General features: G+C 35.4%; 5 protein-coding genes across 12 annotated transcripts in view; 4 read left to right on the forward strand and 1 right to left on the reverse strand.

The window, feature by feature from the left end:
- The first annotated feature begins 16,811 nt into the window (after positions 1 to 16,811).
- On the forward strand, positions 16,812 to 20,953 carry sfrp2 (secreted frizzled-related protein 2). The gene is made up of 3 exons (XM_051120696.1): positions 16,812 to 17,450; positions 17,532 to 17,612; positions 18,543 to 20,953. The coding sequence occupies exons 1-3, from the start codon at positions 16,955 to 16,957 to the stop codon at positions 18,848 to 18,850; spliced, it is 885 nt and encodes a 294-aa protein (XP_050976653.1). The 5' UTR covers positions 16,812 to 16,954; the 3' UTR covers positions 18,851 to 20,953.
- Positions 20,954 to 22,190: 1,237 nt separating this feature from the next.
- Positions 22,191 to 40,152, forward strand: arfip1 (ADP-ribosylation factor interacting protein 1 (arfaptin 1)). Of its 3 annotated transcripts, XM_051118808.1 has the most exons (10): positions 22,205 to 22,351; positions 24,166 to 24,488; positions 28,845 to 28,943; positions 30,120 to 30,225; positions 31,627 to 31,728; positions 32,706 to 32,818; positions 33,630 to 33,851; positions 35,840 to 35,997; positions 36,095 to 36,269; positions 38,229 to 40,152. In XM_051118808.1, exons 2-10 carry the CDS (start codon positions 24,168 to 24,170, stop codon positions 38,382 to 38,384), a joined length of 1,452 nt encoding a protein of 483 aa, XP_050974765.1. In that variant the 5' UTR covers positions 22,205 to 22,351; positions 24,166 to 24,167; the 3' UTR covers positions 38,385 to 40,152. The 3 variants fall into 3 exon arrangements, with proteins under 3 accessions (XP_050974783.1, XP_050974765.1, XP_050974774.1); XM_051118826.1 differs by lacking the exon at positions 24,166 to 24,488 and having other exon boundaries at positions 22,191 to 22,351; XM_051118817.1 differs by lacking the exons at positions 22,205 to 22,351; positions 31,627 to 31,728.
- Positions 40,153 to 41,946: 1,794 nt separating this feature from the next.
- fhdc1 (FH2 domain containing 1) lies at positions 41,947 to 75,231 on the forward strand. Its single transcript, XM_051117753.1, has 12 exons — positions 41,947 to 42,104; positions 57,938 to 58,818; positions 64,134 to 64,195; positions 66,201 to 66,303; positions 67,541 to 67,626; positions 67,727 to 67,827; positions 68,522 to 68,592; positions 68,829 to 68,936; positions 69,094 to 69,164; positions 69,309 to 69,426; positions 70,775 to 70,939; positions 71,118 to 75,231. The coding sequence occupies exons 2-12, from the start codon at positions 58,375 to 58,377 to the stop codon at positions 73,248 to 73,250; spliced, it is 3,462 nt and encodes a 1,153-aa protein (XP_050973710.1). The 5' UTR covers positions 41,947 to 42,104; positions 57,938 to 58,374; the 3' UTR covers positions 73,251 to 75,231.
- Positions 75,232 to 85,164: 9,933 nt separating this feature from the next.
- Positions 85,165 to 121,331, forward strand: trim2a (tripartite motif containing 2a). Of its 6 annotated transcripts, XR_007827887.1 has the most exons (13): positions 96,904 to 97,274; positions 104,902 to 105,080; positions 106,915 to 107,149; positions 107,319 to 107,470; positions 110,118 to 110,298; positions 112,863 to 113,592; positions 114,682 to 114,785; positions 114,915 to 115,082; positions 115,539 to 115,707; positions 117,984 to 118,054; positions 118,252 to 118,392; positions 119,029 to 119,423; positions 119,728 to 119,866. XR_007827887.1 is itself a non-coding variant. In XM_051111525.1 (12 exons), exons 2-12 carry the CDS (start codon positions 104,947 to 104,949, stop codon positions 119,878 to 119,880), a joined length of 2,238 nt encoding a protein of 745 aa, XP_050967482.1. In that variant the 5' UTR covers positions 85,165 to 85,281; positions 104,902 to 104,946; the 3' UTR covers positions 119,881 to 121,331. The 6 variants fall into 6 exon arrangements, 5 of the variants coding, with proteins under 5 accessions (XP_050967482.1, XP_050967463.1, XP_050967473.1 ...); XM_051111525.1 differs by lacking the exons at positions 96,904 to 97,274; positions 119,029 to 119,423 and adding an exon at positions 85,165 to 85,281 and having other exon boundaries at positions 119,728 to 121,331; XM_051111506.1 differs by lacking the exons at positions 96,904 to 97,274; positions 119,029 to 119,423 and adding an exon at positions 86,588 to 86,722 and having other exon boundaries at positions 119,728 to 121,331.
- A 1,793-nt stretch (positions 121,332 to 123,124) lies between these two features.
- tmem131l (transmembrane 131 like) overlaps positions 123,125 to 144,179 on the reverse strand; it is a 60,849-nt gene continuing 39,794 nt past the window's right edge. Inside the window, exons 9-34 of the mRNA XM_051106895.1 lie at positions 144,159 to 144,179; positions 141,529 to 141,587; positions 141,301 to 141,406; positions 141,114 to 141,216; positions 138,958 to 139,102; positions 138,453 to 138,623; positions 138,133 to 138,202; positions 137,707 to 137,827; positions 137,523 to 137,592; positions 137,167 to 137,276; positions 136,758 to 136,827; positions 136,532 to 136,647; positions 135,845 to 135,987; positions 132,567 to 132,753; positions 130,059 to 130,244; positions 129,817 to 129,963; positions 129,084 to 129,627; positions 128,827 to 128,957; positions 127,620 to 127,753; positions 126,699 to 126,875; positions 126,518 to 126,596; positions 125,830 to 125,939; positions 124,403 to 124,532; positions 124,219 to 124,295; positions 123,996 to 124,129; positions 123,125 to 123,603 (exon numbers count right to left, since the gene is read on the reverse strand). The exon at positions 144,159 to 144,179 is cut by the window's right edge and continues 133 nt beyond it. Of these exons, the coding sequence (XP_050962852.1) occupies positions 123,298 to 123,603; positions 123,996 to 124,129; positions 124,219 to 124,295; positions 124,403 to 124,532; positions 125,830 to 125,939; positions 126,518 to 126,596; positions 126,699 to 126,875; positions 127,620 to 127,753; positions 128,827 to 128,957; positions 129,084 to 129,627; positions 129,817 to 129,963; positions 130,059 to 130,244; positions 132,567 to 132,753; positions 135,845 to 135,987; positions 136,532 to 136,647; positions 136,758 to 136,827; positions 137,167 to 137,276; positions 137,523 to 137,592; positions 137,707 to 137,827; positions 138,133 to 138,202; positions 138,453 to 138,623; positions 138,958 to 139,102; positions 141,114 to 141,216; positions 141,301 to 141,406; positions 141,529 to 141,587; positions 144,159 to 144,179 (3,647 nt within the window). The 3' untranslated portion in view covers positions 123,125 to 123,297. The remainder of the gene's footprint in view (positions 123,604 to 123,995; positions 124,130 to 124,218; positions 124,296 to 124,402; positions 124,533 to 125,829; positions 125,940 to 126,517; positions 126,597 to 126,698; positions 126,876 to 127,619; positions 127,754 to 128,826; positions 128,958 to 129,083; positions 129,628 to 129,816; positions 129,964 to 130,058; positions 130,245 to 132,566; positions 132,754 to 135,844; positions 135,988 to 136,531; positions 136,648 to 136,757; positions 136,828 to 137,166; positions 137,277 to 137,522; positions 137,593 to 137,706; positions 137,828 to 138,132; positions 138,203 to 138,452; positions 138,624 to 138,957; positions 139,103 to 141,113; positions 141,217 to 141,300; positions 141,407 to 141,528; positions 141,588 to 144,158) is intronic.

A 144,179-nucleotide genomic window follows, 5' to 3' on the forward strand; every position in this document is an offset into this window, starting at 1 on the left:
CATTTATTAATTTACTGATATGACTAGAGTCCTCATCTCATTTTAAAATATGCTACTCATTTTTTAATTATTGTTAAGGTAAAATGAATGTTATGCATGTATTTAAGTCTGTATTGACTAAAAGTCTTTCCCTCTGCTGCAGCTCTCAAAGTAGTATTGTATTTATTTTATTAAATTAACAGGTTTGATGTCATACATTGGGATACACAAAGTTGAAATATCTATACTGTTGCTCACAAATGAGGGTAATTCAAATGAGATTCCCAGCAGAAGTTAAATTAATCCCATCAAAAATGGATTTCCACCCATTATGGTTTATCAACAATTTAACCCTTAAATGCATGAATGTTTCGCCAAACACTATTAGGGTCTTTAGCGACCCGGGTTTTCCAGCATGGACGTATCTCTAACTGCTGCAATAGCCAAAAACTCTCTTGATATTTTAAGAACAATTACAGAAGAATAAAATAAAGCCTTTTTCGTTACCTTAGAAGGGTTCAGTTTGAGCAGATGATTGTACCACCGTCATCATCGTCAGAGCGCACTTCCACAGTACATTCAGTATCTGGCTCATATTCGCGATCTCAATCAAAATCACAAAACTATAATTTTCACTGACTTAAAAATGAATAGTTTGACCGATGGCAGCATATTCACAACATCCACCATCAAATGACAGTTACATCTATATTTTATGGCATACAGTAATTGCTCTGCAGTACAGCCATTTAAACAAGTTCAGTTTTTGCTGTTAATATTCTTTTGTTTTATGCTTGTGGTGATTATGAGTGAAACTTCACGTCATTAGTGTCTATTAAACAGTGCCATCTCAAGGAATAAAGGTGAATTGCATACACTGAGTCATCAGATATTTGAATATTTTTTGCGCAGAAAAAATATACTTTCATTAATACACACCTCGGGTCTCTAGCGACCCTATACACTTTTGCTGAAAAATTAATCAGAAAACAGACATTCTTTTAAATTGTATAATTTTTTCTTGTTATATTGTTTGTAGTGAATATATTGAGGAATACTAAGAAAGTTTATCTCTAACTTTAAAAAAATGAAGAAGGGAGAACGTAGTGAATTACGTCCTGGGTCACTAAAGACCAGAGGTATGCATTTAAGGGTTAATACATAGAACAGAACCTCTTGAAGTTGGCAGGGGAGTCTAAACATTCACATGACCATTAAGCACGCACGGAGACGCGGTTATGTCTAAATTACGGGGTTTATTCATCGTAATCTTAGGTTTACTTTCCAAAATACAACAAAATATAACTTACGAGGTGGGAAAAAAAACGGTACAATGTGAAACTGTTGCTCTCCCCACCCTCTAACCCTTGCCTAAGAAACAATGCAAGTGAATTATGATCTGCACTTTCGCACCATAGCGACACATAAAAGAGGAGGAACTAATTTACATGACCGGTTAGCCCAATGATCAAACATAAAATTTCCTTAAATATTCAAATCATGTCTGAAATAAAAAATAAATAAATTAATCTTAATCAGTGATTAAATATAGCCCATACAGCGACTTAAAATTTAAGTAATATGGACTTACTTCCAGCAACTACTGTTCACTTTTGTGAACATACCTCAAAATATCTTTTGTCAGTTAGAAAGCCAGGCAAGGAATGACATTAGTAAATGTTCACAGAATTTAGATCATATATTTTGTTAAATATACATTTTAGTCATGTTTTTAATGTTGGGATTCCTTTGAAAGGTTAAAACTGCAGGTGCAAAACACGTTCAGAAAAGCACAAAGTTTGGTAGATTTAAATTATTTTAATTAAATATATATAGAGTTGTAACAGTAGCAAGTACTTCATTATAGGTTAATTAGGAATAATATTATCTATCAATCCAAGCGGCTTAATACTGAATATATGTCATTGATATATTAAAAAAGCAGGAGTCATAATATATTTATACTTGTAAGGACATTAATGTTCCCTAGTAAAAAAAAGTAGTGTATTTAAAATACTCTTATTTCATACTATGTATAGTTCAAATCTATTAGCATATTTACTGACATATCACTTGAGACTGATATAAAAATTATAATTACACTTTATTTGAAGGAATACTTGTGCACAGTGCACATTTGTTAATATTAAGCCTAAAATATGTTTTAATGTCACTACTGATAAGGACTGTGTGATCTTTGAATAATATCAGTCTTTAAATGACAGATATTTAATAGTTTATTCTAATAGTTCCACTTTAGCACAATCAAATATACTTAAATATGTCTTTAGTTGGACTTCAGCACTACTTTCGCACAATTAAAGTGCATTAAGCACAAAATTAGTTGTTTTAATTTAGCAGGCTTCAAGTATACCAGCTTAGTATACCAAAAGTGCAACTGCAAGGTATTTTTTATAAAGTCCATAAATACAGTGTGTGAATGTATTTGTAGTATATTTAGCATGAAATACATGTATTTGCAATGCATTTTAGAATATTTCTTTTTCACTAGGGTTGACATTTTTAAAGCTGCTTTATCATTTGTTTGACTGGAGAGGAAGCATGTTGTTGTATTTACTTTAGAAGAGTAGTATGTTGCAGTCTATTAAATGTTAAAGTGATTAAATGAGAGACATTTGATACTTCATGCATAACCCATTTAAAATTATAAATGTAAAAAATATCAAGACAAAAACATTTTTATGCTGCCCATATGTAGCAAGTTTACTTAAAAAGCCTTCTGGCTAAAGAAAAACAACAAAGAAATTACCCAGACACCCTCCATGCTGTGGGATTTCAAGCCACTGCAAAATCATTCATCATGCCTTGTCAAAATAATCAGACAGCCACTTTAGCTCAAACACTTCAACATGCAGCAGCAGCTTGATGAAAGCAAGTTTCATTATGTGCAACATTTCACTTGCAATGATACAGAAGAGGAAAAGGGTAACCTTGTGATAGCACTTAACATGAACATTGATTACAAAACACTGTACCCAAGATTAGGGGAAAATGTCCCATACACCAAAAGTATTTTTACAAGTTCAGTCTGGCCCACAAGTTCTAAAACTGCAATGAACCTTGACATCTTTAACACATATTGCCACCCATTACAACTAAATTCATGACAGTGTGGATGGTATAGCAATGTAGGCTGCTATTTATTTGTTTTTGTTTTTGTTTAAAGTTGAGTCCATTCTTGAGTTTTTGCATGTGTCTTGCATTAAAAACAACAGCAGACAAAATATAAAAGCCTCTTTTTTGCTTTCCAAGATGTAAAACCATCCCCTTTTCAAACATTTTTCATGTATCTTCCTGTCTTTCATTTGTACAGGATTGCTTATTTTCGAAATTTCTTTGATTACAATCTTACCTGTTATTTTATGTTCCAGAAAGCGTGCGACATTCCTATTTACTTGATACAGCTGGTTCCACATAGATTTCTATCTTGAAAGATTTTGCCTGCACTTCTCTTAGATAGTTTTAACTTTCACCTGTTAAAACAATATAATCTGGAGAATGATAGATTAAAAGCTGTGCCAGTATATCAGTCTGATTAACGTAGTGCTACAAACCCCAGCAGTCACGTCTACAGAACAAAAACAACAAAATCTAAACACAAAATACAATACATTGGTAATATTTTACAATAGTGTTCCATCCTGCTAATAAAAATGCAATGTTCATTGTAGATGTACTAGTAAATGTTAAATTAACATAAACAAATATTAATAAATGCTTTAGAAGTGTTTTTTACTGTTAGTTCATATTAACTATTGTAGTTAACTCATGTTAACACATGCAACCTTATTGATGACCATGCTATAATAAATATACTCCACCTATATTGCCATAGCATAATGTAGATTTGGTTTATATCCATTACAGTCACTGAAAAAAGGCAGTAGGATTAAAAGTGCGCACATGTGTGAGACAGTAGGTGGGAGTTACAGAGTGTCTGCTTTGCCTCATGTATCACCAGGTCGTTTGGCTGATGCCTGTAAACCCTTTTTGCCACCAGGCAGACTCCTATGGATGCCAGGCTTTATTTACCCACAAAGCCATTCTCTGGAATGCCCTGGGTCACCTTGGGTCACATGGCAGCCCCAGTAACACTCTATATGCAGTGGATGATTTTGTTGAACTTTGACATTTACTATTCTAGACTATTCTATTAAAAACTTTTTTTTTACCGAATTTGAGCTAATCTCAAGTAAAATACATTTCAAGGAACAGTCATTCACAAACATCTCTGACATCTCTTCACCCCTAGGCTTGGGTTCATCACAATGAAAATACACAGGCGAGGGCTCACAGACATTTGTGTATTAGTTAACACTAAACTTTCAGAACATTTCATTGTGACATACTTTGACAAAGACCATTTTTATAAGAAATAAAGATTGTTGGTAGCGCTTGGTGCAGTAGGGTTCTAACATTAACATTAGTTAATAAAAATACAGTTGTTCATTGTTAGTTCATGTTAGTGCACAGTGCAACGTTAACAAACAACTTTTGATTTTAATAATGCATTAGTAAATGTTGAAATTAACATTAAGTAAGGAATAACTGACGACAGGCCGCTGAAATTCTTAGAAAATTTTCTAAGAATTCAACGGACCGAAGTCAATTATTCTGCTTATACTATGGTTGCCAAACCTCAAGACATCGATCAGATGATATATTTCAAGACATCTGTCTAGTTTTTGTCCTTAAAACACTATTGTGAGTAGGATTAATTTCTTACGCAGCTCATCCAATGCCTCCGCTGCTAATTAAAAAACGGACTAATGCAGTTAATAAGAGAGAGACAGAGAGAGAGAGAGAGAGAGAGAGAGATAAGCTCGTGAATGACCTCTCTGAGTCTGTGCATCTCTCAAAAGTAATTGGCAGCAGCATCTCTACTAATAGTAAAACTTTAAGTTGATTTTCTTCACAAACAGCTCCGCTGTTAACTCGCTTGTGAGAAATGTCATGTAGATTTTAAGTTGTTAATTGTCAGAGCAGCGCTAACAACATTAGTGCATATGTTAACGTGTGTGCAAACCATATGTGTGTGCATCTGAGAAGAGTATGTGCTTCCGTACATAATAAAATGTAATTTTGTGGCAAAAACATGGACATAATCTGTTGTTGTTATCTTATTGTTTATTGTATTTATTTGTTTGGCCAATGTCTTTGTGGCTAAAAATAATAGGAAATGTTACACCAAACGTCTACTGCATTAATGATGACAAAGCCGCCCTCCTTAGTTACTGTTGCTATGTCCGACAAACAATGCCACTCTCACACTGCGCATCATGTTCTCATGCAGTGAAAAATACAATGCGGAGCAATGAGGAAACTGACAACACAGCGACAGACAAAGCAGAGCAGGTTAATTTAGTTAATTTTGTGTTTCTTTAATGTGTCGTGACAGATCACTGTAATCACAGGTCTTTTCTTCTTTTCTTAAAGCAGGAAAAAAAACATAAATGAACATCAGAACGTATTTTATTTCAGTCGTGGAAAGATGTCAATACACACAGTGTTTCAAGTTTAAGTCCACCAAAATTAATCTACTCTCCTGTCTGATTTGTTTGTTGGACAGAATGGCGATTCGGTGTTATGATTGACCAGATTGGCTGTCAATCAAGCTGTTTGCGAAGGGTCAATTGTAAGAGCAAACATAATTATTTCTATAAAATATAATCAAATGTGAAGTCACACAGTGATTTCTGGGACTTCACTGTTTTATATCTTAAATTATATGGCAGTTCATAGTTTTTACTTCCACAAAACACACATTTTACATTATTTTACAGTAAAATTATATATAATATATAATTATATATAAAATTACATATAACTTGCACTGCGTCTGTAACAACACTTTAAGAAATCTCCTCAGCATAGCGCGTCTGAAGTATCAATGAAACTATTCCAATCCAATTTGGGTCCTATGCTGAGGCAACACGACGGCTTAGGTCGTGGGGCTCGCGGATGGATCTGTCAGGACTACTGCTCAAGACTGCTGCGGCACATTCTCAGTCCTCGTCTGAAAGTTCCGATGTTCTCACTCCCTGTGTAGAAGCCTGCCCCACCTTTTCTTCCACACAGGAGGAGAACCAAATTTTTTGAGCTGTCTGATTCTGAGGAAATAGACGTGCTCAGCATCAAGATGGGTGAAATTGCGAAGAGCTCGCCACTGCATTCACACACACATGAGGAGTTTGTTGATGTGCTCACTCGTGCTGTGGCCTAACTTAATATTAACTGGCCTCAAGGAAGGCAGGACGTGCAAGTGGCAAGTTATTTGGATGGGCGCTTCCTCCAGCACAGGTCTCAGCCTCAATGCCGGGGTTTACCATTTTTTCCTGACTTACACAGTGAGTTGTGTAAGTCATGGAATAAACCATACTCCACACAACTGTCTAACCTTCCTATGTTAGATTATAGTAACATTTTAGCGCAAGAGTATGGTTATAGGACGATGCCTCAGGTGGAAGAGACTTTGGCTAGCTACCTCTCCACTGACACTGTGTCATCCCTTAAAGCCCCGGAACTGCCCACCAAAACTTGTCGCACTACATCATTATTGGGGCAGGGCTTATATGGCAGCTGGCTGCGCTGGTGCATGCCTGCATAAAATGGCACTTATGCAGGCATACCAGACTGATATTTTAAAGGATTTAGACGAGGACCAACTCTGGATGATTTAGCAAAGCTGCGTAGAGCCGCAGATTTGTCTCTCTGTGAGACAACGGAGCCACGGAGAGACATTTGTGGCTAAACCTATTGGGGATGAAGGATAAGGACAGGGCCTTTCCCTTAGTTGCCCCGATATCGCCTTCTGGATCAGGTTCAGGAGGCGAAAAACAGTCTGCGGTTTTCAAGCAGTACCTCCCTCGCCCCTCTAAATCTAAAAAGGCTGGTCCGAGTGGGTGGCCCAAGCCGTAATCAAGAAAAGTAGAGTACCGCTTCTAGAGCCCCTCCTCAGGAAGCTTGGCAACAGAGGCGACGCTCTCGCCCGAAGCGATTTGGACTGTCCTTCAGGTGAGAAAGGCTTCAGGGAAGAGGTCCTAGCTTTCGCAGGACCTCTGAGGGCATGGCCGGAGGTCTTTCAGGCCTTCCATCCTCTGCCTCATGTGTCGGCGGAAGAAGAAAGGCTTCATCTGCTCTACCCTGTCAGAGCATTGAACATCTTTATTCAGAAGTCCTCTCATTGGAGGAGGTCAGAGCAGTTGTTGGTGTGCTTTGGATCCCCCCGAGAAGGGACTTTCTGCTTCCAAGCAGACAATTAGTAATTTGATTATTCAGATGATTGCCTTGGCCTATCAGGTGCGCGGTTTGCCTTCACCTGTGGCATTGAGGGCCCACTCTACTAGAGGCATGGTGTCCTCTAGGGCCCTCCTGTCAGGAGACTCATTGCAGGAGATCTGCGATGCGGCTGGGTGGTCCACCCCGCATACTTTCATCAGGTTTTATAGCCTGCACTACGGCAGGTGCACGAGTGCTCTTGTGCCTGGTTTGGCTTCACACTAGGACAGGCAAGTTTTGGTGTGGCATAGTGGGTATCCGTTCCCCAAAATGTTGTTACCGATGCAGTGCAAGTTCCCTCGAGAGGGAACGTCTTAGATCTTGGGTCTCGGGACTGTAACCCTTGTTCCCTGAGAAAGGGAACGTGACACTGCGCCTCTTTGCCACACCTCTCCATGCCCAGGAGTGGCTTGCTTCATCGCAAAAGCTGACTCTGTTGTGTGCCGACGTCCCTTTGTAGTTTCCGAGTATGCAGTCATGTTACGTCATGACGCAACGCCAATCAGGATTGGAATAGTTTAATTCATGCTTCAGACGCACTACGCTGAGGGGATTCCCCAAAGTGTTGTTACCGATGCAGTGTCTCGTTCCCTTTCTCAGGGAACACGGGTCGTTACAGTCGTAACCCGAGACGTTTTCACTGTAGCATTTTTTTTTTCAAATGTGTAGAGGAACATGAATAAACAATGAACAATGGTATATTTACAGATGAACATTAAGCTAGATTAATAAATGCTATAATAACTTGATTTTCATTGTTAGTTCAGAATGACTAATGTTAATGAATCTTATTGTAAATGTTAACAGATATGCATATAAACTCTCAATATAACTGTGAAGAGAAGCTAAAAGTATGAATAAATGTATGTATTTGTGGCCCAAGAACAAATAGTTAGGCCTAGTACTTCTGGACTGTGAAGACATGTATATATTATCTGTCTATAATATGTCTAAAAATCCATGTTTCATTTAATGTTTACATAATTTCATACTTCACTAACCAGTGAATAAGAACACATATACATTTTTTTGTTTGTTTTTTCAGCATGGGCCAGACTTGGACTTAACTTACCAAATAAATCACTAGAACCTGATGCATACAATTATGCTCATACAAGCCTGCTTTTGAATTAAAAAACAGACACATTCACTCACACATGCAGACAAAGTCTTCCCAGATTAGTCATTCAGTCTATACTGCCATTGGTTACATGTTGACTCAATTACCTCCCAGTTCTCTGTATGTGTTGGTGAGGGGTATTTTGTGAATTACAGCATGTAAGCACAATCTGTATGACTACATGGAACTTCAGTTACATTAATACATGTGCTGTGTGATTGAATTCTTCAGCTCAAGCTGTGCAGAGCCGAGACTGACACTAACAAGCTTGTTAGAGCTGCAGCTCTTTTCTCTCTCTAAACTGCCCTTTTCCTTCCCAGCAGGGGAGACACGGTCCACATGAGCATTAATGCCCTCTGCTGAATCTTTAGACCTCGTCCCCAGTTAATACACCACATTCCCTGAATGTGGGTCAATGACAAATAAAAGTGTTGAAGAAAATGATTTTAAAAAGAAAAAATCTAGTTCAAAACACATTCCACATTGGTAGAACATTTTCTTATTTATGTTGGTTATACCATTTATAAAACATATTTTCATTACAACCATGGTCAAATGATATGATATTTGAATAGACTTGTTGACCTTTTACACACAGTCACGAGAGTCTATAGGGACCCTTTGTTTTTTTTCTGCATGTTTCTGCATTCTGGTCACACGTGACAATCATTTTGTAGACAAAAGTTTTGGTAACACTTTACAATAAGATTCATTAGTTAACATTAGTTAAATACATTAGTTAACATAAACTAAGAATAAACAATATGTCTACAGCATTTATCAGTCTTAGTTAATGTTAATTGCAGCATTTACTAATACATTATTAAAATCACAATTTGTATTTAACAGTTAATGCACTGTGAAATAACATGAACAAACAATAAACAACTGTATTTTTATTAATTAACATTAACAAAGATTAATAAATAGTGTAATAAATGTATTGTTCATTGTTTGTTAATGTTAATTAATACATTAACTAATGACACCTTATTGTAAAGTGTTACCAAAGTTTTTTAAAATATCAAAATGAAGACATTTATTTATTTATTTATTTATTATAACATTAATGAGGCGTTTTCTTCATTTTGATATCAGGAAAAAGTTCCCCTTTTCTAAGATCTCAGACATTTACAGATATCAGATTACTATGAACCCATTTTAGTGTCATAAAGTAAAATTTAGTTTGATGATTCTTGCGCTGTCTAGTCTACAGATTTTTCTTACCGGAAATTTTGTTTGTTTTACCACAAAGACCGAATATTCAAAGAAATAGTTATAAGAAAAATGTGCAATCAGGAAAGTATGATTGCTGTGTGTCCTCTGGGAAACAAAATATTCACCCTATTATAACAACTGCTGGCTGCATTTGCAGTTTGTGTGAGCCAACATACCTTCCTGTTTTTTGACTTCCCTATTTGAAAAGAGAAAAGTACTTTAATGTAAAGAAATAAATGTGCTGTAGAACTGAACTTAAACTAGAAGAGGTTTAAGACCCCTTGGTTCCTGCCAGAGAAAACATACGTCCTCTAATTATTTATGTTAGTGGCCTGACCTGTGAATCTCAATAAAAAATGTATTAGAAAAATAGTGAGGGGTAAGGGAGAGGGGGGTATGAAGACAAAGAGAGAGATGGGTTAGAGAGGTGCAGATGTAAGATGCTGAACTCCTGCAAGCTGGCTCTCATTTTCTCATGGGTACATTAATGAGAACCTGCTGTCAGCTATGAAGGCTGAAGGTGAAGGTTATATCTCAAAACTGGTCTGATGACAGCTTTTAACCCTGCACTGACTCTTAGGAAAAACACAACTGACCAGGGAGTAGAAAATATGGACAATTCACACTACAAAATAAAACTGTGTTTATTTTAAAATATCATGTCAAGTGGTTGCAATGGTTTAAAGTTAAAAAACCCTTAATGATGGATTTGATTCTTACAAACACACAGCTTTTCACTTCACAAGACATTAACTGATCTACTAAAGGTGTGTGGATTAACTGTGGTTTATTGTGATGATTTTATCAGCTGCTATAGTCTTTCAGTCTGACAGCACCCATTCACTGCCGAGGATACAGTAGTGAGCAAATAATGCAATGCTGAGTTTCTCCAAATCTGTTCCAGTCAAGAAACAAACTCATCTATATATTGGTTGGCCTGAGGGAAGCACAGTTTAGCCGTTTTTCATTTTTGGGTGAACCATTCATTTTAGTAGCTTAAGGTGTGCACTGTTTATCAAAACATACTTAATCTTTCTCTGTCTTTTTTGGTTTGTTTTAAAGTAGGGCTGGCAAAGGATTCATCGTGATTAATCACATACAAAATAAGTATGTGAGTATATGAGTTTGCCTAATATATGTGTTTGTATGTGTAATTATTATGTATATATAAATACAAGCACATTCATGTATATATTTAAGAAATATTTACAAGTATATGTGTTTATTATCATTTTTATAGAATTTATATTATATATATATAAATAAAATATTTTGTACACAAATACAATTTTTCTTAAATATATACATTAATTTGTGTGAATTTATATACACATAATAATTACACACAGTACACACACATATTAGGCAAACTCAAACTTTTATTTTGATTAATCGCCATTAATTATTTGCCAGCCCTATTTTAAAGACAAACTAGCTACCTGATAGTGTTACATGTAACAACTACATCACTTTACATGACAAGCAAATATGATCTCATATATTATCTACTTAACATTGAGATTGTTGTGTCAGCGTTGGGCAAAATTCAGATTTGAATATTTCAATTCACCAGTTGAAATTTGAATCGAATTAGCTAAACCCCACCACAAATTTCAGACTCACTTTACTTTGGGGACCAGTTCTCAATATTAAAGCTGCAGTCTGTAGTTTTTGCCTTTTTGTCACCATCTCTGTTTGAAACCTGCAATTGCAGTTATTTGCAGAATAATGTTCTTTACGTGGGTTGTGCATTGGCATGGATGAATCTAATGTTTTTAGTTATGTGTGGCTGTCAGTCACCGCACCGGTGTGGATACTGTACTTAGAAATCACAGATTCTACATCTTGGAAGTAATATATAGTAATAAGTAACATGTCTGCCACTTTTGTTCTTACCAACTGAGGAAAAAGAGCATTACCTGTAGATTTCAATTTCTGTACAGTCTAATCTCTAATTCTCATGCCATTGGAATTTCATATAAAGAAATTGTTCTTTTAACCCAAAAAGCAAATTAATTTCTTAGAACTGGTTCTCTTTGAAATACAAATCTTGTTTAATCTTACATATCTGTAATCAGATGCACATTTAAAATTGGAATACAATCTAATTCCAGTCATGTGTGTTACAGTAACACATAATCTTTTCTAGATTACAATCTGGCATCAAAATGATAAATTTAATTATTCCAGCTGCTGTGAGAAAGGGCTATAAATGATCCACCACTTGCAGCATCCTCACATGCAAAAGCCTATTATGTTAGTGGCCTACTAAAGCCTATTACCTGGGATTCCTTCTTTATGTTTACAGACATGACGTATGATACAAAGATTAACAGCAGTATGAATGTATTTCCCGTGAAGACCTACCAGTACCACTCACATTAGAAAACATTTTTACAAGCTTGCTGTTAAGAATCAGGCTAAGGTAGGGAGATATAAACACTGGCTAGTTATGTACTTTGGATCACTTTTAACCAAAAAGTTATGGACTGCAGCTTTAAGTAACTATTTACTATGACTATTTACTATGCCCCAGTAAACTCCTAATTTGTTATTTATTAACAGTTAGTAAGTTAGTTGTTAAGTTTACGTATGGGGTAGGATTAAGGAATCCAGAATATGGTCATGCAGAATAAGACATTTATATGTGCTTTATAAATACTAATAAACAGCCAATATGTAGTAATATGCATGCTAATAAGCAACTAGTTAAAGGAGAAGTCCACTTCCAGAACAAAGATTTACAGATGATACTCACCCCCTAGTCATCCATGATGTTCATGTCTTTCTTTTTTCAGTCGTAAAGAAATTGTTTCAGCATTTTTCTCCATATAGTGGACTTCTATGGTGCCCTGAGTTTGAACTTCCAAAATGTGGCTTCAAACGATCCCAAATGCGGTTGTAAACGATCCCAGCTGAGGAAGAAGGGTCTTATCCAGCGAAACCATAGGTTATTTTCATAAAAATAATACAATTTATATACTTTTTAATGTCAAACGCTCATCTCGTCTTACTCTGCCTGGTGTTTGATCTTTTTTGCATGTTTACTTTGCAAAGACTGGGTCGGTACTTCTGCAGCGATGTAGGATGATTTTGAAATGATTTTTGAAATTCAGGGAGAAAATACGATTGGAGTTTTTCGACATACCCTAACTGTCTTAAGCCAGAACTCACAGAGTTCAAGCACAGCAAGACAAGACGAGTTTGAGATTAAAAAGTATTTGAATTGTATTTCTTTAATGAAAATAACCAATCATTTCACTAGATAAGACACTTTCTTTTTTAGCTGGGATCATTTACAACTGCATTTGGGATTGTTTGAAGCCAAATTTTAACTGCATTTTGGAAGTTCAAACTCCAGGCACCACATCCAAACTCCAGGCACCGCAGTCCATTATATGGAGAAAAATGCTGAAATGTATTCTTCAAAAAACATAATTTCTTCACGACTGAAGAAAGAAAGACATGAACATCTTGGATGACAAGGGGGTGAGTATATTATCTGTAAATTTTTGTTCTGGAAGTGGACTTCTCCTTTAACATTGAGAATTGGTCTCAAATTGGTTACTCAAATTTCTATTGCTTACATTTCAAACATATCCATCGTTCTCTCTGACTGTAAAGCCTAAACCTTTGGTTGCCTGCAAAGATAGCTATTAACCATTCAGATTTTTAATCTTGACAAACTCTGTTTTTCTGCTTAATACACCAAAATCTGATAATAAACCATTATTAAATGGTTTTAAAACTTCATTATAACATTTCACCATGATTTTTGTAAGCACGATGGAATTTTGATGAGAAAACCAGCAACGCTGAGATTATGTGCTGTTTGACACAAGTTTAAGTTGATGTTAGATTGTTTAACAGTTAAATCAGTTGAAGAGCTCTTTTACGTACAGATTTTCAAATAACTGATAATTTAGTGAGGGTTTTATTACTTGCCAATAACAACTTTGGTCAGAGGAATATTTTGGGGGCTAAAATAAATATGAGCACATTTTGATTGTTTAATATTTATATAGCTGATCTGATCTATTTTGATTTTTCTTCAAGCTAACTAAGCAAAAGTAAAAAGACAAATCACCATTGTCTATCATATCCATAAAATAAGACCATGATTGATGCAAATTTTAGAAGACACCATCTGCTCTCTAATCAGTATTACTAATTCCTCCACTCTGGCTAGACAAATGAATAGACACATACACACAACATAAACACAACAAAGGGGCAAATGGAGGACACAGATCTCCTAGAGAGCAAAACTTGTCTTATCGTCATAGAGACCAAGGGCTATCACTTTACAGCTAGAAACAAGCCTTTAAATGACTACTTCTTCCCAGCAGGATCCCAAAGATGGGAAACCCCAACAGCTAACCTGTATTTAATGGGGGCCTCTGAACCTCTGACCTTTAGAAGCCTTAGGGGAATTTCTCCATGAGGACTTGGGGAGAAACTGTTACCCAGTAAACCTGGTGACAAGAAAGATCCAAAGAATGCACTATGTGCCTTAACATTGCATAAACAGTCCATTTATATATAATGTGTGCTTAATGAATTTGGTGTTTCAAAATTGCTATCGTCCACGGTAAGTTTTCTTTAAGTCTAGGCGGATGAGGGGTCAAAGACTGTCTTGTGATGAGAAAGGGTTTGTTTGTGTGACCCACTCAGTGGCTTAAAATTGGACCCTATAGAGTGATGAATGATGCAGGAACCAGATCCACTGCAAGGAGTTCAGTTTCACTCAACAGCTCTCTCTCTCTGGCTCACTCATTCTGCCTCTCATTTTCTCCATGATTCTACATTTTTCTCACTCTCACTTTACACACATACACACACACTCACAGATATACGTGAAAAATGTTGGGCATATTGTATAAACTTAAGAACTACTTCACATATTTTGCCTTAATGATGAGAGATGACTATAAGTGTGAAAAGGGTAAATACCACAGCATCACTCACCAAAGAATATGCAGCTACACTGTAAAATCTGATTAGTTGGGCTTACTTAAAAAAAAGCATGCAAACCGATTGCCTTAAAAAAGCTAAGTAAAGTGAAATAGGAATAGCATGTTGTACTGACAAATGCTTAGTATAGTTTACTTACACGAGAGTTCTAGTTACTAAAAAAGAACTGTAGGGGGTACTTAATCATTTACTTTAGACTGTCTCAACCCAATAAAGTTTCTCAAGGTGTTTATGAAGAACAATAAAATTGTAAAAGATCATTAATAAATACAAAAAATACATTAGCTAAAGAATTAAAAGATTTAGCTAATCAAAACATCAGAATTAGAAGGTTACTTTCTAAAAGCAACCTACTTATTACTTCTCTTGCCTTGAAATCAAAAACTATGACTTCATGTTGCATTGCTGCATCAATAGGAAGAAAATTATAAAAAGAAAAACAAAGTTCCAAGTGCCCAACCAAACGGAACATTAATCACTATAATGGTAAGTAAAAAAATAAAAATAAAAAATAAATAAATAAAATAAGACACACCAACAACATTTTACGAAAATCAACATCAATTTATGAAGTCAGCTAATGTGATGTTCTCTCAAATATAAAGTTGTATTGAAACAACATTCAAGATGACTTTGGGAAATGAGTGAATGTAACTAGTGAAAAATAACTGCAGATTAACAATTGCCTTTTAAAAAAAAAATGCTTTTCTTCTTCTTCTGTTGTTATTTTGCAAATTAGCAACATATTAGTGCACTGCTGCCTCTCACTGGTTTATTAATGTCATTGGTTCCTTTGTGGTTACTTGAATATTTTAAGTAAACGTCACTCAAAGTAGTAAGTAAATTGTTTTACTCGCTTGAAAGTAGCTGTAACTTAATAAAACCTAGTAAGTATAGCAACTAAGTAAAGATAACTAATTATATCTAAGTAAGGTAAACTATTGGATTTTACAGTGTACCAAATGAAAGCCTTACTGCAACTCATAAATCAGTTGATCACTTGGAATAAAATGAATGAATATTCTACGTATTTTTCTATAAAACATTGTTAATGCAAGTGTGTAATCGATTTATCATCAAGTAAGTAATTTAAATGTGTCTATGTCAATCTTAACAAACTACTACTACTACTTCATTGCACTTGAGAGTAATCTTAAATATATATATATATATATATATATATATATATTTATTTATTGGCATTTATGGTTCCATGAAGAACCTTAAACATCCATGCAAATAATCCATTGCACAAAAGGTTCTTTATTGTGAAAAAGTTTACTCGATTACAGCAAGACAAAAAAGGTTCTACTAAGAAATGTTCACTGAAACATTATTGTGGGTAACCCAGAATGGTTCTTCTATGTCATCACTGCAAACCACCCTTTTTGAGATCTTTATTTTTAAAGAGTTACTTCTTATATGAACTAGAAGTACCTTTACAAAATTAAGTATAATTCAAGTTCATTTTATAAAGTAAACTCAAGTATATTTTCCAAGTACACTTTATGTTGTAAGTACACTAAAATAAATACTATGTACAATGTATTAAAAAGTATTTCAATACTTTTTGGGACTAAATTGGCACTTTTTTATTCCATAAAAGTATACTGTTAAGTGTACTTTAAGTTTAATAAAAGTAAAACTTGAGTAGAAACAACTAGTTTACTCCTTTTTATTCTTTTGTATTGCAATTTAAATCTATACTGTTAATTACTTAAAGTGAATTGATAGATATACTGTTAGGCATGTACTTTTACACTTATTTCTCTTTGAAACAAGCATTAAAATAATATAGCTCATGGTTAAAACCAGACAAAGTTAAAGACAAAGAGTTATGCTGCGCAACTGACTCAACCAACAAACTGAATGCCAAGGTTGGAATTAAAAGGCTGTAGTTTAAGGGAGCAAAAAAAAAGAAAAGAAAAAAAGAAAGAAAAACGATGTTTATTTCAAAAAAAAAAAAAAAAAAAAAAATTAGCAGGGTTTTTAAACCTGTTTAACGCTGTGTAAAACTTTTATTTGTAATGTTTTGGTATTTTTTTAACCTGTTTTTATATAGACTTCTTAACTTTTGTATTGACTTCGACAACACAAAATATGTCTATATAAACAGTAAGTGTGGGTCTATAGACATAATTTATTTCGCCGTTCGAATGTTCTATGACCAAAAAGACGCTGCAGCTAACTAGCTTTTGAGACAAACAACCTATATGCAGAAAACAGCAGAAACTTAAGCTGTGGATATATGAGCGCATTCTTTCGCTCCGCCCAGACTTTACTATGAGAACAGGTTGGTGCAGAAGACAATTCAGTTCGTAACTCCACGTTAGACCTGTGTTCAGTCTCCTCTCAGCTGAAGCAATGATGCTCGCGTATCTGGCACTGCTGGTTGCGCTGTGCTTACCTGGATATCTGGATGCGCTTCACGGATTCGCCTTCGATCAGCCCGAGCTCTTTCAGAAAAAGAGCAACTGCAAACCCATACCTGCAAACCTGCTCCTGTGCCATGACATCGAGTACACGGACATGCGTCTGCCTAACCTCCTCGGACACGAAACCATGAACGAGGTTCTGCAACAGGCATCCTCCTGGACCCCTCTGGTCCAGAAACAGTGTCATAAGGACACCAAGAAGTTTCTCTGCTCTCTTTTCGCTCCGGTGTGTCTGGATGATGTGGACGAGCCGATTCAGCCGTGCAGGTCGCTGTGTGAGAGCGTGAAGAGCGGCTGCGCTCCAGTGATGGCCGCATTTGGGTTCCCTTGGCCGGACATGCTGAACTGCAGTCGCTTCCCTTTGGATAATGACCTGTGCATACCACCTGCTGGCGCAGATGCTTTAGTGCCAGTCACCAAGGAAGGTAAGAAAATGGATTTAAATTCACGTCTAGATGCATGTACACCCTTTACCTTTACTACTATGTTTATCTGTTTTTGCCCAGTTCCAAGAGTGTGTGAGGCCTGCAAAGAAAAGCCTGAGAATGACAATGAAATTGTGGACAGCTTGTGCAAAAATGACTTTGGTAAGGCTGTTTTATGTTTGCTTTAAGCATCTGAATTAATGTAGTAATATTTCAGCTTTACACTCTTAAAAATAAAGGTCCATTATAATCAATATAGCCATATAAGATACATTTTAAAGGGTACACTCAAAAATGAAGATGATTTATTTACCCTTATATTGTACTGTATGGCATTCTTTGTTTTGCAGAACACAAACAAAGATATTTTGATGAATGTTTCAACTGTTTTTGTCCAAACAATGAAAGTCAGTGGGGTCCAAAACAGTACTGGAACCCATCAACTTTCGGCAAAAAAAAACATTTTTCAGAATATTTTCTTTCGTGATCCCCAAAATAACTAAAAATGCATACAGGTTTAGAACAACATGAGTGTGAGTAAATGATGTCAGAAATTTTATTTGGTGGGAACTATCACTTTATATTCCACAGATGACTTTTTATTTTCTTGTTCTTTTGAAAACAGTCTGGTGCTTTAAAGAACCCTGATCTGAAGACGCTATAATGTAACATCAAGAAATTTTTTTAATCTCCATAGAATCATATAGCTGAAAAGCCTGCTTATACCAGCCTAGGCTGGTTTACTGGTCTTAGCCAGTTCAGAATTGGCCAAGCTGGTGTTGTGCTGGTTTATCTTTTTGAAAGATGCACAACATTTTCTCAAAAACCAGCCAACACACCAGACCAACAAACCAGCTAAGGCTGGTTTATGTTTTTTGGTTTGTTTGTTTGTTTGTTTGTTTTTTCAGAAAACCTATAAAAGTACAGAAGTACATTTTCACCCCATAGAGTGAAAAATATCTGAAAAGAACCAGTGAGGAACATTTATTTTTAAGAGTATAGAGAAAGCAAAATGTATTCAAATATTTGGTCTACCCTAAACTCAAGCAGTTGTTTACTGTGTATCCATTGTTCATTGTATTTACACACTAGCTTTAAAGATCAAAGTCAAGGAGATCTCCTACATGAATGGCGACACCAAGATCATTCCAGAAACCAAGAGCAAGACTATCTACAAGCTGAATGGTGGCGTTACTGATCGTGACTTCAGGAAGATTGTTCTTTGGCTGAAAGATGGTCTTCAGTGTGTGTGTGATGAAATGAATGACATCAATGCTGCTTATCTGGTGATGGGCCAGAAGATGGATGGAAATTTGGTCATCACGTCATTGAAGCGCTGGCAGAAGGGTCAGCGGGAGTTTAAGAGAATTTCTCGCAGTATTCGCAAACTTCAGTGCTAGGATTTTCCACTGATGAGAGCACTCAAATGGTCTTGAAAACCAAGACTTGTTCATAGATAAATGGTTCACGTAAAACTCTAATATCTGCTTTTCCTGGCCAGTCAGAGCTCAGGATTGGTGGAGCAGTCATTTGTAACTGTCAAAAAGCACCCAACCTAGATTCAGCACAGTTACACCTTTTCATTTTCCCTCATGATTTTTGCAGTTTACTTTACTTGTCACATTTGCTATTCACAGAACTCATTCGCTCATTCCTCTCTTTTTACATAATTAACTATAGAGCCTCAAAACTGTCACAGAACAAATTTCTGACAGCTGTTTTATAGCTTCTAGCATAAAATTAAGAAGCAAAGTCTGTCCATTTTCAGTTTTATTTTTTGTAATTGGATTAAATGAATGAGATATTACATTATACGACCAGAAGTATGTGGACACCTCTTCTAGTCCCCTTCTAGCCCCTAACAAGTTCTGCCATTATTTCCAAAGAAGACAAACTTAAAAAGGGATATTTCACTCAAAAATAAGACTTCTGTTGTCATTTACTGACCCTAATGTCATTCCAAATGCATAAGACTTTCGTTCATCTTTTGAAACACAAATGAAGATATTTTTTATGAAATGTGACAGACTTCTGTCTCTTCATTAAAGTCCATTGCATGATTCAAATGAATTGAACAATTTAATCCAAGTCTTCTGAAGACCCAGTGCTTCATATGATGAACAGATTTAATTTAAGATAAACATTCATCAATGCATATGCATAGACCACATAAAATATGGTAAACGAAAGCTCAAACATTCCTGCTTGGACTTGGATTAAACCGCTTTATTCATATGGATTACTTTTATAATGTCTTTATTAACTCTTTGAAGCATCAAAGATTTGTTTGAATGGACAGAAATTGGAAGGACAGAAATCGCTAATATCTTCATTTGTTTCAAAGGTGAAGAAAAGTCAGATTTGGAATTTTTCATTACATTTTGTGTGAACCATCCCTTTAATGCTATTATACAATGTCATTGTAGAGAATTCAGTGTCTTGTTTCAGCAGTTTGAGGAGGGTCCATTTCTGTTTCTTAATGACAATACTCCCGCAAACAAAGCAATGTCCAAATATAATTGATTTATTGAGTCTGATGTGGAAGAATTTGACATGGCCTGCCTAAAACCCGGACATGAACACTTTTAAATGTCTTTATGATGACGTCTGTTGGTTAAAATCACACAATTTTGTAGAATGCATATATTACATATATTATGAAAATATAGTGCATGTGAGAAGTTGAAATGGTAGGTATGAGAATTTCAAGGACGTTTTTTTTAGCAATGCATGGTCTGTGTGGATTTGAATCTGCCACAGTAAATAAGTAAGAGTGCTTGTGTGAGTAGTTTTGCTTTAAGTACTTCTTTCAGTACAATGAGATAGCTGGCTCTATTCTCAGTGTTTAAATCCCATATGACACTAGCCTCTGAAGTATGATCATGTATGTTAATGTGAATGTTCTCATTTCTCCCCAGACAATGATGAGTAGGCCAACAAATTTATGGTTTCTTTAGCCCAGGGTTTTTGTCTTCTTTCTACTTGAGCCTAAATACTGCACTGTTCCTGTATTATATTCTTTAAATTACAACCTGCAGTTTTATATAGTATTGGTTTATTTTCTTTCTGTGTCAGTTACATTAATAATGTTGTACTGTATGGGTCTGTGTCTTGTTATGCTCGCAAAATTGTTTGCTGTTTTCTTTTAGCTCATGAATACCCAGTTTTCGAGTAAAATCACATGCTGGTAAAACCACAGAGGCATGCTTCTCTATGTGCTTCACCGTTAGAGCAATGTTGATTCAATTTTATTGTGCTGTTGGTCAGTGGGAAATGTCTAAAGATAATATCCAAACTTTTGTGATACTCTGTAAATATTCAATATTTTTATGCTTGTACATAGTTTCAAAACCTGTTGCATTTCATTTGTTCGTCACAGTAGCAATATGTTGTCATTTCATTACTGTTTAATGCATTTATTTACACCCACCGCCAAGCAATGTAATTTGATCATTGATGATTTGTGTCATTTTTCTTCAGCAATCATCCAGTACAAAATAAGAGCAAATACATTTCAAAAGAAAACCATAGATGGTGTTGTTATTTCTAAAAAGTGTCTGTTTTTAACAATATGTATATAAAGATTGTTTGACTTTAGATCACATTATACGTTTATAATGCGAGTTAAGTTTTCTAGTACTACTAACTACTAGTAACTGATAAACAGACTGTCAGAAAGTTGCATGTATTTGTGGTCTTTAGTTCCCCCTAGTGAATAGATATTGAATTCAGAAATGTTTTATAAATAAATCTGCCTTTTACAATAAATAATTTTATTTTGTTTACTGTTAAAATTAGGGCTGCTAAACAAATAAAATTGCGGTCACAAATCTGAAGGAAGTAGTGCTCAAACTAAATGTTGCATTATATCAAACTATATTATATTAAGTTAACATTTCAGCTATTAAATTTACAATAAAATCACAACGAAATGTAACTCAAATCATAGGTCAGTTCAAAGGTCGTCAAAGGTCAACTGCCCTGTGGGCGCTGGTTTGGTGTTCTCCGCCCTAGACTGTAGACTTCTGTAAACATACCATGCCATCTAGTGGTTGAAATTGTTCATATGCATACTTGGACTCAAAATACTGTAGATATCCCACTCTAAATATAAATCATTTGATATGAAAAATAGTATCAGTTTACAAAGCTGCAGCAGATTTTTACAAGACATACATGTGATTTTTACTCTATGTTTCAGAAGGATCACTGAGAAGTGATCATCAATCTAACGACAACATTGAAAATATTTTGTAGTAAATGTAAAGCTGCCAATTGTTTCTTCTAAAGACAGGTGTATAAGAGTTTGTACTATTATTATCATAATTCAAGACTATTTTCATGAATGATTTAAAATTTGTATTTGAATTGTATTTACCTTTAATTCATTTCTGCATATAAACTTAAATTTAGGCTTAAACGAAAATGGGAAATGATGCCTTGTCAGCTAACTTAAAACAAGTTGAAGTCTAAAATTACTATAGCTAAAACTGAAATAATATAATAAAAGTTAAATATATAACGTCAGAAGCACATTAAATAACTAAAACTTAAAATACAGATGACAACATATTTTTTTAAAAATAATACATACATTAATAATACTAAAATAACACTGGATTTGATTTATATTTGTTCTGTAGTTAATGTATGATGCTGTATGGGTGTTTATCGATGTTGGTATTGTTGGTTTGACCACTAGGCGACAGACATGCTGTGGCTCTATTATATGTACTGGCACACACGTCCTCTTCCGGGTGTGTTTGAAAAGACTTTCACTGAGCTGTGGAGGGATTCGCTGTGTATCGAATGATACACACAGCAACTCAAACTCGAGCCAAGACCGTTTTTATGAAAAGAGCTGTGCAACACGAAAGAGGAAAGCTGTAATCTGTGTGCAGGTGAGTGCTGCTGAACAATCAACTGTTGCATCGCTGTTCATGTATGTGTGATGGCAGGCATGATGGCTTCAGTATGCAGGGTTGATCCTCTGCCTCCCCTGCCACGGGGAAAAGTGACTAAAGGAAATTCAGCCAGGCTGTCAGACAGACTAACAAACTGTCGATTTACTCTCTGTTCTGTTCTGATCGTTTCACGCCTTTGATGAAAAGAAGAGGAGGGGGCAAAAAACTGTATGTCACCCACTCATAATTTTGCTATCAGTTATGTTAATGCTTAATGAAGGTCGTATCGTTGATATAAAAGCGGTACAGAGAGTGGAAATGCAGGTTTATTGCGTTTTGTAACGCATAAGTCGACTGAAGTGCTTCAGGCAAAGGAAGTAACTCAATCGCAACTTTGTGACGTGCGGGCGCAACAATGAGGCAACCCTTAGAGATTGAATTCCAGGAAGGAACAAGACAACGTAATTGAATAACAAAAATATTTTATAAAACCTATGGTTTTTAATATACATCTTGTATTGCTTTGGGTTTGTACGTGTTGTAGCGTTGCTTAACACTGGAAAGTAAAAAAGCGTTTACGTGTCCATGACGCGAATTAACGAATCCTACTATGGCAAAGGGTTCGTTAATGAATATTAATTAGGTCATGTGACTGAATGCTCCAATGAAGAGTACAAAGCGTGACCTAAGTAAACTATTCGTAAGCGAAGCCTTGGCCGTAATAGGTTTCATAATTTTATTGTCCACTGCTTTTTTTTTTTTTTTTTATAAAGGAAAAGTGGGCTTCTTCCTGCGATTGTGTATGGCCTCCTTTTTCCTCTTTTTATTAAAACTAAATAAATGTTTAAACTTTATGAATATTTTATTTCAGACCGTCTTAGCTGACTAAATGATTAAATTATTACAATCTCCTTGTACAAGATTTTTTTAATCAATCTTCAAAAGTAGGAAACTACATGCAATAAAGTTACGAAATCTGACATAGTCTAAATGCTACTGATGAGGCAGCATCATTATATAGAGTTGCTTTAAAATTATAATTTTTGATAGTTGTTTGCTCTATAAGATATAATGCTGGATATGGATAATGTCTATAACTCAGTTAAATGACATTTGAACCTTGGTTTGTAGAAAACATGTCACTGTGTGTAATTGGAGCTTTATTTTACAAACCTATAATCCTGTTTTCTAGGTTAACTTAACTCTTACTGATACATGAGCATCATGGGAGAGTCTTTGTGTGCACGGACATAAAGACATAGATTTCATTATTCATTAAGCTGCATTGTAACTCATCTTAAAAGAGTTAGGCTGATTCTTTTCCTGTGAGTTTAGTCTGCTTTATAAGTAACTATTTCCTTATTTAACCATAAACATTTTGAACGTGAGTAGTGTGGGTGGTGTAGATAGCATAAACTGATGAACAAAATGCTGCAAGAAATTTAGTGAGATGACACGTCTATTTTCTGTATAGGCCTGAATTCAAATTCCTTTGTGTAAAGGAATGCAGCATGCTGTCTAAAGTTTATAAGAAGGACTGAATATAACATTCTGTCAAACAATATTAACTAAAAGGCCAGTAAAACTAAAATTCAGTCAGTGCTTCTGCTGATTTTCTACTTCATCGTTCGCTAGCTCTGTCATTGGACACTAAATTTCAGCTGTTATTGATTTTGGGTATTGACCTGTAAAAATTTCAGGTTCCTTTCCTGAAACTTCAGCCTCAGTGGAATTCTAACGTGCATATATTTGAATTCAGCACAAAAGAAGAAAAATCTTGGTCAGTTGCTCACATGTATGTTTACTTTCAGGAATGTCAGAAGCTAGTTTTGACTCGGGGAAGAATGCCTCTCAGGATAATCAATCGGACCCTAATGAACAGGGCCATCAAAATACTGCTGACTCTGTGAGTCGATCAGAGGCCAGAAAAAACAGCCTGGATGAAGCACACATGACTGAAATTGACATCAGTGAGGATAAGGAAGTTGGAAACCACAGTTATACTCGCAGTGAGGATGTGGATGACGGTGATGAAGATGAGGATTCTCAGGCTCAGAGTAAACCTAGTCGAATAAATCGGGAAGATGCTGATTCTGAAACAACAAGCAGTGTGGCAACAGAAGCTGATGTAAAGGTGACAGTAATGACATAGTGAGACCTTTAGCTTGGCTTATGCTTGATTTCAGACTTTTTATTTGAATCAGCCAAGTTATCTGTGAAATTAGAAAGGCTAGACCTCTGCTTGAATGCTACAGCATTATGAGGCACGTCTCTCTCGTTCCATGTCTTTGTGAGGTGTCCTTTATTTCTTTATGCAGGTGATGGTGCATTTCTTTAGCCTATTCTGGTCAGTTTTGCTTGCTGCATTTAAATATTTTTCGTTTTGTGCTCTTTAGTTTGCTGTCTTGCCACTGTTTTGTATTGTGGCAATGTAATGCACATTACACACTTTTTATATATAATTAATTTTACATTAGGTATATATTTCAATTTTTGCCACATGTAATATTTTTTTTTTCTAGTTTGCCATCTTTTTTATACAGTATGGAATTTAAATAACAATCATTTATCGGTTATCAGCCATAACATAATAATTATGTTTCTTTTAATTTTTAATTAATTATCAATAATTATCTCAACTTATTAATTCTCCTCTAAATGCAACAGTAATACATTTACACTGGAAACCTAGCAGGTAAGCTTTTTCTAAAGCAAAGTTTACTAATAATATATAGTGAATTTTTATTTGCTGCAACATTTTTTTTTTTTTCTAGTTCATTTAGTTTTTTTTTTTCACCAAATTATGTTTTTAAAATACAAACACACCATGTAGTCACTCTACTGATGTGGCACAAATTTCGTTATCAGTCTTTTTTTTTATTAGAATAACAACAGGATACTCTAATGTTATATTTCTTGTCAGCTATATGCACTTTTTTTTTTTTTTACTTTTTAAAAATCAACCACAAATTGAGCTCCTGTCAACAATAACAAAGTGACAGTGGGAAAAAACTCTGTACTGCACTTTTATCTGCAGTATTAACATGATTCAAATTGTTCTACAGCCTGTCCTGATAAGGTGATGTTTGCTTGCTGCTTTATCTTGTTAAAAGTCTTTCCTGTTCTTCTGATGACTTTTCTTTAGAAACCCATATTTTGTTTTCATTGAGCGTTTATTAGACCTATGTCGCTTTTTTTTTTTTAATATATAAGATCATGATAACGGCTCTGTCCTCAGAATGTCTGATCAGATTGTGGTTGTTTCTGTTGCTCTCTTTGTTAGTGTCTCTAAGCAACTGAACTCTAGGGGACTCTTCTGTTGGGCTTGACCAAGGCACTGTTCATCAATGCTGATTTAATCATCAAATCTGCTGTTGACAGATTGTAAAGCATTTGGAAATAAGGACTTTTAGAGTTAGATCAACCTGACAGTCATTTGAAGACAAATGAACTCACTTAATACAGAATGTGATGCCAGATCTATCCAGATTTGAATCGCTCATAAGAGTAACCAGTGAGAACCACAACTGTTATTTGATTCATCTCAGAGAGTTTAGAGTCACTGACCTTCTGGCATGATGGCATCAGATGGCTTTGAAAGATTCATGCACTGTTACCAGACACTCTGCTGTTTTCACCGGCCAGACGAACAACTGTCTTGAAGATTGGACTGTCTTGAAGATTCAAATCACTGAGCTTCTCAGAACACAAACCTAAATAGCCTTTTTGTAGTTACATAATAAGCCACATGCAAGGGCACTATGAAATCATACTACCTTGAAATAAGGTGTTAAGTTGCTTAAATTGCAACCTGATACCAAATAGTGACGACATGCTGCTTCTGTCTTGCCTTCATTTGCGTATGCAACTGACGTGCACACTTTTATTGATGTTTGTAGTAGGGGTGTGAATTTGTAATGTAGTCAGTATCCATATTGGATATTAATTTGTGAATGCTCATTTACACATATTTTTATTTTTAGATTACCTTTGATGTTATGTAGCGCTTATTTAAAGTTACTGTTAATAATTTATTAACACTGTTAGTTATAATCTTTAACAGATCTTACAATTGTAATGGCTATATCCAAAATATTATATTTATGTTTTATTTTTCATTTGTTTTATACAACATAGACGCAATATAGAAACAATGGTAACACTTTACAATAAGGTTCGTTAGTTAACATTAGTTTACTACTTTAGTTAACATGAGCTAAGAATAAACAATACTTCTACAGCGTAATGTTAATTTCAGTATTTACTAATAGATTATTAAAATCAAAAATTGTGCTTGTTAACATTAGTTAATGCACTGTGAACTAACATTGACAAATGAACAACTGTGTTTTCATTAATATTAACAAGGATTAATAAACACTGTAATAAATTTATTGTTCACTGTTCATTCATGTTTGTTAATACATTAACTAACAATAATTAATGGAACCTTATTGTAAAGTGTTAAGGAAACAATTGTCAGTCATCAGCGATTACATGATTGATTATCTAATAATTATCAACTTACAGGTAACAGAAATGTGTGCCACTGGACAGATCTGTACATTCCTCAAAATATAACAGTACTACATTTACAGTATAAACCTACCAGACAAGTGGACATACACCAGTATGTAAATTATGCAAAGATCACACTGTTTTGAAAGTATAACCACAAGACTGAATTAAACCCCACAGGTCAATCCTTTTAACTACGTGCCATCTTTTCAAAATAGGCATAGGCTAATAATTAGTTTTCGATATATATTTTACCTCTTTTCATATATTGATATTCACAATTGTATCTTTTATTCATTATAGATCTTCTTTTCCACAGTATAACATGATCACAGTGTCCACTATCACTCCCGCATCGAGCTCCTTGTTCATTTGTCGGATATGGCTGCTATACTCTATCACCTAGTTTGCGTGATTGAATTGTTGTCCATCTCAAACATCTTATCTTGTCTTTTTCAGTAAAAAGGCATGAAGTGACCAAATGTAAATAGAAGTCTTGCTTTGGTGGTGTCATAAAAAACACCTTTGGACTTACTGTAAGGCAGTGAACTTCAACGTTTTATTGGAGCGTTTAAAGACTGTCCGCAAAGCTCATCAGCAATCTTCTTAGTCATTTGGCCTACAGGTTTCTGATGCAAAGTCACGTATGCCTTATCTTGTTAATGAGTTTCTCTCTCTAATCTCTCTCACGTTCTCTGGTCATTGTATATAGTGACGTTATTTTATTTTTATTTTTTTCACCCATACAGCGAGCCCAAAGTCTGAATTTTTTTTTTTTTTTTTTTTTTCAGCTTGTCATTGAGAGAGGGGTAGAAGCTAAATTTTCAAGGTTATTCCAGGACATCTGATTAGCCTTTGCCTAATTCCAGTGTCTGTCACATTGTGCTGTAGTAACTAGGCTGCTTTATCCCTAAAAGGATTATTGATGAACTTGTGGTCATCACTTGTGGGGTTTTGAATGATGAACAAAAAAGGTTCAGTATTTCTTTTTAAGCATTTAAAAATGTGTTCAAAAAGGTAATTATTTTTGATATCATTATCATTATTACTAATATTTTCTCAGATTTCTCTGCCTTTTTATTGATGGGTGACAGGAAAGAAAGGGAAGCAAGAGAGGGTGTTATTTTGGGACATCCCAGAAGGAGCATTTTGGGTTTTTTTTTTTTTTTTTTTTGCTTTTGTTTTTGTTTTTTAAATCTAGACACATGTGCTACTGTGACTCTGACCTGGACACATGCTTAATACTTTTTTTTTCCCCTGAGAAAGCAGCGTTTCTCTTTACTGGAAGTTGTTGGTCCAACCATTGATGTATTTGTGTGACACTGACAAAAAGTAAAAATACATGTTCACATTTGGTTCATTATTACATAAAATAAGACAAATATTGGAAGCACTAGTTGTGACATTCACAGCTTTATAGCATGTACTGCTCAAACAGACATTTTATTCCATGGGTAGCTGTCAGGTTCGTATTTATCGCTTAAAATAATGGGTCAGATTTAACCCTGATTATATTTGTTCTTTTGTCATTGCTCTACATTATACACTTGTTATATTAAACATTATAGGTAGCATCAGCTAAAAATGTTTTGTAAAATAAATGCCATTTTATTATATTCCAGCATAGGATGTAATATGATACACAGCCCTTCAAACTTTTGAAAGGTAAAAATGATCACCAGATGGCAGTGCAGTTTTGAGTTTTTAGTTTACTAATAGTTCTTTGTAGTTCTTTTTCCCCATTGCTGATAAATAATAATTCTACTTATTCTGTTTTTTTTTTGTTTTTTTGTTTTTTTTAAAGCTGCATTTTCTTTGCTTAAAACTTCACAAGCCCGGACAAGCTATGATTGTGCAAAGCTTTCTGGTGGTGGTAGCACTCTATATCTGAACTCCTAGCTTGACAGCTTTATCATTGTTTTTTTTTTTTCCTCTAGTTCTCTTAGTTATTGTTATTGTGTGTGTATTAAAGGTGGCTATGGCAGAGGAGGCCCACAGAAGCCCGGCTGCTCAAATCTCAGTGACCAGAAACGGAGAAGCAGACAAGAGTCACGATGAAGTGTTTCACAGGGTAAGACATCCTACATAGAATAAACCTCCTATCATGCACCAATTTCCCTGTTTCTAAACTGCTCTTGTTCTGAACAGATATCAACTAACAATGGTGCCATTTGAACACAGATTGGTATTGATACTGTGACACATAATGACAATGACAAGTCTCTTTTCAATGTGTCTCATGACTGTAGTTACGTTCCTAAATATTTAAAAGAATTGACTGACTGTTGTAATGTCACGGTCTACATATATATGTAAAGTCTATAAATTTTTTTTTTTTTTTTTTTTTTTTGTTTTTTTTTTTTAACAAATCAGTGTGGCTTTTATAACCAACCAATATACAGACAAGCCGTAGTTGTTATTGTTGAATATATTGTTTTATGGATTGTTGGTTTGCCCAGCCCTACCTCCATATATCCGGTTTGGCATTTATTCTTAGCTTGACTTCTCCTTGTTAACTCAAAAAAGTGTGCCAGCATCTCAACCACCCAGTAAGCTCAAGGTTGAGTATTTAATTAAAAGACTGTTATATCTATAGTAAACATAAATATACTGTACTTTTATTGACTAACAACTGTTTTGCAGCAACAGCAAAACTAGCTTGGTTAGCTTTCTACTAGTAGTAGTCTTTTTAACCTTGAAGAAATCATCTAAGGTGTTGGCTTTCTTCACATTAAACAGATGAACTAGACACAATGAATCACGAGGCATCTTTAAAAAGTACCTGGTTAAAGAAATAATTCTGAATGATGCCTAGCACCTCTTTTAACCCTGGTTCATAAATGCATTTGGCGTTGCCAAATGTGAAACAATGGTGCTAGAATAGTTCATGTTTAGTTGTTTAGCAACAGACGACCAATCATAAATTAATTATGGCTTACCTCTTTAAATATTCATGAACTTTGTACAGTCACTGAAACTTTCTCAAACACACACGCTGTATTTAGTTTCAGTGTCTGAGGAAACATTTAGCATTAACAAAGAGAGTTTATAGTCTTTATACAAATGTACATTTTTTTTTTTTTTGCCACAGAATTATGCTGTTTTGAAATGAATGATTCACAGCTAAAACTAAGAAGAAAACAGTAGAAAACATTGCTTTGTTATGCATATTTCTTTGTTATGATGTCTTTTTGAATGTCAATCATTTTAATCTTGTTTGCTGTTGTCTTTGTTTTATTCCCTAAAGGATGTGCCACACAATATCTCCTCTGGACCAATCGCATCACACTCCCACAATTCACCTGAAAACTATGCAGTGAATGAGGGAGTGGTCCAAGTGGGGCAATATTCAGGTATAACACAAAGCTTGCATTGAACCTAAACATAATTTGTCTTTGTCCTTCACACAAATACATACAATGACTCAGCGTGCTACAGTTAACGCACAAACTTTTGTTATACTTTTGTGTTACATAGGATTTCATACAGATTCACAATTTGCTCAGAGACAGTGGTGAAATATTTATCCTTTAAAAACCCTTCCTTTCATTGTAATAAATGAGATCAGGTTATAGTGGGTTTTTTCCATCATTAGGTTAGTGGACTAGTAGAATGGCTTCAATTTCCTCTTACTATCTGGTGCGTCTAATGTGGACCCACATTTGTTTGTCTGTGTTTCTCTTTGAGAGTGCTGTGGAGAGAGGCACAATTTGAATTTGAAAAGAAAGGTGTTCCTGTCTCATTACAGAGTCGTCTGTGATCTTTTTTTTTTTTTTTAAACATCTGCTTCCCCTTTCATTATTTCATCCTCGTCTACTGTGTGAATTAATTAGGACGGAAACATGGCAACCTGTCATTAGTTGGGTGTAATTGCTGACCACCCCTTTTTATTATTCCTCTATATTTCCCTTGTCACTTGTTAGCTTAGACTATGGAGCGTGCTTCACCTGATTGCTGCACTATCACCAACTTACAATGAAAATTATTCAAAACATTTTATTCAAATGGGTCATATTGTAGCTTTTTTTTTTTTTTTTTTTTTCAGATTTTCTTTGTGATGTTGACACTGTACATTTAGGACTTTCATATTTAAATGAGCCCTGAACCTCATTCATTGCTATGTACACTTGCATTACTATGTGCAGAATTTTTGAGTTTAATTTATTTGATTTCAAATGCAGCAAAAACAGTAATATTGTGAAATATAAATGCAATTTAAAATAACTGTTCTCTGTTTTAATATATATGAAATTGTGAAATTTATTTCTGTGATGGCAAAGCTACATTTTCAGCAGCCATTGCTCCAGTTTTTAGTGTCACATGATAATTCAGAAATTAATCTAATATGCTCATATTTTAAAATTTGTGCTGCTTAATATTTAGTGGATTTTTTTCAGGATACTTTGAATGGCCAGCTCAAAATATAATATTAAAATATTATTTTTTTTGTAACATTATAAAAGTATTTACAGTCACTGTAATTAAATTAAAGCATCCTTCTTGAATGAAAGTATTCAATTAAAGTTTGAAGGCTTACTGAACCCAGTCTTTTAAATGGGTAAACATTTTAATGTTATACTGTAATAGTCTTAATACTGTAGCCCATTTTTGCAGCATACTTTCTATAAACAACATGGGTCAAACAATCAATGTATTTATTTAGATTTTGTTAGATTGATGGGCACTTCCTTTGTGGCTGTATTTTACAAAAAGAATTTCAGACTCAGTGTATATTCATCACTGACCATTTTTAGGGTCGCCATTCCAGGCCACCACACCTAAAGTTGTCCCCAGTCCTGCAGCTGCCAGCCGGCTAGCTCGCAGCATCAGCGATAGTCAGGTGGAAACACGGAAAGGTACCACATACCGTAACAAAAAAAACGTCGCGCATGAATCTGAATTCCCTCATCTCTTCCTTACTAATGCTGCACTGTCAGTTTCAGGCTGTACCATCATAAAGACATTGCTTTTCTTGTAGATTCCAGTGTTGTCTGTTAAAATGTTCAAGAGATGTAAAAATTGACATCACGTTCCACTTGTAGTTGTAGTGCATTAGATTTGTAGGTTTTAACTTTATGATGGTGTTCTATTAAATTCTGCCAACTCTGTGACCTTCAGGCCTGTTTTTTTCCCTCTTGTTGCTTCCCTCTTTAATGACTTGGAATTGGGGCTCATTTAATCGACTTGGCTGACCACCCTGTAACCTTCTGCCTTCCTGACTTATCGCAAACAATACGTTTTTTTAACAATAATTTACACTTGTTCCCTCACAGGACTTTGATCATGAAAACCAATCCACTGCTTTTGTTGTTTCCCACTGTTTCTGTCACCGTCTGATGTTTTAAATGAGAAAAAAACATGTTTCACCTAAGCTTATCTTTAGTATAGTGTTACTCCTGTTTCAGTGTTATTTTAGTATTATTTAGTGTCTGTTTTTGTTTTGTTTTTTTTGTTTTTTTCAGTTTTCATTTTAATTTAAGCTTTATTTTGATAAATTTTCGTTTGTGTAAAATTGCAGTTCTTAATAGTATACTGTAATATACTTTTCTCTGTTTTTTGTTTATTTTAGTTAGTAATTATATATAACAAAAATCTTTTTCAGTAGTTTTAGTTTGTTTTTGTTAAAAATAACACCACTCTTATAGTAGATAGCACTATATATATAATTATTGAAGTAATTATCTTGGATGTATAATTTTATCACATTCAATGATATATTTCAGACTTCAGTCAGTTTATGTCAGTCTCAATAAGAGTCTCAATAAGAGTAGAGGGGTAATGTCATATCACAGTCAGTTCTCTTGTCAGTAAACCGATGTCATTCTGTCATCAGGTGCTTTGAGAGAGCAACAGACGGGAGGAGCAGTGGTCCTTGCTGATGACATGAAAAGCCCTGCCATAGAGAAGCTGGAGCTGGTGAAGAAGTGGAGCATCAACACTTACAAAGTGAGTGATTCCTGCCATTGTGGTTATGATGGCATCTGTGTTCAGTCAAAATGTCTTGAGCATCCTTGTCTCAGAAAAAAACAGTTTGGGTTTGAGGTACTTTAACAGAACAGTGAACAACACTTTAGACCAGTGGTTCCCAATCCTGGTCCTGAGGGTCCACTGCTCTGCACATTTTGCATGTCTCCATTATTTAACACAGGAGTCACCAGACCCTGGAGGGCCGGTGTCACTGCAGAGTTTAGCTCCAACCCTAATCAAACACACCTGAACCAGCTAATTAAGGTCTTACTAGGTATACTTGAAACTTCCAGGCAGGTTTGTTGAGGAAAGTTGGAGGTAAACTCTGCAGGACACCGGCCCTCCAGGAACAAGTTTGGTGACCCCTGATTTAACACATCTGATTGAGATCATCAACTCATTAGGTTGATTTTCAAGAGAGATCCATGAACTGAATTAATGAGCTGATGATCTCAATCAGGTGTGTGAAATAAGGGAGACATGCAAAATGTGCAAAGCAGTGGACCCCCAGGACCAGGATTGAGAACCACTGCTTTAGACTCATGGTATACAAGTTATAGTGCATATGCAGTTCTTGTTTAGTCTGATTTGGGATATTTCCCAGGCATGATCCCTTTGAAATATTCTCCCCATATTTTCATATGTTCTCTATAATATTGCAAAAAAAATGGTTCTGTGTGTCCTCTGTGCCAATTTGAATCTTTTGTGGCCCTGTGAATAATGTTTTCAATGTTTTTTACATCTTATTATTGCCCATTTTGTTAACAGATTTTGTATGTTCTACCCACAGTGCACAAAGCAAATTCTGTCGGAGAAGTTAGGTCGTGGCTCCCGTACAGTTGATCTGGAGCTGGAGGCTCAGATTGAGGTCCTTCGTGATAACAAACGAAAGTATGAGCATGTTATCAAGCTGGCGCAGACACTTTGCACTCAGCTGGCGCAGATGCTGCAGACGCAGAGACAGCTGGGTGACGCATTTGCCGACCTTAGTCTCAAGACACCTGAGCTACATGTAAGCATCCACATCGTCTTCATTTTATACAAAATCAGAATATAATGTTTTTGGGGTTTTTTTTCCTGCAGTGGAAAGTTATTTTGCTTTATAAATTTGATTATAAAAGATGCACTCACAAACGCTTTGTAATTATTCAAACGTACATATATAATTAATAGGAAATAAGCCCCACTTTAGTGTTTTTATAGTTATAAATGTAAACACTGGATAACTTTCCTGAGGTAAATGCAATGTTAAGTGACACTGTTCACAAGCTGATTTACTGGCATCTTTCCATGGCTGAAACATTGATTGAGCGATTACATGAGATATGATCCATTTTGGTAACCTATACTGTATCTTCCAACATACCTTCTGATGTTTTTTATTCATGTTTATTTCACACTATATCTTGTATTAAAGGAGAAGCCCGCTTCCAGAACAAAGATTTACAGATGACGTACCCACCCCCTTGTCATCCAAGCTGTTCATGTCTTTCTTTCTTCAGTCGTAAAGAAATAGTTTTTTTGAGGAAAACATTTCAGCATTCTTCTCCATATAGTGGACTTCTATGGTTCCCCAAGTTTGAACTTCCAAAATGCAGTTTAAATGCGGCTTCAGACTATCCAAAATGCAGTTGTAAACAATCCCAGCTGAGGAAGAAGGGTCTTATCCAGTGAAACAAATAGTTTTTTTTCATAAAATAGAATGTATATACTTTTTAATGTTAAATGCTATCACATATTTTTTAATTTTTTGTTAAGGGTGTTTGATCTTCTTTGCATGTTTCCTTTTGCAAAGACTGGGTCGGTACTTCTGCAATGATGTAGGATGATTTTGAAATGATTTTTGAAGTTGAGGCAGAAAATACGTTTTTTGACATACCCTAACTGTCTTAAGCGAGAATACACAGAATTCAAGCAGAGCAAGACAAAATGAGCATTTGAGATTAAAAAGTATTTGAATTGTATTTCTTTAATGAAAATAACCAATCATTTCGCTAGATAAGACCCTTCCTCCTCGGCTGGGATCATTTACATTTACGCATTTGGGATTGTTTGAAGCCGCATTTAAACTGCATTTTGGAAGTTCAAACTCGGGGCACCATATCAGTCCATTATAAGGGGAAAAAATGCTGAAATGTTTTCCTCAAAAAACATAATTTCTTTACGACTGAAGAAACAAAGACATGAACAGCTTGGATGACAAGATTCCTGTAATGGATTTACAATACCTGTAAATTTTTGTTCTGGAAGTGAACTTTTCCTTTAAAATGGATAAGACTCACCCTCCATGCTGCTGCTTGAACTGCGATCTGTTGCTACAATGATCTGTCTCATCACATTTAAAAATCTCAGAACGTTGGTTGAATTGACAGAACTTGAAAGACGAGAATTTGTTTCTTTTTAGAATTAAGAAAGCACAAAGTGCTTTGCGATTGGGAGGTGGGCAGCAAATTATGTTTGGCGTAGAGAAAATCCGTCGATACCATCTTTATGTTGTTTCTTAATTAATCAACAAAAAAAAGTGTGGTTAATTAGGTAATTTTTTTTTAAATCAATTGACAGCATATGTTTGTATATAAACAGTCATATATGAAATGTAATAATTCTCACCTTGGTTTAAATACAGTAATATTTCACTCTAAGCCAACACAAATTCTCCTGTGAACACTGTGTACCATATATGGATTTTCAGCTTTTTCAGTTCACTTGAAAATAACTAGATGCCTTCCATACAGTGTAATTTATTCATGGACTATTTTGGATACACTTTGGTATTGATGTTTCCAGAAGCACCTCGAATACTAAATACTTTATGACTGGGCTATACCAGAAAGTGAATTGGCCCATTGGGAACTAACGTTTCATTTTAATTAATTTATTTTCAGAGAGCTAGGGTAAAGTCTCAGTACAATATGTGTGATGTTTTGCTGTCTGTCTATTTCTGTGTGTTCTTTTTCTAGCAGCAAATATAGATTTAAACACTTTATGTATGTGTTTCAGGAGGAATTTGGTTACAATGCTGAAACCCAAAAACTCCTGGCAAAAAATGGAGAAACTCTGTTGGGAGCCATCAACTTCTTTATCTCCAATGTTAAAACTTTAGTGGATAAAACTATAGAGGACACCTTGATCAACATTAAGCAATATGAAGCAGCAAGGTCTGAATATATCTTTACAAGCCACTGTGTACTACTTTTCTAATAATTTATTGAGCAAAACGATGCTCAGTCTCTAAGATCTGTGTTCTGTTGGTAGGATTGAGTATGATGCGTATCGCACAGATTTAGAGGAGCTCAATCTGGGTCCACGGGACGCCAACACACTCCCTAAGATTGAGCTGTCTCAGCAACAGTTCCAGATCCACCGTGAAAAATATGAAAAGATGCGCAATGACGTCTCAGTCAAACTCAAGTTTCTGGAGGAAAACAAGGTAGGTGAATGTATCTTTTGAAATTCGCAGCATTTAGATAATGTGTTTGTTAAATTTTATACTTTAATAATTTACAAAATAAAATTAGTTAAGTTAAAGTTAATATTCAGTATGAATTTTAGTACTTTTTTTGTGCTATATTGACCAAATTAAATTTAAGTTAAATGTAAATTTAGCTGAATGTGCAAAGCTACTCTCTTCTTTCTATGCTATCTACTCTCTTCTTTCTGTGCTATCTACTCTAGCTAATAACAGGTTATATAGGTTTTTCTATACCTATAGGGCTAATTGTAGCTCTTACTCCCTGAAATATGATGCCAACGTTTCTTTAAAGGAGACCTATTATGCTATTACATATTATAGTATGTAATGTAAGTCTCAGGTGTCCCCAGAATGGGTCTGTGACGTTTTAGCTCAAAATACCCCACAGATCACTTATAATATGATTTTTAAAATGCTCATTTTGAGTGGAAGCAGAAACACGCTGTTTTCATCCATGTCTCTTTAAACGCACATGAGCTGCTGCTCCCCGCCCACATTTTCAGAATAGTGCTGTATCTTTACAGTTCGTAACTCAAATACTCTGCCTAAAAACATGTGTTTGGTTTTGATTATCATGTCTATTGTGCTGGAATCATGCGTTTTAAACCATATTAGTTTAAACTTCTGATATACGTTTTTTTTTGAGGGCACACATCCGAAGCACGCGCACAGAAAGTGGCTGTCACACAACATTTGAGTACTAAACTACGTTCTCTTTCATTATTGCTCTTAAACTGTCAAATACACGCAAGTTAAAAACACATGAGTTACAAAAACAGTCGGTTATGTCTGTGAGGGTAAATAGCTGGGAAAGAAATTTTTATAAGATCTGTGTGGCAGTTGGTAAATGCACCAGGAAACCGATTTTATTACTTAAGCGTGGAAAAAGTCAGATTTTCGTTATGTCATCATATCAACTTGCTTCACCTCTGAAACAACCTTCATTTTTGGCTGTTCTAACCAAACCCTCTTGTTTTTCAACCTTTCTTGTTCAATACGCATGTCCTGAAACAACGCATCACATTACAGAAGTAAAATATGTTGCAAAGGCCCTTTCAAGTAGACTAAGATATCCTGTTGAGAAAAAAAAAAAGAACTCAAACTGTTTGAGGCATCTTTACTGTTCAGATGATATATAATAAACATAAAAATAGCTGGTTATAACTGCAGTTGCCTAGACTACATCAAATTTGCCAGCCACATTTTAGAATATAATCAGCAATAAATACAAAAATGTAAATATAATATTTTCAATCCGTTTTTTTTTTTTTTTTTTTTTTACTGGAATAGTTTAATTAATGATTGAAATGTTTCCGTTTTTCTTTTCTTTTTTTTTCTCTTCTCTTCTCTTCTCTTCTCTTCTCTTCTCTTCTCTTCTCTTCTCTTCTCTTCTCTTCTCTTCTCTTCTCTTCTCTTCTCTTCTCTTCTCTTCTCTTCTCTTCTCTTCTCTTCTCTTCTCTTCTCTTCTCTTCTCTTCTCTTCTTTTCTTTCCTTTCTTTTCCCCAAACAAATCATACTAACATTATAACAGTATAGTCAATGCCAAATGTGCTCTAGCTAAAGCTCATAATTAAACTTTTGGGTAAAATAGAATAAAATAAAATAAAATAAAATTTGCTATTGTTGCTGTTGTTGTTGTTGTTGTTGTTATTATTATTATTATTATTATTATTATTATTATTATTATTCAACCAAGGACATTGCTAATTTACACTTTTTTTTTTTTTTTTTTTCTTTTTTTTTTTTGGTCTTGGTGTTCCTGTTAAACATAGAAAAAAGGCATGTTTGCTATGCCCAATTGCATGCCGAAACAAAAAGCCTCTTTTATACTGCTTTTTTTTTTTATCCTTTCAGTACTGTGAGTTATGATTTACATCCTGAGGGTGTGAGTTACAGTTTGCATTCTCTCTTTCTCAGGTGAAGGTTTTACACAACCAGCTGATTCTCTTCCATAACGCCATTGCAGCATACTTCGCAGGCAACCAACAGCAACTGGAACAGACCCTTAAACAGTTCCACATCAAACTAAAGTTACCAGGAGGAGAAACCCCTTCTTGGCTAGAGGAGCACTGATTGAATCAAATGGTATGATCCAGAGCGGAGGGCAGTGCACAGCACTCTATAAGGAAACCAAATCCATAAAGCAAAAATGTCTTGCGATCACTCCTTAACCTTATTTACAACTTTCAGGACACTAAAACCTGTCAATAAATGTATAAGACAGGAAACCGTTTTGATAAAAGAGAAATATTTAGCTCCTATTCTTGTCCTTGCTATGTCTGAATTTACACTTGAAGTTTAGTTTTTAAATAAATGTTTTTTCTTTTGTCTGAGAGTTTGCACTCTCTTGCGCAACAAATCAATCCTGTTGTTTATGAATCGAGTTACCAGCACTTTAATGGTAGACAAAATACAGACAAATAAACAGAAAGAAGGAAGAATTGAGAGGCCTTATGAATGTTGTAGAGACTTTAAAGTAGTTTTTTTGAAAAACGATGATTCAAATCAAATCTGGTCTTGGACTAAAAAGTAGTCTGAGCCTTAATTGTATTCAAAACTTGTCTTTTCACCCTTTTTTTAGACCTCACTGGTGTCAACCTCTCCTAACCTTTTTTTATGTAACTGCACTGTTATATTGTTATCAAATACCTTGGCATAAATTTCCAGACTGCCGATCTGAAATGTTGGCCATTTTAGTTCAAACTTGAAGTTTTGCTGTGCTGCATTTACTGTCACAAAAAGGGCAGGATAATCGGAGGTTATAAACGTTCAATCTTGGGCTTTTTATCTTGAAGTTTGCTATAAATTTTTAAAGTGAACCTTTTGTAGATCCCATAGAAACGGGATGGGGCTTCTTTTCTGACTTGATGTGCCTTGCTCTTTGTCAATCATCAATTTTAATCATCTTCAGTGTTGTTAGGAGTTTATATTATACTCTCATTGCCATCCTATAGACCACAGAATGGACCAATAAACACAGCCATATATGCAGCCCTGGATAATCACACATGCATATAGACCAGCAACCTCTATTTAACTTGAAATTGCAATCTATGTCTTTTTTTTTTTTTTTTTTTAACAATCTTTCTTTGCATTCCATTTCTTCAATAACTAACCCATGAAATTATTTTGTACAATATGTAAACCAAAATGATTTGACATGAAATACCATGTCGGCTGCCTCAGCTGTTTATATCCGTTTGGTTTTTGTTCTTTCTCTGTGCATCTCTGTTTTCTTCATTACTTTTTTTTTTCATCATTACATTTTTTTTTTTTTTTTTTTTTTTTTTTTATACACATCATAGGAAGATCTCTTCCAGATCATTCCCCTCTTATAACTGTAGTAAGTGTTCAATGAGTTTAACTCTTTAAATACGGAATTAACCCACTATCAGCTTAGATGATGAAATAATCAAATGCTAACCTGCAAAAAGCTTTAGATTTGGGCATTTAAAAAAAACTTCTACCATGGCAATATACACGTGGGGAACAGTATGTCAAAAGAAGATGAATGTGGAACAAATTAATATAAAAAATGCCAAATGGAATGTTGAGATTTACCTATATGTTAAATACAAATACAAAATAATGCAGTTGTATTTTCTTGGAGACTTTTAAAACTTCCACACTCCTGGTTCTCCTTATCTTGCCTCTTTTCATTTGATGTACAATAACTACCTTTAGTTTTTGTGTGACTTCTCAGTTCTGTCTTAGCAGCAGACAGACACCAATGTACAGTAAATGTGTGAGAACCGACTGACATTCATAGTCACATCTATATATATATATATATTTGTAAAATCTTGTATTTTACTTTGGGTATAAAAGAATTTTGTTGTGAGCTGCTTTTTTTTTTTTTTTTTTTTGGAAGATTTGTTGATAAATGATAGATTGGGTGTTCAAAGGCAGAAAAGACCTGAATGTTGAATCATGGGAGAAAATAAAACTTTTTATTCTTAAGTCTTGTGTCTAACTCTTTTTATTAAAATGTATTAAATCTTTTAGTAATAAGTATTTGTTTTCCCCCATTACATCTGACACCCTTTCTGGTTTCTGATGTAATTAAACATTGTTTGCCTTGTTACATTGTTTCAGTTGACTGGATCTACAGGACCTGTTATACATAAAGTCAAAACAAAAAAATTATTCAGACTCCAGATATAATTTTTGATATATATATTTTTTTACTAGTTGGTGCAGGACACTATAGTTCATTTATGTATGTGAGGATAGCAAATTAAAGTAAACTGACATATACTCAACCTGACCATGTTTTGCTTAAGTTTTTATTCTTTAATTGTTAATGCGACCTTTTAACACCACAGACTGAACAAAATTAAACATTGCTTGGTAATTGGTTGACTAAAATTGGTATTATCTAATTGTGTACTTGAATTTAAGACGAGTTATTCCTGCAGAGGGCGCTGTTGCCTTTCTTACTAGTTCACCTAGCGTTTTCCCTGACTTTACTCTAGGATTACATAATCACTGAGTGGTTCTCAACTTTTTGGAATCCAAAGCCACAGTTTGTCCAAGACAATATTCAAAGGCCCTCCTATCTGAACTGACAGCCTTTGTAACTATAGTGCTTCTGTTGTGATACAAATAAACTAAAAAATATAATGTCAATTTAATGTTGTACATAGTTTCTGTTCGTTTTTATGTTAACATTAATTTCATTAAAAAAAAAAAAAAACTTATCTGGGCTCCCCAGAAAGTTTGTCGATGACTCGAAGTGGGTCCTAGTAGGCTATGCTTTTTTATGAACTCATTTAGTCATCATTTAATGATGACGCTGTGAATGTGCAGAATAGATGGATTTTAAGTGAGGGAAAGGCCTCATATAACCTGTCGAAGACTTTATGTAACTGGTCTGAGTACAATGTGTCCAATAGTACACGTGAGAATTAATCCTCAGGTAGGTATGCCCATCTCTGGAAAACATACCATCTTACATATTAAATAATTTGAAATATTTAAAAAAAAAAAAAAATTATATTGCTTAATTATATAATATACATTCTATATGTGCCTTGCCAGAATATTTCTTTCCACAGTCGCCTTTGGGACATTAAGGGACCATTTTCTTCTCGAACTGTTGGGAACGTGTTGTACTGACAAAAGAGGCATTAAAATAAAATATATTTTGATCGGAAAAAAATATTAAAACCTAGATACTGGATATAGAAATAGATTTTTCACTTAATGAATTTTGAGAATGCTCGACTCTAGTGCCTAAGAGCACTTTCATTATGTTTCCCTAAAAAGCAAAATGTATGCAAATTACTACAGCGCTGCCACTGGATTCGGAAAAAAAGGTTAATGAGATTCGTGTTCATACAATTTTTGAGAATACCGAATAGATTTCAGTCAATGGTTCTAAAATTATCCATAAATTACTGTTTGTATCTGCTCCATCATCTCCATGGTTGCCAAATAGACCTGCTTATGTTTAATAAACAGCCAGCGACGTATGTCAATATTAATATTTGTGCCTGAGTAGTATTATGTTACACTCGTCACCAGCGGGTGACAGCCTACGTCACACTTCAGCGGTCCCAAAGATTCACCTGAGCCAGTCACATCGCGCACTGCTCATGCGCGGTAGCTCGGCACACACCACAGGCGCATGCGTAGTGTGTTCTCTGGCTGTAATACACTGCATCTTTGAGCGTCGCTGCAGCGCTGGACGCGCAGAATGTCGGTGATACCGACACACACCTACCCTCGGATACATGCACCTGCCGCAACAGGAAAAAAAACTAGTACATCTTTTCCTTAGGTTCCTACACGGTAAGTTCTTTAACCCAGTTTAAATGGAACGTTTATTTTTACAAAATTCGTTTAGGCTTTTTACAGTTATTTCTGCTGCTGAATGATTTTGTTTTTTCTAGTAACGTCCTGTACTAGACCATGCATTATTCATTGACTGACTAAAAGAATAATTTTAATATTCTCTCTGCGATTCTCACACGGTAATGAAACATAATTAAATATTCCCGCTTTATATATATATATATATATATATATATATATATATATATATATATATATATATATATATATATATATATATATATATGTATGTGTGACTGGTGACTGTGTGTTTGTGTGTGTGGTCTAGATTGACAGTTGCATTCATTTATTGATTCTACAATTTCGGCCGTCATTCTCTCTTGTCTTTCCTTTGGGTATAATTGATCCATTCCGTCTTTCTGTCTCATTAACACTCAATTTTAATTCTGTAGCCTTTAGTGTGATCGCTGTCACGCCACAGGACGCATCCCTAAAGATTACAGTATTATTCGTGTAACCTCACTGGTCCCATGAGTCAGCTCCTCTGTCATCTCAACATGTTGTTCTGACTTTAATAAGAAAAGTATAGCACGGTTCCTGTTCAAAAGCTTTCAGTGGCTCTTTTATTTAACTTTATTGTTTGGACCATGCTCTGTAAACATTACATCATCTGAAATCTGTCATAGTCACAGTATTCCTATAAATGTGACTTGACTGGACAACTGTGAAGTACAAATATATGCATTTGAAGGTTACTGCTGCTGACCATATCTTTCTAATGCCCCGCAGAGACCCTTAGGGCTGTTACTAGTGCTTTTGTGCTGCTTTGTCACAGATTGGGATGTGCTTTATTGTAATCCTCTGAAGCCAGCTTCTTTAGTAGCCCATCCCATTTCTCATGGTGAGATGAATTGGACACAATCCATTCAGGAGTTCTGGAACAAAGCTTAGGGAAAAGTTTTCCCTCAGGGTGAGGTCAACGGGGGAGGGTGGTTGTCTGTTGTCACATTGCCACGGTAACACACCCTAAAGTAGGAGAACTCAATTGGTGCAAGCGCCCCCCAAAGTACTGACTTCATAGATTACCGTGGTAACACTATCTAAGCATGACTGTGAATTTCTGGATTGTTTTGGCTTCTGACAGTGTGTTTTTTTTCCTTTTTTGGTAAATAAATGGTAATGTTTATTGCTTTGTTTTTTTTTAACTGTACAAAGAATATCAAAGTGTATATTTTAATCAATAGCAAACACAAACATATAAAAGCTCCCATTTCTATTCACAAACAGAACTAATAACTGAAATACAGCATATTAACAGAAAACATCACCAGAGCCGGATAGATTACTTATAAAATGTAGTCCTTTACTGATTACAGATTACATAGTGAAAACTGTAGTTAGTAACGTAATATAGATTGCTCATTTTAGGTATTGTAAGCTGACTACAGACTTGTTTTAAATGTACCATATTGATATGGTATTAAGTGATTCCAGTTTTTTAATATCAACATCATAAAATGCATTAAACATTGCATTAGTGAGCTGATGTGACTAGTGAGTTGATAAAAAGCTATTAATCCAGTCATAAAACTGTGAAATAAAAACTATTTAAATATATTATTCAAATATTTTATTTGTTTACCTGCAAGTCAGTGTGACCATTAATTGACATCAGAGAACGGTAAACATGTCCTTAGCAGTATTTTAAGAAAATATTTATTTTAGGGGGTGACAAAAACATTTAGGAATCCCTGCATTAAACGCACATTAATAAACATGAAATGTTTTTGTCCTGTCTCCCAGAATCAATAAATGATGAATAATTTACTGCGCAAATAACATGTAATCATGTAATCCATAAAAAGTAACTGTAGTCTGATTACGCGCATTTTAAAATGTAATAGACTTTAATTACATGTATTTAATTTATGGAATCTCATTACATGTAATCAGTTACTACCCAGCACTGAACATCACTATGTGATGTTAATATCGCCTTCTAATATAGAATATTTCATAATTTTAATTATCTTTTATTATTTTTACATTTTCCGTTTCCATTTAAGTTTTACTCATTTTCATCGGTTTTAGTCATTTTAATTTCAACTTATTTAATTTCAGTTAGTTCCCAATGCAAAATTACTAGTATTCTAAGTTAAACATTTTTATCAATATTTATAATATTTCAATGTTTTATTTTATTTTAGCTTTATTTCAGTTACCAAAAAGATTTTTAATCGCTTCAGTTTTAATTAACAATAACAACACTGTCGTCATCACAGTTCCAGTTGTTGTTTTGCTTAATCTGTCACAATACTTCTAATGGGCTCTAAAGGGACTAAATTCACCAGTAAGCGTCTGGCTCTTTCATTTGCACACACGTAAACATCAGGTGTTTGGACTTCAGTTTCCCCTCCCACCTGCTGTCACCATGGCAACCAAAGTGCGTCCTTCCGTCTATGCCACTGGCTGATTCACTTCCCTGTATAAAATGGTTACAAAAACAGAAATCTACAGTAGTATTTTCTTATTTTGTTGTATTGCACAGCTACTCTACAGTAACTGAATGTAAATTTGCTACATATCAAGATGTATTAGGATTGTTTTGGTATTCTGAGAGATTTGATTTACACCGGTGTGCTTTTATACCATCTCTCTTTGTTTGCACATGAGGCCATTTATATTTTATTGCGGTCATCTCACTGTCTACTATTGCTAGCTGTTCCTATGGGGACTAAACTACTTAGAGGAGTTTGTAATGACTGTGGGAGACAGAAAATCTTATCTGTTTGTGGTCGAGAACAAGTAGTGCTATATATTGGCTGTTAGCTGCGACTGTAATATGAGCATGTGTGTGTGTGTGTGTGTGTGTATTTGCTAGTCCTCTCTAGTTATCACATTGGGTCCATTTTAGCACGTGTTAGTATAGTACATGTGGAAGATTACAAACTAAACACTCATTTAGTTCACATTAAAGTAAAGCATAAGTGGAATTAGTATAAATGCTGACAAGTCAATATACAGCATCAGTGATTGACAACGAAGACATTTGCATTAGTGTAGTATCCCAGTCAGTGCACTTTTCAAGCTACATTGAGTCCTGGTCCCATGTGGACAGGATGATCTTCAGGACTCATATATCTTTAAAAATGAACCCTTTTGGGTTTCCTAGAAACTTTAAGGACACATTAAAATTTCCTTCTCATATCACATATATTCTGGCTGATGCTGTAGATTCACGCTTCAGGGTGTGATGTGTACAGAAATGGTTTTACTTTGGGAATTAGATCATCCTGGAACTTTGTTTCTTTGAGCTCTAGAATTAGTTTGTCTTCGAAAGAGTTTATGAAGATTCCCCCAAGTTGTGTTTGATTACTGTGTAGTTGTTAGGCGGTCTTTGTTTCTGCTTTATTTACCTTCTCTAATGGCCCTTTGTGATCAATACGGTTTGCAAAGCAAGCTTTCTCATGCTGGATACTCACCACCTTTCAGCAGCACTGGTTCAAATGAGTCTTTACATGTATACAATTATACATACATTTATAAATTGTAACATTATTACCCAAATGACTGGATGACCCGTTTTTAGTGATTATCTTAATTTATATTCTCATGAAGTTCTCTCAAATGTGTGTCCAGATGTGTTTTATATCTATATCAGCCCACTCTTCTTTGTATCATCTCTTCATTATAATATCGTCCTCTCAATCTGTATTTGGGTCATGCCTCACCCTGCCCCCCAGCTGTGGTTATATTTGATAAGCAGAAGATTCATTATAGCCACCAGTGGAGAAATCATGGTGCTGTAAAAAAAAGATCTAACTTGCTACATTAAACATTATTATTTTTACCCGCAGAATCAGACAAACAGGGGTTTATAATCAAGGATATGCTGCATACTACCTATACTATTATGCTACCAGTGTTTTGTGCATAGTATGCATGTAATCAGTAAATTATCAGTACTCAATTAAAATACATTATCATCACAGTAGATTTTAAATGAAATATTTATTTTAATGTGTATGCAAAATCATTTCTTGATTTTTTAAAGATCTTTTCCACATTGTGAATGAAAGCAGGAGGATGAGTAAATATCTCTATATCTTTTGTTCATACAGAATGCTTTGATGCAGCCAAATCAGCATGTGCACAAACAGACCAACACCTCACATATAAAATTTGGAGTTCTGTAGTGTCCTCATGAAATTAGTCATATCAGGGCACAACAATAAAGATATTTTTGAGTAGCTATGTTTTTATGTGCCTGATTTACTGATAAAAATAGATAATATTAATGTATACAATATAAATATATAAAGCAAAAATAAAATATATTTTATTTTGTACAATAGTTTGTTTGTTTGTTCATCAGAACAGATTCATAAAGATTTATTTTGGGGGGGGTTAACTTATTCCTTTAAAGGGCACCTAAGAAAAGGGCTGTGCCTTTACAGCTTGTACCTTGGATACTGATTATAACGCTTACCTGACCTCATGACAAACACTTGTGGGAATTTTTCCGCGAGATGTGAAATACAAACCAATTAGTCAAGTCACCTTAATTTATATAGCGCTTTTAACAATACAGAATTGTGACAAAGCGGCTATACAGTATTAAATAGGAAATGGTCTTGTGCCGATGGCTGTCTAGGTGAAGTCGTCTTCACTGGGGATCTGTCTCTGGGGCTAACTTTCAGGGCTGTAGAGGTTATCTCTAGGTGCTGATCCACCGTCTGGGCTGGGTACGGAGTGTGTACTAACAGAGTGTGTCTGCGTCCCAAACAGTGTTGGGTAGATTGTTCCAGAGTTTGGGTGCTAAATAAGAAAATGATCTGCCGCCCGCGGTTGATTTTGATATTCTAGGTATTATCAAATTGCCAGAGTTTTAAGAAGTACATATGACTGCAGTTTCCACCAGAAATGAACACTAGAGATGGTAAAACAGCAAGCACTTGTAATCATTTTCGTACACAGTTATGATTACAGCTCTATATGTTTTGCTTTCCAGTGTTGACCCCCACCAGATTGCTACCTCCCTAGTATTGGTAGGTTTAGGGTTAGGTGTGGGGGAGGGGGTAGCATTAGCCAATCATGTAGCGATTTCAACAAGAGGGGGTAAAAATGTAACAAGCTTGCTCGGTAGCTCAGCCGGCACAGAATTGGACTTAGGATGCGGAATCCTGTGAAAAACATGACTCACATTGAAAGAGCTAAAAAATGAGAGTTCGCAAAACAAGCTAAAACGACATGCTTGCGATTGCATTTTTACGTCACATTCACTTTTGTTAATACTATGGTTTAGGTGTAGTGCAGATGGTATGTTATTTTAAAACATCACAGAGCATTAGAGTTATAGCGCCACTCAACGGACATTTCAAGTCAGAACTGCATTGACAAGTACAAAACCAGCGTCACATAAAACGTAACATATGTACATTCATCTGTTCTGGGGAAAAACCCGAACACTCTTTTAACGCACTTTTTACATATTTTGCATCTCGCGAAAAGGTTTTCATCATGAGATCAGGTTGTCTATCGCACTGAAATCATATGTTTTAAAGCCAAATCTACACTGTCTACACTGTTAATATGACCCAAACAATAAAATAAAAACAGAATTCATTCACTGCTCTTGAATGAATAATTTCTGTAGCTCTAATAGAATACATTTCTTACTTGAATGCTGCTTTTGAATGCTCTAGCATGAAGATAAACGTTGCGGATTGTGTGTGGCTCACTTACGCCGGGGTCTCTGCTAATATGGCAGTGTCCGTCAACAGTCGTGGGCCAGGCCTGTAAAATGTGACATCACATTTTACAGATTTTGTAAATGGCTTGTTCTGAGACACTGCTTATGATTTATGGGGATTTAAACACAAGGAGCGGGTGGATTTTTATCATCATAGGGGGGTTGTGTACACACATTGCCAATACACATTTAAGTTCAAACAACATGTAAAAGTGAATTTTGCATAATAGGTGCCCTTTAAGTTTCTGTTAAAAATGTTTCTAATTTGCAATAATAGCTGGAAATGAAGCAGCTATAGAATATATAAAAGCCATGTTTATAGAAAATTTTCCTGAAAAAAATCCACCATAAAACTTTCAACAAAACCTCAACTATCTGCTGGTTTTACAGTATAACATATAACATTACTTTTAATCAGCACAAATTGCAATATTAAGTTTTACATAGTATCTATTTTTAGAGTAGTATATAATTGTAGCCTCAGTTACTGATTGGTAGAGTAGTTGGATGGCGTCAATGGCCTCACTAATGTTTAACACATAGATTTCAGTGCGATAGTAATGACCTGAAGATAAACTATGCAGGAAATTAAAGAGAGCTTGAAACAGACTGTGTTTCCCCTTTGCAAGGTTTAAACTGTGACAGCTGGTGCTGTAGATGATAAAAGTAGGCCAAAAATTCAGTGTAATGTGTGCTAAACAAAATGAACATGGTCAGCCTTTCTGAATGTTTCCTACCCTTAACATAGAAAATAGCTGTATGCCTTTGACAGTTAGTGAAGTGTTATAAACTGTCACAACACAAGACTCACACACTGTCTCAGAGAGCCAGCAACTGCTGATCATATGTTATGGCTGCTACAGATGATGATTCCCCTTTAATTAGCCTTTCTAAATCATCAGCAGTTTTAAACCAACATCACACTTAAATGAATGTTTGATACAGAAACAGCCTCATGATTTGCATAGCAGATGATGTCATACCATGGAGTAGTAATATATGGGGAAGTATGTCTAGGTCTTAAACAAAACTGGTGGCTTCTGTCACGGTTCTTTTAAATCGTTTAGCTTGCCAGTCTTTCCTTCAATTATGAAATTATGAAAGCAGTTTAATCTTCTAAAGACCCTGTGGGACCAGTTTGGACTTTGATTTATGGCTGGTTTACAGAGATACACTTGCACCAAAAGCTGAATCCAAAGCACAAGCACCATTAAGACATTAATGCTTGAATCTGCTTAAGTATTTCTTAATCTCTGCGCGTTTGCTCAAAGGTTCTTTGTCTTGGTGCTGTTCTTTGCACCCAAATACTCCACTGAAGGTATTAGATGTCCAGTGTGTGGGTTATTGCCTCAGGCCTCATTTGCCAGACGTACTGGAAATCAATCTACGAGCAGAGCGTTTCAAAGTGCCGTATCAATTGAATCAGGTAACAGGGCAAGACTTTGTCTGAAGAGTTGTGGTTGGGTCGAAGATGTACGATTGTCTGTGTTTGTGTGGGAGAAAGTTTCTTTATGTGTGTTTTGTGCATAGACTGACCCAAGGGCAAGATAGTCTACTGTTATGTTAGTTGAAAATGAATACACTTTTGTACCTTCTGCTGCCTCTGAGGGTCTTCAGAAAAATCACAGCCAGATCATCTTTCAGTTTGACACTGTTTACGTCACTGAAAAAATGTCATCTAAAAAGGTTGCGTGTAGTAGCATCTAAATTAATTCATTTTATTCAAGTCAAAAATGGTATTTAACATCTCTACATCAGCCTACGTACATTAGGTGAACCAACAAAGCTAAATGTTTTTACAGTGTTGACCAGAGCCTTGAGTATTCTTCACAAAATGAGTATTCTTCTTGGGAAATTTGGTTTTTAATACTAAATTTAAGCATTTGACCTATATACCATCTACTTTACTAGAAGATTTTGTCCTGACATCTTTTCTAAGCAAAAGAGCTAATCACTAACAAACAATGAGAAATTTTAAGAGATTTTCTCCTAAGGAGGATTAATTTGCTAGGCAGCCAAGCATGTGAACAGATGTAATGGTCTGGGTACACTGTGTGTGTGTGTGTGTGTGTGTGTGTGTGTGTATTAATACTGTCACATTCTTTCCAAATGTGCTCAAAAATACATCAAGTATACTTAAAATTGTCTGTAGCAATCAGATTTTAAATCATAGTCCAACTCCCAGTTCTGAATTAGAAAAAGGCTTAGCTGAAAACACAGCCTCTTTTTATAGTAAACGGAAGTATTCTGCTGTTTACAGGTACATCATGTACATCAGATGCATCATGGCTGTCTGCATTATTTATGTACTTGAAAATAATTCATCATGAAAACGTGGACATTCTTCATTGTTTCAACAATCTAAAAAGAAATTGTACCACTCCAAAATAAGTTTCGGGCAGCAGGTAGAACTAAATTATGTCACATATTGTTTTATTGTGTGTAACAAAGAGAAAGAACAACATGTGAATCACAGAACAGGAGGATACCAGTAAATAAAGCCATTATAAAACATGGATGCTCAACTGTGCTTGCGCAGTACACAAGAACAAACATTATTGGTTGTCACACATCAAGCAAGCTGGTTTGAGCTTTCATGTTTAGCATGTTTGATGAGCTCTATGTTTGTGTAAACAATTAAATCTGTTCATATAAATGTTTTGTTTTAATGTTTTGTTTGTGTGGATTTTCAATGGATGGGCAAAAAATGAGAGAATGTTAAAAATATCTTCTATTTCTGTTTAAGAAGCTTTGAGATTTTGTATGAGTATGCATGAATGATGACAGAGTTTTTATTTTTTATATGAACATGTTTCCTTCATCCACATTTGCCTTTCTCACAAGTGGCCTATTGGATGTGTAGTGCTTTTTAGATTTGCTGGGCTTGAACTGTTTGCATTTATTCACATTATTATAGTGTCTGACCGATCCTAAAATGATAATGTTGCTTTAATATGCCCTCAGCTAGGTTTTCAGCATTCTGTGACGTTTGTAAATGTCATGACGGTTATAATTGTGAACAGATTTGGTGCTGCATATCTGGGTGTGTTGCTGTACGCTGTCGCTGACATTGCAGCAAAGACACCACTGAGGTGAGATAGAATGTGTTACAGAGTGTTAACCCTTTACTCTCTTTTCTAGCCAACACAGTGCATGTACATTTAGGATCTGAACACACACAAACAGTACAGTGTTTATATTTATATTGCAATTATATGTCAAAAGAAAACATATTAAAACATCATACAGCATAGCCCTTCTACAGAAGATGACTTTAAAAGGAAAAATACACCTACTTTTACATATGAATAAATTATACATAGTAGCTTGCACCTAACTCAGCCGAACCAGCGCGGAAACAGAGTCTTCCTGTGACGTCAATTGTCTTTTAATAAGTAAAAACCTAGAGGATCGAATGAGACCCTGTTGCAGTATGATGAGCTCTGGTTTACAGCACTTGGTGTCTTGTATTATCTGTTCTAGAACTTCCTTTCACCACGATCAGCTTTGTCAGTAAAAGTAACTTGCTACAACATCTTTGAACTTTTATGTCTACACTGATCAATCCCAGCATCAAAGACACCTCACAAGTAGCAATGCTACAACAGTGTTTTTGCGTTTTCCCTGAAATGAGACTTTTATGACCTTCAGTCTCTCTTTGAAATACAGGTTACATAACTGAATCTACATAAGACTGTTCAGTCTGATCCAAAATGCTGTGGCATTTTGCTGTGGCCTCTCCCAGCAGACGTCAATATGTCACTCTTGACAGTAGTACATAAGATGAAACCCAGTGCCATTTACTGCAGTCTCTGCTTTCTCTGTGTCTGTGACACAAAGGCACCTGTATGACAAGACCTGAGCCATACTGATGAAGTGCTGACCAATGCAAGCTGCTCACAAGGCTGTTGTACATTATATTTATATCAAAATAATAGAAATTAGACAGCTTTGGTTGTAAATCTTTGCCAATTTTTGTCCAAAATAGCTGCTTTTTTGTGGATTGGTTGTTGGCTGGTCTCCTTGACAACCTCACTGTACTTTGAAGGCTGTTTGATGTCGGCTGCTTTGCATATTCAAATAACAGATGTGGCACGAGTGAATCACCAGTATGGAAACTATTCTAATTATGTAATTCTGCATTTAATGGCTAAACATTTACTAATATTTATCATATTAAATATTATACTAATTTATAGTAATGTAAAATAAGTCAGCAAATAAACAAAAAGAGTTTAAATCATTTACACCCTGAGCAAAATTCTTAAATATTTAAAGGTGCATTTAGTTGTATTTTAGCTAGTATTAGCATTTCCGTTCTTCACATATTTTAAATATCAATACCATTGTCATGTGCCTGGTCTTTGTCTTCTGTATTCGTGTTTAAGGACTTTTATTTTGTAGTTTTTGTGTCTTATTGTTCCCTGCTTCCCTGTACCTCTGTTCCCTTGTTTGTTGCCATGGATCTTCATTGAACCACACCCACTCCCTCATCAGTTACCCCGGTTACCAATTAGATCATTACCTCACCCTGTGTATAAATAGTCCTTGTCTTTCCCCTGTATTTTGTCAGTTGTTTGATGTCTGTGATGGTTGCTCCCTGTTCTTGCCTGGATTCTAAGGGTTCCCCGTTCTGGATAATTTGTTGTTTTCTTTGGATGTACAATAAACTCTTGCACATAGATCCTCGTCTCATCTCCGCTTCGTTACAGAACAACTGACCAACTATGGATCTAGCAGGAGTTTATCGCGACCCTCTGAGCACTCTTTGCTCAATTTTTCAAAACGGCCGACCGATCGAATATTATGTGGAGGAGTTCCTTTATTACAGCCAGCTAGTGCCTGGAGATGACACCAAAATAAAGGACTGTTTCTGGAGTGGACTCGATCCAGAGGTTAGTTTAAACTTACCGGATGAGGACCCCAGCTGGACCCTGTCACAGTATATAGACTTTGTTTTGCTGTTCTGTGAATCCCCTTTTTCTGTTAAGGAAGTAGAAAGGGTAATTCACAGCATGGTCGCCACTCCTGAGTCTCCTTGCAAGATGGCCGCCAGCCCAGACCCACTGCACAAGATGGCCGCCACGCCAGAGCCTGTCAAAGATGGCCGCCACGCCAGAGCCTGTCGCAAAGATGGCCGCCACGCCAGAGCCTGTCGCAAAGATGGCCGCCACGCCAGAGCCTGTCGCAAAGATGGCCGCCACGCCAGAGCCTGTCGCAAAGATGGCCGCCACGCCAGAGCCTGTCGCAAAGATGGCCGCCACGCCAGAGCCTGTCGCAAAGATGGCCGCCACGCCAGAGCCTGTCGCAAAGATGGCCGCCACGCCAGAGCCTGTCGCAAAGATGGCCGCCACGCCAGAGCCTGTCGCAAAGATGGCCGCCACGCCAGAGCCTGTCGCAAAGATGGCCGCCACGCCAGAGCCTGTCGCAAAGATGGCCGCCACGCCAGAGCCTGTCGCAAAGATGGCCGCCACGCCAAAGCCAGTCCACAAGATGGTCGCTGTCTCCAAGTCACGCCACATGATGACCCACGTGTTGGACTCACCCCTAATGGCTGTACGGACAGCTAAGATGGCGCTCCCTCTTGTTGCGGCAGCTACCCCTGATTCAAGTCAAGCTACAGGGCCGAGTCAAGCTACAGCAGCTGTTCCCCACGAGTCAAGCCAAGTCAATGTTGTTCCCGAGTCAAGCCATGTTGTTCCCGAGTCAAGCCATGTTGTTCCCGAGTCAAGCCATGTTGTTCCCGAGTCAAGCCATGTTGTTCCCGAGTCAAGCCATGTTGTTCCCGAGTCAAGCCACGTTACAGCAGATCTTCACAAGCCAAGTGACGTTATCGCTGCTGCTCTTCCCTTAATGGCAGTGGCCATGTGGTGTGTGTGGGCTACACACTGTGCTCCTGAGGTCACGCCTGTTCATAGGTCAGCCTCTGAGCTCTCGTCTGATCACAAGCCTGCACCAGAGCTCTCGTCTGGTCTCAAGTCTGCCCCAGAGGCCCCGTCTGGTCTCAAGTCTGCTCCAGAGGCCTTCCCCGTCGGAGAAGCTGCGCCAATGCCTCCAGAGGTGTCGGCGCCAGCCGTAGAACCTCTTACGGAGGGGGCGTTAACCACCAAACTCTCTGCTTCTCCCTTTTCCCTGTCTACATCCTCTGTCACTGTTCTCCCCAGGTCCCAGTCGATGACGCAGCCTCCTGTTCCGCCCCGGAGGGCTACGCAGCCTCCTGTTCCGCCCGGAGGGCTGCTCCGCCTCCTGTTCCGCCCGGAGGGCTGCTCCGCCTCCTGTTCCCCCCCGGAGGGCTGCTCCGCCTCCTGTTCCGCCCGGAGGGTTGCTCCGCCTCCTGTTCCGCCCTGGAGGGCTGCTGCGCCTTCTCCCTCTATTCTGTCTGCCTCCTCTGTCCCTGCTCTCCCCAGGTCCCAGAGCGTGATGCAGATTCCTGTTCCGCCCCGCAGGGCTGCTGCGCCTCCTGCTCCGCTTCCTGCTCCGCCTCCTGTTCCGCCTCCTGTTCCGCCTGGGAGGGCTGTTGTGCCTCCGGCTCTGCCCTTGGGGGCTCTAGTGTCGCTGGCTCTGCCTCCGGCTCCGACCTGGAGGGCTGTAGCGCCGTCTGTTCTGCCTCCGGCTCCGCCCTGGAGGGCTCTAGTGCCACCTGTTCTGCCTCCGGCTCCGCCCTGGAGGGCTCTAGTGCCACCTGTTCTGCCTCCGGCTCCACCCTGGAGGGCTCTAGTGCCACCTGCTCTGCCTCCGGCTCCGCCCTGGAGGGCTCCTGAGCCTCCTGCTCCGCCCTGCTGGGTACCGCCTGCTCCGCCGTGGAGGTCTTCTCTCATGATCTGGTGGTCCTCAGCTCCTCCCATCTGGCCGACTCCACCCTGGCCTCTTGCTCTGCTTCAGTCCCTTGTTTATCTCCCCTTACATGGACCTGGCCCTCCATCCCTTCCCCAGTTCTGCCTGAGCTCCTCCCCCTTCCTGGACTGGTATTTCTGTTTGGAGCGTCTGGAAGCCACTCTTTTGAGGGGGGGTTATGTCATGTGCCTGGTCTTTGTCTTCTGTATTCGTGTTTAAGGACTTTTATTTTGTAGTTTTTGTGTCTTATTGTTCCCTGCTTCCCTGTACCTCTGTTCCCTTGTTTGTTGCCATGGATCTTCATTGAACCACACCCACTCCCTCATCAGTTACCCCGGTTACCAATTAGATCATTACCTCACCCTGTGTATAAATAGTCCTTGTCTTTCCCCTGTATTTTGTCAGTTGTTTGATGTCTGTGATGGTTGCTCCCTGTTCTTGCCTGGATTCTAAGGGTTCCCCGTTCTGGATAATTTGTTGTTTTCTTTGGATGTACAATAAACTCTTGCACATAGATCCTCGTCTCATCTCCGCTTCGTTACAACCATAATGGTGTTAGCTGCTCTGCCTTCTATAGACATGGATCAGTGTGATCATCTCCCAGGTTTTTTAGTAAGTTACACTGATAGTGAGTTTTAGGTCTACACAATAATTAATTTTATAGTGTTAATAAATAATTAAAAGTATCGGAGTGTCTATTTACACTAAGTGCAAATAGCCCGCCTTGTTGGCAGAGGCTATTTACACTAACTCCGCCTACTAATGTGTAATTGGGCTAGTCAGCACTACAAAAGACAGCTGTCAATAGTCAGTTCCAGTGGTTCAGAGGATAATGCTTGCGTTCTACTCTTTTCGATGTGATCGACCCAGATTTGAATCTGCCTTTTGGCAAACTTCTTTTCTGCCTTTTCAAATCTCATATCATATCGGGAAGGCATTTATTTTCAATAAAAATGAAGGAAATAATCAAAAAGTTGAAAATAAAGTATCGGTTAGGGTAGGTGTAGAGAGGGCTTATTGTCCCAATAAGGCAGCATCCATTTAATAAATTGAATTAAAACTATAATTTACACTTAATACGATATTACTACATAATGTTTTAATGTACTACAGTACTGAGGTGCAGATAATTGTGTCTGTTTGCAGTAAATATTATAAATAGCAGAAAATCCTGCTATTTTAACATAGTGTAAATAGAATCTATAGCTATTTACACTTAGTGCAAATAGCCGCTGCCTTAAAGTATATATAGTGTTGTCAAAAGTGGACATTTTTAAAATTTTAGTACCGACTGGTACCGAAGTCATTTCCCGCTAACATTTCAGTGCTGTTGAGCGGATTCTTAAACACCACTGATTGGCCATTGTGTTCACACGCTTAACAGATATGACTGTGATTGGCTACAATGATCATCGCTTTATGCTCTTTACCAAGCACTCACAGAAAAGCACACGGGAGCATTTGAAAGCCGTGTCTATCAGTGGATCCCTAATATACAGTACCTGCACATAGACAGATCTGCTGACAAACACCCGCTTTCAAATGCTCCGATGTGCTTTTGTGTGAGCTTTTGGTGGAAAGCTTAAAGCGATGATCAGTGTAGCCAATCACAGTCATATCTGTTGAGCTCTTGAACACAACGGCCAATCAGCTGTGTTTAAGAACCCGATCAATGGCGCTGAAATGTTAGCGGGAAATGGAAATTTTAAAATTTCAGTACCGACTGACATCACTACATTTTTAATAACAAAGTTCAAGTTCTGTCATGAAACTGTGGATGACGCAGGCTGATGGGTCCTTACTGCAAACTGATGATATTTACAGTGTTAAACTACTTGGAACAAGCTGATTGACTAATGTTTCATACACAGCCAATGAGCTTGCTGCTTTACATTTAAATGGCTGATTAGCATTCACTAGAGCTTTTCGCAGCACGCTTTCATAGTTCCTCTAAAGACTTTTAGCTTCCCTAGTTCCACCTGTAAAGATCTGCTGCAGGCTATTATATTCTATTTGTGCAGCAGCAGTATGTCTTAAACACTCACAGCAGCATATCGGTGTATGTATTGGCAGTAGCAAGTTCCTGTACTTGCAACCTGATCTCATGATAAAAACGTACCTGTGGGAACATGCGAAGATTGCTAGATGCGAAATACGAGTCAATAAGTACACATCACTGAACACTAGAGGTCGTAAAACAGTGAACACTTCTAATCGTTTTAATAAAAAGTTGTGATTACAGCTCCATACGTTTCACTTTCCGGATATAACAAGCTTGCTTGTTATAATCCCGTGGAAAACATGACTCACTATGAAAGAGCTGAAAGATGAGAGATCGAAAAACAAGCTAAAAACGGCATGCTTGCGATTGCATTTTTACGTCACATTCACTTTTGTTCATACTATCGGCTAGGTTTAGTGCAGATGGTGCGTTATTTTAAAACGTCACGGAGCATTAGAGTTTATAGCGCCACTCAACAGACATTTCAAGTCAGAACTGCTGTGACACATACAAAACCAACGTCACATAAAATGTACCATATGTACATTCAACTGTTTGTGGGAAAAAACAAACACTCGTTTAGTGCCACTCAGTGGACATTTCTTTTGGAAATTGCACTGATATGTACTTATTGGTATGGATTTCGCATCTCAGGTACATTTTCGTCATGAGACCAAGTTGTGCACTTGCTTTGAAGCAGCAGCAGCAGCAGCAATTCAGCAGCGCAGCAGATCTATTCCAGCAAGACCAAATACATTAACACTGTCATATCCATTACCATGTCATGTTAGAACTATTATTATATACAGTATGAGTATACACCATTCAGATGACTCTTCACAAAAAATCCTTAATAATAGTACAACGTTTTTTAAAAAAAGCTCCAAACTGAATGGATAACTATGTGTTATGTAACCTCAGTAGGTTACGTAAAGGTAATTGATGGTAAGTTGCCAAATTTTTGGCCATGAAATGTACAAATCCCTTGAAAGTTCTTTGTGTGAGTTTTCATTAGTGAGATTTGATTCATCTGTCAAGAACATTTTTACACATAGCAGGCTGGCCCAGTGTACAATAGCATTTGGCGTTTTCCTGCTGGGGCCTTTCCTTGAGTGTACAACCACATCCCTTTCTGATGTCTGTTACTTTCTCATTTCCTCTGTTTTTAGGTTCCAAGTTCCTTTGCCTGACTGCACCTAAGTAATTTTGATTTTGTATGTGTGTGTTTTATCCTTTTTGCAGTTCCAAGGGTTTGACCTCTCACCGCACCACAGTGGGCAAAATCTTGGAAGCAACAGCTCGCCATTATGGGAGTAGGTAGAAGAAGTGGAGACAAAATATGTGAGAATGTCAAGACCTTGAAGACATCGCCTGTGTCCATAATTTCTTATTATTGCTAAAGCCATGAATCACTTTTGTGAAAACATTCAATTCTAACTAAGAATGATCTCTGCACATATTCTGCTTGAGGAAAGACTTATTATTTACTCATTAGCTGTCAGCTGTTAGTTGTTTTAGCGACTATGAGTGAGAAAGACCTTGGGACTCCAACAGACACCACCTAGAATCAAACAGAGGCTGTACCAGTTCGTTAGGTGTTGTATAAAAAGTCTTGTCGAACCAGGGCGAAATTTCCCCTCACAGCCTGGCCCTCCAGGACTGGTGTCAGTGCTAATGTAATGCTTGTCATGGCAAGTGTGACTGCTGCTGCGGAGTCGGCAAGCGACTGTACCACACCAATAGCGAATCCACTGCCATTTGAACCCTCTACAACCTCCTCAGATGGTCCTAGTCATGGACATGACAGCACTTCCTCCCCTCCAGCAGTACCTCCACCACCGCCTCCACCTCCTCCACCACCACCCCAGGCACCAGGCCATCCTGGCCATGCTTCACGCAAGAAACGACGGGTACGGAGCTTCTTCTGGAAAACAATTCCTGAGGAGAAGGTTCGGGGAAAACCAAATATTTGGACTCTAGCAGTGAGACAGCAGCAGTATCAAATTGACGTAAGGACAGTGGAGGAGCTCTTCGGCCAACAGGAGGAGGTTCGAACCCAGACAAGCAGTGGACATCCTCGTGCTGGTAGATCCAGAGGTTCATTTAAAGAGAGCAAGGATGAGGTAAGCCAAGCTGAGTGGAAGTGAATCATTGCTTGCAATATCTGCAGTCAAAGCTTGTAAACCAGTGTAATTTATTTGGTCTCTACCATCATTTGCTTTTATTAATGAACAATGATTACTAAAACGAAGACTATAGAATACCCAAGACTTTTGAATGGGGAAAGATGCAACGCTCATTATGGCCACGAAGCCCTGCCTTCTTAATGAAAGAGCCAATCGTTGATTAGTAAAGTCAACACGTCACTGCAGCTGCCATTAGAAGTCCTGGTTGCTATAGCATGCGCACTGGCTGATCTAGCCTGAAAAATAAGCTTTTCTTAATGCAGTTGGAGCATAAGGAACAATATTTATGAAGCAGTTGTCAGATTTTATTGGTGATTTAAAATATGAAATTTAATCGTAAGCTTGGTGAACAGTTTTGGTGAATTTTATGTTTCCCCATTCAAAGAGATATGCCTGCCCGAGAAGCATTTCAAAGATGGTCGCCGAGTGAAATGACTTGCCTCAAAGGGACTAAAATCACATACAATTTAAGTAAATATTGTATGTTATTTGTTTTTAGCAATAGGTAGGCCAAATAAACATAATGTCGGCCATGTGTTCATTTGGCTGGGATTTGTTGGCTTAATTTTTTTTTTACCTATGATCCGATACGGATATGGCTATCAATATGTCATGTATCTCTTCAAGATACCCAGATCTGAGATTCTCCTTTTGTTTTCTCTGACTTCTGAAGCTTTTATCTGTGGCCTTTAGATGTCAGTGTAATTTGATCCAGTTAATCTGTAGAAAGGATATTAGGAAAATCACGTGTTGAACATTTGCAGTGTGCAGTACAATCACACGTACGGTGGACTTCGGTAACTGGTTATTTAAGATCTGAGACACAAATCCCATAATCAACACTTAACATCAAAACTGATATTTATCTGCTCAACTTGCTCAGTTATTTTACTTACAAAATAAATGCTAAGTGGAAGTTAACAAAAAAATTACATTGCTGTACTATTTGTGTTTTTTAGAATTTACCTATATATGTGACCCTGGACCAGAAAACCAGACATAAGTAGCATTGGTATATTTGTAGAAATAGCCAAAAATACATTGTACGGGTCAAACTTATTGATTTATCTTTCATGCCGAAAATCATTTATTAAGTAAAGATCATGTTTTATTTAGACATTTAGTAAATTTCCTAAATATATCAAAACTTAATTTTTGAATAGTAATATGCATTGCTAAAAACTTCATTTGGACAACTTTAAGGTGATTTTCTTAATATTTAGATTTTTTTGCAGAACCCTCATATTCCAGATTTTCAAATAGTTGTATCATAACAAACTATATATCAATGGAAAGCTTATTTATTTATTTATGATGATGTATAAATCTCAATTTCAAAAAATCTATCCTTATGACTGGTTTTGTGGTCCAGGTTCACATATAATATTTAGTTATTTATAAATTAAGTTACTTTACCAGATACAGCGGAATATCTTTATATTGAACATGATTTTATTAGTAATTGTTGGTATTTGTACATTTCGCACAGACATTGAAATGTTCATTTTTAATGTATTTACAACATATTTAACTTTTTTTCTACAGTATAAACAACTTTAGAAATTTAAAATCAATGAAAAACATTCAACTGAAAAAATCTAAATCTGTCAAATGAAATGAATATTTATTAATCTTTGTATGTTCATACAGTAATTCATGACATGAATACAATGATTTTATTGTATTTAATCTATAGGAGGAATGTGTTCAATTGCATCAAATTTCTAAAGTCTTTACCTGATTTAGTATAATAGCAGTTTATAACACTAATATGTTTTTATTATTGCAGAGAAATGTTTATGTTTAACATAGGTGTGAGTTAGGGTTTAAAAATACATAACAGTAAAATGTTATAATATAAATAATTAATAAAGTTTTTTAATGTTTCAAAAGCTATGTATACATACCATACATGCTTTAACATTTTAGATGCTGTAAATATATCCCAATTGTCAGTTTCAGTACCCAGTGTAAACATAAACAGTGTAAACATGTACAGATCCCTACAAAAAGTAGTTAAGTTGATATTGTTCCAAACAAAGTGTTTTTTTTTAATGCTAACAATTGCCTGTAATGTACGAAGCATGTACCTATCACAAACGATGCATTTCCTATCATGTACGAAGCATCTTATAAGAAAGATTATTAGGTGTGTGTAACTCCGTTTTCCACCTCTACTTAAAACAAACATGTCCCTATTACCCAAAACATATGCTCCTGTGATCTTGCCATTTTGTGTCTAAGCGACCAGCTGTGTTTTTGTGTTGTTTTGTGTGGTTGCCGCTGCTCTGAGTAGCTTTGTAATTACCTGTGCAGATCTAATGAAGCTTCTGTATTGTTTGTCTGAGGTGGCGTGGACCATGCGTGTGGTCTCGTTTGTAATTTCAGACACCGCCCAGCTACTCCTTTAAGTTTGTGATGCGTCACAAATTACACGTATCACACACATGGGTCATGTAAATGTGTGTGCGAGAGAGAGAGTGACAGATTGTGTGTCTGTTTAGTTGCCACTAAAATGGCTGTGTCATGTTATTTAGTTTAATGATCTCATGGGCCCAAAGTCACATCCACCTTATTCTTCAACGTGAAAGTAAGCCTATGGGCAAGACATCCGGTTCATTAGATATAACGAGAAAAATAACAACATGCAATAAACGATAAAACTGTTTGCACTACAAACCAGCATGTTCATAATTAAGATCATACATAAAAAATAATACCATAAGACAGACTAATTTACAATATCAAGCAGCAAAACAGGCTGTTTTGTACAGCTAAAAATAGCTGGACTTGACCCAAAAAATGTACAAATGGTTGTGCCCGCTCTTACAGCAAAAATAAGGTGGATAGCATTGTGTTCTTTAAAGGGATAGTTCACCCAAAATGACAATTCTGTCTTCAATTGCTCACCTTCATGTTGTTTCAAACTATTTTTTCCATCTTTAACACTCAAATTAAGATTTTAATTAAACTTCAGAGATTTCTGACCAGCCATGAAAGTCCATCCCTCTAAAACTGTGATGCTTCAAAAAGTTTATAAAGACATTGTAAAAGTACTCCATATGAATGTAGAAGTTTAATCCAAGTTTTTTGAAGAAACACAATTGCTTTATATGATTTAAATATTTAATTTATGCTTTTATTCATAAATACACATTGCATGAGAACCAGTGAGGTTTGTCCTTACCGTATGCGTGAAGCACAACTGATCTACCATTTGAAGTGTGAACATTTTGAGGGAATTAAATTTCAGTCAACGAACTGAAATTTCTCAGGGTTTATTACAAATAACTTCATTGCGTTTCGAATATGGATTGAAGTTTTATCGATCTGGAAAAATGTGAGAGTGATGGCAGAATTGTCACTTTTGGGTGAACTATTTTAAGACATTTTAAATAAAAATGCATAACATTTCTAGAAACTAGAAAGATATTCCTTCCTATTTAATTTAGTTGAATTGATGTGTAGCAAATTTGTAAAGCACTTTATTTTACTCTAAAAACTCTTTCTATTTAAGTGAAACACCTAAAAATACAACTTTATTCTATCACAGGGTTAAATGTATGGCATATAAGTCTAGTGATAGAGTTTTCATTTATTGTGCTCTTAAAGGGGTGGTTGACTGTGTTTTTTTTTCTAGGCTTGATTGTGTTTATGGGGTGAAGTCTAATGTGTCAATGCTTCGTTTAAAAAAAAAAAAAAAAACATTATTTTTCACACAATTTACCTGTATTCTACACCGATCTGTCCCTTTTCCTATGAACGCTCTGTTGATTTCCTGGTTTTATAAAGCCCCTCCCTCAGAAATACGCAATGGGCTCAGATTGGTTAGCTGGCCCAGCGTTGTGATTTGCAAACCGCCTAGTGCACGTGCAGAAACGTCACGGCCCTCACCTCAGCGACATGCACTTCAGTTGTTTTGTCAATAATGCCGTCGGCAATATTGCTTATGAATTTAAGCCCGAATGAGACCCAGAGAATATTAGCCATATTTGTAGGGATTAAACTGCCATAATTTTAAAAGACAATATCTCTGTTTGCATTAAACTTTCAGCGTCGTAAGTTTGCAGATATTGTTTATGCTAAAACAGCAACATTACACACTAAAGTTAAAAACTGAACTCACAATCAACCACCCCTTTAATATTAGTGATACAGTTTTCATTTAGTGTGTCCTTGATATTAGAACTAACACGTAAAATTAGAACTATTTTTCTATAAATAATAATCATCATCATCATCATCATCATAAAAGGTTTAATTTTATTATGATATATGTTTCTTTTGTAAGTTGTTCACTTTTATGTTGCATTCCAGTCTGGTCCAGTTACTGGTACAGTTAGAAGGCTTTTTTCAGATCTTTCAGATCATCCCGTTTTTATTTTCCGTTCATCCAGTGTCACTCTGCTCAGTTTGTATGGTAACTTGCAGAAGCCAGAAATGTTTGGAAAAACAAATGTGGCACCAAAGTAAACATGGAGTGCTTTGTGTTCATAAAGCACACCACAAACTGAATACTGAGACACCGAAAACACCTTATTGAGTGCCACTGTTCTGAAAATCTGACCTTTTTTAAGGTGTCCTTGTTACAGTGTAATTCTACATTTATTTACTCAGTAATTAAAGCTGCAGTCCGTAACTTTTGGTGCTTTAGAACGGCATGCGTTTTGCAGAAAAACATTGTAGCTGGAGCTACTTGTCTCTGTTTATGTCTATGACGAGTCATGCAAGTAGTGGGTTTCTACCAGAACTAAAATCTAAAATAGTCAGAATATATATAAAAAAACTTATTATAGGTGTACCGTAGTGATTCAGGATAAGGCAAAACCACGGTTTGGAAAATGGATTCTTGATGTACTCATATAAATTTAGAAAATTATGAACACAAAGAAAGTTACAGACTGCAAACTTACTATAAAACAATGTACTTGCTATAGATATAGGGTTTAGGATTAAGGTTTAGTTACATTAGTAATTATGTATAATCTATTATATTAATATGATATTATAAAGTATATGCAATGTGTAACAAAGACACTGTAAAATAAAGTTTACCTCACTTTTCTTTTACATATTGCAACATCAAAGATACCAGTTTTATTTATTTGGAAGCTGCATTCAAATCAACGTGCCACAAAAACCTGAAGGCCAAAAATTTGAATGGGAATTACATCCCTGCTAAAACACACACAGTCTGTCCTTTGTGTATCTTTCCATCTGTTTTAATTACCACCTTTCCTCTGTTTTTCCAGATCAGCATCTTGGACTCCAAGAGAGGAATGAACATTGGAATTTTCCTCAAACAGTTCAAGAAGTAAGTGTCTCAGTGTCAACATGTGTTAAAACCTATGTGTGCAGTGCATGTGCTCCAGCACAGAAATACGATCTGATGGTCAAAGGAAAGCCGATGCTCTTGTGTAAAGATCAATAGCTTTCAGGTTCTGATTGATACTTAGAAGTTCACATGAGGATTCCGTATACATTCACTATGACAAGAACTAGTTACAAATAAAGAAAGACACAAGGGATTGTCACAGTTGTGTGTAGGAGGAGACCTACAAAGATGAAATATAACAACGAGTCTTTAATAAAATCCTCAGTAGGTAAATTCAGCCAGGAACAGCAGGAGAAAAAAACACCAACATAACCTTAATATCAGACAAACAACACTGAACTGAATACAACTTATATAGGGGTGCTAATGATACAAGGACAGGTGAGGGTGATTAACTAATAATGACTTAACAAGGACAGGAACAGGAAAAACCATATATGGGCACAGAAGGGAGAAACCAACACAAACAGTCCACAGGGGTGTGACAGGTATGTTGTCGGTATTCAATGGCCAATTTAAATTGAAAAAGGATAAAACAAGAAAAGTTTACGTCAGACTTTTCGCAAGGTGCAGTGGGCAAAGGTGGATGTGTCTTGTGTAAACAGGATTTTTGTTTATTTTTGAACAGGTATTTCAACCTTAAATGCTGCATGACTTTAAATAATTATGCAAATTTTTCTGTGATCAGTTAGTTATGTCATATTTGTTTGTCTTCGATGTTTGTGTTTAATCTGTGTGTGTGTGAGTGATCATGTATAGTAGATGGTGTGAGTCACATTCACTTCACTCATTGAGTTGAGTCACTCATGCAGGAGACAATGTTACAATTAGTCCCGGACATTCCGAATGTAAATTACGAATGCATTGAAAATGCAACATTTTTACACCTTTCGACTTATTCATATTTGAATGAGTCTTTGTTTAGAGACATATTCATTTAGTGTTTTTTTAAAGAGAAATAGTCCTGTAACAAAACAGCTAAAATGTGCTGTAGAAAACAGCATGTGGTCACTTTTGGCAATCAGTCAGTAAATCAATAGATAAATTGTTAAAAATCATTTTGTTTGTGGCTATGTGTGTGTATTTTAAAATCCCTTTATGTTACTAGGTGTATTTAAAAGGATAGTTCAACCAAAATATGAAAATTCCATGATCATTTATTCACCCTAGTATTGTTCCAAACTTTTTGTTGAAGGATGAAAAATGGCTACTGTCAGCTGTTTGGTTACCAACATTGTTCATAATATCTTCTGTGTTCAACAGAAGAAAGAAACTTGTACAGGTTTAGAACAACCTGAGTATGAGTAAAAGATGACAGAATTTTCATTTTTAAGTGAAATAACCCTTTAACTACAACAGGGTATATTAAGTAAAATGCAGTGTAAGATCCTTTCCCCTTGACCATATCACTAAATATAATTAATATTCTAATCTGAACATCATTATCATTTGTGAGATTTATTCCATCTCAACAATTCTAAGGTTAAATTATAATATTTTTCATCAATAATAATGATCTATGATTTTTTTTTAATGTTGGATTTTAAACATTTTTATATCTGTTTAGTAATGGGGATTTGTGCACACTGTAATTTGTTTAGATTTGTGCAGTAACTTAATGAACTACTAAGTAGTTTATTTATTCTTTATAATCTGTAGGCCAATTAATTGGAATCATTCCATCTAAATTCTTAGTTTATTGCTATTATGACACAGACTTCACAGAGCTAGTGTATTTGCTATTATATGGTATTAAGGACTTCCAATATGAAGTGGGACCCAAAATACCTGCATTATACAAGTATAAACATAACACACATCCTTGTGAAGGTAAATTTTTTTTTTCTCTGTTGTTCTTTGGATCATACACTGAAGTATCCTACAAGGGTTCATTTCATGTACTGTCTAAGCTGACCACTTACATGGCTCAGGCACAGCCAAAAATTAATAGTCTGTTTTATATTATTCTGTTTTTCTCCCTCAGGTCCAACCATGCAATAGTAGAAGACATTAGTCTGGGCAACAGCAAGCAATATGGAGCTGAACCACTGAAAGAACTGCTCAAACTTCTACCTGAAGCAGAAGAGGTGAGATTTCTAGAGCTTACCTGCACAACATATTTGTCTATAGCTCTCTATTTTTGGTGTATGGGATATGCTGTTAACATCTGCCTCATTACAAATAGACAGCAATATATAGAGAGAGTAAATGATATACAACGTGTATTAAAAACAAATGTATTAAATCCCTCAAACCACATTTGCTGGCAGTCAGAGATGCATATTGCCACATTGTATTTGTAGTGTATTTGCTGCATTAATGCATCCTAATGTATCCCAGACAACATCAAATGACAACTCATGTAATAAATAATCATTACAGCAAAACATGATTTTGATATCAGCATGCAGTGACATGCTGATGTACTAAGTGATGTATGTGGTCACAAATTCAGACTCTCCACTCAATGAAATGCAATACCATGGTGTACCAGGGTCGAGTGCTATTTAAGTCTTATTTTTTTAGTATTTATTAACATTTTGAATTATTTTTTTGTTGTTTTCATTTTTAATTTAGTTTAGTTTTTCATTAGTTTATTTTATTTTATTCGTTTTTTTAGTATTACTTTTAAGTAATTGTGTCACTTTTCAGTTTTTTTGTATATTTTTATTTTCTATTTCTATTAATATTTATATCTCTTTCATTTTTTGTAATTTTAGTACTTATTTTATTAGTAACTTATTTAATTTAAATTAGTAGCCAAGGCAACATTTCTAGTTTTTATTATTTTTTTGCTTAAGTATACATTGTGTTAGCTAATATTTATAATTTGTTTTATTTCAGCTTTATTTCAAGTAACAACATTTTTTTTAGTAATTAATTATAATTTATTTATTTATTGTTAAAAAGAGCCTGTACTTGGCACTATCTATAATCTTAATTAAAAGAATAGGTCTGTGTTGAGGTATAAATTTACCAACTTTAAAATTCTGATACCAATGCTAATAATTATCTGTTATATACAGTAATTGATAAATGGCAGAAGTTAAAATGTATACTATTTTCATCACAACATAATATACAGTATAAAAAATTGACATTAAGTTTGCTGTTTGCTAAATATTAATTTACCAATGCTATTAAATTATTAGTGCTTTAATAATTAACATTAATTGTTAGATGCCAGCAAAGGATTCTGTATTAAAACACGGAAAATTTTGCATCTGCAATTAATCCAATCAACAGATAAATTAAAAATGGTGCAAATATATTTGACATCTACACATGCTTTCTGTTTGGATTTAAATCACATATATTCACTAGGTGAAGAGACTGAAGGAATTCAAAGGAGACCCAAACAAGCTGACGCTTGTTGATTCCTTCATGTTCCTGCTGATTCAAGTGCCACGGTAAGAGATGCACAAGATCCCTCTTATGAAATACAAATCTAAGATTTCATAATACCTATCAAAAGGCAGGTCAGTTATTATTGTTTGTTCATTTTTAAAGCTTTGATGTGCGTATTGAGGCTATGGTACTTCAGGAAGAGTTTGTTCCATCATGTGCGGCCATGAGTCGTGAGATTAACATTGTGCGTCAGGCTACTGAAGGTAAGAACGTACTGAGTTGTGACGTTTTTATCATATTTTTGAGGATTTCTTTTTCTTTTATCTAGAGTAGTACTTGTCATCTTTTTTAGCTAAGGCAAACATTTTGAGGAGTCATTTATATTTTTATTTACCTCTGTGGACCATACTGTAGGTTATTGGGGGAAAAACTAGTCATCTCATGCTCGCTCTTGTACACAAACTCATCAGCCCCTGTAATTTGACGTACTATTTCACCACTTTTAAAAGATCTGCTGTCAAGTGTGGACCGATAAACACTAATGAACCTTTAGCAGGATTCAATTCTTGTTGAGTGCATTTTGCTGAGTTATTTTCTGTCACTCAGCTGTGCCTGTATTAGCCTCAGAAACCAATGGCTCATGACCTTTCCTCAACAGTACTGAAACGTAAAGATATGGCACTCCATTAATCATTACGTTGATGCTGGGAGCCTTTAGCAAAACTTAAAATGAGTTTTATTAACCTCGCATTACTATTCTGAACTATACGGTAGAGCATGCTGTCAGCACTTTTTTCTAGCTTAAATGTGGCATCAAGTGTTCAGATTTCCTTTAAATATCTTAGTCTGTAGACAGTAGGAAGCATAGTACAAGCATTTAGAGTGCTGAGTGTTGAAGGATAGTAATAGCGTTTAGAGTGGCCTGTGATTATTCAGTTTCTATTGATTATTCCACAGAACTAATGACTTGTGAAGAGCTCCATGCCATTCTACACTTGGTTCTCCAAGCAGGAAATATCATGAATGCAGTAAGTCTCTCTCTGTCTCTAGCCTTTTCTCCATTTATTGTCTTTTCAGTGTTTCTTACCCTTTACCCCTCATCTTCCCCCTTTTTTGTGGACATTTCCCCCAGTCCTCTTTTCACCTTTGCCCTTTTCTTTCAACTATTCCTCCAAAACATTCCCTGACATTTTTAAGTCAGGAAGAGTTGGTGACTTTTACAGCATTGAACAGACATTGACTGATGTTCTCTGTGTTTTCATAGGGAGGCTATGCAGGCAATGCTGTGGGCTTCAAACTGTCTTCACTTCTCTCTCTGGCTGACACGAAGGCCAACAAGCCTGGCATGAACCTGCTCCATTTTGTGGCACTAGTAAGTAGGACAGAACCAGATGCACTGTAGTTTTTTCCGGATTTACTAATACATTTTTGTAAATGTTTCAGGAAAACAGCCATTGTGATAACATCAGTATTTTTTTTAAAAACTGCATTGACTTGCATTGGATTTTTCTTTAACTTTTCTTACAAAGGAAGCAGAGAAAAAGGATGAGGCCCTTTTGAAGTTTCCAGAGAAGCTAACGCATGTACAGAGCGCAGCCAGGTAACAACAATATTAGTTTCTGAAGCATATTGCAAACAAAAGTGGAAGGTAGCTTCTCCAAATAATAACCATTTCATTATTTTAAGAAACTTTAGAACACCTTAAATTAAGTTCTCTAACTTGCTTACATTTTTATTGTTGTAGAATTTCAGTAGAAAATATAGAAGGAGAGTTTTCCTCTCTCTATGTCAAAACACGTTCCTTGGAACAGAAGATTCAGGATGACGATGAGCTGCAAAAGCAGCTGGATCCATTTCTGGAGGTAAATGAATCATTCCCTCAATTAGAATTCCATAGTAGAGTATGTTTTTGTCCTAAAAGTTTTTTTTTCTAATTTCTATTGGCTTTATGTTCATTTTATTTGCTATAATGGATTGAAAGAATTTTTTACATGTTTATAATTGCATTGAAACACACAGCCTTCTAGATAGTCAATATGGATTTAGAAAAAACAGATCAACATCTTTGGCACTAATTGAGAACTAACTAAGGAAATTACAAATGGTATAGATAAGAAGAAATATGTAGTGGGAATTTTCATAGACTTAAAGAAAGCATTTGACACCATAAATCAAGATATTTTAATACACAAACTAGAGATGTATGGCATTAGAGGGGTTAGATTGAATTGGGTGAGTAGTAAGAAACAGGCAGCAATTTGTGGAAACTGCTGAACATAAATCTACATACATGAACATAACTTGTGGTATACCACAGGGATCGGTTTTAGGTCCAAAACTGTTTATAATTTATATCAATGAAGTCCAGAGTATCAAAGAGACTAAAATTTATTTTATTTGCTGATGATAAACATATTTTCTGTTTTAGGGATAATTTACAGAAGCTCTTGGAAGTGATAACAAAAGAAATTAATAAATCCAACCATTGGTTTAATGTAAACAAATTGTTATTAAATATAAGCAAAACAAATATTATGTTGTTTGGAAAATATTAAACAAACCCTCAAGTAGAATTGAAAACATAAGTATAGAAAGAGTATATAAAAATAAGTTTCTTTATTTTTTAGACAAAATCTGCTGAAAACCACAAATAAAACATGTCAATGCAAAATTGGCAAAGACCATAGCAATATTGAATAAAGCAAAACATATTTAGGACAATAAATCAATGCATATTTTATGTAATACACTGGGGAAATACCTACAAAACTAACTTACATTCGATATGTACATTACAAAAGAGAGTATTGATTGTGACTGTGAAGGTGGGTTATAATTTTGATTACATTAGGATGGTTGATTATAGGGTGATGGGTTGTTCATGATAAGATGAACATTTGGTTGCTGTTTAATTTACAGTAGATAAGTTATTTTGTAAGGAATAATAATATATATACAGATGTAATTATAAAAGGTATACTGGAACATTATATAAATGTATAAGGGGTGGGAAATATAATAATCTTTTGCTTTATCCCACTCCTTTTCGGGCATATTGTAATTATTGTTTACAACATCTTATAGATATGGTTTTTTCTTTATGTTTCAATAGATTTATAGTATTTGTATATATTGTTTTACCTTTCTTTTTTTTTTTTTTAAATATGCATTTTCAAAAAATGACTGACCTGCTTTCTCCTTATTTGTTAGAGCTCTACACAGGCCCTGCAGGACCTTAAACATCGCAGGCTGGACTTGCGCAAAGAGGGTAATGCCCTCATTGACTTCTTCTGTGAAGACAAAGACACCTTCAAACTGGACGAGTGCTTTAGAATTTTCCAAGATTTCTGCCTAAAGTTCAAAAAAGCTGTAAAGGTACATATCACACTGACAAACTTGCAAAAGTGCAAATGCATTTAAAAAATGTAATAATTTAATATAAAATAATTACAAGTTTATTTGTCAAGACATCATTAAGGAATTTATGAATGCTACAGATCATATATTAGTGAACACAAGCTCCTATAGTGACATCTTATCCACTCTTCTGTAGGACAACCGGGACAGGGAACTAAAGGAGGAAGCTAGACAGCGACGCTTACGGGAGCTGGAGGAGAGACGGTGTGCCTGGGGTGCAGCCAATACTGAGGCAGGTGGTTTTGGTCGCAGCAGCAGTGAAAATGATGTTGACATCCTAACCAAAGAAGGCCTCCTGGACTTCCTGCTTCAGTCAAGACCTCAAAGCCCCCACAGTCCGTTGGGGCGCTCGGCTAGTGCCCGCCGTTACCATCACACAGAGCTGATATCTGGGTCTTCACCAAGTGACCACACAAAATTCAGCAGCCTGCCACGACCAACCAGGAACCATCAACGAAAGACCATGGCATGGCTTGTCTTACAGGATGATAACAGGGAGCTGGGTCCACAGAGTCAGGTTTACCAAGAGAAGCTGGCAACTTCACCAAAGGCTGAGACAGAACCCATCAGTCCTTTAGCTAGATACTCAAATTTTGGACACAACATGAACAATGATCCCTACAATAATAATAATTACAGTTCTCTCTCTGAAGGTGGAGTTACACCTCAGTTGAGTAACCCCAAACATGTCTTTCAGGGGACACCTGGTCAAAATGTTGGACACATGAATGTTTCTGTGGAGAAACACAAACTAGTTACTGGCCTTCAACCATTTGAGATAACCAGCCAGATCAATAATAACAGTCATGTTTCTATGGACAACCAGAATGTGTTTGTAACAGATCTGGAAAGGGAAGAAGACTCTCCCAGAGCATTTGTCCTTGATACACCACCATCTAGCAGGAGTTCTGAGGAAAGACCTAAGCCAGAAAAAGTATGGAATGACACAAGGATCTCATCACAGAGGGAGGAAGCAGACACTAGTACCTTTTCCTCAACAACTTGTGACACCCCTTTGCCGCTGGATCCCTCTATGTCCAGTAAGAAACCTGCGTTGTATGTCATGGACTGCACTGAAACGGATTGTTCCATTGTGTTGGACTGTTCTGAGATTGAGAGTTCTCCTATCATAAAAGAAAAATCTGAACTTAAGTCACAGGATGCCAGCTTTCCAAGAGTTATTCAGGACACCAATTCCCTTTCCTCCAACTTTGAGTCCACCGATTGTCATTTTGTTTCCACATCAGGTGAAGAGCTGATCGCAGGAAGGGTCAATCAAGCATGTCCAGAATCATTCAGTCCTTCTGTAACTACTGAAGAAGCAGAGACAGATAGCTGTGACACAGCTGAAGGGCGAAAAGTTGGCGAGAAAGCAGTCCAGACCGGTAGCCCCAAAACAACACTTGTCAAAGCCAGGACTTCATCCAAAGTAACTGCTCATGCCAGCCGTCCCACAAGAACCCTCACACCAACCGAGACTCAGAACATGCGCAAGGTGGTGCCCATTACAAGGCAGAATCGCTCTAGTAGCAGCATGAGGAAAGTTGAAAAACCTGCTGGATATGAGAACACTGAACCTAGACGTCCACTTCGTGACCAAAGCATGCCAGCCAGGAGAGGCGAAAGGCAAGGTAGACCTGCACGACATTCAAGTCTACCTCCAGAGGATCCCAGGGTTCAAAGAGGAGCAACACCAAGCAACTCTCGATGGTCAAGGGACTTGACTCAACACAGACCCTCCATCAAGAAAACCAATTCCAGACCCGTTCGTAACATTTCAAAACCAGCACCAGAGGAAAAGATGTGTCGTTCTACAATGCGTGCCCTGGCCCAAGCTCAGGCCCAGGCCCAGGCCCAAGGTACCTCAGAAGGAGGTACACCTGACAGTCCCAGCAGCACCGTGAAAAGTTCTTCGCCTTTGCCGAGCTTTGCTCGCAACACTGTGGCATCTTCTTCCAGATCTAAAAAAGACTTGCCCTCACCAGCTGTAACAGGAACACCATCAAAGAGCTTAGCCAGAGCTAGCTCTCAGAGATTGCCTGGTGGTAGAACGGACTCTGTGAGTAGCGGACCTTTGCCAAGGAGTGAGGATAAACTTGGGGGGTCTATTAGGAGGGTTCAGAGCGTACGGGCTTCCAATCGAAGCAGTGACACACCTTCCCCACAGTCTGGACGAGAGCACCCCCTTAAAAGTAGCAGTTTCTCAGAGAGATCCACACAGATTAGAGACTCCATCTCGAGCAGGACCAACAAACCCACATGGAAGTAGAGTGGACATTTTACACAGTGGCTCTAAAAGCAATGTTAAACAAGGATGATCAAAATGTTCTGCATATATTGAAGAGGCACGAAAGCCTCTTAAATTATTCTGAATGTATCTACGCCTTTAAAATGTAGCTGAAGTTATGTCGCTGGATCCTCAGTAAGAGATTCAAGAATGAGCTACTGTCACCATTTGACAGCACATTTAGTAGCACTTCCACATCCACACAAGGATGGTTTTGATGGCCTTTTTTACATATAGCTGACACATCATCAACTGTCACAGAAAATACATCAATCACAAATTGTAATTAGTCTTAGATCAACCCTATATTTTATAATCTATATTAATTCTACAAAGATCTTGTGAGCTGTTCTCACAAATTGCTGAGAACAAATAAAATAGAAGACAATTTGTCGTATATACATATGCTTGCTTTGTTATTTTATATTATATGTAGTAAATGTAAATGTAGTACTGTTTACTAGGGTAGTATTTCCATTAAAACAGCTTCATGAACACTCAAAGATTCATCCACATTTCACCTGAACGTTTTATGTGCATGATGACAAATCAAGCTGAAGACTATTTGATGAATATGTCTATGAATGTTATCCAAATACACCTTAGTGTAGCTGATGCAATGAGTACTACAGCTAGTAATTTGAAGACACCTCGCCAGTGATGTTTTTGGATATGTTCAAAATCTTTGCTGCTGAGTTGCTTGTTTTCAATTTGCCTTTCATGCAGGGTACATGCTGCTGTACACTGTCTTGCTGCTGATGACACTGTATTTGTGACTTTTCTGTGAATATACTGCTATCTCTTTCTTTTTAAAGCCATACTGTTAACCGGGAGTGGCAAAACCTGGTGCTAGAGGAAAAGCTCAAACTTTTGAGAAAGCACATACACTGTATGCATCAAATATTCCCACAGTATCTGCTTGAAATGAACAAATCAGTGTTAGAATTAAAACACTTTACAGTAAGGTTCTAAACATTAATCACAACACTTGTAACATTAGTTAATGTATTATGAATAAACATGAATTAACAACGAACAATAGTATACTAATAAATTAACATGAAATAATATAATAAATGCTATAAAATGTGTTGGTCATTGTTAGTATTAGATACCTAATGCATTAACTAAATGCAACAAATTGAACCATAATGTAAAGTGTTACTGGTCAAGCATAATTATTGGTGATTAATACAGTGGTAAAAGATGTGCAATATGAACCAGACGCCAAGAGTATTTGGTGCACAGGAAGGCTTTTACATGCTTTTACCCTTCTATATGTGTCTACTCCGTCTCAAGCACCCACCGTGTTGGTGAGGGAGGACATAAATAATATAAAAAAATGATTATTATTATAAATACAAATACAAAACAAGTATAAATAGGTAAACATTGATAGATTGTTGTCAGCTGATGAAATCAATGCTGATTTCACATTATGGCAACACAAAAATCCTTATTTCTACCTCTAGAATCATATTTGCCACCTCTGGTTCTTATATTCTGATGGCTCACTCATCAAGTGAATCATTGGCTTTTCACAAAGTTCTGCAGGTGTACCTCAGTTACAATGTATAATGCCTTTTTTTGTTCTTAGAAGGGTTTATGTATTGGCATATCTGTATGCTTAGCGCTGATTGGTTAACATGCTTTAGAATGCATCCATGGCAACATGGTAAAGTCTTACACAATGGAATCTTTTTTCCAGCAGTAGATAGGAGTTTAACCCCCCAAAAAAACTTGCAAAATTTGGAGCAAAACCATTTAAAGCTATAACTTTGAAATTAAACCTGATGTGCATTGGTCCAGTCAGTTGGGCATATATGTCAATGTGTTGTACCTTTTATTGATATTGCTTGAATTTTCTATTTTGAATGTTATTTCTGAGCCCTGTCCTCTGTGATTGTAGAATTACAATCAATATAAGCTAATCAATAAAATATGTGAAACTACATTAAGAATATTTCAGTTCACTGATTGTGAATTACAGCGATATGTTTATTTTGTGAGGAAAAAAGGATTATTAATATTTAGCTACGGTATATGGAGTGCTTATTTATTTAGTTAGCCATGGTTTGGTTTTGACAATGGTAACTTTTTTTTTTTTGAGTTGAACCACACCCAGTGTTTAGTTGTGTGGGTGTGTGAGAGGTAAAGGGAGAGATGTAAATGAAGCATAGTACTACAAACAAAAAGAAAGAACCTGGACAGAACAAAAATATCTCTCTTTTCATATACCCTCTTTCTTCTTTACACATGTTACCAGCACCAAAGCTCAGCACACCACTTTAGCTTTGTGCAAACACTCTTTTTGTCCTGTCAAAACTTCGTTTTAAACGTTTCCTCTACTATAATGCCACCTGCTGGTCATTCTTTGAAGAGGATTAAAAGGTTCCGGTTAATGTGGCTTTTCCCACCGCCTGACTTTTATGGTGGTCTCTGTTCTGGCTCTTAAGTGACCATGGTAATGCTGTTCCAGGACAAACTATTTACCCTTAAAGGCGCTTTTATTTGTATCACTCTAAATATCAAACTACAGCTTAACTGAGTGAAAACGCCTCTGTCCATGGCACTTAAAGGGATAGTTTACCTAAAAAAAATAATCGAAAAAAAATAAATAATTTATACTCCATATGTTGTTCAAAACCTGTCACCTAAACCACCTCAAGGAATGTATAAGGGGGAAAAAGATACGATAAACATCCAGCAGGAGGCGCCACAGCATAAGACAAAAACACAATCTGTTCCAAACGATTTCCAGTCCACAAATAGCTGTAGAAAAAGCAGTAAAGGAAGAGAAATGTCCAGCCTAAAGCATAAATCACATAGAATTTTTACAAGAGCGGCACAACTAAATAAAGTTTGAACATAGACTTGAAGTGCACCAGCCCTCCAGCAGCATCAATAACTAGTTTATATTGGTCGAAGCAGAAATAATATGAACTGCATCATTATTGAAAGCCGTGGAACTTCAGAACATGATCTGATGAGTTCTCAACCGAGGTCAGAAGGTCAGCATTAAGCACTATAGGCCACATCTTTACTACTAAAGGCCTAAAAGCTGATCCTTCCAAAAGCAAAGCTACAACGTGTATATGATAAAAGAAACATCTTTAAAAATGTCAAGTTTAAAAAATGTGCCAGGTTCTTTGAAAAGTACTGGTTTTATATTGGTTTAATATGGTTTTAAAAACACATTTTCAAGAATGACATGTTGGAAGGTCTGTATCAAAGAAAAAACATCTATCACGTGACTATCATAGATAGAAGAAACACAATTTAAAGTGAATTTTGGTTTCATGAAATATGTCAGTAACTGAGAATATCCTGTATCCTGTCAGCACTGATTTTATTCTTTCAAAACTGTTATTATTCTGTTAACATGAAAGGTCTAATCTATGATTTATTTATATTTTCCTCCCAGCTCACAAAGAGCTGAATAATTCATGTAAAACTAGTCTTACATGAAGCATTTTAGTGAGAGTACTCTGCAAGATGACACATTCGCTTTCCGTGCTGTAGGCAGTGCGAATAGTTATTCTCTCGATTATACGGTTATAATTCAACGCAAAAAGGACTCTTAAGACTGCTGGATATCTGCGTAGTAAAAGTAAGTTTTAAACATTTTGAAGGCATGCCATGCTCATATAATCATTTTATAGACTTGAAAATGTTGCTGTCACAGATATCATCCATCACATACACTGCAGTTTTTACATTGAATGTGTAAACATATTGTATTTAGTTTTAACAATATGTTTTGACATATTGTATTCAGTTTTATACTGAGTCACAGGAAATACATATTACACACTCATGTTTGTGCAAGCAGTAATTGAATGGCTTTATGTTAAATGAGTTCTCTGATATATTATTATTTATGTGTATTATTATTAAATGAAAGAAGAACACTGTGAGCTCTAATTCTGGTTTTAAACAGTTTATTTACTCTTGACTTGAGTTTCAAGTTCATATTGTGTAGGCAATAAATGACAGTGTCATTGTGCCAGTAGATTAAATGAGTGAGCTTTATTTTTTTTTAACAGCAATATCTGCACACTTACAGCTTGTTTGGTTATTTCTCATATAATCACTTTCCCAATGATTGATTAGAGCAGGTCTGAGATCATTTTATTTTGACAATGCATGGGGTGACAAAATGTCCCATGAAACTAGTTAGCTAGCAGCTTTCTTTATAAACAGGCAATGGCACATACCGGTAAGTGTATGGTAACTCATACATGTGGGCCTATTATTGTCTTTAATGCTTGTTTGGCTTTGGTTTTTATGTCTCAAATGGTTTTAATGGGAAGGAAGGCCAGCTAAACTGAAATAACTGAATCTCTCACACTCATAGATAGTTTTTGATTCAGAGTGTAAAATAATTTTAATATGATTAACATCCTTTATAAAAACTAACAGGTAAATTAAAAATTACATTCAGCTTGGTTTGCCTGATAACTGTGTGACTAAAAATAACTGGTGAAGTAAAACTGCCACATCAGGGTCTGTTTTAATATTGAATGAACAGAAAGAGCTTTTCCTGCTGCACATTAGACTTCTGTCAAACTAGGTCTACTGCTTCTACTGTTCAGACAGTGAGTATAGCATGGATCAGCTCTAAAGTCAGCCTTGCTTTACTTTTTATTTCTATACTTTTATAAATCATCAAAATAAATGTAGATTATTTGTGTTCTTGAAAAAAAATCTTCCTATTTTTTCTTGTTTTAGAATTATGCTAAAAGATGTTTGAAGAAATGCTTTTTTTAATTATTGGATTGGGCTGTAATCAACAAAATACTGTATATTCTCAAAATACTGGCTAAAGTACTAAAAAGAAAACAAAAAGGCCCTCTTGTTTGTAATATTTTTATGTAATAGCAAAATAAGCCACAGGTGGGTACATAAATAATAGTATATGAGTAACAAACCATGTTTTCTTCTATTTTTACAGTAATTTATGAGCTATTTTTACATCTTCAAGGTTTCAGGAAGAAAAGTCAGACTGCATGGTATAGTACAAAGCTTTCCGGTTTTCTTTCAGCCTGTCAGCGATGCCAGGACAGATTTCCTTGAATTGTCCTCATGTATCACACACAAGGTAGAAATTATTAACACTGGACAAATAAGTCATACTTAATATAGGCGCAAGCAGCAGCCATCTGGGTCTATGCACCAATGGCTCTTGTAGTTGAAACAAGAAATGAAATGTATTTTTTTTTTTTTATTATTAACTATTAGTTAGGATTTGATGAATTACACAAACAAACAAACGACTGTTACTGAAAGAGAAGTTAAAAAAAAATCTGTCATAATATATGTGATAAGCAGTGGTGTGTGTGGATTCATGTTTAATGTTTACATTTAAATTAACTCAATGTGAATGTCACTGGCAAATTCTAATGAATTTGTATTATTTTCAGCTATAAAAGCGTTTATCTTATCCCCTTTTTTAAAAAATGTATTTCTATAGTAAAGATGTTACCTTACAATCTTTAAAACTTTTTATTTGTGTGGAATCAAGTCAAGTCTAGCACAAGATTTACACAACTAGTTTCCAAAGTGCTTTACGGTATAAAATAGAATCAAATAAGAAAAAAAGTGTGTCAACTGAAGTAAATATACATACAGTACATACACACATCTGAAGGATAACTTTTCAAATACACTACATACATTGAGATTTCATCAGAATCACTGAAGAAACATTACACATGGCTCCAGAGTTTTTAGCACAAAATTAAAATAAATTACTGACTTGCACAAAATTGGTACACATACTCGTTTTAACATAAGTCGTTTTATCCATTTTTGTTGTCATGATAGGCCATTCATATTTGCTGTTATTAGTATGTTGGAATTTGATTTACTGATAGCGGCCATCTTTGTTGGTTTTTTCAGGTTTGTTTAGCACTTGCCCTGAAGAATATACCCATCATACCCATCAGTTATGACAGGTTTATAGTTATAATGCCTCCAAGCACAAATTTTGACACAATTTGTTGTGCCTCCTCAGAATGTCATTTTCTCAATTTGTATCGTTTCATTAAATTCATTAAGACACTGGATTGAGCAGATTATTCAAATTTGTCAAAATGGTCAATGCCAGACCAATTCATTGGCTTATAACTTCACAATGCTTGGATAAAGCAAAACTGTTTTGATAAATTTTTGTCGTAAGGGTCTTGGGATGATGCATGCCAAGTTTTGTGCAAATCAAACAGCCTGGGAGGAGTTTGAAAAAGTGTTTGAGAAAAGAGTACAAAAATTTCCCAAGTGGAAATGAAATTTAATTCTGTAGAGCTTGACTAAGGGATTAAGAGGAAAGGCGGATTTTAGCCTTTACAGTTCAACACATATGAATTAAAACACAAATGAACTTATTATAACACCACCTCCTTTCTGACGGATTTGATAAGTGGGGCTCGAGTAGTGGAAGGGATTTGCAACCACCCAAACCAAGTTTTAGATCTCCTATGACATTGTGTTTTCTGAACACAGAGTGGAGAAAGAATATTTGGCAAAAGTGTACAAATACAATAGTGTTCCAGCACCTTCTGTGAATAGAATGTATTTATACAAAGTGCTTTTAATTATGGTCATGGATTCCTGAAAGTAAAATGCTTGATGAAGAGGTGTCTTCAGCTGTTTCTTCAAAGCAACAAAGTAGCAATCTCAGCAGATTGGTAGCCAGATGTGGACACTTTTGGGTTGACTGAAGATCAGAGGAACAGCTGTGTCTTAGATCATCTCATGTCTAGCTTCTTGATGAAGTTGACCCATTGCCTTGAAGAACAAAAAATGACAAAGTGGATTTTAGGATCTATGATGAGCGAGAAGTGAATTTCCATGTTTTAGAATCAAACAAACCTGTTTGAATGAAGAGAAAGATTATTCTTTATTGTTTATCTACAGATACTCCATACTACACTGTTGTACCAATAGATGGCATAATATTTGCTTGGTTTGCAAAGACTAAGATCAGTATTGCTAAATAATGCATTTGATTTAGATTTTGTAATAAAAAATTGGCTTACTGTATTATTGTAATGTTGTCACATGACCATTCTTCTTGCCATAATTTCCATTGTGTGCTCAAACAGTGGCATGTAGATGAGGAGCCAAGCATAGGAAAAAAAAACAGAGGACCAGTATCAGAAATAAGAAATACACTGATTTTATGATGTATTCAAATAAAATATTTTTCTCATTTTATATTGTAAGAGGAATTTGAACTTACCTTGTTATTAAAAGTTGTAACATGTAACACCCATATTTACCATAACAGAAGCTCAAACAGTGACATGCAGATGAAGAGAGCTGAATATAGAAAAACACAGAATACCAGTATCAGAAATTCATTGATTTTTTGATGTATTCAAATGAAACATCTGATTCTATATTTAATGAAGCATTTGCTTATTGAACATACCTTGTTCATTTATTGTTGTCACATGACTCACATTTACAATAGCAGAGGTTCAAACAGTGACATGTAGAAGAGCATCAAGCATAGAAAAAACTTTCTAATTTTCTTTTGCAATAAACATTTGGTTTATTGAACTTACCTTGTTAATTTCATGCTGTCACATGACCCACATTTACCATAGTAGGGACTCAAACAGTGACATGTAGATGAAGAGAGCATATAAACAGAAGACCAGTATCGGAAATAGTAATTTTATGATGTAGTCAAATGAAAGGCTTTCTGATTTAATGTTGTAAGAAACATTTAGTTTACTGAAATCACCTTCTTAAGAATGTCACATGACCCAATTTTGTATATTATAAGAAACATTTGGGTTATTGAACTTACCTTGTTCATTTATTGTTGTCACATGACCCACATATACCATAGTAGAGGTTCAAACAGTGACATGTAGAAGAGCATCAAGCATAGAAAAAACTTTCTAATTTTCTTTTTGCAAGAAACATTTGGGTTATTGGACTTACCTTGTTCATTTATTGTTGTCACATGACCCAAATTTACCATAGTAGGGCCTCGAACAGTGACATGTAGATGAAGAGAGCATATAAACAGAAGACCAGTATCAGAAATAGTGATTTTTTGATGTAGTCAACTGAAAGGCTTTCTGATTTAATGTTGTAAGAAACATTTAGTTTACTGAAATCACCTTCTTAAGAATGTCACATGACCCAAGTTTGTATATTATAAGAAACATTTGGGTTATTGGACTTACCTTGTTCATTTATTGTTGTCACATGACCCAAATTTACCATAGTAGAGGTTCAAACAGCGGCATAAAGATGAAGAGAGTCAAGCATAGAAAAAACACAGAAGACCAGTATCAGAAAGTCACTGATTTTTTAATGTATTCAAATGAAACATCTGATTCTATATTTAATGAAACATTTGGTTATTGAACATACCTTGTTCATTTATTGTTGTCACATGACTCACATTCACAATAGCAGAAGTTCAAACAGTGACATGTAGAAGAGCATCAAGAATAGAAAAAACTTTCTAATTTTCTTTTTGCAAGAAACATTTGGTTTATTGAACTTACCTTGTTAATTTCATGCTGTCACATGACCCACATTTACCATAGTAGGGACTCAAACAGTGACATGTAGATGAAGAGAGCATATAAACAGAAGACCAGTATCAGAAATAGTGATTTTTTGATGTAGTCAAATGAAAGGCTTTCTGATTTAATGTTGTAAGAAACATTTAGTTTACTGAAATTACCTTCTTAAGAATGTCACATGACAAATGTTTGTATATTACAAGAAACATATACCATAGTAGGGGCTCAAACAGTGACATGTAGATGAAGAGAGTCAAGCAAAGAAAAAACACAGAAGACCAGTATCAGAAATACAGTGATTTTGTCATGTAGTCAAATGAAAGGCTTTCTGATTTAATATTTTAAGAAACATTTAGTTTACTGAAATCACCTTCTTAAGAATGTCACATGACCCAAGTTTGTACATTATAAGAAACATTTGGGTTATTGGACTTACCTTGTTCATTTATTGTTGTCACATGACCCAAATTTACCATAGTAGAGGTTCAAACAGTGGCATGAAGATGAAGAGAGTCAAGCATAGAAAAAACACAGAAATACAGTGATTTTGTCGTGTAGTCAAATGAAAGGCTTTCTGATTTTGATGTTGTAAGAAACAATTAGTTTACTGAAATCACCTTCTTAAGAATGTCACATGACCCAAGTTTGTATATTATAAGAAACATTTGGTTTATTGAACTTACCTTGTTAATTTCATGTTGTCACATGACCCACATTTACCATTGTAGGGACTCAAACAGTGACATGTAGATGAAGAGAGCATATAAACAGAAGACCAGTATCAGAAATAGTGATTTTTTGATGTAGTCAACTGAAAGGCTTTCTGATTTAATGTTGTAAGAAACATTTAGTTTACTGAAATCACCTTCTTAAGAATGTCACATGACCCAAGTTTGTATATTATAAGAAACATTTGGGTTATTGAACTTACCTTGTTCATTTATTGTTGTCACATGACCCAAATTTACCATAGTAGGGGTTCAAACAGTGACGCAGACGAGCATCAAGCATAGAAAAAAATTTCTAATTTTCTTTTTGCAAGAAACATTTGGGTTATTGGACTTACCTTGTTTATTTATTATTGTCACATGACCCACATATACCATAGTAGGGGCTCAAACAGTGACATGTAGATGAAGAGAGTCAAGCAAAGAAAAAACACAGAAGACCAGTATCAGAAATACAGTGATTTTGTCGTGTAGTCAAATGAAAGGTTTTCTGATTTAATACTGTAAGAAACATTTAGTTTACTGAAATTACCTTGTTAATGATGTCACACTGCCCATATTTTCAGTAGTAGGGAGTCAGGACTCAGTGGAGACTCAGGAAACAGTGATGTGTATAAGCAGAGAGACAAGCATAGAAAATACACAGAAGACCAGTATCAGAAATACATTGATTTTATGATGCATTTAGATCAAACACTTTCTAATTTTTGTAAGAAGCATTTGGGTTATTGAAATCACCTTGTTACTATTGTCATATGACATTTACCATAGCAGGAGCTCAAACGTGGTACTGTATGTTAATGTTAACATGTTAATGCAATTTTCTCATCTATTTATATGTAGCATTAATATTACGTATTAAACATTTAGGTTACTAAACTTACCTTTTAATTTACTGTTGTTTAATGACCTTTCTTGCTACATTAACCCCTGCTGTGCTGTGACTCAAACAGGAGCAGGTAGATGGACAGTCATGTCATGCACAACAAGGAACAGAGAAGATCAGTATTAGAGATATGTTTTTGTGATTACTCTAAATACAGTTAATGATTTTTTTTGTACTTCTATAGAAATTTATCTTCATGTGAAGACTTTGTTCACCCTATTCACACACGAAAACTAAAGACTACAAGTTCCAAATACATGACGTTATAATAGTAATAGAATGTTGATGAACATGGCTGCAGCTCAAGTCCATACGATTGTTATTGTTTGAATGTTACACACGGTCTACTGTTGTACAATCCTACCAAAGAGCACTAAAATAGTACAAAGCACAAACGTAGTCCAAAGCACTCGACACTGATTAAACGGTTAATACGTATGGATTCAGAAATACTAACACAAATAGCAAAAGTCAAAACCTAGACAGGGTTATGCATTTAAAGTTCCATTTAAATGTTTACGGCTTCAGTTAAAACCGTATAAAAATATAAACATCTATTATATTATATATTAAATATAAAGGTTTCTCCAGCAGTTATTAGTTATGAGTGTTTATCATTAACGCGTCATTAAAATGATGCGATTGTGAAGCTGTGGTTCCCTCTGGTGGACAGCAGTAATATTACAGTAGTTCTTTCACTCCCATTGAAGTAATGGCTTGCTTCCTTGTACAAGAGTTAAGCAAGATATTACATGATGAAATTTGATAAGCTTGGCTGCTGTGAACCTTTTTGATAATTTTATTTGATCAAGTTTGGATATTGCATTTAGCAAATATACAGTCAACCCAAAACGTATTCAGACGTCTTCAACATTTCTCATATTATCACAGTTTATTTGCTATAGTTTAGAAAATGGTAATAAAATATGACAAGAACTCAGAGTTAAACTGGGTCAGAACAAATTCAGACTGTCTCACAAATGAATTAGGTTGAATATAGCTGTCAGTTGTTAAATTTAAGTAATTAGATGATACCAATTTAGATCAACCAATTACCAAACAATGCTTAATTTTGTTTAGTTTGTGGTGTAAAAAGTTCACATTAGCAATTAAAGAAAAAACACTGTAGCAAAACATGGTCAGGTCAAAATGCCTGAATAATGTTTGGTCCCAAATTTTTATCAGTTGTACTGGTAGTCCACGGAGTAGTTTACTTTATTTTGCTATCCTCACTTAATGCATCTCATAAATGAACTATAGTGTCCTGCACCAACGAGTAAAAAAATATAAACAAGTCTAGTGTCTGAATAATTTTTGGTTTGACTGTAGGTCAAATATTCAAAAGGGCTTTTTTTGTTTTGCTATCCTCACTTATATAAATGAACTATAGTGTCCTGCACCCACTAGTAAAAAAATATAAAGAATTAAATCTGGTGTCTGAATAACTTTTGGTTTGACTGTAGGTAAAATATTCAAATGGGCTTTTAAAAATAACTTTGTTATTTTGTTATTTGATAAACCAAAATTCCATTGATATAACTCATTCTACCAGTTTGCACACTAATGACCAATGTGTGTGTTGTTGGTGGGGGAGGGTGTGTTCCAATCTGTGCCACAGTCTGACCAATCCAGTCTCAGTGGTCCTGGGGGAGTCAGCTAATTTCTACAAGGCAGTCCTGTGAGACTTTTGGAACAAGCCAGCTAAGCATGTCTGCAGTTAAAAAGATGTGTATCTCAGATGTGACACCATCAGCCTGTAGGTAAATGTAGCTACTGGATGTTGATGTAAAGATAAATGTTTTGATGTCATTAGGCCATGCTATACACAACTTTGATCTGCATATTGTCAGGTTAGTAAGCATGTTTATTAGGCAATTTATGGCATGTTGGTTTCTTCAGTTTCTTCAGCAAGCATATTAATTTAGATTCTCCTTAGTGGCTTCTTACTGTAGTTCTGTGGTCATTAACTCTCTTGAATTACTGCATTCAAAACTGGATTTTTAGAAAATAAGTCAGCAATGAAGGCATCATTTTCAGAGAAACAAATTCAGATTGTCCTGTTTACCTGTTTACTTATACAGCTGCAGTTGGGATACTCACAGTTTTCCACAGGCTTATAATTATAATCTTTGTCTGGTGTTTGTGGGCGAGCAGGGGTCTTAGAACAGTCAATGATTTATGTGCAGGTTGTCGAAATGTAAATTTGAGTTTAATCTTTTAACTTATTTTCAGTAGTAACAGGCATTTCCTCATTTTTAGATTCTGGTAAGTGACTGCCCTCAATATAGGCACATTAGTTTTTTGTTGTTGTTGTTGTTTTTTGATTGATTTACAGTTTCTGAATATCTAAAGGCAGCCTGCAATAGCAATGAATTCTTACGAGTTCTGTTAATGCCACACATATGGTCTCCATGTTGTGTCTCCTCTAAAATGTGAAAAAAAAACTTACTGTGATGCATTTCTGTATGCTTGTGTTTCAGTATTTTATCTTTTTTTTGTAATCTTTGCCCATTTGTCTTTGTCATTTATGTTAAACAAGAAGGTTTATACCTTCACTGACATCATGTTATAATGTATAATCCATAACATGTGGTTATTTATACATATAATTTAATGTTGACATTTTGTGTAGAAGAAAAGAAGGACATGGTAATCAGAATTATTTGACGGGAGTTTAGGACTAGTACTTACTCTACAATACGTATTGGTGCACGTTTGAAAACAAGTAAATAAGTGAATTTTAGTGCTAACCCTAATTCTAAATGAGGACACTCCATATACTTTTAACTCTAAGCCTAACAGAAAACTACAACAACAACAATAAAAACTATTTTTTTATCCGTGTTTAGACGTTCTCAAAATTAGGTTGTGTCAGATTTAGCTCACTTCTGGGTACAAATGTGTATTCTAAATAAATATGATTAAAGTAGAAACACTCAACCTGAACTACAGTGACTCTTAAATCCTCTCATCCCTGCTGCGTGGTCAGTGAGTTTAACCCCACAGCTCACAAACTAGTTCACATGCCTCGCCCTAATTTAAAATAGACCCTTGCGATTGGTCCAAAACCGCGGTTAGTCAAGGTAACCCCGCCCTTACGCGTTCTGATTGGCCACTTTCTACGGCTCCTCCCTTTGGCTTTTGACAGCAGCTGACTGCACAGTGAGTTTTGTTATCCGTGCGTGACTCACGTTTCATCAAGAGAAAAATGAGTGGACAGACAGAGACAATCTGAAGGTTTTATTTTCTGGAATTAATCGGCTTGAGCAGGAGTGCAGACATGGAGATCGCGTAAGTATTTTCAACCACAGAGAGATAACAGAAGACATAGAGAAAGATGAATATAGCTTTCTGCGATGCCAGGAACATGTGCATTTGTATTCACTGATCTGTGGCTGTGAATTTTAAAAATATTTTCATAAATTATGCTGCATGCAACAGGCTTCTTTAACTTTGTATAGGACAGAAGATTTATCTATCATGATCTGTCTATGATAATATATATACATGTACAGTAGAAAGTGTTTGTGACAGCATTTGCAGTTTGTCAGTTGCAGGATAGGGCAACCAGTATATGATAATCAAAATTACTTGATCGTACTTTTATTAGACCTAGTGCACAACTACAGTTCTAATATTTTAAATAATTTGCAGGGAGTTATGATTAAAATGTTATTATTAGAACCATATACTTTACTGAAGCTCAACTAGTGTGTTCAGATGCTTCAGGTAACCTGAATTCACCTGTAGCCTACCAACATTTTCAGAAATCACAATTACCTGAATTATATGATCACTACAATTTTCAGAATACAGTAACATTACTATACACAAGCCGTTTTCTTTTGTGGTAATTCATTGTAATGTGACAGCCCTGCTCCCTTCCTGCATGTCTGGAGAGAGTTTATCTACACACTTGCAGATTGTGCACTGACGCCTGTTCAAGGAAAATATGCCACTCTGATATAAGACGTGTGTGTGTGTGTGTGTGTGTCTGTGAGTACTTTATTTTAATCTTTTCCGACAGTTAGACCTTGGTGGTGCTCCTTGCTCTCCTATTGTTATTCACACAGAGATTGCAACTTTAATGATCACTGTAATGTATATAATCAGCTGAAGATGCTGCCACACACACAGTTGTAATAACAGCTTTCTTTAACGCTGCAAACCTTCCAAGCCAGCAGTTTGTCTGAATTAACACATAATTTCAGACAAGTGTTGCGTAGTACTGTTTGTCTTAACCAAAATGGCTCTATGAAAGGAAACGCAGATTATAAACAAGATCAGTTTAACTTCTTGGGCCATAAGGCACACACACTCAAGCCGATAGGCCTGTTCAGGAAGCTGATTGGCCCAGTGTCCTGGTTTGCATACAGGAAGGCAGTGGCTCATGATATTTTTAGTGGCACTAAAGACAGAGTGTTTTCTAGAATTTTAACACTGAATGGTATCATTAACCCCAATTTTTTTTAGCATAATTTACACATTCTCTATGCTGTGCACAACCTGTGAGATTATTATTATTTTTTTATTTTTTTGGTTAAACGTGAACAGAGAAATTTGGTTAAAGGTCCTCGTTGTTCGTTTCCAAACAACTAAAGTGCTTGGTGATTTATAATACTAGTTCCAAAAAAAGGACCAATATAAGTAGACATACGTTTTGTGTAGGACAAGACTGATATTAAGTTATTATAAATCTGCTACAAACTGTACATATGCAGAGTATAAAAATAGTGGACAAAATGTAGTCTTACTAGTCTGAAATTTGAGGCATGCAGGCTGTTGCTGAGGTCACTACTTAAATGTCCATTAGTTAAAACAGAATTGCACAAGTACTGTGACTGTTCACGAATTTTGGTTTAATTTCGTTACTGATGATTAAATGGAGGAACTGAAATACTTTGATTGGTTGAACCTAAACAAGGTTTTATTTTCCATAAACTATTACAATTGTTGTCCATTTCTGAACTGTCTGTCAGTATTATATTGGTAACTCAAATCTCTTACAGTTACTTATTTTTAATGGCTGAGTACTGCATAAATCAATGTAGAATTGGCATATGGTGAAATTGACAGATATGCAGTGCATCTGTGTCTACCCTCTGTCCTCATGCTGAAATCATAGACTCGAAGGCTGCGGATAAAAGGATTTAATTTTTCATTATTTTTATTCTCTTGTGAAGCTGATTATTCTGTACTGTAGGATAATCTCACTATTTTGCTGATTCTTAAAAATATGAATTTGGCTAACCTAAATTGAATAAGCAAAGCTGACATTCCTCTTGTTAAATTATGGCAGGATGAATGAACAGAATTTACTATGTTTTAATATTGCTTTTTGGTTTCTCCCTGTGTCTAGTGGTGGGTGTCACACATGCCCTGGCAGCGAGTGTATGTGTGTGTAAGTCTGGGTCAAAGCTCTGATGAGATGATTAGTGCTGATGAAAGTGGTGGAGGAGGGGCCATGTAAAGAGTCAACCCTGTGTGACATGGATTGTGATGGGCTGTGAATGTATGACAAAGGTCATGTCTGTGAGCTACCCATGTGTATTTTTTTTCTCCTTTTTCGTTGAAGGATTTGTTCACTTCCAAAACAAAAATGTTGTTTTTAATTGAACGACTACATGTAATATTTGTCACACAGCAGGAATTGCAGATTGCAGATAATCTGCAATTGCAGATTAATGCAATGAAAATATAAATATAAATAGATTAAACTAATAAGTACACACACACAAACAAATAAAAGTATGTCAGTTAAAGGATTAGTTCACTTCCAGAACAAAAATTTACAGATGATTTACTCACCCCCTTGTCATCCAAGATGTTCATGTCTTCTTTCTTCAGTCGTGAAGAAATTATGTTTTTTTGAGGAAAACATTTCAGGAATTTTCTAGTGGGCTTCTATGGTGCCTGCGAGTTTGAACATCCAAAGTACAGTTTCAGTGCAGCTTCAAAGGGCTCTAAACGATCCCAGCCGAGGAAGAAGGGTCTTATCTAGGAAAACAATCGGTTATTTTCTAAAAAAATTACAATTTGTATACTGCTTAACCTCAAATGCTCATCTTGTCTACATCTGCGATGCACATGCAAACTCTGTGCAGTCCAGTTCAATACAGTTAGGGTAGGTCGAAAAACTCCCATCTCATTTATTTCCTCCAACTTCATGATCATCCTACATCGCTGTTTTACCTTTTTTTGTAAAGAACGTTTGCCGTTCACTCTGTAAACACTGGGTTGGTACTTCTGCAGCGATGTGGGGCGATTTTGCGCACTGCAGAGCTAGACAAGACGAGCATTTGAGGTTAAAAAGTATGTTAATTTTTTTTAGAAAATAACCAATCATTTCGCTAGATATGACCCATCTTCGTCGGTTGGGATCGTTTAGAGCCCTTTGAAGCTGCATTTAAACTGCGTTTTGGAAGTTCAAACTCGCAGGCACCATAGAAGTCCACTATATGGAGAAAATTTCTGAAATGTTTTCCTCAAAAAACATAATTTCTTTATGACTGAAGAAAGAAAGACATGAACATCTTGTATGACGAGGGGGTGAGTAAATCATCTGTAAATTTTTGTTCTGGAAGTGAACTAAATCTTTAACTGACGTACTTTTACTTGTTTGCGTGTGTGTATTTATTTGTTTAATTAATTTATTTGTTTATATTTGCATTGTATTAATCTGCAACTGCAAATAGTCCTGCTGTGTGACAAATATTACATGTAGCCGTTCAATTAAAAACAATTAAAATTCATAGTTACAGTGATTCACAGAAATTTGTTTCTTTAAACCGAAACACAGAATCCAAAGTTAAAGTATTCATTTGATCAAAAAAAGTTTTTAATAATCAATTAATTAATCAAATTTATGTAATCATCAACACTCAAAACACAATGATTTTTACAAACATTGCACAGAAGGCAGTTTTTATGGATTTTATATTTTTATGTTTCTACTCTAATTTGTAGTTATACAATATGAACATTTAAACAGTGGCTGTAATTAAAAAAAAAATGTTTTCATGACAGATTTATTCAAACATACATTAAATAGCAGGTTAAGTAAAAATATAAAGAATATGTGCATATATTTAGCAAAACGCTCTTCTTTGGGAGTTTCGGCTCCCAAAAAATATTTGACCTCAATCAGAAATTGCTGATTTAGCTGAAAATGTTTCATTGCCAAAATGTCAGTGCATCGCTGATGTCTAGAATCTACAATGCTTTTGGGAAGCGCAGCCCTGTTCAATCATTGTGTTGCTAATGAACAGTTACGTTAAAATTGTTTGGTACTCACGCACACACTTCTTAATAGTAGGCTTAAAGCACTTTTCTGTCTGGTTTTATATTGTGAATCACTCAACAGTAAATGGAGAAGCAAGAAACTAAAAGCATTTCTCTTGCACTTGAAAATTGAGCTGTTTTGAATTTTTTTTCAGGCTTTGACACACAAAGGCACAATGTCACTCACTTGTCAATTATATTTTATGCTAATTATTGTGATTTTGCTGTGCAGGGGGTGCTGTTGTTGCCTGGTTACAGAAAGCTGACATTAAGACAAACTCTTGTGGTATTGTGATTGAAAAAGTTAGCCAAAAAGAAAGTTTTAAAAGTTTCCAAAGGTAAGTTTGACTGTCTTCAGTTTAAAATAGTTTGAAAGATTGAAAAGTCTGAATATTTTGAAGGCAATTACAGTCATTATTATAAAACAGATAGTGATGGTGTTGCTGTGTGGTTGCTAGGTTACTCAGGGTGGTTGCTAGGGTGAAAAACCTCAGGTGGTTGCTAGGGTGTTGCTATGTGGTTGCTTGGGTATCCAGGGTGGTCTGCTAGGGCAGTTGCTAAGGTGTTGCTAGGCAGTTGCTAGGGTACTCAGGGTGGTTACTAGAGTGTTACTATGTGGTTGCTAGGGTATCCAGGGTGGGTAGGGGTTGCTAAGGTGTTGCTAGGCGGTTGCTAGGGTACTCAGGCTGGTTGCTAAGGTGTTGTTAGGCGGTTGCTAGGAGTTGCTAAGCGGTTGCTAGGGCCAGGGGGTTGCAGGTGTTGTTAGGCGGTTGCTAGGGAGGCGGTTGCTAGGGAGTTACTATGCGGTTGCTAGGGTATCCATGGCGGTTGCTAAGGTGTTACTATGTGGTTGCTAGGGTACTCAGGCTGGTTGCTAAGGTGTTGTTAGGCGGTTGCTAGGGAGTTGCTAGGCAGTTGCTAGGGTACTCAGGCTGGTTGCTAAGGTGTTACTATGTGGTTGCTAGGGTACTCAGCATGGTTGCTAGGGTGTTGCTACGTGGTTGCTAGGGTATCCAGGATGGTTGCTAGGTTGTTGCTAGGCGGTTGCTAGGGTACTCAGGCTGGTTCCTAAGGTGTTGCTAAGCAGTTGCTAGAGTACTCAGGGTGGTTGCTATTTAAGTTGCTAGGTGGTTGCTATGCTACCTGGGGTAGTTGCTAAGGTGTTGTCAGGCAGTTGCTAGGGTACTCTGGGTGTTTGCTAGGGTGTTGCTAGGTGGTTGCTAGGGTACCCGGGGGTGGTTGCTAAGGTGTAGCTAGGCAGTTGCTAGGGTACCCAGGGTGGTTGCTAAGGTGTTGCTAGGTGGTTGCTAGGGTACTCAGGGTGATTGCTATGGTGTTACTATCATATTGTTACCATGATTAGCAAGTTATTAGCATGTTGCTAGCATATTTAACATGTTACTAGCATGTTACTAGCATGTTTCTAATATGATAAGCATGTTACTAGCCTGACTCTAGTATGACTAGCAAGCTGTTAGCATGATTAGCATGTTGTTATCATGTTTTTAGTATGATAAGCATGTTACTAGCATGATTCTATCATGGTTATCAAGTTACTAGTATGTTTCTAGGATGATTACCATGTTACTAGCATAATTCTAGCATGATTAGCAAGATACTAGCATGATTCTAGCATGATTAGCATGTTACTAGCATACTGCTAACATGACTTAAATAGATTAGAAATATTAGATGAGTTTGAATGAGTCTAAATGGATTAGTAATAGTACATAGAAGTGAAGCTTCATTTAGTCTCAAAGGATTCTTGGAGTTTAGATTTGAATTTTGACAGTTGGAGCTGGCTTATCTGAACATTCCGTCAATGTAAGTCTATGGGATTTTTTGGTGGTTTTGACGGTCCGGTTTACGAAAACCGTAAGCCGGATCAGTCTGAAAAGATATAGCAACCCGAGTCAGACCAGTCTGCAGGTCTGGGCCGAGTTTGGTGGCTGTAGCTTAAAAGCTCTAGGAGGAGATACGTTTTAAAAAAGGGTCTCAGAAGAAGAAGAAGAAGAAGAAGAATAAGAATAAGTTTAAATACAATATCAGTAAGTTGGCTTTTTCAAGCCAACTTAATGATTAAGTTCTATACAGTTGGTTTTCCGTTGTTGCATGGTTTGTAGGTTTGTATGACCACATAATCTAGCCAGAGTCATATGATTAATTCAGAGCTACTTCGCCAGCTTGGAAATGTTGCAGAAGTGCAGCCAAACTTACTTTGTGTGTATATATTACAATGTTCCCTATAAAATGGGCTACAATAGATAGATTTCTAAAAGAAATCAGATAGATTTGACCTTTTTCCAGACTGATATAACAGTCCCTACTCTCTTCCATCCCACTTCTTTCAGAGGCCCCAGGCCTCTTTGACCTCTCTGATGAGCCTCCACATGGTCATTGATTGGTTCCTCTCCATTGCAGTCCATCCTGGTGTATGCTGACAAATTACAAATGCTCACACAAACACTTTCTACTGTACATACAGTGCATGGTAAACTGTAGTTGTTAGACTGCAAAAAGAGTTCACTAGTTTTGAACGTAATTTAATTTTTCACAAAGATGTCAATATAACAGCTTATGAACAATTCATGTAACATCGCATTAACCTCAGAAAGCATATGATCATAAACTGAATAGTCAGTCAGAAAAATAAACTGCAGAGAGGAGCATTTTTGCTGTTCTTTTATGTTTTATGTTTGAATGAATCCATCCAAGTTTTTAAGATGTTTATGTAAACATCTGTTTAAATGTTTATATGCTGAAACTGAAGTAACTGAAGTAATTGTAACTTTATTATAAAAACTTAAGTGTGATTTAAGCGGTTGTATAGCACAAATTTTAACCTTATATATTATAATCTAGTATCAACTGACTCATTAGTTAAGATTTTTTTTCCTTGAGAAAATTTGGCATGTACTGTACCTGATATATATATCCAAAATAATCAATATCGAATCGAATTGGTAATCGAATCGCAAGCTTGTGAATGAAAATCGAATCGAATCGTGACATTTGTGTCAAAACCCAGCCCTAATTATTATTTATTATTTAGGTTATATTTATGGCAGCTGACTTGGCTTATTTGAAAATTACTCACAAAAAAAGTGAAACAAACATACCTGCTAAATAAATACCTGCAGTAAAACATTTTTAACAATGTAATACCTGATTTCAGATATGTTTAAATATGCGTTTTACTCAAACCTCTGGCTTAATTTAAGCTAAAAGAAGTGGAATATACTGAGGAGCTTTGTTTTTGTTGTTTGGACCGATGTGGTTAGAGTCTTGGTCATCACCATGGTCACTGGTCAGTTTGGCTGTGTGAAGCTAATGTGGTCAATTGCCAAGGCGGGTCATAAACAAAACAGCTGAGCTCAGTGTCTGGAAAGCCCTGTGATGGGCTGGACTGTTTAGAACAACATCATAGCAGAGCTGACCTGGTTGTTTGGCAGTAATGCTTTCCCAGCTGTATGCTGAAGAAAACTAGGATTCCTCTGTAGAAATGAGAGTGAGTAAATCCAACCATGAAAGTTCTGTTTAGAGCAACGCACATTACAGTGTTTAATATAGTATTGTCTTACACTGATTTGTCATGATTGCTTTTGTTTTTTGTTTATGAAGGTTTATGTTTTTGTTACTGTGTCTGTCATTTATGCATGCACTCTGTGTTTGTAAAAACGGACTTAAGATATCAGAAATTGTGTTGCTATTATTGTTTATATGTGTTTAAATATTATTTCTGAGTGATTGGAAAATTATGCCTTTTCATTTATGCTTTTGTTCTTTTTCAATATACCTGATTGCTTTTTTTGTACCCAGTGGTGGCAACGATAGTAAAATTTCACTAGTTGATACCAAAAGCAATAAATTTACTACAACAACTGATAAATATTTTATTTTAAGTTAAAGGGACAGTTCTCACAAAATATCATTTACTCACCCTTATGTCATTCCAAACCCATAACACTTTTATTAATCCTCAAAAAATACTATTTCTGTATCTCCATTGAAAGTTCAAGCGCTCCTTTAGGGAAACAACAGCTTGTCACTGGGGCATTACCCTCAAAGGGGCACCTTTGTACCTTCTTTACCCCTGAAGGGTTCATAATAGTACATACTACTACCTTAAGGGTATTATTACTACTCTAGGGGACTAATATGCACCATTTTTTCTGACAGTGTGCAACCAAAACTTTGATGTTCAAAAAGTTCAAAAAGACATAATTCATATGAATCAAGTTAACATAATTCATATGAATCAAGTGGTTTAAAACCAAGTCTTCTGAAGAGGCATTATGAATATATATGATGAACAGATTTAATATAGGCTTTTATTTACATATAAATATAAAATATGGCAAACGGAAGCCAATTTGTGCTCGATTAAGGCTCAAGACAAATGATGTTTGTTCTTGCTCAGATCCGTGTTTACCATATTTGATGAGCTCTGTTTATGTTTATTGATAAGTGTTGATATATGAATAACAGGGATTTGCGAGACCACCCAGCTACTGCTGCTGCTAGTCAGTGTTAGAAATACTAGTCGCATAGCCTACATTATACTACATTTATGTTTTGCTTTATATTTTTATAAAAGCAACATTCAAATTTTTGCCATGTTAATGTCACATTTTTTAAATAATTTATTATTATTCCATTCAAAGATCAAGATTTGTGATGTTCTTTAAAGAAGTTTCTTATGCTTATCAAGGCTGCGTTTATTTGATTAAAAAATTTAATAATAATAAAATAAAAAATTGAATTTTCAGCATCATTACTCCAGTATTCAATGTCACATGATCCTTCAGAAATAATTTTGTCATGCTGATTTATTGTCAGTGATGCTTAATATTTTGCTTTTTTTTCAGGATTCTTTGGTAAATAAAAATTTAAAGAGAACAGCATTTATTTAAAATAGAAATCTTTTGTAACAATATACACTACCATTCTTTTTTTTAATAAATTAATACTTTTTTTCAGCAAGGATGTGTTAAATTGATAAAAAGTGATAGAAAAGACTTTTGTTACAAAAGATTTATATTTTAAAAACATGCAGTACTTTTTATTCATCAGAGAATCCTGAAAAAAAGAATCACATGTTCTAAAATATATTAAGCAGCACAACAGTTTCAAACATTGATAATAATAATAATAATAAATCAGCATATTAGAATAATTTCTGAAGGATCATGTGGCACTTAAAGACTGCAGTAATATCTGATGACAATTCAGCTTTGCATTACAGGAATAAATTATATTTTAAAGTATATTAAAATAGACATCATTATTTTATATTGTATGTATTTTATATTGTAACCATGCAATATTCCTGTTTTTTTCTGTATTTTTGATCAAATAAATGCAGCCATGATGAGCATAAGAGACTTCTTTAAAAAACATTACAGGTCTTATTAATCCCAAATGTTTGAAAACATGTTTTGTTTGTCTGTATAACAATTAAGCTACCTTATTGGCTTGTTATACTACCGATTATGAATGACAGTACTGGAATTAATTTTTATACCGGTTCTTGTGAATTTGCTGCCTGTCATGCCTCCCATAATAGCACTTTTCGTACCCATAAAGTGCATTCAAGCCCAGACATAAGCGGTTATGGTGATAATAAACAGCAATAGCTTGACATCTTTGTTAACTTTTAATTGAGGAATTAATAAAGCAGATTCATTTTGCCTGATACTTTGTTACACGTTTTTTCATGGTCATTTACCATACAATGAAAATGAATGTTTTCCACTAATACTGGTCCCCATCTGCTTTCCTTGTACGAAAAAAAACAAACATCTTGGACATTCTGCTAAATATCTCTTTTTGTCTTCCACACAAGAAGGTAATGTACAGAGGTTTGGAATCACATGAGAGTGAGGTTTTTTCATGTCTCATCCGTTTAATTAGTTCTTGATCACATTTCTTAATTAACCAAATTCATATTTCCGAAGCTTTCATGCTTTGAAGTATGTTTGTTTATTCTAGTCTCACCCCCACAGCATCCCTCTCACATTTCTGACTGCCTTACTGTGAGTCAGCACTAATAACGCATGCTGACAAAAGCAGCTGTATCTCATTGGCTTGCGCTTTCTCATATTCCCTCTCTCTCAGACTTTGCTTCTGCATCACTGTTCAGTCTAATCTCCTAATGCCGTATTGGCTGAGAACTGGTCCCGGCATCTGCACCTTCATTTCTTCTAAGACTCAGAATTACATCACAGTCCCACAATGCTTTGCAAAGAGCACTGCAGTGAGTTAGCATTTAGAGAGAGAGAGAGTTGATGAGAGGAAAAAGGGTGGGATGGAAAGTGAATGTTTACATGGTGAATTTATGAATGACGTAGAGCGTGAACGAAAGAAAGGTGTGGCCTGATTAAAGACCCAGAGGCAGCGAGGGACCAGTAATCCCCTTCCTCGTGTGCTAGTTTGAAATGAGCTGTCATACTTATGCTGGCTTAGCAGTGCTCAGACATCTTTCCTGCTCAGTGCAGACGTGAAACGCAGCATTGCTGGGTATCAACATGTGGGACGGTGCCTTGAGAACAGCTGGTTGATGGTAGGTTTCAGTGGAAATCTTTCTGATATACACTGTTGTTACTCCATTGATTCTCTCACAGTGCTGCTGGTAACATTTTGTGACTATGGATAGTACTCTTATGTTGGATGCAGCAATGCTTTATTATTACTAATGCTTTATTATTACTAATTATTACTAATTTGTGGAGAATCTTGATGGATGATATATAGCTGTTTTTGATACAACTTTATGGTTGACTTAAAGACTGATTGCTTTATATTGTGACTTCTGGTGCTGCTAGTCTGGTGTGTAATGTAATGTGTCTTTTTGGGATCTTTAGGGGTAAATTACTGTTGTTAATATCTTCATCATTCATTCTTTGATGTGACAGAGAAATTGTGCACCAGTCGTGCTTATATAAATATTACGTAACATGACCAAGCTGGGATGGCATGCGGAAAATGACAGGGTCTTGTAGGAGTGTAAGAAATTTGATTTAGATTTGCCTGAATAGCAAATAGCCTGAAAAAATAATATTCAGCTGCTGTCAAATCCATGTGTGAACTCATCGCTTTACGTTGCTAAAAAGTAAAACAGGACAATTAGGAAATAGCACAGATGGGAAAAAAATCTGAGAAACTGAGAAAACAAGGCTAAAAGGAAAGTAATACAAGGCTGTAGGTTGAGAGGGAACTAAACATGTGGAATTTAGAAGAAATGTAAGATATAAGCATATAAAAAAAGACTTTGCTGAATTATTTTTAAGAAAAAAATACAAAAAAACTTGACATCACTTTACATTGCTAAAAATGTAAAATAGTTCAGATACATACTTAAAAATAATGATGTAACATCAGTAATTTGTGAAAATGTTGTAATATTCTGATTTCAACAATCAAGAAATTGTACACCTATGAATTAATTTGCTATTTTTTGTGTTTAGCATCGGGACAGATGTATCTAGTAAGGTTTTTTTTTAAGGTTGCATTTTTTCCCCTTAAAAATAATTCAGAAACAAAAAAAGGTTTATTTTTTATTTGCTAATATCTCACATTTCTTGAAAATCTCACTTGCTTTAGTTCCCTCTCAAAGCCACAGATTTGTATTTCTTTCCTTTCAGCCTTGTTTCCTTAGTTTCTTTGATTTTTTTCCATCTGTGTTTGTTTTTTTTTTGTAATTGTGCTATATGTGTGCGAAACATACAGTTGAGGACAAAAGTTTACATACACGTTGCAGAATCTGCAAAAAGGTAATTATTTTACCAAAATAAAAGGATCATACAAAATGCTTTATTTTTTATTTAGTACTGATCTGAATAAGATATTTCACATATAAGATGGTTACATGTAGTCCACAAGAGAAAATAATAGTTCAAATTTCAGATGGTTCAAATTCTCACTGATGCTTCAGAAGGAAACACAATGCATTAAGAGCCGGGGAGTTAAAACTTTTTGAAAACTTTTTAAATTTGAAGATCAGGGTAGAATTAAGTTATTTTGACTTCTGGGAAACATGTAAGTATCTTCTGTAGCTTTTGAAGGGCAGTACTAAATGAATATATGATATATGAATATATTAAATTTTTTACCCCTGGTTCTTAATGCATAGTTTTTTATTCTGGAGCATCGTTTGAAACTTCTGTAATAGTTGTCCTTAGTTTGAAAAGATGGATCTCAAAATCATACATTCATTGTCGGAAAGGGTTCAAATACACAAAAATGCTAAAAAAAACAAAGAATTTGTGGGACCTAAAGTATTTTTCTGAAGAGTGGCGGGCAGCTTAGGACTGTTCAGGACAAACAAGGGATTTATGAACAACTATAACTAAACAAACAAACAACAACAACAACAACAAAAAAACACCTGTGGATCATTCAGATAAGAACACAGTATTAAAAATCAAATGTATGTAAACTTATGAATGGGGTCATTTTTATAAATTCAGCTATTATTTTCTCTTGTGGACTATATGTAAATGTCTTTTATGTAAAATACCTTATTCTGGTCAGTATTAAATAAAAAATATCATGCATTTTGTATGATTCCTCTTATTTTGGTAAAATAATTAACATTTTGCAGATTCTGATACAGATTTTTGACCTCAACTGTAGACATCTTTGCCCAATGCCCCATGTCTCATTGTTTTTTCAGCATCTTCCACCATGAGCTCTGCCATTTGATGTCATTAAAAAACGGTTGAAAATGGGCATCAAATTAACGTCAATTGTAAAACAGTGGACAAATCTTGATCTAATTTTCCATTGTTTTACAGTCAACATTAATTTGATGCAGGTTAAGCATATATAAGCATATATACATGTACAATGTTAGAATATGTTATCATAATGACATATTTGCATCAGTGTATGGGAGTTAACTTAATTCACTTCCGTTGCATTCTGTCTAGCTGATTTTAATTTAAGAACTTGTCCGGTGTGAACGCCTCCTTATGCTCTGGTTCAGATGTTCACGGCCTCCTTCCGTCTCTCAGTGTTGCTATGGTGATATGGTGTCGCTGAAGCTTTTTTCAAGCAGAATGAGGGGGTGGATGCCCTTGAGGGATCCACTTCAGCACTGTGACTGTGTCCTGTTTCTCTCCATCTTACTGATCTACAGTATTTGTGACATGCCCTACATTGAAAGCTAATCTGCGCTTCCTGTGAATCAAATCACAGATGACAGTTTGTAGATGTTTTCTCATAAACTGCTTGTAACATCTCTAAAGCCAGTGTCTCCCTAGCCATTTTTAAAGCTGATTTTAGGTGCAATATGTACATTTGTATGATATGTACATTATAGCATCTTGTTCTACACACAGTCAGGAACATCACAAGGTCTGACAGATGCTCTTACAATGAACTCTTATCATTAGTTCCTCTGATGTTATCAATGGTATCCATTTTCCTCTCTGTTTCTTCATCGCAACTGGGTGTGTCAGGACTGTAAATACTAAGTGGGCGTTGTTGATGTGTTAAAGTGAGTGCATGTGTGTTCATGCGTTAAAATGCATTCATCTGTCTCATGTCAGAAATTTACAGAAGTGCAGAACAAGCTATTTGCAGCTTATTTTCAACAGAGGAGAAAGTTTTTTGAATGTCACAGTATATATAAACTATTTTAGTATTATATGTTTTATGATTAGAATTATATTAGATTTTATGTTTTCAGGTTTTTATTTTAGTAATTTTTCTGCTTTTAGCATTTTTGATAATTAAATATTTCTTTAGCTTCAATACATTTTTATTTTCTTTATAGTTTGAAGTTTATGTTTAAGTTCTTCAACTATTTGCTTATTGAAACAATTTTAATTGTAATGCTTTCAGTTTTAGTTAACAGTAAACACTGGTACAGAGCAGGACCTTTCAGTATCAATGACTTTGATATTTGACATTTATTATTAAAATTAGGAACTGGGTAGAAATAGTTTTGCTTTAAATAAGGTCTTTATGATATCAATTTTTTTATATACCATAGAAATTTCATAATTCTTGCCACCAGTGTCAGTATCACAAAAAAAAACTAATACTAGCATAAATTAAAAAAAAAAAAAAACTTTACTGAAGACAAGTAAACAGTCAGTGATTAAATAAGAATAAGCAAGTAATTACAATAGGACAAAAAAAAAACTACAGTAGAACAACTTTAAATGATGCATACATTGTATAAGTAATCAGATGTATGGGTCATTCCACTAAATCGGTTCTTTTTCCACTTGAAAAAATTGAAAAATAAAATAAGTTTAATCAATATTTTTTTAAATATCTGTGAAGTGAAGACACCTTAAAATGACAAGAAATTGTATTGTGCCATCTCAGGCTATGTAATTTATTATTTTATGACTATTTTTCTACCTAATGTTTTGGTATTTTCTCAACCCTGTTACCAACACAAGTGTTACTGTTACAGGTTGACAGTAACAGGTTTTGATGATTTCAAACAAATTTGCTAATTGCTAGCTAATAGTTAAGTTCACAAAAGCACATATTGTACACTTTGATAGGGTTGTACTTGTAGATATTGATTATATTAATATAGAAATAATTTTTAAATTTACATTTTAAAAATGGTAACAGCATTGACATTGCATGATTCCCCAGTCCCCCTCTGTCAAGCCTCATAAATAATCAAAAATAGAAAATTATGGAGGAGTGAGAGAAACATGATTATGTTTTAAGTGTTGGAATCCTGGTTGAGAGATTATGTAACCTCCTAAAAATGATGTCACTTGAATGTACATTATTTTTGATGAGGGTAACAGGGCTGACTTTAAAACAGGGGACACCAATAAAATGATTTATATTTTATAGAAAAAAAAAGCATACTTGGGCCAAAACAATGTTCACATGTGATTTTTATATAATTTTACCTTCATTTTGCAAATTAAAAGTCCTGCTGAAAAAGAAATAGTGAAGGACAAGCCAAAAACCTTACCCGTACCAGCATAAATGCTATTTAAATTATTTCACATAATATTTAATTGAGTTGTTTTATGTAATATTGATGAAAGCATTTGTTGTTATATTAAATCTATGTTTGATTATTTCTTAGGGATGCAAAAGGCACCGATTTCATGGAGTGACTGGCTCTCAGACAGCACGCGCATATAGCAAAAGAACGGCTTAAAATCACTTGTTTTTAAACTGCGATACTTAAAAACATGTGGAAGCGATACATTTTCATGACCATGTACCACAGTAACTTCACGTGAGCTTGTAACTGTGATAGAGACGATAGTCGCAAATTTCTACCGGTTAACAAATCATGTCTACCAGTATATCACCTACCCCATTACACAGCAGCTGTGCTTAAAGAAACAGTGGTACTGATAAGAAGAAGAGCTTATGATTAAGATCCAGCAAGCTCAAAGAATTGTGCTGGAGGCAGAGCAAAATAAAAGGAAAAAGATTTAAAGAAAAGAATAAGGATTGATCTACTCCTCACAGGAAATGATAGCAATTACAGAACAAATGGGTTTGAGTGGAACCATGCTGGTATTGTGGTAACCTGAAGCATTTTAATCTTATAGCATGAAGTCTCAATTTTCCTCGCCACTGAGAATCGACTGGATGATACAAGCTGTCGGTTTGGTGTTAAAGATCAAATTTTAAAACTTGTTTTTATCACTGTATTTGTGTTCATGATAAGGTAAAGTTTAAAAAAGATAGTTCATCCAGAAATGAATCATTTACTCACCCTCATGTTGTTCCAAACCTGTATGAATTTCTTTCTTTTGTTGCACACAAAAGAGGATATTTTGAAGAATGTTGGTTATATTTTTTTGGTTTATTTTTAATTTGACGCACTTACCACAGATTTGCGTGTGTACTATATGTTTTTAAAGAATGTTGGTAACCAAACAGTTGCTGGTAGCCATTGACTTCCATAGTATTTTCCCTCCAAATATCTTCTTTTGTGTTCAACAGAAGAAAGAAACTCAGGTTTGGAACAACTTGAGTGTGAATAAATGGTGACAGAGTGTTTTTGGGTAAATTATCACTTTAATGTGACTGAATTAAAATGTGAAAGTAGGTTTTTTTTCCAGTGGTTACCCTCTATCCACAATGGAGTATGTTGCTTTGCTAGACTTAAATAGGTTTCCCAATATGTAAGAGATTTATGTTTCCCTCTAAAATTATTACCTTATACGGCATCCAAAACAGACAAGCCCATTAATTTTCTTTTTATGAGCTTTCATATGCCACACCAGAGCATCTTTTCCAGTCTGTTACACAGATATTGTCCGAAAGCCTGTATTTAAAGTTTGACTTTCACTGAGCACTTTGTGGCCAGTAGATCGACTCACACATGCATGATTCTGCTCTGCTCAGCACTGAGGACATCTGGACTGTTCTCCTGCTTGGCTTTCTGCATTGTGTGCATTAAACGAGACAGCTTTTAAAGGCCTAGTGAAATATTTACTGCTACGGCTATATCTGTTCTGAAAACATCTTAGGAGAATTGTGCTCTTGAAACTCTGCAAAGCAGATAAAAATGGATTTTACAAAACTGGTGATAGTCTCAGGTTGTTACACTGGCAACAAGGCAACAACGTAACCAAGCATTTTTAAAGGGTCGTTAAAATCTTCAAAAAGCATTAAACATTGCCAAAAAGTTGTATCTGCTCATTTCCTCATTTTTTGCCATTTAGATTACCCTTGTCATAAAGTTCACCTAAAAAAGTTCACTTCCAGAGCAGAAATTTACAGATAATTTACTGACCCCCTTGTCATCCAAGGTGTTTATGTCTTTCTTTTTTCAGTCGATAAGAAATTACGTTTTTTGAGGAAAACATTTCAGGATTTCTCTCCATACAGTGGACTTCTATGGTGCCATTTGAACTTCCAAAATACAGTTAAAATGGTTTCAAAGAGCTCTAAATGATCCCAGCTCAGAAAGAAGGGTCTTATCTAGCGAAACGATCAGTTATTTTCATTAAAAAAATTGACCTCAAATGCTTGTCTTGTCTAGCTCTGCGTGAACTCTTGTTCTTGTTCAAGACAGTTAGGGTAGGTCGAAAAACTCCCATCTCATTTTCTGTGAACTTGCAAGAAGATGAAATCCCTTCAAAAAAAAAGGTAAAACAGCGATATAGGATATGATTTTGAAGTTGGAGAAGAAAATGAGATGTTTTTCAACCTACCCTAACTGTCATGAACCACAATACACAGAGTTCACGCAAGGCCAGACAAGACGGCATTTGAGGTTAAAAAGTATATAAATTGTAATTATTTTCAGAATATAACTGATCATTTCGCTAGATAAGACCCTTCTTCCTCGTCTGGGATCATGTAGAGCCATTTGAAGCTGCATTTAAACTGCATCTTGGAAGTTCAAACTCAGGGCCGCCATAGAAGCCCACTATATGGAGAGAAATCCTAAAATGTTTTCCTCAAAAAAAATAATTTCTTCACAATTGAAGAAAGAAAGACATGAACATCTTGGATGACAAGGGGGAGAGTAAATTATCTGTAAATTTTTGTTCTGGAAGTGAACTTAGTTAATATTTAAAACACTAATCATTTAATAACACTGTTAAATCTTTGTAATCTAAATCAAATGTAATTTAAATCAAATTATAAAACATTGACTTCAGGGTGACAGAACCAGAAGTGCTATAACTCTTGTATTGGCCTTCAAAAATATGTCATCCATGTTAAACTCATACTGGTCAGAATTGATCTTATGTGAATCAAAATGTCTCATTAGCTTTTGAACATATATGATACGTTTAATCCAAAATGACAAATAAATTAGCAAAGCACACAGTTGATCACAAGGAGTCTACATGTGGTACTCCAGTACCAGAATATGTGACATTTAATATTGTACTGTAAATGTATGACTTTACACTTAGATCAGGTCACTGTTTATCTGAATCTTTGGGCTCACTTTAACACAGACAGACATAATAAGTCACCACAGCATGCTTTAATTATTAATCTGCCTTGTAATGGTTAAAAACACCAGATTTCCTGAGTACAGAGATTCCAGTGTTGTGACATGATATTCATTGCTGCCCCCTAGCACCTTGTTCATATGAATGAATGGAGTATATTTTCAGAAAAGAAACAGCTACATCTTGTGGGCCTTCCTATGAAAAACATCTCACATCACCATTTTTTTTTTTTTTAATCTTTTTGTTTTAACTCCTGTACCCTCTCCGTAGGGTCCGGGCTGAAGGAGTGTGGGAGGTCTTTGACAGAGTGTTAGGATGGCCACTGAAGCTTCAACCCTCCCAAGTCCTGTGGTGCGTCAGATCGACAAACAGTTCCTGATTTGCAGCATCTGTCTGGATCGCTACAACAATCCCAAGGTCCTTCCCTGCCTTCACACCTTCTGTGAAAGGTACATTATGTTGCTCAATTTATTTATTAGTACTAAATACTTGTTTTGTTAGCAAAGCTGAGTGTAAATAACATTATTAAATTCCATTCTTTACATCTGTAAGGGTAAGTTTACTCATTAGATAGATTTGTAATATGCAGAACAGAACTTAAAGGGATAGTTCACCCAAAATGAAAATCAGATTGCTATCAGTTATTCACGTTAATTTCATTCCTTTCATATATTCACTTTTGGAGGACCACAAAAAATGCCCATACAAAGAAATTCAGTGAAATCCAGTGTTGTTGTGGACCTCACTGACTATCAGTGTATAGACAAAACAGCTGATTCTTCAAGATCATTTTTCATTTTTGGGTGAGCTATTTCTTTAACAACCTAATAAACAAAATCACACCTGTAACAGAACAAAACTGAGAAAAAACAACAAAACGTGTGCAATGCCATTACAAACAAAGAAGTGCACTGGAAATGTCTACTACAGAGTTTTTGTTTTTGACAAATAACACAGTTATATGACAACAGTATGCAAAAATAACATGAGATGTTTCAATAGGATAACTGACAAATTTGTTAATGCAAAATGCAGGAGGAAGCACTACAGTATATCACGTCGAAGCTGCATCTCACCATAACACTGTTTCCATCCAGCATTTATCTCATTGCACTTCCTCTCATTGGCCAGTAATGACAGGAGTAATTAGCAGTCATTGTTGCTGACACTTGATGGTAATCAAACTTTTCCAGAAAAGGGAAACAAACAAGAAAGCAGACAACAAAACAGGAAATAACGTAAAAATGGATGTACTGAAACAAACACATAGACAACAAAGAAAGATACTATAAGCATTTTCTGTTTTAAAAGATGATAAACCTGTTAATTTTGCTGTGCAACCTATGCATTATTGTAAGATTTATTATTATTGTTAAGTTTAATTTGTCTTACAGTATTAGTGTAATACTCTTAGAAAAATTATCCATGGTTTTATTGTAGCAAAAGTGAAGTAACCATGTTTTTTTTGGTGTATTGATTACCATTTGTTAGTGCAGGGAACAATTGCGAATAACTGCATCCAAAATAAACGTTTTTGTGGTCATAACATATATGTGTTTACTGTGTCTATGTATTATGTATATATAAAGACACACACATACAGCATATGTTTTGAAAATATTTACATTTATTTACATGTATATATTTATATTCATATATATATATATATATTTAATATATAAACATATTTTTTTTCTTAAATATATACATGCACTACCATTTGTATAACCATTGTTTTACTACAAATACCATAGTAAAACTATAGTTAGTTGTTGCAAAACCATGGCTAATTTGTGGTTGCCATGGTTCAACTATAGGAACTGTGTTTTTTGGTTTTATTTGTAGTAAAACCATGGATAAGTTTCGTAAGAGTACAGATAAACCACATTAGCCTTACTTTAGAATGACAATAAATTAGATCTAAACTATTTCCACAAATATTTTAAGTGCTTATATTAGTTTCCCAGTCAGGCTGTTTGAATAACCCAAGATGTTTATTTTGCCCCTTGTTACAATTATCCATTTAGTTTGCAGCATCACCAAACCTCTGTGATACAATCAATTTGCAATGGACAACTTCCTGCCCTGCATTTTTTCCCCCTGCTTGATAAGCCATTTTGCTCAGATGTATGTCACAAGAGAGAAGAAAAGTTGGTCACAGTGTCTGTTTTTTGTATTTGAGTTCTCCTAAAACACTTGGTACACAAATGAATATGTATTTTTGTAATAGCCAGTCACTGCCACAGAGGTTGTTTTTTCAATAACCTGTTTCCGTATCTCCAGGTGTCTGCAGAACTACATTCCCGCCCACAGTTTAACTCTGTCTTGCCCCGTGTGCCGTCAGACCTCCATCCTGCCGGAGAAGGGTGTGGCGGCACTTCAGGGTAATTTCTTCATCACCAACCTAATGGAGGTGCTAAAGAGGAGCCCAGATACTAACCTCAGTGAGGACTGCACAGATGCTATCAATGGAGTGGCCACTGGACAACCACTCTCCTGTCCCAATCATGGAGGAAATGTAAGAATTACACAGCAGCGCAGCATTAAAAAAATCTCTAGCGTATAGACGCCTCACTGTATGCTACTGTATATTAGTATTTTCCTCCAGGCAAGTTGCATTCTGTTCAGTTTTTGCAAAGGGAGAACATAATGTAATAATATTATAATTTATCACTTTATTTTGTCAGGTAATGGAGTTCTACTGTCCACCGTGCGAGACAGCCATGTGTGAGGAGTGTACTAGCGGTGAACATGCAGAACACGCCACCGTCCCGCTCAAGGATGTTCTAGAACAGCACAAAGCCTCGCTACAGGAGCAGCTGGACGCTGTCAAAAACAGGCATGTAACATATGCCCATGTACACATTGCTACAGAATTGTAACTTGTGTTGTTTTATGTTTAAGCAAAATGTCTCATTAAAAATAGGGCTGGTTATGCAGAATAAAGAAAAGCACAGTAACTGCTGCAATTTACTCCTGTGAATAAGTCATTGCGCCATTAAACATCAAATATCCCAGATAGCAAGGTGACACTGATACAAAGTTTTCATGCAAACATTGAGGTTTGACATTTCAGTATTTTAAAGTATGTAGGATCGACATTGAAATTTAGATGAAAGCCAAGAACACAGATGGGTGGAGGCAGGGATATTGAACTAACATTGATTTGTTGTCAATGAATACATCATAAAAGTATGTAAAACATTTTTAAACTTAACAGACATTTTCAACTGCTTTACCTGATTTGTTCTAATCCATTGGGTGCTTGGTTTAGGATTGGGTCTTTGTGTAAAGCAGCAAAAAAAACAAAAAAAATAAAAACACCTTTTGTAATTCCCACTGATTAAGAAACACCCACTGTGGTTTTATATGTTCTCTTCTTAGTAACTAATGCTTCCTCATTAAAGGGAAAACAGGTGCATTCTATAGAGGAGTCTTGTCTACTCAGTCATCTAACATATTCATACAACTTCTTTGGTACAGTTTAAAACAATATATACTTTATTTAATTATAATTATTTCCTGATTCATTTGTTTTAGGGACTTGTTTTTTGTGTTTGATTTCTGTTGTTACTGACTGTAATTAGGTACATTGACTTAAAGGGATAGCTCACCCAAAAATAAAAATTCTGTCATTAATTACTCACCCTCATGTCGTTCCAAACCTGTAAGACCTTCATTCATTTTTGGAGCACAAATTTTTTTATGAAATCCAAGAGCTTTCTGACCCTGAATAGACAGCAACAAGACAGAAATGTTCAGATGGCCCAGAAAGATAGTAAGAACGTTGTTAAAATCCATGTGAGATCAGTGGTTCAACCGTAATGTTAGGAAGCTACAAGAATGCTTTTTGTGCAAAAAAAAAACTAAAATAATGACTTTATTCAGCAATTTCAAGCAAAAGAAGACACATGGTGTACATAAAACAGTCTTCGTAAACATGTCTGAAGATTTTGTGACCCATACTCGGAATTTGTGCCATTTGCCATTTAACCCCTCCTAGTGCACACACACACCTGCAGTGCCCGAGGAGCAGTTGGGGGTTCAGTGCCTTGCTCAAGGGTCTCATCTCAGTCATGGTAGTGAGGGTGGAAGAGAGTGATCATTCACTCCCCCCCACCTACAATCCCTGCTGGACTTGAAACTCAAACCTGTGATCTTCAGGTTACAAGGCAGACTCTCTAACCATTAGGCCACGACTGCCCCCAGATGAACAAAGAGAGATGGATGTTCTAGGTCAGAGTGTCAGCATCATCACGCATGTGTCATGGGACTCCTGTGAATGGTGGCAGAGACTGAAATTGAAAAGAAGAAACTGTTGAATGAAGTTATTTTTGTTTTCTTTGTGCACAAAAAATATTAATGTAGTTAATGCTGACACTTCAGTAGAAAAAAAAAACAAAAACAAAAAACAAAAGTGGTTAATATCCAATCCAATAATATTACCAAAGATTTTTTTTTTATTTCAATGTTGATTCAACAACAGTGATGTAGAATCAACATCATAGTGTATCATAATCTTTTGTTTATTATATATATATATATATATATATATATATATATATATATAATTGTTTTTTTTTTTTAATTCAACATTGTTTCAAGATCAACTGAGGGTGTATAACAAGTGATGAAGAACAATCATCACTTTATAATGTTGATTTAATGACATTACCATTGATTTGGGTTTTATTTTTTTTAAATCTCACCATTGTTTCATCATTAATTGCAGGTGAAAAAGTGATATGAAAAAGTGAACCATACTGTAACATTAATCAACTACTTACATAACTACATACACTACCAGTCAAAAGTTTCAGTCATTTAATTTAAAGTACAGCAAAAACAGTACCAATTTAAAATATTTTTTACTACTTAAAATAACTGTTTTTGGAATAATTTAATATATTTTAAAATGTATTTATGTATTTATCTTTTGACTGGTAGTGTTTAAACATATTATTTAGCGCATTAAAAGAATGTGTTTAATAAGTGTGTACACAGTAAGTGAGACAAAACTAAGTGAAAAAGTTTAAATACAAAAATAATTTAAGTACGAACATAAATTATGAATAACATTAAATTATTTAAATATGGGCTACTGTACATATGCAGTTTATGAAATAAAATAAACTAACCCTAACCAATAAATGTAAGTAAAGTTAATACACATGCCTCTTAGAATGCAGATCTTAAGTAGACAGGTTAGTTTGGTTAATGTACAGATTAACTGGCCACATTTTTTTGTGGTGTATTTAAGTGGGGTGGAGCTGAACTCTGCAGGACAGAGACCCTCCAGGGGCAGAATTGTACAGCCCTGTTTTATAGTTTTGATGACTTTACTATAATTCTGTATAAAATAGTAGTAATATAAATGAAAAAGAAAGAGTAGATTTGTCCAGATGTTTGACTGGTGATATATAAAAAATAAAATAAAAGTAACATAAAATGAGAGAAAATATGTAACTTTATCTTTTTTTTCTTAGACTGCCAGAAATTGACTCTGCGCTGGAAGTTTTGTCTGATATTCTACAGCAACTGAGCAATCAGAAGAGTTCAATAGAAGAAGTGATTCATGCTACTTTTGAGGAACTTCAGAAGACCCTCAACGTACGCAAAAGTGTTCTGCTGATGGAGCTTGAGGTCAACTACGGACTCAAACAGAAGGCTAGTACACTTCTACAGGCTATTACTTTTGTAATGTGGTTACAGGATGTTCCCTCAAATATTTGCAAGATATTCAGCATTTTGTTTTGCTTTCAACATTATGTTAAAATAGCCTTAATCCTATATGTTTTCAGATTTACCTACTCCTGAATGTTGAATAAAATCTATTAGCTATGTTTGGCTGTTTTATAAGCTGCCTCTTCCTGTCTAAGTAGGCAAATGTTGACTGTTGGAAAGTAGACCAGACATAGACCAGATTTATTCTTTGTTTACTTCCTGCACTGTTGTTGTACACCCGTCCATCATGGCTCCTCCCGTATCATTCACACTGTCTTGCCGTGGTAAATGATTGAACAAATGAATAACTGTAGCACATACTTCTGTGAGGGTCTGAGATCAGTCCTGGCAGCTGGCAGTGCGTCACATGGGAATGATTCATCTGGGAGAACCAGACCAACTACAAAATCACCTGAGCTCTTAAACGCAAAGTAAACAAAGGCAGCACAGCTAGTCGCTAACAGGCACGCATATTTTGAAGCTTTGTAATGGAAGAGGACTGTGATAAACAAGTTGAGGTGAGGGAGGATTCTGACTTCAGTTTTATGGAGTTTTGTTTTCAGAGTTTGAGAAGCAAACTGTTTGTGTCACATTTTATTTTCATGTGATAGTTTTTTTTATGACAGTTGTAGTTAATGATTGAACATACTCCAGATGTGAGCTGTGTTGTTTGTGTGTGGATGATGGATTTATCAAAGCATCTGTCAGAGTGTTTATTACATTTGATCCTTGGCCAGTGTCACTGTCATTCTGTGATTACTGATGTATCAGACCTGATAGAAATGGTAGATTCAGCAAATGAAGACCTATGTGTGCATGTCAAGAATTGTTGTTAATTTAATGCTAGTTGTTATATTATCTTTAAGCCCCGATTAACTTATAATGTTTTATAAATATTTTATTTCTATTTTCTATTTAATTTTTTATTGTGATGGCAAAACAGATTTTTCAGCAGTCATTACTCCAGTCTTCAGTATCAAATGATCCTTCATAAATAATACTAATATATAAAAAAATATGTATTATTATAAATAAATCATATACATTTTTGTATAACACACACTACCTGTCAAAATTTTTGAACAGTAAGATTTTGTGTTTTTAAAGAAGTCCTCTCTGCTTATCAAGTCTGCATTTTTTTGATCCAAAGTACAGCAAAAACAGTAAAATTTTGAAATACTTTTACTATTTAAAATATTTTTGAATATATTTTAAAATGTAGTTTATTCCTGTGATTTCAAAGCTGAATTTTTAGCATCATTACTCCAGTTCAACAGCAATAGAAATTAATAGAAAATCCAGAAGAACAGTATTTATCTGAAATAACAATCTTTTGAAACATTATAAATGTCTTTATCATCACTTTAAAACAAATTTAAAGCATGCTTGTTAATTAAATGTGTTAATTTCCATCATTTATTTCCCCCCAGAATAAATAAATAAATAATTATACTGACACCACGCTTTTAAATGGTTTATAGTGTATAATGTAACAAAAAATTTTATTTCAGATAAATGCTGATCTTTGGATCTTTCTATTCATCAAAGAATCTTGAAAAAAATGTACTCAACTGTTTTAAATATTGATAATAATAATAATAATAATAATAATAATAAATGATAAAAATATATATTTCTTGAACAGCAAATCAGCATATTAGAATGATTTCTGAAGGACCATGTGACACTGAAGACTGGAGTAATGATGCTGAAAATGTAGCTTTGAGCACAGGAATAAATGATATTTTAAAATATATTTAAATAGAAATTATTTTAAATAGTTTTAATAAACTTGTTTACAATATAACTGCTTTTGCTGTATTTTGGATCAAATTAATGCAGGCTTGGTGAGCAGAAGAGAATTCTTCAAAAAACATTAAAAATCTTTTGACTGGTATTGTACAGTATAATGTATTAAATTTATACATTATTATATTGTAAATTAAATTTATTTATTGTAATATAATATTATATTTTAGTAGATATGCTCTATACTTAAAAAATACTACATAGTAATTACTATGTAACTATTACATAGTAATTACTATGTAGTATTTGCTTATGTTAAATAAAGTACAGTTTCTACAAATTATATTGTCATCAGAGTTTTTGCATGTTATATCAAGTATATCAAGGAGTTTTGTAGAAAACCTGAATGACAGGTTGTCCAGCATAATTTGAGAATGTTTCAGAATCTTGTGCTTTAATAGAAGCAAAAATATCTGACCTTCTATTCAAAGAAGTGCATATGATCACAGATTTGTTGCATTTGATTAGTAATCTAGAAAAAATACCCTACTACTAAATCTTAAACATTTAGTTAATGTCTATACTTCATGTATTCTAAAACTAAACCTTTCTCAATCTAAAAACAGATTTTCATTGGACCTTTTAGACTCTGCTGTATGTATAATTAATGTGTGTATCATCTATGTGTGCTGCAGTGTCTGTAAATGTTTGTACATGTACTGTATGTATATAAATATATCACTTGTGTGTCATTTTAGGTTTTGCAAGCCCAGCTGGAGTCGTTGCTGCAGGGGCAGGAGGGCATTCGCAGCAGTTGCAGTTTCACAGAGCAGGCTCTTAATCACGGCTCAGAAGCTGAAGTCCTATTGGTCAAGAAGCAGATGAGTGAGCGTCTTGATGAGCTGGCAAGTCAGGAGCTCCCACTTCGACCAGAGGAGAACAGCCAGCTGGACTTCTTGGTGGAGACGGACGGTCTTCGCAAATCCATCCACAACCTTGGTGCTATAATAACCACCAATGCTGTTGCAGCAGAAACTGTTGCCACCGGTGAAGGCCTGAGGCATTGTATCGTGGGGCAGCCTACTTCTGTGACCATAACAACAAAAGACAGAGATGGCGGACTGTGCCGGACAGGAAATGCTCTGCTAATAGCTGATCTTTCTGCCTCTGATGGAACTGTAGTGGGGGAAGGTGAAGTCACGGATCATAAAAATGGCACTTATGAGTTTGTATACACGGTCCCGTGTGAGGGCCGCTTCACGCTCTCGCTAAAGCTGTATGATCAGCATATTAGGGGCAGCCCATTCAGCATACGTGCCAGCAAATTGACAGACATCTCCCTGACTGCGGACGGGGGCAAGAAACGCCTCAAATCTCCAGGAAGTAGTAGCCATGTGAAACAGCGTGCCATCAAACGCCCTGCCAGCATGTACAGCACAGGCAAACGGAAAGAAAACCCAATTGAAGATGACCTCATGTTCCGAATTGGTATGATGAACACACATCTAGTTTGTAGCACCATTTTCTATGTCTACATCCTGCCCTAATCAAGAAAAAAGGCACGCTGCTCTTGTGAAACGTCTGTAAAAGGTGTTTGGCAGGCAAAAATATTATGAGTTACAAATTAGTACAGTTATTAATCTACTAAATACACTTTTTTAAGAAAAAGGCATTACAATAATATATTAAGCATGAAGGATAATATTGCTTTTGAAATGTTATATAAGTACATATATTTACTACCTATATTATGATTTATATAGTATATGTGTCTGTACGCACGGTTGAAGTCATAAGTTTACATTAGTTGATTATTTTACCAAAATAAGAAGGATTATATAACAAATAAATTTGAATTGAATTGAATTGAATAAGTTTACATTAGTTGATTATTTTACCAAAATAAGAAGGATTATATAAAATGCATGTTCTTTGTTATGTAGTACTGACCCGAATAAGATATTTTACTGTAACCCAGCTGCTGTAATGTCTATTAGTCAAAGAACAAAAGAAAAAAAGGGGAAATCAATAACATCTTTTATACATCTATATTTCATTTCGTATTTAGTGTTTGATAACTTCATTCTATTTCTGTATATTTCCTACATGCTGAAGGGCACTGGTAAATAATGGGTTTATGTGAAGATTGTTTTAAGTTTAAATTAGTTTAAAGCTTAAATTAGTTGTTATTTTTTAAGCCTAATAAATGTTACAATTATTAGCTCTCAATAATACTATAATATTGAATGGTTATAGTCAATGATTAAATATTAGGAAAAAAAGAACCGTTTCCCAGAGACATCAGTAATTTTGGTATCAGTGATACTTTCAGTCATAAAAACATATTTAACAAATATTAAAAATATGTTGTTTCTACATTAATTTGAAGACTGAATGTGAAATGATTGTAACGTAAAAGTATATCTAAAAACTTTAACGTTAGGTGGGATTAATTGCGATTAACTTAAAAATGTGATTAATTAGTTTTTTGTTTTTTTGTATCAATTGACTAGTATATGCACTAGTATATATCTGAAATATACAATATATAAAACATATATGTGTTTTTTCCCAAAGGAACTAAAGGCAGAAATAAGGGTGAATTCACCAATCTGCAGGGAGTTGCTGCTTCTTCTATTGGCAAGGTCCTGATAGCGGATAGTAACAATCAGTGTGTTCAGGTATAAAATTCTGCACCTGTCTAATCACATAATAAATCCACTACAAGAATCAGTCTTTTTACCACTGTTCTCTGGGTTGCTTATTGATTTGATTTAGATTTGTAAGAAAGGTAATTGTTTTATTTACAGATATTTTCAAATGATGGACAATTTAAGAGTCGTTTTGGAGTGAGGGGCCGAACACCAAGACAGCTTCAACGGCCCACCGGTGTTGCTGTGCACCCTAGTGGTGACATCATCATTGCTGACTACGATAACAAATGGGTCAGCATTTTCTCCAGTGATGGCAAGTTTAAGGTATCTGCATCTGCAAGTTTTATTGAAGAACGGTGGCGCTGAAGTTTATGTCAAATTTATTACCAAATACTTAGTATAATAATAAACATATCCACCTTATTTTTCCAGTAAGAGAGGATGCAGCCATTTGTAAATTTTATGGGTCTGGCTTCCAGTCTTATTTGCGTACAGCTATTTTTACCTCGTTTTGCTACTTGATGTGGCAAATAGGTGTGTCTTACTACCATATTGTTTTAATGTATCACATTAATTATGAACACACTGGTTTGTAGTGCCAACAATTTTCTTGTTTACTGCACGTTGTTATTGTTCTCGTTATTTCTCTATAGCAGCTGATGAACGGGTCACCCATAGGCTTACTTCTGTGTTAAAGAATAATGTGAATAGAAGGAACATTCTTTCAGTAGGTTGAATTTTGGTAACTTCTTTCTCTCTTGTGTTCTCTGTCTTTTTCAGACTAAAATTGGCTCAGGGAAGCTCATGGGTCCTAAGGGTGTAGCGGTTGATAGAAATGGCCACATCATTGTGGTTGACAATAAATCTTGCTGCGTCTTCATTTTCCAGCCCAATGGAAAACTTGTATCCAAGTTTGGCAGCCGAGGCAACAGTGACAAGCAATTTGCAGGTACTTACCTGGGTTTTATATTGGCACTTATGCAGCCCTCAAATGCTGCAAAGAATATTGTAAATACAAGTTTTCTAGTCAGAAATTGGACATGAACTGGAAATTCCTATACAATTTATGTCTGGGAAACTGAGATCATTTTGATAGTCGAGTTTCTGAGTTGGACACGCCATAAACTTTAAACATGGCAGAGGAGAGAAACATTGTTGTAGTGACTGTTAAAGTCCCCATGAAATCATGGGGTTTTAATTTTTGGCTTTTAGTATGAATATGTTAGCCTTAAAGGGGTCATTGGATGCAAAGTTCACTTTTTCATGTTGTTTGAACATTAATGTGTGTTGGCAGTGTATGTACAAATCTACCCTATAATGATAAAAATCCATGCAGTGGTTTTTAATTAATCTCTAAAAATGATATCCCCTTTTTCAAATCGAGCCATTCTCAGATGCGTCACACCGACAAGAAGCCGCTCCCACAATAGTTGATTGACATGAGCGTCTTACCTCAGGTCAGCTGTCAGAGTCTAACCTCCATTGTTTTGATGCCAGAGCAGGGATGTACGTTAGACAAGAATATCTCAGATCGAGCGATTGAGGTGTTGTGTTGCTGGATGTAATAATGAACATAGTGGTCGTCATTTAACTCCCGACATCTAAACCGCTGTAGATGCAGTGGATTATGTTTGTTTGAAGGGAATGCGCCTCCCGATCTACATAAATGTGTCTATGTTCATGCAAATCATTCGTGATCCAGCTTCACCTACAGCAGAAGTGAGTATAAGGGGATTTTTTTTTAATCTCTGCAATCACCTTTCCTAATAACGTGCTAGTTAGCAAGTTGCAGCTAAACGTGGCTAAATGTGGCTAAAGTAAACAGGCTCGTCACTCCACAGAGAGAAGAGAGGGGCGGGGCAATCAGAGCTCATTAACATTTAAAGCAGCCCTGAGCAGAACAGGATGAATTTTGCAGAGCTGATTTTGGCAAGGTAAAAAGGGTGTTGTTTTACACAACCACTGAGAATTTTTAACCAAAGTATATTATAGACTTTTCATTAAGACCCTATCAACTTGTGGAAAATGGGCATCCGATGACCCCTTTAAGGTTAAGGTTATACTCCAAAACAATGACAAAATTCGCATTTAGAGATATAAGCATTTAAAACTTACAGTCTCTAATCTGATCATACAGATCAGTGATTTTGATGACATCACTATGCACTTCAGCTTCTCATCAAACTTTCTGTCCAATCAAATGCTCTCTAGAATCTGAAGCATCCCGCCCCCTGCACTATGAATAGATGCTAAAGCTGCAGCTGAAACAGTCTGCGGAGCGGATCATATGCGTGAATTGCCGCAAATCACAAAATGTATACCCATTTTGATTCTACAGAGAATGCTATATTTTATAGCAATATGGATGAGGTTGTAGCTGTCATACGTTGTCAAATGCCACTTTACCAAGCTCAACAGCTCTGGCCCAAACTGTGATATAAACAAAATGCTACTGACTATTTAAAAAAGGGGACGGGGCTGCTTCATATGTTCCACCCTATCTTCCTGTTTCAGTTTAAATGAGGTCAACATTTGGAATAACACTATGTGTTTCAAAGCACTTTAGTGGACCTTCAAGTTTCATTAATTTTTCCCACAACATCTATATTTTGCTTTGCTTTGTCTTGGCATTACAGTTGTATATTTATGTATATAAATAATTATTTGATGCATATTGTATTTATTTTACATAGGGGAAAAAGTATGTATTTAAACAAAAACCCAGAATAACTAGCCAGCTGACTATATAGATACTCTGTCTTTCACTAGCTAGAAAGTGTACAGTAGGACTACATTTTATTTAAAATATGATGTATATTGACTAAATGTCTTCTGTACATTTTAGCTTTAATATGATTTTCCCAAATATTAGGCAAGAATATCCTTGATGATTCATAGTTATTCAGACAAGAATGTCCTTCAAAACTCCTATTCTTTCTGACAGCAAAGCACTTGAACAAGATAAAATCGTAATTATGACTTCAGAAATGTGAAGTGGCAAATTCTCGAAGGCACACGAAGGCAGCATTAATCTAACGACCACATGCTTTTCAAATTGCTTTATCTTTAGGCTCATGCATTATCTAAAACACTGTTCCCACTAGTCGATTTTTCAACCGAAAGGCCAAGCCACATATCATAAAATGCCATATTGGGTGGGCTAGTGTGATGAGGGCTTTAGTAGCAAATGTTAAATGTTTAACTTTTTATATTTCATTTTCATAGGTCCACACTTTGCCGCAGTGAATCAAAATAATGAAATCATCGTAACCGATTTTCATAATCATTCTGTTAAGGTAAAAATATCTGTTCTCGTATATTGTCATGTCATATTCCTCAAAGGTCATGTTTTGTCTAAATGATGTTAGTCACACTTAGTCACAATTTTGGTTACTTTTTGAAGAACATTTTGCTCATCTGTTCAAAGTCAATCAAAACCATAAGTCTTTCTAAATACTGCCGTGCTAATGCAGATTATGTCATTACATTGCAGGTGTTCAGTCCAGAGGGTGAGTTCATACTGAAGTTTGGTTCAAATGGTGAAGGAAATGGCCAGTTTAATGCACCGACGGGTGTGGCAGTAGATGCCAATGGCAATATTATAGTGGCTGACTGGGGCAACAGTCGGATACAGGTAATACAGGCTTAGACTGATCCATCAGATATTTCACAAAAAATGTGTTAGCACTACTGAGGTAAACATATTAACTTGTGAGATTAATGAAATACAGTTGAGGTCAAAAGTTTGCATCCCCCTTTCAGAATCATTAAAAATGTCAATTATTTTACCAGAGTAAGAGGGATCATACAAAAATGCATGTTATTGTTTATTTAGTACTGACCTGAATAAGATATTTCACATAAAAGATGTTTACATATAGTCCACAAGAGAAAATAATAGTTGAATTTATCAAAATGACCCTGTTCAAAAGTTTACATCTCCTTGATTCTTAATACTGTGTCCTTCCCTAAATGTTCCACAACTTTTTGTTTGTTTGTTTTTGTTTTGTTTGTTTTGTTTTGTTTAGTGATAGTTGTTCATGAGTCCCTTGTTTTCCCTGAACTGCCCGCTGTTCTTCAGAGAAATCCTTCAGGTCCCACAAATTCTTTGGTTTTCCAGAATTTTTATGTATTTTAATCAGAAGGTACAAACAGAAGGTGATGCTCCCAGAAGGAAAACCGATGCATTAAGAGCCAGGGGCTGAAAACTTTTGAACAATGATGTGTACATTTTTCTTATTTTGTCTAAATATCATATGTTTTCATTTAGTACTGCCCTTCGGAGGCTACAGAAGATTACATGTTTCCCAGAAGACAAAATAAGTTACAGTTACCCTGATCTTCAAATTCCAAAAGTTTTTACCCTCCGGCTCTCAATGCATTGTGTTTCCTTCTGGAGCATCAGTGAGTGTTTGAACCTTTTGTAATAGTTGCATATGAATCCCTCTTTGTTTTCTGAGTTGTCCTCAGTGTGAAAAGATGAATCTCAAAGCCATACAGTCATTGTTGGAAAGGGTTAAGATACACAAAAATGCTGGAAAACCAAAGAATTTGTGGGACCTAAGGATTTTTCTGAAGCACAGCAGGCAGTTCAACTGTTCAGGACAAACAAAGGACTCATGAACAACTATCACTGAACAAAAAACACAGCTATGGATCATTCAGGTAATAACACAGTATTAAGAACGAAGTGGATGAAAACTTTTGAATGTGGTCATTTTTTATAAATTCAACTATTATTTTCTATTGTGGACTATATGAAATATCTTATCCAGCTTACTTTTTGTAAATAAACAATTTTGTATGATCCCTCTTGGTTTGGTAGAATTATGAATATTTTTAATGATTCTGAAAGGGGGGTGCAAACTTTTGACCCCAACTGTATGTTTAACAATTTGATCGCTTGCAGTACACATCAGGTAAAAAAATGAACGTCTTCATATTATCTCACTTTTCTGTGGGACTCCAGGTGTTTGACAGCAGTGGATCCTTCCTGTCCTATATCAACACCTCCGCAGACCCTCTGTATGGCCCGCAAGGACTGGCTCTGACCTCAGATGGCCACATTGTGGTGGCAGACTCTGGAAACCACTGTTTTAAAGTATACCGCTATCTACAATAGCACTCTCATCTCTTCAAACACTTGCACTTATTCCTTAAAGCTGCCACCCTTGTGCCAAATGGGACCCTCATATTGCATTGAAGTTGTGTTGTTGTGGCCTCATTTGTGACACCCTCACCTTGAACAAAAGAACAGACTCTGTAGTCTGATCGTGGTACTCTAGTATTGAAGTATAAGGAATAGTTCATCCAAAAATACAAATTCTGTCATATAGCCTCACCCTTTGTGCTTCATAGAAGAACGGATTTGGAGCAACATAAGGGTGAATAAATGATGACAGAAATGTAATTATTGGTTGAAACTGTCCTTTTAAGAAAGAAACAAGGCTAAGTTATGCTGTTCTTTAATTTTGACTCAAAAACTGCTATACATTAGGGAAATCATTTATGTTTCTACTGTATGTTGAAATAATCTGAATGTTCATGTTGATTAAAAAGGGAACTCTTCACATGTAAGAATGCAAGTAATGCGACTCCAAACTACTATCTAATTTATATATCTGCACAACAAATACACAGAACCCCAAAACAAAGCTCACTATGGTGGGCTAAGATCACCAATATTTGGCTTGAGTTAGCCTATGTTTAAAAGAGATGTCAGGAATATTCATAAAATATGCCACAATATATGTGCTTCTCTGCTAATAACTGTGATGTGCACAACTGTGGTTGGTAGTGTTCTTATAATGCAATTAAATCTCTTTAATCACTTAACCATTGTTATGCAAGAAACACTTGATATGCTTGTTAGATTGTAAACAAAATTACTTTTTTAATATCACTGCACTGTTCATTTAAAAATCAGCCATTTTATTTATAGCAGACGTTCATCTCTCTAAACCATAAAAGTTCATTTGTGTTGTTCAGAGAAACTTAAATCAGTGATAAATCACATGGTCAAAACACCAGATGCACTTTGTGATTTAGCAACACATGAAATATGTATATTGCAATTATTAAATTGCCCCTGGTTAAATGTTAACCAGAAGACATGCATTATAATAATTACTGATCTTCATGTGTTGTGAGAGTGGTTGTATTGTGTTGTGACAAATCATGTTCTGTGTTCATATTCATCTGCTTAAAAAACAAACAAAAAAAGTGCCCAGGGTTCTTTTCACGTGTGTTCATGCCATACAGATAAATATTCCTCGTCTAATATCTGTTCTCCTGTACAGATCTGTTGTTATACACAGGGAACTAGTGCCGCTCGTTTGCACAAAATACACAATATGTAACATGATGTACATTCCACAATGTATTTCTCCCCTTTATATCCACAAACCTGCTTTTTGTAGCATTGAAGCTTGCATTTTACTCCTTTGTTGCATTTCCACATGAAAGGACTTACAACCAATTATGCTTTCACATTTGTAGATCTTAATGCTACATTCAGGTGACCAGTGTTATATCATTTTTTTGCACAGCACATGAATAAACTGCATTATTTGAGATGTTCTGGAAATATTAGTGTCATTAATAGACTAAACACAGACCTACAGAATGATGGTATGCTTAATTTTATAAGGACGCTTAATTGTTCTCTGCTGTAATTTTGACCATGAAAGCACTAGAACCTCAGGTGAAAACCCTTGAAGCCTAATGACTAAAAATACAGTAAAATGCTCTGCTGTTTTTACTGAGTGTGCTGGACTCAATTTGATAACCTAGGCTGACTATGAGTATTACTTTCCAGTCAAAAACAGCTTCTCCTGAGCCATTCACCAATTCAGGATTCATTTCATGCCCATATGCTTCAAGTTGCTTGAAACTGCAAAAACTAATAGAAGGGACATGACGGCAGGGTTTATTTTTATAGTGAATGAATCTCAAGTTTAAAATAATGTATAAAAAGGTTTTATGTACGTTTTTGTCGCTACCAGGCAAAACAAAGAAACAAAAGTGGAATTTGATGACAGCGTGATTGAATGTGGAATCATGGGAGTTGTCGACTTATGCCGTGTTCCAGACAAGGTCAGAAGAGAGAACATTGAAGATAAAATGTCCCACTTCCGAGTTCCAGTCAATCACACATCACACATCATTCATTTTGAAAACAGCTGACAAGAAGCTAAAATTAAGGTATAATTTTATTAACTTAAGGTCTAATGTTTTTAAGTTTTACATAAGGTTACTCCACAATATGCTTGTTGGAAGCAGTGATGTCATGTGTTGCGTCTTGCTGTAAAGTCAGTTTGCAGATATCTATAAATAAAGACTGTGCTAGGTAGAAATCCATTTGAGATATCTTTAATTACATTATAGATATCTTTAAATAAGATTTGACACATGGTAAATTAATTTCAAAGTATCTCTAAATAATTTTGGACTAGACGTAAATCTAAATAAAGACTATAGTGACTAGTAATAAATTACATTTAGAAATCTACATAAGTATTTTGGATCTCTTTAAAGATGACAAATTAAAGATATCTTAAATTTAAATTTACTAGTCAAACACCAGTTCGAGATATCCTGAATTATAATTTTTACTCATGGTAATTTAGTTATAGATAGCTCTATCGGTTTTATCTAATTTAATTATTACTAGTAAAACTGTAATCTAGGATATCTCTAATTAGAATTATACCTAGTATAATTTCAGTTTTAGATATCTTTAATTACAATTTCTACTAGTCAACTGAATTATGACTAGTAAAGCAGCGCTGTTTTATCACACTTGTTACATTTGAGTGTGTTGAAAGGTCTGGTATAATGCTGCTTTGTGGGTTTGTAAACAGTTCGTCACCTGTCTAATAAAATGCATAACATGTTATAAGAGCTGGGTAGTAACTGTTTAAAGCGTCTATTTTTTCTACAAAATAAAACTGGAAATCGAGGGTGTATGATGTCATTGGCAGGGATGGGCCACTACTTAAAATTGCTATTTCTTTGGATTTAAACATTCTTCGAAACATTTGGGATAATGTAAAGTGCACAAGTCAGCAAAACATATAACACTGTTCTAGTGGTTTTTGGAAAAGTAAATATCCTCTTAAAAGTCAATATTATATATAATATATATATATATATATATCTATATTAAATTTATTTCTAACATCTAAATGATTAAGAAAGTTTTTTTAGATTTTGCTCACGTTTTGTCAACAGCATATGTCCTTAATTATCTGATTAATTTTTTTCCAGACAGGATTATACATTTTTTCAATAGCATGTTATAGTATTTAAATAATCGACAAAGCAAACCTGAAGTAATTCACAACACAAAATCAAATACAAAACTTTTTTTTTTTTATTTTCATTGGTCAAACTTGCAAAACATCTAGAAAAATATACAACAAAATGCTGAACCTTACCACAACAACAAACATAAAAGAAAGAAGGTTATTCACATTTTTCCCCCGTTAGAGATAAAAGCACATTCTTTTTTTCCTTATTATTCAAAAGCACCATTTGCTCACATATCCCCACAGTAGCCTGAATCGTTGGAGAGCTGAGAGTTGGAGCTCCGGTTTGAAGAGGAGTTCCATATGTCCAAATTCATGTGTGGTCCAAAGGGATTGAAGCTGGAGTATTGTTTTCCTGGGCAGGCGCCACCTGGTTCACGACTGAAGGGTGCGACGGGTGAGATGGGCGAGTGGGGCGAGACAGGAGCGGAACGCTCTGGGTGGAAGTGACTCTGGTAAGGCTCGCTTTGAGGTGTCCAGATAGAGCCAAATAGACTGGACATAGGGGACAGACTTCTGGTTCCTGAAAAGTATGGCTGGGGGAAAAAAGATAAGGGAAAATTTGCTTAAATATTCCAAGCATCTGCTTCTTAATGAAGAAAACTATTATACATTTTATGGGTCTGGCCTCCGGTCTCATCCGCGCCTAGCTATTTTTAGCTGTACAAAACAACTCGTTTTGCTGCTTGAGACTGCAAATTGGTGTGTCTTACCATATTATTTTAATGTATTATTTGTGGGGTTTTTTGTATTATATAATGTGTTATTTTTACGAGCACGGGTTTGTAAACAGTTTCTTCTCATTATTTTCCTACAGTGGCAAATGAACCGGAAGTCTCGCCTATAAGCTTACTTTTACCTTAATGAATAACGTAGATTTTTTTAAGGTATTTGTGACGAAACAACAGATTTAAAAACAAACACTCACCTTGCTGCCCACACTGCCAGTGTCCCATGTGGAGTTTATGTCATGTGTTCCATTCTCACCCCAAACTGGCTGATGGCTGTGGGTCATGGTTTGGCTTTCATGGCATGAGAATGCATTTTGGTAATTGCCATTACCTTCACAGAAACAAAAAACAGTCACTCATCCTTTAGTTACTACATACTACAGTGATATATTTTACTCATTGTGAGGGAAAACTCCTTACCTGTTGGCATATAGTTGGACTGATTACTGTAGGGATACTGAGTGGCACATTGGCTGTTCATATTGTTCCAAGGGAAGCTAGGCACAATAATGACATAAACATTTAATTTGATTGTGTATAGATTGTGTATGAAGTAAAAAATGATACATATATTATAAAAATCATTAAAAGCCTGTAAGAATACCTTTCATATCCTGATGAGGGATTCTGAGGGACGAACGGGAGGGATTCGGTCATGTTGTACCTGAATTCATTGGTCAGTGGAACTGAGGCGGGTGACCACGTCTCTTCAATCACATTAGAGCCGATTATGTCTGGTGAAACCATAAATAAAACACAATCATCAAGGTTTTTGACTTTTTTAGGCTTTTTTTAAGACCAACTAAAGAAAAATCAAAGAGAAAACAATACAGCAATATGTTCTCTAAGTATAGTTCAAGTTTTACTTTCACTTTCAAACTACTTTCAGTGCCTAGCATTTGTTTTGTTTTTAGTTAGTTTCAGTTTTCCCTCTTTTCCTCACTTTCCTTTGGTAAAAGCACTGTGCACATTTTACTTTCACTTTCAAATTAGCTACAAATCGATGTCAAGCAGTTGTTTGTTTTTAGTTTTCCCTCTTTTCTTCAGTTTTAAGTAGCTTGTAAAGCGTTGTGCACATTTTACTTTCACTTTTAAATAGGGGCATTAACGTAACAAACTTTTATTAACAAAACGAATAAAAATAAACCATATTATATGCCTAGTATAAAATAATAACGTACACAAAGTTTAAATAGGTATACAAAACTGAAAAATCAGTAAACACTATGTAACCAAATAAATAAGAAAGGCAGAACGTTTATTAGCAAAACGAAAAAGAAAGCTTGGAAGCACAGCATACACCTTGATGTAATATATATTTAAAAAAATATGTATATAGAGTTTAAATAAAAATCAGCAAACACTGTGAAACCACATAAATATGAAATTTTCACTATCACCTTAGATAAATAGCAGAAGTCAACAGGCTTTTCAACACCCAAAATATTTTTAAAACAGGCGCTTTTGCATTTTGCTTTGAAAAATTTCCGCCATAGTCTTTCTCACCTCTCTCTTCTTGTTAGTTAGCTCGACTTACTCTCTTCAGGTGATAAATGAAATATGATCTGTGATGCGACTGTCGTTCAGTACACTGCATTGAGTAGCCGCGTTCAGTTTTAATGGTATTGTCTGTTCTTTAACTGAACTAAATGACTTTTATTACTATAAAAAAAATCAAAGCGAAAAAATCAACGTTTTTCTTTGTGTGACTAACAGATGAAGTAGCACATACAGCCATTTACCGCATATTGTTTAATGAAAATTGAGCAACCTAAGCCATGTAACACAGAAATTAAGCTGTTGCTTTACTTTAAAATAAAAAACGAGGAAACAATCCCTCATAAAAATTAATGCCACGATCATATGAATTTAAGACTTTCTTCTCTGATTTAAGACCTTTTCCAAGGCTTTAATTCACAGAAAAGCAATTTAAGACTTTTTTTTTAAGACCCGCGGAAACCCTGAATCATGCACCTTAAACAGTGATTATCTTTTTAAGTACGTAACGTGTAAGATGTGATTGTCCCTCACCAATGTTTTTGTCCACACCTGCGGCTACATCAGCGAAGGTGTGAGGGAGTGCAGGGGCAGGACAGACTTCTGGGCTTTGGCATGGCTCCCTGACATATAGATTGTTCATGCTGTAGACAAATGCATTTGTAGATCATCAATCACTTTCAGAATTTTTAAACGAAATGAAAAAAAAACCAAAAAAAAACAAAACAAACAACAACAACAAACTTAAAGGGGTCATCGGATGTTCATTTCCACAAGTTGATATGATTCTTTAGGGTCTTAATGAAAGTCTCTAACATACTTTGGATAAAAATTCTCAACACTCTTTTTACCTTGTCAAAAACAGCTCTGTTTACAGCGAGCCGTTTCGGTGTATGGCACTTTAAATGCTAATGAGCTCTGCTCATCCCACCCCTCTCTTCCGTGGGGTGATGAGCGGTTCTCTCTGAGACTGTAAATTTAGACAATCATGGGAGGGGGCTGCCTGTGTGACGTCACACAGCAAAGAGTCCAAGAATGGCTTAATTTGAGAAAGTGGTTATTATTTATAAAAAATTAAAAAAAAAAAAAAAAAACTGGGTGCAATTTTTAGCATTATAGAGTGGATGTGTACACACACTGCCAACACACATTTATGTTCAAACAACATGTAAAAGTGAATTTTGCATCCGATGACCCCTTTAAGAAAATTTTGACATTTTACCTTTGAGTTTTGTAAGTATAGTTCATGTTCATGTAACATTCCCGATCTTTTGGATATGGGTTGTACTGAATGTTGTCTCCTTAAAAAAAAAAAAAAAAAGTTTTTTTATTTAACTTGCTCTGGAAACTGCAGTGGATAAACTGCTTCCTTTTCAGTGTGTAGCAAGCGCATGATCTCTTACTTCTGCAGGGATGTCTGTGTGTGTCTTTTTCTCCCTCTATGCTGCTGGCGCTGCTCCAGCTGCCCCAGGACCCTCGGCTGGCTCTCACACTGCCTGATGAGCTGCTTGAATCAGAGCCTGACTCCCACTGCAGACGTCGCTCTGGACATTTACGCCTAGGTCTGCTCAAACACGTGCCTGTAGGAAACAGTTTAACTGTTTAAACTGATGTGCAGAGTTACGGTAAATCAGCTGAGGTCAGTAAGATTTATAAAATAAATAATTTTGTTCAGACACATAAAACTGATTAAAACAGCAAAATGTGTTTCCAACACTAACAATAAGAAGAACCATCAATAATAAGAGCATCACTAATTTGAGCACACTGATTTTTGATGGTTCTTGTCACACTCAAGACTGTAGTATTCGTGGCTGAAAATTCAACTTTGCCATCACAGGAATAAATTACATTTTCTAACAGAAAACAAATATACAGTTTATATGGCAGGGAAAAAATAACATGAGCAAACGATTCAGTCAAACCCTCATGGGTACAAGATGTCCTTCCCCATCCATATTCAATATTCCATTTCACGTAACCCTTTAACTGTCAAGTTTACTTCTTGACAGTTACAAATAAAATTACAAATAAATCCTAATCTAATCATGACAAAATGTTCAAAACTTAAAATCTCAAAATTCATCCTTTGAAAGGCGTTTTAAAATCAGACACTTCATTATCACGGAAAATGTACATTAAAATCATATTACAAAATGTTTTAATTCATTAATTATAAAAATTTAAGTCTGGATAGTGCATTTTTATTTTTATTTTTATTTTTATGTGTTCAAAAATGGGAGTGACAGTTACAGGGTTAATGTTTGATGTCATGCACACACATGAAGCCGAGACAGAGGAACTGCTGTAAATCACTTCCTCACCACTGTGTTTGAGAGGGCTGTCTGGGTTGGCTCCTATTTTAGGTAGTTCAGGTTTCGCGTTGCGGGTTCTAGCAGCATTACGTTGAGATTCTCTCTCACTCTCTGTCACCATGACAACGCTGTTTTCAGGAAGCCTGTTGGATTACCAGAATACAAAATACATAAAAACCCTAAAATATAGTGGTAGTACTATTAACAATAATTAAATGTCTTAACATGTTTGCTTATTACATTTTAAATTATATATTTATATATATATATATATATATATATATATATATATTTATTTATATATATATATATATATATATATATTATTGACATCTGTTGTGTATACTAATTTGAGAAATGTTGAAGGTGTCTGAATAAATTTTGGTTTGACTGTACAACATTAAATAAATACAAACAATTAATTCAAATATTTAATAAAATTAATTTTTTGAAGCTACAAAAACACTTTGTGTGTGCAAAGAAAACAAAAATAATGACTCCCCGGACAGGCAGCTGCCAATATCGAGAGCACCACAACGCATGTCATATGCACCACGACGCACACATTACTTTTGTTTTCCTTACGCACAAAAAATATTCTTGCAACTTCATAAAATTACAGTTGAACCACTGATGTCACATGGACTATTTTAACAACGTCTTTACTATGTTTCTGTGCCTTGACTATAGTAGGACCCTTGCTATCTATGGAGGGTCAGAGAGCTCTTGGATTTCATCAAAAATCTCTCAATTTGTGTTCCCAAGATGAACAAAGGTCTTACGGGTTAACAGTAAGGGCAGTACAAAATAAGTAAGTGGTTCTTATAACACGCTGCCTAAGAGTTCTTTTTTTAAATGTATGATGTTTTTTTTTCCAATAATCATTCATTGAAATTTTCCTTATTCACATGCATCAATATGACTTCTAAATGTGATGTGTGTGATTTGTATACTGCAGCCAGTAACTGATTTAAAATGCTAAAAATCAAATTAATCATTAATTGTTAAAATTGTATAATATATACACAATAAGCTTTGTTAAATGGGTGAATTAAAGCAGTCATAGTGTGGCCAAGGTCTTTAGTGTAAATAAACTGCTTTTGAACTGCATCAGTCCACTGAATCATGAATCAAGTCAATTTGCTGTCATTTCACCATCTACATAACTATATAACTAACATCTGAAGGTTTAAAGCTGAAGTGTGCAAATACTTACCCAGGAATGAGCTCAACTGCCTTCCTGCGACTCCTGCCTGTGTTTTTCTTTGCTTTGGTGTTGATGGCTGACACTCCAAGTTCTGCATCTTTCTCTGGTCTCTTCTTCTGACTGCAGCCTCTTTCTGTCTTCTGAGTAAGGAGCACAAACAATTCATTTGTCTAAGCGAGGTTGAAGAGAAAGAACATTAACAAAGAGGCAGATTTTAGCAGTGTAAAACAACAGGTCATCATCTTATTCTGTATTATGGCTCTTACCTCTTCATCTACATGATCCCTTTTTTCTGCATTATTTTTTCTTTTACACTCCTCATTTTCCACTGCTTCTTCTGCAGGCTGAGGGATTCTGCTTGCTGTGATGTTTTCAGGTAATGCAGGAAGTGTTTCCATAGGAAACATATCAGCTGGCAATGCCTTTTCCTCTCTAGATTCTCTAAAGTGCTCTTTCTTCTCAGCAGGGAGAATGGTTTCATCTAATATGTCATTGTTATTGTTGTTGTTATTACAAACTTCTGGGTCTAACTCAAAGGTGTGATCTCTATCTTCATCGTTGGGAGGGCTGCAAAAGTCTGAGGAAGCAGGAACACTAGCGGCGGCAGTTGCAGTGCTATTTTTATATCTACTGTATAGGAACGACACCTTAGTTTGCTTCTTTGGAGGCTGGGAAGAACTTCCAGGAGTTTTCTTGGATGAGGACTGTGACCGAATTGTCCCATTGGCTACGGCTGGAGATCCTCTCCCTTTGCCTTTGTCGGAGGGATGACTTGTGTCAGTGTAGTTCTTACAACTGCCTTTTCCTCTACTAAAGAAAAAAAAGAACAAGACAAATGAATTGTTTTTGCTCCTTACTTAGAAGACAGAAAGAGCAAAACTCAGCAGTAAGCACGAATCCTAACCCTAATCATGTTAAATTAGCATGATTCGCATGTTGCACTAAAAATATGTTTCTATGTCTGTGATTTCTTAATAATAAAGAGTGATGCTGTCTTACCTGACACCATTTGAGGAGCTGTGGTTGACACTGCTATTTTCACGAGGTACAGAGTTGTGATTGCTACGTGGACTTGGTGTGGAGAACTCGCTTAGAATGTGCTGAGCTTGATGGAAAGCCATCAGACACACACCAGCTAGAGAGGAACTGCAGAGAAAATAGTTTTATATTAATGAATAGTATCCTTTTTAAATGCACAGAGTTATATTTTGTGGGTTTAAGTATGTATATGGGCTGCTAACCAGGTGAAGACCAGTGTGATGACCCAGAAGGACTCCTCCCAGCTGGGTCCTGGCACCACCTGAGCACAGAGGGGCAGCATGTGGTGAGGAAGAGTCACATTTAGGGTGAAGTGGAAAAGGGAGCCACGTTCTGTCACTAGGGTCAAGTCTCTGATCACCCACGAAGATGTGAAGTCTGGAGTAAATCTGGAGAGATACAGAGACCAGTTGATGAGGAGAAAATAGAAAAGAAATTAGAAAAATACTTAATCATACAGTCCATCCAAAAATGAAAATTCAGTATTTACTCACCCACAAGGTGTTTTAAACTTATGACTTTCTTTATTCTGTGGAACATAAAAGATATTCTGAAGAATGTTGGTAACCAAACAGTTTCTGTTCCCATTGACTTCCACTGTATGGACAAAAATTACAATGGAAGTCAAAGGGAACTGAACTGGTAGGTTAATAACATTCTTCAAATAATCTTCTTTTGTGTTTCACAGATGAATGAAATGCATACAGGTTTAGAACAACACAAGGATGAGTAAATGATGACAGCATTTTCATTCTGGGTTGGACTATCCTTTGTGCACTATTCTTTTAAAAAACAAGGGGATGAACACACAACAAGAGAAAAAAAAAAAAAAAAAAAAAAAAAAAAAAAGGCAAATGACAAAAGGAAGGCAGAGATGTCATACCCAAACTAAATCAAAACTGACCATTACCTTCAATCATATAAAGTAAAAATTGATATGCTGCTAAACATATTCAATGACTTCAGAGCAAAGAAATCGAATAGGCCATAACAACGGTAACTAGCATGAAAAAGACAACTTGAATGGGGCTTTAGGGATATGACATTGTCTGATCAGTCAGGCACTTTGGGTCTAAATCATAAATTTAACATTTTAATTCTTAAATATGCATTTTTATTTCAACTTTCAGACAGGCTGTCACATAGCATACAGTCATGGCCGAAAATATTGGCATCCTTGCAATTCTGTCAGAAAATGCAACCTTTCTTTCAGAAAATTGTTGCAGTTGCAAACGTTTTGGTACTCATGTTGTTTGCATTGGAATACCACAAAAAAAACAGAAGAAAAGTCAAATCTGATACATTTCCACACAGAACCACACAGAATGGAAAAAATAACTCAAATCAATCACTTCCTGTAACTATGAATTAGTTTCTTACACCTCTATACTGGAATTTTGGACCACTTTTCTTTTGCAAACTGCTCCAGGTCATTCAGATTGGAAGGATGCCTTCTCCCAACTGCTGTTTTGAGATCTCTCCACAGGTGTTCTATGGGATTCAGATCTGGATTCATTGCTGGCCATTTCAGAACTCTCCAGAGCTTTGTTTGTAACCATTTCTGAGTGCTTTTTGAAGTGTGTTTCGGGTCATTGTCCTGCTGGAAGACCCATGACCTCTGGTGGAGAGGCAGCTTTCTGACACTGGCCACTACGTTGCGCTACTTTTGTCTCATCTGTCCACAGTACATTCTCCCAGAAGGATTGGGGTTTGGCACATAAGTTTTGGCACAACTCCAGTCTTGCTTTTTTATGCCTTTGTGTCAGCAGTGGTATCCTCATGGGTCTCCTAGCATAGCGTCCCTTTTTGTACTCTGTGTCTGCAGATTAATTTGAATTTGTTTGAAAGTTAATCTGGGTTCTTAATCCACCATTCAAACAATCCTTTGTTGTAATTTTTCATTAATTTTGCTCTTCTGTCTACATCCAGGGAGGTTAGCTACAGTGCCATGGGCTGTAAACCTCTTGATGATTTTGACACAGTGGACACAGTAACATTAAGATGTCTGGAGATGGACTTGTAGCCTTAAGATTGTCCATGTTTTCCACAATTGTTTCTCTCAAATCCACAGACAACTCTTTACACTTCTTTCTTTTCTCCATGCTCAGTGTGACACACAACACAAAGGTTGATAGAATCAACTTTTCTCCATTTTAACTGGTTGGAAATGTGATTACTATATTGCCCATAAGGTGCCAATAATTTTGTCCAGTCCATGTTTGAGTTCTGTGTGAAATTTTATCAAGACTTTTCTTCTCAGTTTTTTTTTTGTGTTGTTGCAGTGCAAACAAAAACAATGAGCAAGTGAATACCAAAACATTTGCAATTGGAACAATTTTCTGAGAGAAGTACTGCATTTTCTGACAGAATTGCAAAGGTGTCAATATTTTTGGCCATGACTGTATACAGAATGCTATTACAACACTACTCTCAATGCAGCTAAATGGAGAATTAGCTCCCTTTAGAAAGACAACTGGGTTTTAATGGAAAAAATATTAGCTAAGGAGGACCTAGAGACCTATCAATTAGCAAAACACAGACAACACTATCCTCAAGTCATTTGTAAAACAGATATATACAATCTCAAAATGCTATTGTATTCAAAACAAAGAGATAGCATAAGCTCTGCGCTTTGCTTAAAATACTAGTAGAGAAAACGGCTGACAATCAGCAGGCACATGCACTTTCAAATGAGCACTCTTAAAACTTACGCAATTGTGATTTCTGAGGACGAGTTGTAGTCCACTTTAAAAGATTTGCAGTGTTGCACCTCAAAGCCATAACCTTGACATTTATATCCATTGATGTTCATGGATACTATAGTCAGAGGCAACTCGCCTGCATTCTCCACTTTAAAGCTTTTCTGGATGGCAAACAAGGGCTTACTTGATCGTAAACCTGTGAAAAGACAAAAATAGAACATTCGGTAACACTATAATAACTTCCATTAACAAATCATTAACAAAGATTATGTAATGCATAATGGATCATTAGTTAATACATATTCAAATGTATTAACTAAATGTATATTACATATGTTTTTAACAAGTTATACAATGATTAAAAGCGAAAAAAATTTCTGCTATTGATGTGTGATACAGGTAAGTTTCGGTAGTATGGGTAGCTTTAAGGGGTGGTTAAAGAATAAGAAGTTTACAGGAGTCATTTTGATTACTATAAGGGAATAATTACATTGTTTTGCTAAATAAGTAAGTTAAATACAATTAGTTTTCTCCTTTTGATGTATGATTCAAAGAATATCCTGCAAAACAAGAAATATCCATGTTTTGTACACAAATTAGCAAGCATTTAACTAAATTTAAACCACCCTTTACACAAACGTTGTTATAGCAGCTAAACAAATAATTAATAAATGATGTGCAAATGGGGTGAATTAAGGTCATTTGGGAAATATTTTGTCATTGAGATGACTGCTCATAAAGGTACTAATGATTAGTAAGCATTTATAAACATTTACAAATGATGAATAGTCTCAACTTTAGATTGGGTGTTGCAAAAACAAACAAATGACTAATAAATTATTTGTTAAGATGTGTAAACAGTAGAAGTCTACACAACAAGACCAAATATATCACCTTTAAAGACTGATTACGAGCTAATGAATAATACGTAAACATCAATAATTTGTAAAGTGCTTAAAATGACTAAATAAGCAAACTTTTTCACTATATTTGTTAAATGTAAAAAAAAGCATTAGGTAATATAAGAAACTGAAGTTTAATGAGCATTCAATAATACATTAACAAATAAACGTTTAATCACTGTTTAATTTGTTAAAATTTGTACATTTTTAAAAACATGCATGATTGTAAGAATTGAAAGTTTAATGACATTTGTAAGCATTAACTAATGATCCATTAAGCATTATATAATGCTTTTTAAAGATTTATTAATAAAGATTAAAGATTAATTAAAATTATTAAATATTAACTTAAAATTTCAAAGGGTACTTCTAATAAATATTTGGTAACACTTTAGTATAGGGAACAATTCTCACTATTAGCTGGTTCTGTAATCCCATTACTATCTAAATATTACCAAGCAGCAAATTAGGAGTTTATTAAGGCAAAAACTAGCTAAGGATTTGTTAGCAAGAGCTATACCTTAAAATAAAGTGTGACCAAATATTTTAGATCAAAAGTGTTCTTCTAATAAAAAGTTGGGTAATTCAATGTAACGGATATTACTGAAATCATTACAAAAAGAAGAACTATTAATTTGAGAATAACAGAGATGGTAAGTAACTGAGTACAAATACTTTGTTACTGTACTTGAGTAGATTTTTCTGGTATCAGTACCTTACTTCACTATTTATTTTTCTGACTACTTTTTACTTTTACTCCTTACATGTTTACACAAATATCTGTACTTTCTACTTCTTACATTTTCAAAACAGGCTCATTACTTTAGTTTTAAACTGCATTTGGTGGATCACCATTTGATTACGAATCTCTAAATCATGAATTGGTTAGGCTGTACTAGCAACGTGATTTGGCTCGTGCACACGCTCCGCGTCTCCGCCAAACGTTTCTATCAGAGAAATCAATGCGAGAGACTCCAGAATGGAGTGGATCTGAGAGGCAAAACTATTGACCAGGACGTCAAGTGCAGGTCAGTTTCATCTGTAAATAGGCTGTTGTAGTTTTGTCTATGTTTAGTTAAGTGCTAGCAACTCTTAGCAGTAGCAGCCAGAGGATTAATACTACTGCAAATTAAATTAAACTAAATTACATTTACTCAAAATACTGTATGTAAAAGGACATCATTATTATCTACTGTAAAGTTACAGTAGTAATTTAGCAAACAGATGTTATAAGAGGTCGTTTCATAATACGCCTAAAGGAAGCTAGAGCAGATAATAACACAACCCTTACGAAAATGAAAACAAAAAAATCATGGTTACTATAGTTAAACCATGGTAACCACAAATGAACCATGGTGTTGCTACACTAACCATAGTCTAACCATGGAATCTGTAGTAAAACTATGGTTGTGAATTACAACAGGAGGTAATCAAAAAACATGGTTAATTTTAATAAGAGAAAAATATGACTCATGATAAAGGAATAACATGTTCAGAATAAGAATTTTTATGTAAAGATATTGTCATAATGTAATTATTATTGTACTATTTTTGACATTTAGGCAATTTAGAAAATACAGTTTTACTAAATCTACAGTATTTACGTAATTTTATGATAAAACAACACATGGTCATGTGATACTTCAAAACTGAACTAAAATAAAGTTATGTTATTGCAAACGGAATACAATGAGGTGGTTGTTCTGCAAGAAGGTGGAGACAGTTCAGTTCATAACAGTAGATGGCGGATGGGAAAAGGGACAGGTACAAGAAAATTAGTGGAAAAAAGTAAACACACACTGAGATGCAGAGAGATACCATAAGACAATAAAGAGACTGAAAAGGAAAATGGAAATGAAGGTGCAGTTCAAGAGAGAACCTTTAATTATTGTGTTTAATTATTAGGTTTTAAACCTTTTTTAAAATGTGATGGCCATACAAAAAAATAGGTGGTTTCAGAATTTGTTGCGGATGAATGTGAGATTTCACCGGCCTGAAAATTTGTCCCAGTCCTGCCCTGTTCTACATGGTGGTTGTTCAGCCTTGATACATTCATTAGCTAACAAAATTTTAAATGTAAATTATTTTATATTAATGTATCAATACGACTTGAGGTCCAGTTACCAGCGTGACACTAAAACAGGCAGAACTAATAAGTACTTTTTACTTAAGTACATGTCTGAACTCATACTTCTTTACTTTAACTTGAGTAAAAAGGTGTAGTCAGTACTTCTACTTTTACCAGAGCATTTTTAAACATGAGTATCTATACTTCTACTTAAGTGAATGATGTGTGTACTTTTGCCATCTCTGGAGAATAATCACTACTTCTATCATCACTAGTGTATTTTCAAGAGATGACATGTCAGGAGAAGCTCAGCTCACCATCTCTGCACTCCATGAGGGTTGACTGGGGCACATTGAAGCGCAGTGAGGCTGAAGGCCCGGGGAGCTTCCCTCCTACTCTCAGGAGCTCCTTTGCCCCAAATCCTTTAACCAGAACCATGTCAAACACGGTCAGGTTGTTCCTGTTAAAGAACAGATACAGCCACAATTACTGTGTTCTAACAACAAGCATAGAAACTCAGAAAATCACAGAAAACAGTAACCACAACAAGTAAAAGCACGGTCAATAAGGCACTGAAACTACTTGCACAGAACTCACTTTCAGACCAAGCAGCATTCAACATGGTGAATTTGGTTGAAAAAACAAAACAAGCATTCTGTATAGATAAAATGTTTTGCCCTTATGCGAAATTCCCAGTTGTGTGAATTCCTACTGAAATGACTAGATTTTGCTCCAGTGGCAAAATTTCACTCAGCAACGGTAAATGTGACCTCACTTTAAGGCAAAACATTTTGTGTCTAATTGCAAAAGGAGAAAAAAGTAAACGTTGTCAAAATGTTGCATCATGTTACATAATACGTTAATACTATAAATGCCCATTTCCTATAGTTTGTGCTTACTGGATGGAGTTCTTTCACATTCCAATCAAATGAATCCGTTAAACAAATTTATAATTGAATATTGTGGTTAAACCTCTGTTACAACACATTTGGGCAGAGCAGTACCTAATGAGGAGCAGTGAGGTAACATGTTTATGTTCTGTAGGTTGGTACGCCACAGAAACCGTCCTCGACTCCCACGGCTGAAGGAGGAACCTCAACACATTGCCTCTCTCACTTTCCTGTTTGCAAAAACATGAGTGCACAATAACCAGAGTTACCACAAGACAGGTTAACTAAACAATGTAGACTTAATATGCTTAACAAGGCTATTCAAAGATCATGACCTCACCTTGTGATTAGCAGCCAACAGAAGAAACTCTGTTGTAGTGATATTCACAGACAGTGGGCTAATATTAAACCTAGAACAGGTTAATATGATTAATATGATTTCAGATGTTATTTCTCATTCATGTTATCTAAAACTACTAAAAAAAAAAGAAAGAAAATGTCTTGGAACTAACTGACACAAAATAAGTTAAAGTACTAAAATAACTAAAACTGAAATAATAATATAATAATACATAAATAATAGCACATGGCTCATTAACCTTGTGTGTAAATGCATGTCTTCTTTACATTTTGACATATAAAGCTTGTAGCCATTCATGAGAGATGTTCATACTGTACTAGATATTTAATAATAAGATTTTTGGCAGAATAGAATTTAAGCCATATGAGTATTTGTTTACAGTATGTACCATTTGGTTAACATGTCGAGGGCTTCGAGCGGAACTGGGTATGAGGAGAGGGTTCGGATCTCCACAGACACCACTGAACCCGTCGGGTTTTTCAGAGTGAAATTCTTCACCTGGAGCAAAAGTACAACAATCTTATGATCCAAATAGTTATACTAAAGTTAAAAGCATAATACATAATTAGTGATTTATATTAAAAGTTTATATTAGAACGATGAAAATTCCATGTGACGCATCAAAAGGTGGCATATTTGATTGCCATTTGAAGATTCTTACCAAACATGCACCTTTTGTGCTTCACAGAAAAATATCTGGGTTCAAATTCACTTTAAAAAAATCATTATAAGTTTTTTGCATACCTTACTATCATTGACAGGTGTGGCCCCAAAGTCCAGGGGTGCAGAGTGGTCTGCAGGAAGTCTGGGCCACCTTAATAAAACACACACAGACAGACACAGATGAATGCATATCTGTTTAAACAGCATACAAAAAGAGTAGCCTCTTTGTCTTCAGAGGTTAGATTCTACCTTCCAGCATGCTTACCTGCAAGAAAGCTCTTTGCTACAGTGCCACCGGCTACAGAGTGAAGAGGCCAGACTACTGTCCACTCTCCAGAGTGATGAGGAGGATTCTGGGAGAAGCGACTGCTGCCACTCAACACGTCCTGCACAGAAAGACATTCAGTACTTTTACTTAGAGCAAGTTCATACACATACAAAACACACAATCTAGTATACAACAATCTATTCAATCAATTTATAGTACAAGGTTACAACAAGTGACTACAACAGTGCTACTAGGGGGCCTCAAGATGACTTAAAATGACTTCTTAAAGTTTTTTTTTTTCCATTTACAGAAACTAGACTAAAAGCTTTCAAAACAAAACTAGTATTGAGGGGCTTTTGAGTCGAAAAGGTTTATATCCACTGGTCTAGAAAAATACTTTAAATGTGTCCAGGTGTGTCTCACCTGCTCTGGACAAACGGAGAGGACAGAGCCGTTCACATTCCTCAAAAGACTCAAAAATAACATCTCCCTGCTGAGGAAAGAAAGCGATCAATTTAGACAAAAATGAGCAATGTCTGGTTAATAATATGACCCAAGTGAAACAAATAAATTACTGTCTATGCATTCTCTTTTCAATGCATTCTGTCTATGCAGTAGAGTTTGAATTTAAACCATTATCAGTTTTCTGTCAACATAGCAAGAGGACATGAACCATATCTCTGTTTTTAAAATCATGTTTCGCCCTATTTAAGAGTGTTTATGCTGATGTAGTCCAGCTTTACCTTTGAGGCAGAAGAATATGTTTGGAGGTGAAGCTCCATTGGAATCCCCACATTGGTTGTCAAGGTAATTGTAGTTTTGAGGTTTGTGGGTAAAGATTTGCTGAGTAGTTGAAGAGACAGAAGCTTCCAGCTTCCAGGGCTCACTTCCAGGGCCTTTGTCAAATTTACAATCTATAAAATAAGAAAATGAACATCTTAGTAAAGCTGTAAAAACTGTGAGGTTCTAACTAATATCCTATATTTCTGAAATGTATTCTTGTGTACTAATAAAAACAATGATATTACTGTTTTTACTGTGCATTTTAATGACTAGTTGACTTTTGTATAATAACTTTTGTATAATAACATTCTGTAATCAAATATATTCATAAGGAAAAACAAAGTCATGTGACCCACAAACTACTCAATATCTCCATTTCCAAACTTTGATTTTGTTAATTTATCCATTCATCTGTTCTAAAGTAATGTGGCACATTGAAGTCTGTGGTGTTCAGGTAAACATTACCTTAAAAAGTCTATGTTGGGAAAGGGAAATGTTAGTGATTCTGAAGGTGAAGGGGAAGGGGTTGGACAGCCAGAGCTCAACATGCTCTGAGCCCCTCTGCTTCTGTCTGATCTGAACTAAAGAACTTAGCTCAGAGTTGGACCATCTGAAACAAAGAAAGGAACAACTTTGTAAAAACAAGGCATCAAAAATCATGAGCATCTACTATATTACTTTATTTTCTTTTCTATTTTAATATATTTTAAAATATATTTTATTTATAATTTAGTGAGGGCAAAGCTGAATTTCAGAAGCTTCAGTGTTCCAGTATTTATTGATTTAATATATCCTTGCTGAATAATTAATTTCCTTTTAAAAAAAGTCATATTGACCCCAAACTTTTAAATAGAAGTGTATTTATGCAACTGTTAATGATACCATATTTAAAACTTGCAAAACAATATTTTACAACTTTTGTTGTTAAAAAAAAAAAAAAAAAAAAAATATCGGCACCCTTGAAATTCTCTCAGAAAATGCAACACTTCTCTCAGAAACTGCAACAACACAAAAAAACTGTGAAGAAAAGACAAACTTGATAAAATTTCACACAGAACTCAAAAATGGACTAGACAAAATTATGGGCACCTTGTCAAAATTGTAAGAAATAATTGCTTTTCAAGCATGTGATGCTCTTGTAATTTGTATTTAGACACACCTGTGGGAAGTAACAGGTGTGGGCAATATAGTAATCACACTTGCAACCAGTTAAAACTCTATCAACCTTTTCCAGTTGACTCTATCAACCTTTGTGTTGTGTGTCACACTGAGCATGGAGAAAAAAAAAAGAAGTGTCAAGAGTTGTCTGTGGATTTATGAGAAAAACATGGACTACATGGCTACAAGTCCATCTCCAGTGATCTTAATGTTCCTGTGTCCACTGTGCGCAATATCATCAAAAAGTTTACACCCATGGCACTGTAGCTAACCTCCCTGGACATGAACGGAAGAACAAATTTAATGAAAAATTACAACGAAGGATTGTTCGAATGGTGGATAAAGAACCCAGATTAACTTCCAAACAAATTCAAGCTGATCTGCAGACAGGGTAGAACAGTTTCAGCTCACGCTATTCGTCGCCATCTGAATGAAAAGGGATGCTATAGTAGGACTGGAGTTTGCTAAAACTTATGTGACAAAACCACAATCCTTCTGGGAGACCGTACTGTGGACAGATGAGACAAAAGTAGAGCTTTTTGGTAAAGGACATCATGGCAGGGTTTACAGAAAAAGAAATGAGAAAAGAACACAGTCCCTACAGTCAAACATGGTGGAGGTTCAAAGATGTTTCGGGGTTGCTTTGCTGCTTCTGGCACTGAATGCCTTGACTGTGTGAACGGTATCATGAAATCCGATGATTACTAAAGAATTTTGGGGACCAACGTAGTGGCCAGTGTCAGAAAGCTACGTCTCCACCAGAGATCATGGGTCTTCCAACAGGACAATGACCGAAACACACTTCAAATAGCTCTCAGAAATGGTTGCAAAAGCACTGGAGAGTTCTGAAATGACCAAAACAGCAGCTGGGAGAAGGCATCCTTCAAATACGAATGGCCTGGAGCAGTTTGCAAAAGAAGAGTGGTCCAAAATTCCAGTAGAGAGGTGTAAGAAACTCATTAATGGTTACAGGAAGCAAATGATTTCAGTTATTTTTTCCAAAGGGGGTGCTACCAGATATTAAGTTAAGAGTGCCAATAATTTTGTCAAGTGCATTTTTGGGTTCTGTGTGGAATTGTATTGTTTTTTTGTTGTTCCAATGCAAAAAAAAAAAAAAGCATGCGAGTACCAAAACATTTGCAACAGCAATAATTTTCTGAGAGAAGGGTTACCTTTTCTGACAGAATTGCAAGGGTGCCAATATTTTCAGCCATGTGTGTGTGTGTATATATATATATATATATATATATATATGTATATACACACATGGCTAAAAATATTGGCACCCCTCAGAAAAGGTAAATATACACACACATACATAACATTTGAAAAATATATGTATTTTTGGCCTATTGTATATTTGTTGTCCAATAGTGATTTAAATAGATTTAAATATGGATGATTGTAAGTGTAAGCATTAAGGTAATTTCCAGTAAATACGCTCTTAAGACAGAAATCTTTACCTGTGTGTGCCTTCCAGCAGTGGATATGAATTCACTGTTCTGTTTGCTAAAATCTGCAGGGCGTACTGACTTTGACACCTTTTACTTTTAGCTGACAAAGAGCCTAAAAACAAAAAAAAACAAAAGACAATCAAATAAACAAGGCTAACATCACAGAATGTCCAGAATGAAAATTTAGGCTACTGACGTCTACAGAAGAGTGAAGCCACTTGAGTGAAATTAGTAGCGGAAGGATTGAGCAGCACTTCAGTGAGTTCTACACTGCTGTCTGTTCTTGGCAAGAGCTGGATCTCCTTAAAAAGAAACAAGACAAGTCATGCATCACGATCCACACGTTTATAAACCATATCAATTTATATGCATAATTAACCACATCAGAACAGAACCTGTGCTGTCCTGTGTGCAGTGCACATACCTTAACAAAGAGCTTTATAACCCCTGAGTTCAACATGAACACTCCTATTCTGGGATCTGCTGGAATAAAAATACATAACTATAAAATATAATGTATAAATGGGTCCATACTATACATAACCTGGAAAAAAAAAAAAGAATGCACAGTAGGAAACCACTAGGTGGTGCTATGATACCAGGGAAAGTTATTTGCTGGGCGTTGGTGTTTCAAATCCAGGTAGGAGCAACTCATAAACTAGGAAGTTATGGTTCCCTTCTATCTTACTATCTGTTTCTGAATGACATTACCCCAGGACATTTCAGAGTGGAATTTTCCTTTAAAAATTAACACGCACTGAAATGATCTGTAATTTCATACTAAACTATATTTATTCATTCATGCCTGAGTGATTAAGCAATTACACGTCAGGACTATCTTAATATAGCATATTTTTAGATTTAATAAGGAAGTGAAACAGAGTCTAACACTTTACTGAAGGGTATCCTGATGGGTTTGAAAGCAGAAATGAAATCTCTGACAATGAGTCTTCAGGTGATATAATTTTTGCCACATGTCCATGGTACAGATGAAATAACTCAGAGACTCATTAGATCATTCAGTTACTGAAAATAAATCCAGACTCAAGGTGCTCTGAGTCTTGGCCACATTACCACCTCAGAGAATGCATTGATTTTCAGTGGCATGTTACTACAACTAAACTAAAATACTTATTTTCAGTGTTCATTACAATAATGAAACAGAAATAAGTACATTCAGTAGATTCAAATGTAGTACAGTTTAATAACCTGCACAGTAACATTAAAAAGGTTAAATGCCTGAGTGAGTACATTTTTTGAATGTCTTTGAAATAAGTCTCTTAAGACAAATTTACACCACACCGACAGCCGACCGAGTACTGTACATCAATTTTCAGATGTTCCGAGACCAACAAATGCCGATTCAAAATGTTCAATAGGCGAAAATAAGCTCCAATAGATGCCGACAGGAATAACACACTGATCAGACAAAACACGACGAATGTGTCTGTTGCCGTCTGTCGGACTGGTGTGAATTGGCCATTAGGCTTACCAAGACTGCATTTATTACTTTTAAAATATGGTTTTGATTTATAGTAAAAACTGTAATGTTGTTACATTTTATACATACATAATCAGTATTAGTTCTCCATTTTTACCTAGGCTGCAATTATTTGATCCAAAATACAGCAAAAGCAATAATATTGTGAAATATTTTTACTATTTAATTTAATATCTTTTTATTTGAATATATTTTAAAATGTAATTTATTCCTGTGATGAAAGCTAAATTTTTGGCATCATTACTCCAGTCTTCAGTGTCACATGATCCTTCAGAAATAATTTTAATATGCTGATATGCTGTTCAAGAAACATACTTTTTATTATTATTATTAAAACAGTTGAGTACATTTATTTTTTTTTAATTCTTTGATGAATAGTAAGATCCAAAGATCAGCAATTATCTAAAATAAAAATTATACATTATACACTATACCATTCAAAGGCCTGGAGTCAGTATAATTTTTGTATTTATTGTATTTTGTATTTTTTTTTTTCTAAAATATGGTTTTGATTTACAATAAAAATTGTTACATTATATATATATATATATATATATATATAGTTTTTTTTTAATTAGTATTCGTTCTCCATTTTTATAAACTGTAAAATGTTAATTTGGTGCTCAAGAAACATTTATTATTATTATTAATGTTGAAAACCATTGTGGTGATGAATAGTTTTGTCTGTGATGCATTTTTTCCGGATTCTTTGATGAATAGGAATTTCAAAAGAACAGCATATATGTGAAATTAAAGTATTCTGTAACATCATAACTGTCTTCACTTGATCAATGTACTGCATCCTTGCTGAATAAAAACCTTTTTTATCTGATTTAATCACTGCAGATTCCGTCTTAAAGAATGGATTTGAAAAACAAATCTGAACTGGGTGCAGTGTAAATAAAGCCTTGTAGGCCTATTTGTTTTTGCATATATCCGCACCACAATTGTTGTTTGTTTACGACGAATCTGTTACAATAAATCCAATTACATATAAACTATAGTTATGTTGAGTGTGATATGTTTGTGCTTTCTCTTAAAAAGAAAAGAAAAACAAAACTCTGATGTTGTTGTGGTTCTGTGGCTATTTATGTGTTATGACATTTTTACTAGGATGCTTTTTATGATCTCACCAAGGGCCCCACAAACCCATGAGTGCAATCCAGCAGCCCAAAAGAAAAAGTGTTAGTGGAAACATTAAAACGGAATAATGCCAACCTCACATGAGGAGCGTAAAAACAAGATGGACACAGTGGCCACATAACAACCTGCCCAGTAACAATAAATTTTTCTTCAAACTGAACTACTTTTGTGTGTGTGTGTGTGTTGTATGAAACTGATAGCAAAACATAAATAATTGCTAATGGGGTCAAAAAGTCAAAGATCACTGGGAAAAATAAATAAAAGCCAAAAATAACGCCAGCAAAAAATCATGCAGCTGAAAACAAATATGAGTTTATAATATAAAAGTGCAAAGTGTGAAACGTAAAAAAATATATAATATAATGAATAAATAACTTTAAAATATGAATAAAAGTACAAATTGGACATACAGACAGCATCTTCTGGTGTTG

Source organism: Labeo rohita, chromosome 1 (genome assembly GCF_022985175.1).
Source record: "Labeo rohita strain BAU-BD-2019 chromosome 1, IGBB_LRoh.1.0, whole genome shotgun sequence".
Lineage (NCBI taxonomy): Eukaryota > Metazoa > Chordata > Actinopteri > Cypriniformes > Cyprinidae > Labeo > Labeo rohita.

Excerpts from the sequence above, each read along its gene's own strand:
- arfip1 (XM_051118808.1), top strand. The coding sequence starts at position 24,168 with ATGTCAGAAGCTAGTTTTGACTCGGGGAAGAATGCCTCTCAGGATAAT. Across the intron at positions 28,944-30,119 it reads ACGATGAAGTGTTTCACAGG|GATGTGCCACACAATATCTC; the intron begins GTAAGACATCCT and ends TATTCCCTAAAG. Across the intron at positions 32,819-33,629 it reads GGAGCATCAACACTTACAAA|TGCACAAAGCAAATTCTGTC; the intron begins GTGAGTGATTCC and ends TTCTACCCACAG.
- trim2a (XM_051111525.1), top strand. The coding sequence starts at position 104,947 with ATGGCCACTGAAGCTTCAACCCTCCCAAGTCCTGTGGTGCGTCAGATC. Across the intron at positions 107,150-107,318 it reads GTCCCAATCATGGAGGAAAT|GTAATGGAGTTCTACTGTCC; the intron begins GTAAGAATTACA and ends TTATTTTGTCAG. Across the intron at positions 115,708-117,983 it reads CAGTGACAAGCAATTTGCAG|GTCCACACTTTGCCGCAGTG; the intron begins GTACTTACCTGG and ends TCATTTTCATAG.
- sfrp2 (XM_051120696.1), top strand. The coding sequence starts at position 16,955 with ATGATGCTCGCGTATCTGGCACTGCTGGTTGCGCTGTGCTTACCTGGA. Across the intron at positions 17,451-17,531 it reads AGTGCCAGTCACCAAGGAAG|TTCCAAGAGTGTGTGAGGCC; the intron begins GTAAGAAAATGG and ends GTTTTTGCCCAG. Across the intron at positions 17,613-18,542 it reads CTTGTGCAAAAATGACTTTG|CTTTAAAGATCAAAGTCAAG; the intron begins GTAAGGCTGTTT and ends TTTACACACTAG.
- fhdc1 (XM_051117753.1), top strand. The coding sequence starts at position 58,375 with ATGCTTGTCATGGCAAGTGTGACTGCTGCTGCGGAGTCGGCAAGCGAC. Across the intron at positions 64,196-66,200 it reads TTCCTCAAACAGTTCAAGAA|GTCCAACCATGCAATAGTAG; the intron begins GTAAGTGTCTCA and ends TTTCTCCCTCAG. Across the intron at positions 69,165-69,308 it reads CATGTACAGAGCGCAGCCAG|AATTTCAGTAGAAAATATAG; the intron begins GTAACAACAATA and ends TTATTGTTGTAG.